Source organism: Lynx rufus, unplaced genomic scaffold (genome assembly GCF_022079265.1).
Source record: "Lynx rufus isolate CCGP_SWC_20201006 ecotype Redwood Valley unplaced genomic scaffold, mLynRuf1.p SCAF_6, whole genome shotgun sequence".
Classification (NCBI taxonomy): domain Eukaryota; kingdom Metazoa; phylum Chordata; class Mammalia; order Carnivora; family Felidae; genus Lynx; species Lynx rufus.
In genome coordinates, this window is record NW_025814878.1 from 100,773,965 (window position 1) to 100,905,969 (window position 132,005).

The following is a 132,005-nucleotide window of genomic DNA, read 5'->3' on the forward strand; positions in this document are numbered from 1 at the left end:
AAAATTCCATGCACTATCCTGGGTTATCAGTTTAAGTCCCAACAGGGAGGTGGGGTAGGGCTGTTCCATCCAACAATCCAAAGACGAGCTTCTAAAAGCACTCACAGAAGATGAAGCAAGGGTGGCCGGCACCCCAGCCACCAGTCTTGATTCTGTACAGCTTCCTGCCCAAGTGAAGCAGCCAGGAACATGGAGTCCGAACGGGCTGACATGTTACTGGGCACACTCATGACTTCCAGTGCAAGTTCCCAGCACATGTGTGAATATGCCGAGTGTGGTGAATAGACGAAACATGAAGCCTGTCAGATAAAACAATTTTTTTTTAACTTGAAAAAGAGCTGTGTGGGTGTGTGTTTTGAAGGGAATTTGTAGAAGTTCTCGTGGAATTGGCTCTCTAGAGATTTGTAAGGAGCAAAGTGTAGAAATACTTCCCTTCACAGAAACTTTCAAAGAGGAAAATAAGGGAGTGAAGTAAATTTTTTTTTAAGACATAGTTATTTCAGTAGCAACCGAAGTTTCCATTCAGGCATCATTGGAGAATCCCTCAGGTGATACTTCTACTCAATGAAAAAATGCTATCACAGGGGTGCCTGGGTGGCTCAGTCGGTTAAGCACCGACCCTTGACTTTCTGGCTCAGGTCATGACCTCACAGCTTGTGAGACTGAACCCCGCATTGGGTTACGCACTGACAGCACAGAGACTGCTTGGGATTCTCTCTCTCCCCCTCTCTCTGCCCCTCCCCTGCTCTCTCTCTCTTCTCTCTCTCTCTCAATAAGTAAATAAATATTTTTTTAATGTTATCACATAATGACAGAATTTTTTAAATCTATCAACCCCTAAAATTTATTTTTTTCTTCTTTTTTTTTAAATAATTTTTTAAGGTTTATTCATTTTTGAGAGGCAGCGAGAGAGCATGAACAGGGAAGGGGCAGAGAGAGGGAGACACAGAATCTGAAACAGGCTTCAGGCTCTGAGCTGTCAGCACAGAGCCCGACGCGGGGCTCGAACTCACAAACTACGAGATCCTGACCTGAGCCGAAGTCGGACGCTCAACCGGCTGAGCCACCCAGGCACCCCGAAATTTGTTTAAACCTCAAACTTCCCAACTTCTCTCTTGTCAATCAGGGACATAGCTGTGACAGCCAGTCAGCTAATAACAGTGGGTGTCATGAACCTCGACATAATGACTTCTAAACAATAGATTTTATTTACAAATTTTATATAAACTATTACTGCTGTTCATCATATATGTTCCACACCAAGTGAAATGCAAACATTTTTTGCTTATTCCTGTTTTCTAGTTATATTCTCTACATTGACTATAATTTTGTAACAATGTATAACATGAAGAATAAAATATAAAATAAGAATAATCAAGAAAAGTCTCTACATTCATACCTATTGATGTGGGTGTGTGCATCACAAAACCTCTTCGATCAGATCTGTGTATCTTTTTACTCTTACTTTAGACAATTCTAACAAGCTTAGTTGTCTGGCTTCCTTGATTGCAAGACATTAAAAGTACAGAGATAGCATAACGTCCTCAAAGTCCATCCATGTTACAGCATATGACAGAATTTCCTTCTTTTTTGAGGCTGAATAATACCCCATTGTATGCAGATACCACATTCTCTTTATTCACTCATCTGTTGATGGACATTTACATTGTTCCCAACTCTTGACTATTGTGAATAGTGCTGCAATACACAATGGAGTGCAAACATCTTTTTGAGATCCTATTTTCAATTGTTTTGGATAAATACTCAGACTTGGGATTTCTGGGTCGTACGGTAGATAAGGACAACCACTGCCCAATCACTTATATGAGGCTCTGAAGTAGTCAACTCATAAAAGCAGAAAGTACAATCAGGGTGGCCAGGGGGGCTGCTGGGAGGTGAAAACGAGGAGTTGCTGTTCAATGGAGATAGTCTTTAAGTCATGCAAGATGAAAAAGTTCTAGAGATTTGCTGTACAATAATGCGCATTTAGTGTATAATACTATCCTGTACGCTTAAAATGTTAAGAGGGTAATCTTATGTTATGTGTTTTTACCACAATAAAAAAGAGTACAGAGGAAAACTAGAGACCCCAGAAACAGAAGTGGTTGCAACAGCTACTTTGGAAGACAAGTTCGTAGTTTCCTACAAAACTGAACAAGCTCTTATTAGATGAACCAGCAATCACACTCCTTATTTACTCAAGTGAGTTAACAACTATTGTCCACATAAAAACCTGCACACAGGGTGTTTATAGCAGCTTATTCATAACTGCCAAAACCTGGAAGCATCCCAGTTATCCCTCATTAGGTAAATGGGTAAAAAACAACAACAACAACTGTGGTACCTCCAGACAACAGACTATTATACAGCGTTAGAGGAAATGAGCTATCAAGCCATGAAAAGACATGAAGAAAATGTAAATGCATATTACAAAGTGAAATAAGTCAATAAAAAATCACACACAGTATGATTCCAACTATACGGTATTCTGGAAAAGGCAGGGCTATAGAGACAGTAAAAAGGAGATATGGGGAGGAAAGGAAGAATAGAGCACTATGGATCGTCAGAGCAATATAACTAGTCTGCACGATCCTAAAATGGTGGATACATGTTGCTGTACGTTTGTCAAAACCCATGGAATGTACAACAGCAAGAGTGAAACAATGGATTATAGATGATAATGAAGTGTCGATGTAAGTTCAATTGTAACAAATGTACTTCTCTCATTGGGGATGTCGATAGTAAGGGAGGTTGTGTCTATGTGTAGTCTGAGGATATATGAGTACTCTGTACTCTCTGCTCAATTTTGCTGTGAACCTAAAACAGCTCTGAAAAAAAATTGAATTTGTCAATTAAAAGAAGATATGATTGCAGGCCACCAGCCAGCAAGGGAAAGACAAACATATATATTATATATTATATATATAACATATATAAATATATATAATATATATAGTATATATTATATATATAACATATATAAATATATATAATATATAGTATATATTATATATATAACATATATAAATATATATAATATATAGTATATATTATATATATAACATATATAAATATATATAATATATAGTATATATGTTATATTTATATAATATTATATATAATACATTATTATATAATTATTATATATTATTTATATATTATGTATTAATATATAAATAATATATAATATATATTATATATAATGCATATATAATATATATTATATATATAACAAATAAAGAATTTTTTAGAAGATTAAGATGCAGGGATTCTTAGGGTCAAGATAAGCATTTCTGCATATGGTGACAGCACCTGGGATCATCGGTGTTTTCTAGCACAATGCAATAAGGAAATGTTAATATGCATGATTATGATCTTAGTAACTACACAAATATTTATTAAGCATTTTCCAGGTGACAAATATTGAAGGGAGGGAAGATGTGGCTTATGATGATGTCAGTCACAGATGCTTACCTCGATGGGCTTTTAGTCTGGGGAAGGTAAAAAATCACGATACGCAGTACAATAACTAACTACTCAACGTAGAAAAGTTCCATCACCATAGTTCCAGTGACATAAGTTAGACACTTGGGATCTCAGCCTCACACGGTCTGAGACAGTTTAATAGGCAAGATGAACTCACATGTGGGAATCTGAAGGGTAACTAAGATTTAAATAGGAATATACTGCAGTGGTTGTAGGCAGAGCTTCTAGAGTCCTAGTTGCTGGCTTCGAACTCCAGCTGCACAACTTCCTCATATGTGCCTAGGGGCAAGTTTCTTAAGATTAAATGAATTAATGTAGGCAAAAGGTTTAGAACAGCACAAGGAAATGTTTGCTGTCAAAATTTAAATAGGAAAAGAATGAGGATTAGTGATTCCAGAGGATATATACAAAATGAATAATAAATACAATCCATGTGGTCAGGCAATAATAAACAACAACCGTGTATGTGCATCTGCCCGCCCAGGTTTGTACACTGAAAATAAGTCTAACACTATAGAGAAAACCTCTCAAACAGAATGGTCACAAAACAAATAGCAGTTGAGAGAATGCTCTCAGAGACAAGTGCATGATGGGTTCAAATAACAGGTCTGGCTGAGTGACCTTAAAAAAGATACTAGAACTCTCTAAACCTCATTGCCCCAGAGGCAAAATGGAAATAACAATACCATGCCTACGTCACAGAGTAATTGCGAAGAATAAACGATATTTGGCCTGTAACACACACTTTTCAACAAAATTATGTAAAAATTTCTGGCCACCTAAAGGAAGAAAATGTCTTTGATTACAACCACTTTATTTAAAAGACCTCTGAAATATATTTATCTCCTTTTGAGACTGAATAGACCCAGAAACCTCTTATCTTGTTGTCTAGCTAGAATATGACTTTTGTCAAAGACATGATCGCTCTCTGCCTTCTCATATGCTGCAACTGCTTTCTGGAATATTCATCCTCTGTCCCCCAAAACCAGATCAGTGTCACCTACACGTATCACTCCATTCTTATCCTCATACTCCAATAGAGAGTCACTAATTCCTCATTCATTTCAGTTCTCATGGTTCCTGTACCAACCACGATTAAAGCACACATCCCATTGTATCTCAGCTAATCCCCTGTGCCCTTGCTGACCCCATGTTACTGTGTAATTCTTAAACAGAGAATGTTATGTTCATCATGTTTGTATGCGTCACACTTTCACCTTGCCTGCCTCCTAGGAAGCATTCCCCAAAAAAAAGCATATTGAGTTAACAATAATAATAATTTAACATTTCATACTATGTAATACACCAGGGTCCTCATTTCCATTCAACCAGATCTCTAAACCTTCATTGCTGACATCTACATATTGTACGTACATTATAAACTCATGGTCGGAACTCAAGGACCTGAGTGGTTAGGTTTTATGTGAAGAATTTTACTCTAATTGCCTTCTGCTGATTCATCTAATGTGCAAAATGGAAGTTAGCATTTGGTGTGCGACAACTTCCTTAATTTACAACCGTAGACCCCGAGACAATTATTAGCATGATGTCATGGGGGAAGCATTCCTGGAAAGTGATGTTACTCATTCTCATCACCAATTTACCTTTAAAGGTTGAAATCTCAAGCTCATCATTATAGATACACTTCCCCAGGCAATCACCTTGGGATGTATTGACTTTGCCCTGTTCTCATTCATTCTCAAGTAATTCTTTTCTCCTAAATAAACTAATCAGAGTCCAGAGGGACATTTACTTACTTTTATTGTGGCACTATTTTTTACATTAAAAACCTAAGATCCCATTAGCTGTTTGGTCTCTGTTGGTTCTGAGACAAATTCCAATATGTGGGTAGGAGGATGACTTCCCCCACCACGTCACCAAGCAATCCACCAGATACCGACAAGGTGCCTTACAATTCAAACCAATTCTGTTAGTATCTATCCAGAAACAGTATCAGATTCCACAGGTAACGGGTCGCTCCTACAAGACTGCTGCTCCCCCATTGCCCCCCTCAACCTCAGAGGCCAGTTGAAAGCCAGGTTGTTATCTGCATGTGGGACCAACCCACAGCAAACTGGAAATCCCAACAAGGGGTAGTCCTCCTCAGGTTGGGTTAATTTGCTAGAGCCGCTCATAAAACTATGAGAGACATTTTACTTACTAGGTCACCGTTTTATCATAAAAGGAAATAACAGCCAGATGGAAGAGATGCGCCTGTGCAAGGTATGGGGCGAGGGCACGGAGTTTCCATGCTCTCCCACAGCTCGCCACGCTCCCCAAATGTGCACGTGTTCACCAACCAGGAAACTCTCCAAATCCTGTCCTTTTGGAGTTTTGTGGAAGCTTCATGACATGGGCATAGTTGATTAAACACTGGTCATTCGCGGGGCGCCTGGGTGGTTCAGTCGGGTGAGCGTATGACTTCGGCTCAGGTCATGGTCTGAGTTCGAGTTGGTGAGTACGAGCCCCACGTCGGGCTCTGTGCTGACACCTCGGAGCCTGCTTCTGATTCTGTCTCCTTTCTCTGCCCCTCCCCACTTGTGCTCCCTCTCTCTGTCTCTCAAAAACAAATAAATGTAAAAAAAAAAAAAAATTTAAACACTGGTCATTCGGGGCCACTCTCCTCTCCTGAGGGGGGGAAGGGGTTAAGACTGGTCACCCCACTGGCAACCAGCCCCAAACCCTAAGTCAAGTCCAAAAGCCACTTAATTAACATTACAAAAGATATCTTTACTTGATCTCATTACTTAGGAAATTCCAAGGTTTTTAGGAACTCCGAGCCACAAATAGGAATGAAGACCAAGTATATATTTCTTATTTTAAATCACAATCAGAGGTCACAATTACCATTTCAATGAGAATCCAGTTAAATGAAGCTCTGGGTCCTTTTCATACCGGTTTATCTGGTATTCTTTTGGAACTAAAATATAAATTAATTTATTAAAGGAACTATACCTTCCTATTAAATTTCTTTTTTTCTAGTTATTACTCTGAACTGTAGCGATCATTTTTATCACTCTTTTGCAAGCTCACCACCCTTCCAAAAAAAGGGTAACCCATAAATCCAACAGGAGATAAATGATTAAACTATGGTACACCAATATCATGGAATACTGGGGGCTATTAATTGGTATTTATGTTTCTTTTTTTTTTTAATTTTTTTTTCAACGTTTTTTATTTACTTTTTTTGGGACAGAGAGAGACAGAGCATGAACGGGGGAGGGGCAGAGAGAGAGAGAGGCACAGAATCGGAAACAGGCTCCAGGCTCTGAGCCATCAGCCCAGAGCCTGACGCGGGGCTCGAACTCACAGACCGTGAGATCGTGACCTGGCTGAAGTCGGACGCTTAACCGACTGCGCCACCCAGGCGCCCCTATTAATTGGTATTTATGAAAACAGGATACTTGCATGAAGAAATGCTTCGGATGTAATATTATACATACAAATTAAGCTTTTCAAGCGTAATAAATGCTCATATGTCACAAATACGTAAATGAAAGTTTGTGGAAGCAAATGTAAAAGGTTGATTCTAGGTGGTAAAATTATGGGTGTTTTTTTTTTTTTCCTATTCGTGTTCTATTTTCCCAAATATCTTATACTCTCCTATTGGTTTTTATTTTTAAATTTTTTTTTCCAACGTTTTTATTTATTTTTGGGACAGAGAGAAACAGAGCATGACGGGGGAGGGGCAGAGAGAGAGGGAGACACAGAATCGGAAACAGGCTCCAGGCTCCGAGCCATCAGCCCAGAGCCTGACGCGGGGCTCGAACTTACGGACCGTGAGATCGTGACCTGGCTGAAGTCGGACGCTTAACCGACTGCGCCACCCAGGCGCCCCTCTCCTATTGGTTTTTAAATCAAAGAAAATACTTGGTGCCGGGTGGCTCAGTCAGTTAAGCTTCCGACTCTTGGTTTCAGCTCAGGTCATGACCTCACAGCTCGTGAGACTGAGCCCCGCACTGGGGAGCGGAGCCTGCTTGGGATTCTTTCTCTCCCTCTCTCTCTCTCTGCCTCTCCCATGCTCGCTGTCTCTCTCCCCCCCTCTCTCTCTCTCTCAGAAAATAAATAAATAAACTGAAAAAAGATGTTTTAAAGAAAATGTTTTTTAAAATGAGGATGGAGATTTCAGATTATTATTCTCAGAAATTAGAAGAAAGTAATTTCTCCCAAAATGATTCCGATAATTCCCCAGTTCTTGCTGCATTGCTGTCTTCTGCTATATGGCCTCAAATGCGTTTTCCGGTTGATTCTCACCTCCTATTGAAAACCTATAGTGCAGTCACCATGTATCTCACTGCTTGGTAATTACTGACCTGCTTTTGTGCCTCTAAGCTTTTGCACATGTAGTTTGGTCTAGAATTCTTTCGAACCATTACCCTTATAATCCTACATGACATTCAAGAGCTACCTCCTTCATGAAACCCCTTCAGCTTCCCCAGCTGGAGATGTCTTTCCCCAGTCTTTATAACTTCCTGTGCATTGCCGCCTCTATGCCTCACTTTTTGCTTGCGCATTTTTCCTATGCCCTTCCCCCATTTTCTCCCATGTCGACCTTCGCACATCTAATGCACTGATCATGGGCAGTGAGTTCGTTCTGGGAGAAAGGCTGCTAGAAGAGTGACCCAGCAAGCGGACTTCTTTCTTAATGTGTAAATGGTCCTACTTTGTTGAGGAGTGATGTGCTTATTCCAGGTGGAGGAAAACAGGCTGAAGTTACTCGGAATGAAATCAGTAACAGCAAAACCCATATGATTGTCTCAGGCTCCGTTGTTCATGGGGGAAAATCCAGAGCCCAGGCTGTGAAGCAGGAGGAAGCTCGCCGGCGCCCTCCTTCTTACCCTACCTCCCTCAGATTCTCAGGCTGCAAATTTCAGGAGCGTATCGCCCTGATCTGCTACTCTTGCTTCTTCTCACCAACGCTGCTCTTTACCTCCAATTCTCTGAGGACTCTTTCCAGTGTCTGTTCCATCACGATCTGCTCTGTTTCTGTTGACCATTTCCAACTCCTCCCCTTCGTTCTGTCTGTCTCCAACATTGATGACTTCCTCATTTCTTAGACCCTGACAGTCTAAATGCAGCAAAAAGTTTCCTCAGGTGATGCAACTCTTTCAGCCAGTTTTAAGTCATCAGGCTCTCAGTGGTTTTGTGCCCTCAAAAGGTAACCCCTAGCTTTGAACTTTGCATCTGTTCCCTTGAGGGGCAGTTCTCAGGTCCCATAAAACCTGAATCTGGAAACATTCAAAATGACATTTCCTAACTGACTTCTAAGAACCTGGACCAGTCTCCCAAATAAAATATATATCCCTTCACTCACACTTCCAGGAATCAGACTCAGTCCTTCCACAAGAACCCTTCCCCTCTCCTGCATGTATGCATCTTAATTCTTCTAGTTTCCAGGAACATGACCTGAGCCCAACGTGCCCTTTCTTTTTTTTTTTTTAATTTTTTTTTTAACATTTATTTATTTTTGAGACAGAGAGAGACAGAGCATGAATGGGGGAGGGTCAGAGAGAGAGGGAGACACAGAATCCGAAACAGGCTCCAGGCTCTGAACTGTCAGCACAGAGCCCGATGCGGGGCTCAAACTCATGGACCGTGAGATCGTGACCTGAGCTGAAGTCGGCCACTCAACCGACTGAGCCACCCAGGTGTCCCCCAACGTGCCCTTTCTATGTTTCTCTCTTCTTCTCCCAAGCCCTCTGGGGTCCCCAAGGAGAAACAAAATACCTGAGGTCCTGCTGTTACATTCTAGGGTTCTTGAAGCAGCAATGTAAATTTAGCCCCACAAATGTTCAAGGCCATCTGGAATATAGACAGCAATTGGGCTTCTAGAAGTTTGAGGCCGCTGTACATTGACAATATAAGAAATTAAAAAGGCAAATATTTGGAGTGGAAAAACAAAATCCTAACCCTTCCTGAAGTTTCCTAACATGTAGAAATCAATTATTTATTTGCTATTGAAATTAAGGACTAAATCATAATTTTAAAAGCTTACAGAAATGATGACACTGTATTCCAGGTACTTAGAGGTTCATTGTACTATTGTCTCTACTTTTTTCATATATTTAAAATTTTCTAGAATAAAAAGTTTATATATGTGTATATTCACATACACATATACACACATAACTACTTATTTAAGAAAATTGGACGTCAAAGAATCTATCACAATGAAATATGAGAAATAGAAAAAAATTTATGCATATGTTTGTTCATCATAGCATTACTTCAAATAATAAAAAAGCAGAAAAAATCTAATTGGGCACATTCATACTCTGCAATTAGTAAGATATGTAGTAGCATATTATTTAATGAAACAAAAAATATTTGATATATTGCTAAATTTAAATGAGTCAGATTATAAAAAGTATATATGGGATTCCATTTAGTCAAAAACCAAGATATGTATATAGCAGAGATAGTGACTACATAGATAGATAGATAGATAGATAGTCAGCTCAGACTGTCATAACAAAATATTATAGACTGAGTGGGTAGCTTAAACAACAGAAATTGATTTTCCACAGTTTTGTGAGGCTGGAAAGCTGAGATCAGGTTGTGCCAGCATGGTCAGGTTCTGGTGAGAATTCTCTTCCTGGCTTATAGGCAGCTGCCTTCTCACTGTGTCATCACATGAAAGGAAGAGAGACAGAAAGCTCTCTGGCATCTCCCTTAGAAGGGCACTAATCCCCTCAGACCAAGGTCCTGCCCTTAACACTTAATTACCTCCCAAAGGCCTCTGTCCAAATGCCATCATGTTGGGGATTAAGGCATCACATATATATTTTGGGTGGACACAAACATTTAGTCCTTGGAATACATGAATGTTAAAAGTAATTATCTGGAAGATGAATGACTTATTTTAATATTTTCTGAGTCTTCTACAGTGGCTATAACAAATAATGTATCCTTTATATAATCAAGAGGGAAAAATTCTATAGCAAGTGCTATTTTCTGTGGCTTAGAAAGGCTTTTGCTTCCAGCTATAAAGGTTTAACATAGAGAAAACCAAATCTACTGAGAATAACTAGGGAAGTTTATCAAATACTAAAAAAAAAAAAAAAAAAAAAAAAAAAAAAAAAAAAGAAGAAGAAGAAAGAAAGAAAGAAAGAAAGAAGAAAACTCTGAATGCAAGTATCAAAATGCTACCCAGACAGCCAGGATTTTATAGGCAGAGATCAAACCTTCTTCAATGTTTTTCCCTTCAAGGTATTTGCTGGTTCATAAGTAATACAGGCAAAGAGACAGAAGCTGAGCAAAACTTGGATAATAGAAGAAAATCTGAGTAGACTTTCCAGTGGTTGGAAAGACATATTTCGAGCTCAGGGCTACCAATTCAATCAGAACTTGAGCAACCAAAATCCTATAGAGAGGAAAATCTCAGAAAAGTGAACTTGACATCCATGGTCAACTAAGAGTACTTGCTAAGACGCTGATAATCTCAGCACAACCATTGGCAATCTCATTGTGCTGAGCAGATAAAAACTGGAGTTTACATCTGTGCTTCCTTGAAGAGATAAACAATCCGAGGCTTCAGAAGGACTGCATCCTAGAAATTAAGGTCTTTTAAAAAACTGAAATAAAACTTAGAATCAATTTAAGCCCTGGGTAAATTAAGATGACCTGCTTTTTGGAAGTAGAAAATAAGCATCCAGAACCTCTACAATATTTCATACACAATAAAAAATCACCAGGCGTACATATGCAGAGAAAAGAAAAGCCATAGGATAGATGATAAAAATACAGGGATACAGGATATTGGAATTAATGAACAGAGTCATTTTAAAAAACAACAACTGTGATTACATGTTCAAAATTTAATAACAAGGTAAAGAACAAGAGAACTGGAATCAATAAGAAGAGGTATAAAATGGGAAGTTCGAGAACTGAAAACATAATAACTGAAATTACAAATGCAATAGATAGGGGCGCCTGGGTGGCTCAGTAGGTTAAGCGGCTGCCTTTGGCTCAGGTCATGATCTCACACTTTGTGGGTTCGAACCCCACATCAGGCTCTCTGCGGTCTGCTCGGAGCCCACTTGGGATCCTCTGTCCCCCTTTCTGTCTGCCCCTCCCTCACTTGTTCTCTCTCTCTTTCTCTCTCAAAAATAAGTAAATAAAAGTTTATAAAAAAGAAATGCAATAAAGAGCAAATTAGATACTAACATTGCCTCAAATATTTAAAACTGACAGAATTAAAGGGAAAAAATAAAGTTTCCCAATCATAGTGAAAGATCTTAGCATACTCTCTATTTTTTTTATTTTTTTAAAGGTTTTTTTTAAATTTTTTTTTAATGTTTATTTATTTTTGAGACAGAGAGAGACAGAGCATGAATGGGGGAGGGTCAGAGAGGGAGGGAGACACAGAATCTGAAGCAGGCTCCAGGCTCTGAGCTGTCAGCACAGAGCCCGACGTGGGGCTTGAACTCACGGACAGTGAGATCATGACCTGAGCCGAAGTCGGACACTTAACCGGCTGAGCCACCCAGGCACCCCAGCATACTCTCTATTTTTGATAGAACATGCAAAAAAATATATAGAACAACTTAGAATTGTGCTGTCCAATTTATTAACCATGAGCCACCTGTGTGTCTATTGAACACTTGAAATGTGGCTAGTATAGGTATTTATCCAAGGGATACGGGTGTGCTGTTTCAAAGGGGCATATGCACCCCAGTGTTTGTAGCAGCACTATCAACAATAGCCAAAGTATGGCAAGAGCCCAAATGTCCATCGATGGATGAATGGATAAAGATGTGGTATATATATACAATGGAGTATTACTTGGCAATCAAAAAGAACGAAATCTTGCCATTTGCAAATATGTGGATGGAACTAGAAGGTATTATGCTAAGCAAAATTAGTCAGAGAAAGACAAATATCATATGACTTCACTCATATGAGGACTTTAAGACACAGAACAGATGAACACAAGGGAAGGGAAGCAAAAATAATATAAAAACAAGGAGGGGGACAAAACCTAAGAGAAATATGGAGAGCAAACAGAGGATTACTGGAGGGTTTGTGAGAGGGGGGGATGGGCTTAAATGGGTAAGAGGCATTAAGGAATCTACTCCTGAAATCATTGTTGCACTATATGCTAACTGACTTGGATGTAAATTAAAAAAAAAAAAAAAAGAAAAGAAAAAGAAAGAAATGTGGCTAGTATAACTGAAGAATTGAATTTTTCATTTTATATATCATTTGAAATAATTTAATACAAGTTTTATAACCAAACGATGATAATTTTTGTTGTTCTCAAACACAATTGTGTTTTGGTAAAGCTGTATTTCACCTTTAACTGTTGCATTAAGCAAGATATTATTGCTGTATATAGTAAATGTGTCAGGTGTTTGGTTCACTTCTAGTATAATACATGAAGATATTGATAGAGTTGGGGTCAATGAATTGGTTAAGTTCGAATGATGGTTTTCTGTAGGCCAATGTAACATTTTAATGTGTTTATTTGAATATTTGATGGAGACAGTAATAATTATTATAGATTGCATCAGTAATTAGTTATAATGTAATTAAATTATTTTTTACTTTAAAAAAGTCAGCAAGAACAATTTTTTTAATTTAAAATTAAGGCATCTTACAGGAGCATCTGGGTGGCTCAGTCAGTTAAGCATCTGACTTTGGCTCAGGTCATGATCTCGTGGTTCATGGGTTCGAGCCCCGCGTGGGGCTCTGTGCTGACAGCTCAGAGCCTGGAGCCTGCTTCCAATTCTGTGTCTCCCTCTCTCTCTGCTCCTCTCCCACTCATGCTCTCTCTGTCTCTCAAAAATGAACAAACGTTAAAAATTTTTTTTAAATAAATAAAATTAAGGCATCTCACAGATGCAGAAATGACTGTAGATGCAGAAACCAATGTTATAACTAATACAGTAATTTTTAAAAAATGGGAAAACAGATGCTGCAAATTTCACAATAAATGGCAATTTTAAGTTTTTGTGACAGAACAAAAGAAAAAAGCTGTTCGTTGGATTTTAAAAAATGTTTAAAGATAAAGTGAAGATATTAAGAGACATGTTCAGCATTATATAAGAAGTTCACTTTCAACAGTCAAAAAAGAATTGGCAAAATTAGCCACTTGAAATCAGAATTGCATGTCCAATAAAAAGTGTTAAACGATTTTTAATAGGAGCTAGACTTGTAACTTTGTCCAGCTATCAAGCAGCTGAGATTTTGCACAAAATGGAAAATCATTTATAGAGAAATGAGAAAATTAAAATTTTAAATATGGAAATTTAGCTAGAAAGCTATTTACACAAAGTAAAAGATCTTTGATTAGCCACCAAACCATTGCCCATAAAATACAAGACCATAAAATGCAAACACTTTTCTTTAGCTTTAGATGAGTGATACGACTCATATATAACAGATTCTGCCCAATTAATGTTTTGGGCATGTATTATCTCAAAGGACTTTCCAATTAAAAAAAAATAAAGTTGGAAATTCGCAGCCTAAAATTCTGTACTGATGGCATAGATATCCTTTTTTCTTAAAATGTTTTTAAATGTTTTATTTATTTTTGAGAGAGAGAGAGAGAGAGAGACAGAAAGTAAGCCAGGGAGGAGCAGAGAGAGAGGGAGACAGTAGATCTGAAGCAGCTCTGCTCTGACAGAAGAAAATCCAATGTGGGGCTCGAACTCACGAACTGTGAGATCATGACCTGAGCCGAAGTTGAATGGTTCACTGACAGAGCTACCTGGTCACCCCAATATTCTGAAATCTTTTACATCTGTCAAAGAAAATTTTCAATTCAGTATTTAAAAATTAGGGGGCGCCTGGGTGGCGCAGTCGGTTAAGCGTCCATGGTCACGATCTCGCGGTCCGTGAGTTCGAGCCCCGTGTCGGGCTCTGGGCTGATGGCTCAGAGCCTGGAGCCTGTTTCCGATTCTGTGTCTCCCTCTCTCTCTGCCCCTCCCCCGTTCATGCTCTGTCTCTCTCTGTCCCAAAAATAAATAAAAAACGTTGAAAAAAAAAATTTTTTTAATAAATAAATAAATAAAAATTAGTTTCTGCCACAGCAGATAGTGCTCCAGTAACTTCAGATCAAAAATCCATATTTATTGGAATTTTAAAGAAGAGATTCACGCTTTCTTCATTTTTTCATTTTAATAGCATACATATTGAAAATATTTGTGCTCACCTTTCTGAAAGAGTCTCTATGATGCATACAAGTTGTTAAAATTGTTCAGGGTGTGTATATATATATATATATATGCAAATGGTAGGATTCATTTATGACCTACTGAAAGAAATAAAAGACAGTGAATTTAATTATCTTGTGTTCTTTGCCAATGTTCATTGTGGAACACAAATGTTGATTGTATGATTAACTCTAATTCAAGATTTCCTTGAAACAAAAGGAATGCCTTTCAAATACCCCATAATCAAAGACAAAAATTTAGGAGTGTGATTTATGTTTTCTCGCTGATATCACACTGCATATGAATGAGCTAAATTTTCAGGTTTCAACGGAAGAAACAGCTTATTGTAATCTAGGTAAAAAAGGTATGATCATCTCTGTTAGTATCACAACTTTACATGATACAAGTCAGTAATAGTTTTACACATTTTTCTAACATGAATTAACATACAGAAGTTTTAATTGTAATCAACACTGTTATATAAATTGGCTGCCAACACTAAAGAAAATTTGAATGATGCTTTCCTGGTGTTGATAAATTTTAAATTGCTTTTCAACTTTAGCAATATGTCTTTGAACTAATATTAATATCATTGAGCTGTCACAAAAGTTAGTAAATTACTTATGAAACTTGAAAAGATATGGTTTTGAAAATTATATACTTTTACCTCAAAAGTTAAATCAAATATTCTAAAACAGAGAAGCCAGTTTTGTTGAAATTAATATAAATATGAAAGAAAAATTATTTTTGGCACTTAATTAAGATATTGAAAACTTTTAAGTTTGGCTGGAACAACATAGATATGTGAGTCTGTATCCATTTATTAAACAGTAAATTTGTGAAATCTAAATAAGGATCAAAATCTAGCACTTGCATTGAAATGTGCTATAAATATCAATATACATCAAATTGGAGGATAAATATGAAAAAAATCTCATTAATTTTATACTAATTACACATTTAAATTATGATGTTTTGATTATATTACATTAAATAAAATATATAATTGAAATTAATTTCACCTATTATTTTGTTTTGCAATGTGCTTACGAGAAAATTTAAAATAAGAATTATAAAGAACTTATCAAACTCAACACCCAAAAAACAAACAACCCAGTTAAGAAATGGGCAGAAGACATGAATATACACTTTCCCAAAGAAGACATCCAGATGGCTAACAGACACTAAAAAAATGTCCAGCATCACTCATCATTAGGGAAATACAAATCAAAACCATGATGAGATACCACCTCGCATATCAGAATGACTAAAATTAACAACACAAGAAGCAACAGGTGTTGGTGAGAATGTGGAAAAAGGGGAACCCTCTTGCACAATAGGTGGGAATGCAAACTGGTGCAGACACTCTGGAGAACAGTATGGGGGTTCCTCAAAAAAACTAAAAATAGAACTACCTTATGATCCAGCAATTGCACTATTAGGTATTTACCCAAAGGGTGCAAAAATACAGATTTGAAGGGGTACATGCATCCCAATGTTTATAGCAGCATTATCAACAATAGCCAATTATGGAGAGAGCCCAAATGTCCACTGACTGATGGATAAAGAAGATGCGGTATATATACACATGTATATACACATGTATATATGTATATACATGTGTGTGTATGTGTATACACACACATACAATGGAGTATTACACAACCATAAAAAAGAATGAAATCTTGCCATTTGCAATGACATGGATAGAGCTCTAATGTACTATGCTAAGCAAAATAAGTCAATCAGAGAAAGACAAATATCATATGATTTCACTTATATGTGGAATTAAAGAAACAGAACAGATGAATATATGGCAGGGGCAGGAGAAGATAAGAAAAGGAAACAAACCACAACGGACTCTTAATGATAGGGAATAAACTGAGGATTGACAGAGGGAGGGGGGTGGGAGATAGGCTACATGGGTGATGGGTATTAAGGAAGGCACTTGCTGTAATGAGCACTGGGTGTTGTATGTAAGTGATAAATCTCTGAATTCTGCTTCTGAAACCAATATTGCACTATGTTAACTAAAATAAAAAATTAAGAATTATACACGTGGGCCACATCATATTTCTATAAGGACTGTGCTAACATAGATTTGAATAGCAAGAATGACCAACTTCACCTAATTAACATGTATAGAAGACCGCATTCACCTGCAGAACCCACAGATTTTCACGTGCATTACTAAAATTTATCATACACTGAGCCGTCACGCTAGTCTCAATAATTTTCCAGAACCGGAATTACCGAAAGTATGTTCTAAAGCTTATGAGTATACTTGCTGTACATTTATAATAGTGGAGGAAAAAAAGACAGAGAGAAAAATACCCAATGCCAATATAACGCTCAAGGAAACAAAAATATGCCAGGTGGACATAGATTATGCCATCATTAAAATGGAAAGTATGAAGAGCATAATACAAAGTTACATATGAGAAATAAATTTTCCATAAGAACAGAACTCAAAGTAATACATATACCTACACATATGTAAACAGTATGTATTTTTCAAATAAATATTATACAAAAGGAACTTAAAGGGTGTTTTTGATATTTTTTAGGGAAATTGTTAAAGACTATTTTAAACAATTTTTTAAAACATGTTTTTGATTAGGTTGGAAAAATGGGATCTTACCTAATGGTATTCCTGAGTCACACAAAAACTCAAAGACACTATAGCATCATAAGCAGCTATAATTTAAATGTTAAATGTTCCAATTAGACATTTTTTAAGTTCAACTTAATTTCTAATTGACACTGGTGAGACTTCTGAAATGATCATTCAGTATTAATCTACAAAAACCAGAACTTTCTACCCCTGGAATATAATAATGGGATTTGCTCTGTAATAAATGCATTCACAAAGTATCACGATGCATAAATAGATAAAATATATTTTCTTTAATTTCTGGGTCAATTGGTGGATAGTTGAAAGGGATTTTCTTTTTTTTTTTTCCTTTTTTATTTCTTTTTTAAGAAAATAAAATAGACGCTACTTTTAGAAAAAAAAAAAATGAACCATTCAGGTTCATTTGGGTTCAATACATGCAGAGATAGGATAGGAAACAAGCCATTATAGAAACTGACACTTTCCTTTATATTTGCACGTTCAGTACTTGTTTCACAAAGACCAAGAATGTGTGAATACTGTCCACCAGTTGGCTGATTTAGAAGAGCTGTGCTCTCCAAAGTCACTAGTAGCCTAAACTTTTAATTGGACGCTAAAAAAATATCACTTGCAGTAATCAGAAAGTTCAATATTATAAGTAAAAAGGATAATAAGCAAGAAGCCATCAAAAAGCTATATTTATTTAAAGGGAAAAGATTAAATTGGCTTACTAGGGAGAGTAAAGTGAATGTCAGTAAACTTGCCCGGAGAACAGGCTCCCATTAACGCATTGGAAGAGTCTTTGTAGCAAGAACCAAAGAACACTTTTCTTCTTTCCCTGTGACTTCAGGATGGCAAAGAACATGCATTTCTCTGTTTTCTAAATTTCCCTCCAGCTGTCCTTGCTCTATTATCAATATTTTTCTAGCCTTATTTTTTTTATGTATATGTTTCTTTTATTATCTTCTTTAGACTACCTCAAATCCTTTGTGGAATAGTATGGTCAATTAGTGAAGAAAAATTTCACAATAAGTGAGTTGAATATATATTAAATTTGCCTCTTTTCCTTACTGTCAAGAGCCTGTAAAATAAACTATTAGTTCTGCTTCTCAGGAAACATTGTTCATTTTTTCTCTTCTTATCTTGACTTATAACTTATGTTACAAGTTTAGAAATATGGTGATCATCACCATTATGGCTGATGCCTCCTCTTGGATTCATTCATTCAGTTCGTATTCACAAAGATAAGATGCTTAATTGCAAGGTGGGATACCATGGAGAGTGCTGTCCTGGCCACTGTCTTCTGTGCCGGGAGGGTGTCAGCACTATGGCCGACTGGCCCTATGCATATCCCTTACTCTTCACTCCTTTTGGGGGCTAAGCATTAGGTAAAGAGGCGAGGGTAGGAGTGGGGATCATTGAATAGGCAGTCCTCACAGGTAGACTTACGGAATTGGAAAATGTATGCAGAAGAGTTGGCAAAGAATGGAATGAAGATATGCTCACCAGCACATCACAACTGTGGATGTTGTGGACGTGGATGTGGAAAACTGAACCAGATTTCCAGTGAAAGAAAAAAAAAAAATCACAGGGGAGACAAGAATCATTGCTGTTGACTTTCAATCAGAAGATAATAAGCGGAGGGGCACCTGGGTGGCTCCGTGGTTAAGCGTCCGACTTCGGCTCAGGTCATGATCTCACGGTTCGCGAGTTCGAGCCCCGCCTCGGGCTCTGTGCTGACAGCTCAGAGTCTGGAGCCTGCTTCGGATTCTGTGTCTCCCTCTCTGCCCCTCCCCCACTCATGTGCACGTGCGCTCTCTCTCTCTCCCTCTCTCTCTTTCTCTCTCTCTCTCTCTCTTACAAAAATAAATATTTTTTTTTTTAATTTTTAAAAGAAGATAATTAGTGGAGATTGGTGTTCCGGTCAAGAATGCAGGAATGTCATATGAGTGTTGTGAATATTTTTTGTATATTCCTAATTTGTATAGTCCTAATTTTGTATATTCCTAATTTGTAATTCCTAAATAGTAATAGTGTTTCTGTTTATAAAATGGCCTGATCAGTGCTGCCTGGCATAATAGAAAGATCTAAAGGGACAACTCTGAACATCTTTCTGCCAGGGATGTGTGGGTGGCTCAGTCAGCTGAGTGTCCGACTCCTGATTTTGGCTCAGGTCGTGGTCTAATGATTCCTGAGTTTGAGCCCTGCATCAGGCTCTGCATCGATGGTGTGGAGCCTGCTTGGGATTCTCAGTCTTTCTGTCTCTCTCTCTCTGCCTCTCTCTCTCTTTCTCTCTCTTTCTCCCAAAATAAATAAATAAACTTTAAAAAATAAGTATCATGTTTTTAAAAAATATCTCTGCTAATGGCATGTACCAGTTCCATTAATTACTATCTACTCCTCAACCAGGATATTGTAGACTTCTTTTCTCAGTGGTTCCAGGAAGAGCCAGAACATCTCTTTGCAGTGTGTCATGTCTTTCTTTATGCCCTCAAAATGGACTAAAAAAGCCACCTTGTAACCTCTCTTCGAAGGCATTTGTAAGTCTAGAATTAGCACAGTAGTCCTGCATTCCTGAATCAGCGGATACCTGGGCCAAGTTATCATAGGACCAGCACTCTCATCCTTACCTTCTTGGATTTCCATACAACTTGCTATGAATTTGAACAACTCAGCATGGACTGTTTACCTGAAGAAAGCCCAGCAGACAAAAGATTTGACAACTGCATCAGGCTAATTGACAAGATGCCCCCACCTATGCTCATTCATTGAAAGGCACAAATGCTTCTCTTAAATCTTTGATGATCATCTTGATAGCCAATAACCCGGCTACAAACCATCCATTGAGAGGAGATCAGAAGTTACTTTTTGGGCTTCACATACGTATGCTGAATACTAGCTAGATTTTTTCCAAAGTGTAAAATATATCCTCATATCATTTATAATAGCAAGAGCAGTATAAATAAATGAATTAATATTAGCAAGAACAGCTTAATGCAAAGAGACATAATTATACCAAATCACAGGACCAGAGTCAGATATGAGACTGACGCCCTGCCTACTGCGCTAAGGAGGCAACTCGGAGTCACATATAAAACTTAGTAACTTCATCAGATCTGAAATGTTAAAGATCATTTTTCATGTGTTTTCTCTGAAACATACTAAAGTCACGGCCAACTACTAACTTTTGTCTTTAATGTTTTAAAGTTATAGAAGTGGGTGGGCTGTCCTTTAAGATCCCTGTAAGGTTTTTTTTTTTAAATGATGCTCTATGAGGGACACCTGGGTGACTCAGTTGGTTGCGTGTGCAACTTCAGCTCAGGGCACGATCTCACATTTCATGAGTTCGAGCCCCACATTGGGCTCACTGCTATCAGCACAGAGCCTGCTTCGGACCCTCTGTCCCCCTCTCTCTTTCCCCTCCCCCACTAGCAAAAATAAATAATTTTTTTTTTTTGGAAATGATGCTCAATGAAAGGGAATAGCTATTTTCAGATATCTGTCCATTTTCATCCCATTATGGTTAAGCAGTGTGACTATTGGGTGTTGCTGGGTTCCCTATGTTCTGGGTTGTTGAAGATCATTTGAAAACTCTTACCACGTCAAAATACAGAATTTAAAAAAATTAAATACTCTATTCGACAGTCCAAAGAAGGTGAAAAGGCTACCATCTTAAAAATAAAATTGGAAAATATCCTAAAATAGGAAAGTTTGACTTGCGTTCTCGTTTGGTGGGCAGCGTGTACCAAAAATTGACTTTAAAAATATTTCCATTAACTTTTTATTAAAATAAGCATTTGAGGGAAGTTGATACGGCAGCTCTTTTCCTCAAAAGTAGTAACCTATTCCTTGGGGCGCCTGGGTGGCTCGGTCGGTTGAGCATCCGACTTCAGCTCAGGTCACGATCTCATGGTCTGTGAGTTCGAGCCCCGCGTCGGGCTCTGTGCTGACAGCTCAGAGCCTGGAGCCTGTTTCAGATTCTGTGTCTCTCTCTCTCTGCCCCTCCCCCGTTCATGCTCTGTCTCTCTCTGTCTCAAAAATAAATAAACGTTAAAAAAAAAAAAAAAGTAGTAACCTATTCCTTTTTGGAATAGCATCATGTTTGGTCCATGTTAGTGTCCAGGACTCTTACTCAGTAAATCTTGGTGGCAACTTTGCCTAAAAGATCTTTAAGATTAAGGTCTGTGTAGGTAATAAAATATTACCAAAGCCTACAGAAGTAATTTAAATTAATTTTACATGTTCTCTTTCATGACAGAGAACAGCACTGGTTCTGTTATTTTTTAAATGAATAAATGATTTTTGATAGCTTTAATATTTCTTCCCTCAGTGCTGATTCCTTTTTTTTTTTTTTTTTAATGTTTACTTATTTTTGAGAGGGAGAGAGCAAGCCAGGGAGGGGCAGAGAGTGAGAGAGACACAGAATCCGAAGCAGGCTCCAGGCTCTGAGCTGTCAGCACGGAGCCTGATGTGGGGCTCGAACCCACACACCGAGAGATCATGACCTGCGCTGAAGTCAGACGCTCAGCTCACTGAGCCACCCAGCTACCCCCTTCACCGCTGATCCCTAAAGAAAGAAACCATTCTTTATATTTGATGGACTGTTTTCAGAAAAACGTTAAATGTACAATAGTTGTCTAAAATTATATGTTTAGAAGGGAGTAGCTTAAATACTAGCTGTCAGAAGTCTGAAAAAGAGCAAAGAGGACCGACTGGGTCTGGAAAGCCAGGTCTGAAAATTGCTCGTCACATTCTGAAGCTGTGAAGAAGAAATATTTCCACCCTGGATTACAAAATCTCATTTACAATTTTAAAATACACTTGAAACAAAGTGATAATAAATAAATAAATAAATAAATAAGGCACTCTATAGTTTGCATACTTACATGGACTTAAACCTTCACAGAAGTAGCTAATGGCATGAGAAGAATTACAAAACACTCTCTTGTTCCTGACCCGTGAAACCCACTGAAATCTGCTTTCTAGTGACTAACACATATTCTTACCAGAAGTTTAAATGTATGAAATTCTTGAAAGATAGATGATTTGTAAAGATAAACAGGCCAAAATACGTATTGACCCTGGCAGCTATGGATGGTTCCACTGTGCCCCTGCTACAGAGAAGCAGTGTGCTTGAACACTCTCTTGTTTCTTGACTGTGTTAGTATCACTGACATGACATAGGCTACTTTCGTAGCAGTAACGATATTGTAGAATTAGCTACTAACTTCCTATACCTTTTGACATTGATATCAGTAGGGGTTTTTTCCCCTTTATTGAGATATACAAAACATTGTACAAGGTTAAGCTATGCAACATGCAACATACAACTTGATGTAGACATCATTCGTTTTTTGATTGAAGATAATGTAACCCAAATCAGATAAACAACCAAAACATGGTAATGAACTAGGAAATCAGACAGAGTTCCACCTTCCAACCATGTGACTTTGGAGATGCTTTATGATGTCACTAAATCTGTTTCCTCAGAAGGAATTCAATAAAGACATTCCCTTTTGCTTTACATCTTCAACCATGCAAAACTCCCGACGAAAACTTTTCTGAACTAGCAGGACATGAAGATTAGTGCATTTGCCAGCAGTTCTGCAAACATGTTAGAATAGAGAGTCAAATGATGTTTTATCTTCCGTGATAGACTGAATTCTAACTTCCCGAAGATGCCCATGTTCTAATCCCAAGAACCTGTGGATATGTTCTCCTACATGGCAGAAGAGACTTTGCAGATGCCATCACTAAGATAAAGGATTTTGAGGTGGGAAAAGTATCCTGGATTAACCAGGCAGAACCAATGTAAACACAAGTCTTCTTAGAAGAGGGGGACAAGAGGATCTGAGAAAGAGATGTAGTGACAGAAGCAGATCAAAGACAGAAAGATCTGAAGACGCTGCACTCCAGCCATGACGATGAAGGAAGGGGATGCCAACCAAGGCCTTCAGGCAGCTCTAAGTGCTAGAAAAAGCAAGGAAACAATTTTCCCCTAGAGCATCCAGAAGGAAGGCAGCCCTGCTGACACTCTCATTTTAGGACTTCTAACATCCAAACTATAAGATCAGACATTTGTTTGATTTTAAGCCACTAAGTCCCTGGTAATTTGTTACAACAGCAATACATCTTTCAACATTAATTCCATTCAAATAATTCCACACAGGATGATGCAACATTCTACACAGCTGATGAGGAAAACAAAGGGGAAAAAAAAAAAACGTAGTTTAGATTAAATCCCCTTGGGGCGCCTGGGTGGCTCAGTCTCCGATTTCAGCTCAGGTCATGATCTTGCAGTTCACAAGTTCAAACCCTGCGTCGGGATCTGTGCTGACATCTCAGAGCCTGGAACCTTCTTTGGATTCTGTGTCTCCCTCTCTCTCTGCCCCTCCCCTGGTCGTTCTCTCTCTCTCTCTCTCTCTCTCTCAAAATAAAATAAGAAACATTTTTTAAAAATTTAAATTAAATCCGCTTACAGCTTGCAGCCCACTGATAGATACCTGCAGCGGTAACATTCCTCAATGAGTTCACGGATGCCTTAATGCCTTAATGTTTACATTTCATTAAAAAATAGAAGCAACCTTATCTTGACAATAGCTACATTTTCAGGTTCCTGTAAGACCCTGCTTTCATCATACAGAAATTCCTTGGAAACTAACATGATCTCTATCCCCACCCTCCATCCCTCCACTAACTTAAAGGTATATCATCAGTCCCTCCTCACAAGCCCAGTGCAGCTCCGTCTGCCCACGGGTCCTCCCGTGCTCTCATCAAGTCACGTTTTTGCACCAAAAATGTCTCAAGAATTCTTTCTTAGCCATTTGCTTACAAACCCCACTTCATAATTTCATCACTCGTGGTTAAGTTGTTGAAAGCAATTGGCAATATGTGTCAACAGAGTGAAAATCTTTGCATTATTCGACTATTTGACCCAGGTGTACCACTTCTAGGACCCACCCCAAAGAAATAATCATAAATTTGGAAATTTTCATCATGGCATTATTTATAATTTTTTTAAAAATGGAAGTAACATAAATATCCAATGATGGGGTGTGGTTACATAAATGATGTAGCATGTAAATTGTATATGAAACATTATACAGCAATTTAAAATAAATTCAAAGAAATGCTAATGACATAGGAAAATAATTGTGGATTAATAAGAAACATAATAACAATACACAATTTTTATGAAGAGTACATCCTCACAGCATCTTTAAGGAAATATCTGAATAGGAATAAAATGACAATCAGTAGAAAATACAATAAAATGTAGAAAACGTTATCCTCTAGCTGAGTAATTTTTATTTTTTAAATAAATATCTTTGTATACTTTCCAAATTTGCCATAATGAGCATGGATTACCTTTACAATAAGTAAAAATAAATGTAACATTATGTTGTCAACCCACGCCAGAATTCAATATGGAAACAGATGACTAATGAGAAAAGGACCCCCTGACATATAACAAAAGGAGCCAATCTGAAAGGAATCAAGGGGGTTCACTCCAACAGTAAACACGGGTCACAAACATCTCTCTGGAAAGAGGTCATACACGTTCCTGACACCCCAGCTTCCACAGCTGTCATCTGCGGAATGGGCCTCTGGATTGCCGAGCTTTGGTAGCCAATAGGGCTTGCATTCGTGAGTCCCATTGGACTGTAATAAATAAAAAAGCGGTTCTAACTCCAGGCACGTGCAAGCACTTGCCGAAGCCATGCCTGTAGGGCTCAGTGTAGAAGCAGCAGGCAAAAACACCAATCTCCCAATCTTTCCCTGAATGAGGTTTGAATGAGGTTGATTTACAGGTTGCTGCCTGAGGGTCCACTTCTAATCTAGCACGCATCGTGGGGTTGGCCATGATTCTCTCCGGAGCCCAGAGGAGCCAGTGGACACGTCTACCACCTGCTCACTCCAACAATAAAACCAAGTTGCCAGTATCTCCCTTGAAGGAGCTTATTCACACACCTAGCACCCCAATTTTTACAACTGCTGCCCAAGGTACAGACCCCCAAATTACATAGCTCTGATAGCCAATGGGGCTTCCATTTGATTCTTCCGGGTCTGTAGCAAACAGAGAAGCAGTTTCTCAATAAAAGAAGGAGCACCTCCTGTGGCTATACACCGGGGCCCAGCCCAGAAGGAGCAGGCAAAAACACGCATCTCCCAGTTGCTTTCCGGAAGCAACTTAACTATCTACTTTTCCAGCTGCTGCCTGAGGGTGTGGCATCTAATCAGCCTGCACTGAGGGGCTGATTGAGATCCTTCCCTTCCGAACACTGGCAGATCTTAACTTACTCCCAAATATGGGGAGCCACGAAGAACAAAGGGTGTAGCTCGGACCATCACAAAAGTTTGAGAGACAACCAGGAACTCAGTCAGGTGTGACGGACAAGGTTCATCTCCTACGTGAGACCAGTCTGTCAAGATTGAGAGAGGTGGCTGTTTTTGTCTAATGCTCAGAAACCGATGCGGTGAGTCAAGGAAAACACAGAAACAGGAGAATATGTCCCAAACAAAAGACCAAGGTAAATCTCCAGAGACTAATCTCAATGAAATGAAGATAAATGATTCACCCAATAGAGAATTCAAAATAGTGATCATAGAGATGTTCACCAAGGTCAGGAAAACAACGCATAAAAAAGTGATGATTTCAACAAAGAGAAAATATGAAAATGTACCAAACAGAAATCATTGGGGCGCCTGGGTGGCGCAGTCGGTTAAGCGTCCGACTTCAGCCAGGTCACGATCTCGCGCTCCGTGAGTTCGAGCCCCGCGTCGGGCTCTGGGCTGATGGCTCAGAGCCTGGAGCCTGTTTCCGATTCTGTGTCTCCCTCTCTCTCTGCCCCTCCCCCGTTCATGCTCTGTCTTTCTCTGTCCCAAAAATAAATAAACGTTGAAAAAAAAAAATTTAAAAGAAATCATAGAGATGAAGAATAAGAAATGAACTCAAAAATCCAATAGAAGGGTTCAACAGCAGAGCAGATGAAGTGGAAGAAAGGTCCAGCAAATTTGAAAACAGGTCAGTAGAATCCATCCAATCAAAGGAGGAGAAAAAAAGAATGAAAAAGAATGAAGATAGCTTAAGGGACTTATGGTACACCATCAAGAGGACCAATACAGGCATATGTCACAGAAAGAGAAGAGAGATGGGGGGGCGGGGGGGGGGCAGAAAGCTGATTCAAACACATAATGGCTGAAACTTCCTTAACCTGAGGAAAGAAACAGACATCCAGATCCAGGAAGGACAGAGTTCCAAATAAGATGAATCTAAAGATGCTCATAATGTAACGCATTATAATTAAACTGCCAAACGTTAAAGACAAAGAGAGATATTTATTTATTTATTTATTTATTTATTTATTTATTTTTGAGAGAGAGAGGACAAACAGGGAGAGGCAGAGAGAGAGGGAGACACAGAATCCAAAGCAGGCTCTAGGCTCTGAGCTATCAGCACAGAGCCCAACACAAGGCTCAAACTCAAGAACTGTGAGATCATGACCTGAGCCAGAGAGGGGGTGTAAAAATGTAGAGCTTTTGTATGCTAAGTTGTTACCAGTTTAAAATAGACTGTTATAACCATAAGGTGTTTTATGTAGTCCTCATGGTAAGCACAAAGCAAAAACTTATCATACATACGCAAAAGATTAAAAAATTTAAAAATAAGTAATAAATAAATGAATAAATAAATAAATACTCTAAAGAGAAAGGAATCTAAGCATATGACTACAGAAGATAATCAAATCACCAAGGAAAATAGCAAGAAAGGAACAAAGGAACCAGAAAACACTTAACTAAATGACAATTGTGATTTCATACATATCAATAATTACTTTAAATGTCAGTAGATTAAAGGGGGAAAAAAGAGAGAAAGAAGCAAATCATGAGAGACTCCTAAAGATAGAGAACATACTGAAGATAGGGGGATGGGCTAGATGGATGACGGGCATTAAAGAAGGCACTTGTTGTGATGAACACTGGGTGTTGTATGTCAGTGATGAATCGCTAAATTCTACTCCTGAAACCAATATTGCACTCTATGTGAACTAACTAGAATTTAAATAACAATTTGAAAAAAAAATAATGTTTTAAGAACAGAAATTAAAATATACAAAAGTGTCAATGGATTAAATTCTCCAGTCAAAAGACTTAGAGTGACTGAAATGATTAAAAACAAAAACAAAACAAAAATACAAGACCCAAATATACACCAATAAGAAATTTGCTTCGGTTTTATAGACACACATAGGCTTGAAGGGAAGGGATGGGAAAAGGTATTCTATGCAAATGGAAACCAAAACAAAGTAGAGGTAGCTATACTTCTACCGGACAAAATAGACTTGAAGCCAAAAAAGAGATCATGATATAATGATAAGGGGTCAATTCATCAACAGGATATAGCAATTGTAAACATTTATGCATCCAACATTGGAGCACCTAAGTACATAAAGCAAATGTGAATAGATTTGAAGGGACAAAGGGACAGCAATACAATAATCGTAGGGGACTTTGGTGCCCTACAGGGGCAATGAATAGATCATCCAGATAGAAAATCCAGAGGGAAACATTAGACTTTGGTCAAAGAAGAAATCAAAAGGGAAATTCAAAAAAATACCTTGAGACAAATGAAAATGGAAACAGAGCATAACAAAACTTACAGGATGCAGCAAAAGTAGTTCTAAGAAGTCTATAGTTACAAACACCTACAGTAAGAAACAAGAATAATCTCAAATAAATAACATAACTTTAGAGGTAAAATAAAATGAAATGAAAGGAACCAAGAAATAATCTCCACGTTAACAATTACAAAATAATTTGAGGGCACCTGGAGCCTGCTTGGGATTCTCTCCCTCTCTCTCTCTCTTGCTTTCTCTCTCTGTCTCCCTCTGCCCCTCTCCCTTACTTGCGTGCTTGCTCTCTCTCTAAAATTAAAAAAAAAAAAAGACTTACAAAATATTTTTAAAACATAGTGGCACCTTATTAGTCAGGGGACTAGATAATTGAAGGCATTCAATTTATATTCTTACTACTTCAGAGATATTAATACGTTTAAGGTGGAAATATTTGGATAATGTATTATGCATTTCTACCCATCATTAGATTAGGAGTAAAACAAATGATTTGTAGGATTATTTGATATTGGACACATCATTTGAGATTTTTGTATTTCTGATTCCTTACCTGTAACCTACAAATAAAAATTTATACTCTGGCTACCATTCAAGGTTTTTGTGAGAGCCAAATATATATTAAAGCGTTTTCAAAACTGGAAATTACCATACAGAAATAAGGAATGTTAACTCTTAGCGGTGCCTGGGTGGCTCAGTCGGTTGGGCGTCTGATTTTGGCTCAGGTCATGATCTCCCAGTCTGTAGGTTCGAGCCCCACATCGAGCTCTGTGCTAACAGCTCAGAGACTGGAGCCTGTTTCGGATTCTGTGTCTCCCTCTCTCTCTGCCCCTCCCCTACTCATGCTCTGTCTCTCTCTGTCTCTCAAAAATAAATAAACGTTAAAAAAAATTTTTTAAGGGAATGTTAACCCTTATATCCTAGGTGATTCGGGGCTTTTGTAAATACCAACATTTTTTGGATACTGGCGCGAACGACGTCTCATGAATTGTCTAACTGCTCAGTGCTTACTTGTTCTTCACTTCATAGGCCAACACACCATGGTTTTGTGAGTTCTAGAAGTCTTCTTTTTAGCATCTAGGCTCTGGTTATTAAATACATTTTAAAAAGGATCAAAATTAATCTCAGCAAAGGACAGTAGGTTAGTTTTACTCATTTCACCAGGAATTACCTACAGCCATTGGACAGTGGGGAATGGTTCAGGCCTGGAGGATAGGTGATAGGCAGCAGGTAGGAGCTGAATACAGAGGATTGCAGTTTATATGTACGTGTGTGTATACACATACACCCTTCATTTTTGTTATCAACATTCTAACTATATTTCAAAGGGAGCGGTTGTCTCTTCTTTAAAAGAGTAAATGCTCTAGGGGCACCTCAGTGGCTCGGTCAGTTAAGTGTCCGACTCTTGATTTCAGCTCAGGTCATGATCTTTCAGTTCATGAATTTGAGCCCCACATCGGGCTCTGTGCTGACAGTGTGGAGTCTGCTTGGGATTCTCTGTCTCCCTCTCTCTCTCTGCCCCTCCCATGTGCGTGCGCTCTCTCTCTCTCTCAAAATAAACAAATAAGCATTTAAAAAAAGGAATAAGTGTTCTATTTTCTGTATAATTAAAATTTGATTGCAAATTTAAAAATAGCCTATCCTGTATTCTGATGTCAGAGAAAAACGTAGGCTCCGATTTAGTGTCCTGTGAGACTCCTCTTTTCCACCCAAGTTCAGGTCTCTCGTGCTTGTATTTCTTCTACACAGGTGGACTCAGTTCTGAGAAGGGCAGCTATGAGAAATATAAAACCGTCACTGACTCCTTGGGAATATTTTATTTGCACTTTTCTGAGTCATTTTGATTCACACAGGTAAGAGTCAGGGTTTAAATTAGGCAATTTCTGGCTGGGCAAGGTATACTGTTCCTAAAATGGAACCTGGAGAACAGAGGTGTGACCGTAGTGTAAAATGACTCATCAGCAGCCACAATTAGACTTTCTCAATCGCCTGCCAAGTGCCCGACAGGCCTGGGCACACAGCCCCTGTTAAAGGCTCCCTTGACTTCTGGTAATCTTCTTCAGTTACTGAAAACTATTGATCCGGTTTCCACAAATCTCGATGTTAATCGGCTTGTCCTCAAGCATCCCCATGGACGCCACAGACCAACTCGACCTGTTAAATAAGCCGAGTTGATTCCTATTAATATTTTCTCTCTTCTAAGTTAAGGGGTTAGACACCACCAACTGAGGCAACTTTTAATTTGTTCTAAAATAGGACAAACGTTGCCAGATGACCCATTCACAAGAGTCCCTACATTTGACAGTGATTCAGCAGTATAATTGGCATTAAGAGAGATTGGCGGTACAGGGCAAGACCCAGATTGGGGAAAAAAAAAAAAAAATCACAGGAGACACAAAATGGGCCATATGGGTTTTAAAATCAATGAATTTAAATCCCGATCGATCACTTTTTAGCTATTCGTGATGGTCTCTTACAATGCACGTATAAAATACAACTATTCAGTTCTCAATATATTCATCTTATGGATGCAGGAAGAAATTTCCGTTACGGTACATCGGCGTCTGGCTGTTGTGTATGTATTACCCGCATAATAATGATAAAATTAAAACTCAAAAATGCCTCCAGGAAAACGATACAAAGAATCAGAAATCAATCTCTGGGTTTTAGTTTTGTTTTCGGCTTTTGACGTGCTGATACGTTATGAAAGTCAGACTCTAGGAAAATAATAGAATATAGATTTCAACAATATCCATTGTAGCCTGCGCCCCTCAGGACAACACTGGCTTTATATATGATTCTTTCCATTGCTTTCTAACTGAGTCGGCTTCAAGGGCAGACAGTGTTACCCCTTTGTTGTGTGTCCTCCAGCATCCTGAACAGTGCTAGGCATGTAGAGAACCCTCAGCATCAATTGTCAAGAAGGAACTCAGAGTTCTCTCGTTCTCGGTACCTTTGAACACTTCCGATGACAGCAATGTAAATTTACTCCTTTCTGCAGATACCATCACTTGGGTGGGCCCTCTCTAAGGGAGCTTAACTCTGTCTCCTGACCTGTGGCTACTCAAACTTCATACCTTATTGTTGTGGAAACAAGATGATGCCTTCAACCCTTATTATTATGGGTAAAGAGAGTTGCAGTTGACATTACACCTGCTTCTCCAGGAATCTTCCAGGACATCAGTAAGGAGGCAGACCGAACAGACACCTTTGGGGTAATGGTGGAGTATGGGAGAACTGACATACTTGGTCTAAGAACATGCCTCCCTTCTACCTACCTACCCACCCCCATCATCAAGGAGAAAAAGGCAGTTCCAGACACCCACCTTCTCCAACCCTACATGGTGAAAGTCTCCCCCCAGTCCCTCCCTTGGGTCCACACTATTCACTTTATCTCTGTTTATGAGAATTGTCTCAAAATCCCCAAACCCCAAGGTCACCTCTCATCTCCCACACTAAAGTTCCATAAGGCTCTGTGTATCCCCAGTTCTGTCCATCTCTGTCACCTCTGCTCTGATCCCAACATCTTTCCACCGTGCTGCCTAGATTCATGACAAGTCATAGAGAATAAATCCTCTCTCTTGTCATTCTCTTCTCCAATGTTTCCTCGCCTTTTCATTCCAACACAAACCTGATCCTTGTGGGGGATATCCTGAGGTGCTGCTCCCTGCCGAAAACTCCAGTATTGGCTGCTTCCCCCAGACCTGGAAGGGAGTAAGTGTCCTCCTCGCCCATGCCCCAACCTCCATCGCTGCCTTCTGGCCACTTGCGTCTCTTCAATTCTGAATCTCGCGGTCACCGTCATCTATTGATGCCATGTCATCCGTCATTGTTTTCCAAGGATTGGCTCGCTGTCTTGGTCTTAATCCCTAGTAACTTTAATTCACGTGTAGTAGAGAGGTCTTTTCCCTGGGTCACTCCCATGGCAGAGCCTAAGACCTCAGCATCACCATTATTTACAGAGCTGTACAACCTCAGGTGGGTGTCTCTCATCTCTGTCCCCTGATGCTTTGTGTCAACCATCCTTCCACCCCATTGACAACTATCATTAATTGATTCTTTTTTTTTCTTTTTGAGAGAGGGAGTGCAAGTGGGAGAGAGGGGCAGAGGGAGAAAGAGAGAGAGAATCCCAAGCAGTCTCTGCACTGTCAGCACAGAGCCCGACGTGGGGCCCAAACCCATGACCTTGGGATCATGACCTGAGCCAAAATCAAGAGTCAGACGCTCAACCAACTGAGCCACCCAGGCACCCCCGATTCACTGATTCTTAAACCTCTTTAGTACTCCTCATCTTCTTGATGGTTTCACTCCCCTCCCTTCCAGGCTGACATGCCATAGTCCATCCTTGACCTGCACACTCTGCTCCCTTCTCCATCTCTCCCTTGCTCCCGCATGCTTGGCAAGCCACAAATTTGATTAGAGCCCACTCACTGCCTTCTCTGCCCTCAACCTCTTTCAGCGTAGGACCATAAAAAGCAAGTAGCCCTGTATGCTGCCTGGCAGCCAACAGACACCCCACTCACTCTCCAAAATGAAAGCGCCGTGCATTCTCTCCTCCCAAATTCCCACACCTTCTTCCCCATCTTCCCTCTCACCCAATGACCTTTCTTCCTCTTTCTCTGAAAAACTTGAGGCAACCAGGAAAGAACTTACATAAAATCCTACCATCCCTGCTGCCCACCCTTCCGCATCTATAGTCAATGATGCTGCCTTTGTACTTGCTATCAGATCTGCTGCTATCTGAAGTCAACCCCAATCTCTACATACTGGATCACACCTATGAGAAGTGTTATATTTGCCACCCGCATTGATATTTCCCAACTGCAAGAAGCTTCTGAGAGAACTCCCAGTGGACATTTCATAGCATTTTGGCAGACAGGAGATTTTACTATTATTCTTAATAGAGACAACAGATCGAGGAGAGCCAACACTTGTGTGAGCCTTGCAACTGACCATGGGCAGCTGTAGTGGAAAGAACATTTGTTTAGAGTTTAAATGTTAGTGCGGAATCACCTTGGGAAATGTTCCAGAGTCAGAACAACTTGAGCTTGAATCATAATTCTGCCACCAATTGGTTTTATGCTTTGGGAAAATTATGAAATAGCGAAGGTTTTTTTTTCAGTGTCACGTACATGATTGCGCTGCCTCGTGTATTTTATGGAATGATGCATTGAATCACATAAAATGTGCCTTGTATGTATTCCTTTCATGTTGGGTTTCTTTTTCCTGTTTTGATTTGTTCATTTTTTAAATATGGAAAACATTTACGTGGTTTAACTGCTACAAAAAATTATAATATCATTTCCGCACTGTGGGGGGCAAAAGAATGCTCACTCCCACACCTCTCACACACACCAGAAGATGTCCGTGTCTCAATCCTTGAAAACTGTGACTGTGGCACTTACACAGAGAAAAGGCATTACCCATGTGATTCAGCTTTTTATTTTTTATTTTTTTGAGACAGAGAGAGAGCGAGAGCATGTTTGGGGGGGGGGGAGGGGCAGAGAGAGAGAGGGAGAGAGTGAATCTTAACCAGGTTCCATGCCCAGCACAAAGCCATACACAGGGCTTGATCTCACAAATGTGAGATCATGACCTGAGCCAAAAATCAAGGTAAACTAAAGGTAAACTAAAGGTCTTAAAAGTAAAAACACAAACAAAGAAACAAACAAAAAAAAAAAACTGCAGTCAGAAGGAGATATGACTACAAGAGAGAAGGTCAAAGTGACTCCACGGGACAAAGACTTAACCCATCCTTGTTGTCTCTGAAGATGAAAGAATGTCTGGGATGTGGGAGCCTTGGGAAGTTGGAAAAGGCAAGGAAACGTATTCTCTCCTAGAGTCCCCAGGAAGGACACAGCCCTGCTGACATCTTGATGTTAGCCCCTGGAAACCCATTTAAGGACCCTGGCCCCCAGAATTGTAATATAATAAATTTATGTTGTTTTAGGCAATTAAATATGTGGCAAATTTTTATAACAGCTACAGAAAAGGAATACACACGCCTGTTAAATTCAACCCATTCCTCACTGCCACCCCACCTATCAACCGTATTTCCTACTTTCTTCTTTATCTTTCCCATGGATATATTTTTAAAAATATATATATATGTGTTTACTTTAAGTTTTCCTTCTTCCTTATACAAAGGACACTGAACTATATAGAAACTCTGCCCTTCGTTTTTTTTCACTTCTATATCTTCTTGGGGGCTGCTTTCCCCTGCACAGTTGTCCAGGGAGAGGGTGTGCCGTAGTTCATTCAACCAGCCCTTTATTGATTAACATTTGGGTTGACTCCAATCTTTTGCTAATGCAAATGGAGTTTCAATTAATAACTTGGTAGGTATGTTGTCTGATATTTGGGGAAGTGTTTCCGGGCACCTGAGTGGCTCAGTCAGTCGAGCTTCTGACACTTGACTTCAGCTCAGGTCATGATTCTCACAGTTTGTGGATTCAAGCCCCATGTCATGCTCCATACTGACAGTGAGGAGCCTGCTTGGGATTCTCTCTCCACCACCCCCCCCCCGCCCCTCCTCCACTTGTGTTCTTTCTCTCTCAAAATAAATAAACTTCGGGGGCGCCTGGGTGGCGCAGTCGGTTAAGCGTCCGACTTCAGCCAGGTCACGATCTCGCGGTCCGTGAGTTCGAGCCCCGCGTCAGGCTCTGGGCTGACGGCTCAGAGCCTGGAGCCTGTTTCCGATTCTGTGTCTCCCTCTCTCTCTGCCCCTCGCCCGTTCATGCTCTGTCTCTCTCTGTCCCAAAAATAAATAAACGTTGAAAAAAAAAATTTTTTTTTTAAATAAATAAACTCCAGAAAAAATATAGTTGAGGAGGTGCTTCATCACACTAAATTCCTCGAAATGGCTCTACAGGGAAAACAGTAAACACACAAGTACTTTTGTCAAATATTGCCTGATCTTCCCCTACATCCAAGTAGAGGTCATACTATTTTTTATTGCAGCCAGCAATGCGTGAGAGTGCCCATTTCTTTACAGCATCACCAAGAACACGTGTTGTCAAACATTTGTATGTTTGCCAGTCTGATCTTTGGGAAATGGTATCTTAGTGTAGTTTTAATTTGCATTCCCCTAATTATGAGTGAAGGTAGGGCTCTTTTTCTTATGTTTAAGGACCCCAAGTTTCTTTATCTGTAAATTCTTTTTTTACATGTTTGTTTACTTATTTTGAGAGAGAAAGAGTGAGAGCATGTACAAGCAGGGGAGGGGCAGACAGAGAGGGAGACAGAGAATCCCAAGCAGGCTCTGTGCTGGGCAAAGAGCCCAACGTGGGGCTTGAACTCAGGAACTGTGAGATCATGACCTAAGCCAAAATCAAGAGTCATATGCTCACTGAGCCATCCAGGTGCCCCTATAAATTGTCTTCTTAAATATTTATCTCATGTCTTTATTTTTTCTTCCCAATTAAAAAAAAAAAGTCTTTACATATAATGGAAGTTAGACTTGAACAGAACTATCTTCTATTCAGTGAAGTACAATTTCTTTAATAAATCATGTCCTTTTTATCTACCTTCTTCTGAATCTTTGATGCTCTTTTGTTTCATTAGAGACTTTTGTTCAATCGATTCCTTTTTTCCCTTCACCTCTAGGCATCAGGAGACTTGTCTCACCGCTATGTTTCTCTGTTTCCCCCAGACCAGGGCCTTCCTGAGATTACTGTTCCAAGTCACCTTCCAGACTCTTCCCTTTGGCTGACTCCAATTTCCCATTCTCTGCTCACTGGGCTTCAGGCTAGTTGACCCCTGCCCTTTGGGGTCAAATCTTAGTTGACACGATCTGTCCTCTTCCACCACTGACACCCACTGCCTGTTGGTCTTTTCTGTGCAAAGCCCTCTTAACCAACCTTTCTAATGCATGCTCTGGAAACGCCTTGCTGTTCTTGAATGAATATTTCCCTAGTGGTGCATAAACTGAAGATTTGCAGTACTGTCTCTAATTATGTGATAAATGCGGGGTAAGAGGTGATTTCATTTGGCCTCCTTGTGGATCTGTATGATTTGATGGTGGGAAGGGGATGTGAAAAGACATTGATATTTACACCAGCACAAACAAGACCTCTGTGTGTGTGTGTGTGTGTGTGTGTGTGTGTATTAAGATCTAAATAATTGTGAGCAGTTATCATTAATTGTATAAAATAGAAAGCACATGGAAATCTGAAGAGTAAGTATGGGGAAACCTGGATTGCTATGGGCAAAAACAAATAAAACTGGATTCCCACCTAACATCATATTGCTCAACAGTGAACTATAGATCAGAGTTTCTTAACCTTGACACTATTGACAGCTGGGGCCAGGTAATTCTTTGTTGTAGAGGCCATCCTGTACCTCTAGATGCTAGTAGCACCCCCAACTCACACAAATCATGGCCATCAAAATGTCTCCAAGACCTTGTCGAATGTCTCCCATGAGGCAAAATCACACCCAGTGAAGAACCACTCTGAGAGGTGGAATAAATGCCTGAAGGTAAAAGAACACCTTTGTGATCTAGAGAGACAAAATAATTTCTTTAAACAAAACTTCAAAAGCACAAATGTAAAGCGGAACATTCATCAATTTCATAACATCACTCAGGTTACTTTGTTGGCCACTAGAGTGTGCGGGGAAAAGAACCAAATCCGAAAGGACCATTTTAGGCAGTTCTTAAACTAACTGAGGTGTCCAAATTCACACAGCAGGCAAATGGTGGAAAGAGGATTCAGTGGTGGGAGCAGGTGTGTTGTCTGACTTCGGACAGATGCTCTGCACCTCCACTTGCTCCTGGTTTCTGGAAAGTTAATATAAGGAAGGTTATAGGCTGGTGAAAAGACGAAGAGAATTAAGTCTGCTCAAATCCTGAAAGGTTTCCTTAGAATAGGTTAACATGATTAAGTTCAGCCTCAAGACTCAGGGGTCTTTATAAAAGTTATAATAAAATTTTAATAAATTATAATAAAAGTTATAAAAGTTATAAATAATTTGAAAAATCATGATGGAAAGATCTGAGCATAATGTGACCGTGTATTTATACCAGCAGGAAGTGACCCACGGCCGATGGGAAATTTGACTTTTGCAATGACTAGCAGAAAATCAGGTTAGAAGATAAGAGGGTTAAAGCTATGCTTTTGCAGTTGAGTCATATAATCTTTTTTTTTTAATTGTTTATTTTTAAGGGAGAGAGCACAAGCAGGGGAGGAGCAGAGAGAGAGAGAGAGAGAGAGAAGGAGACAGAGAATCCGAAGCAGGCTCCAGGCTCCGAGCTGTCAGCCCAGAGCCCAACGCGGGGCTGGAACTCACACACCGTGAGATCATGACCTGAGCTGAAGTCGGATGCTTAACCGACTGAGCCACCCAGGGACCCCTGTAGTTGAATCGTATAAAAATGGCATGAGGGAAGCAGCTCTTGGGACCATCTGAAAAGGACCCACTATCCAAGATATAGGTCCTGCTCAAATGCCACAGCTACCAACATGCCTCTCCAGCCTCTAGGGACCTTCATGGAGCCTCAGCCAAAGACCTGCATGCCCTGTGGGAGGGTGGATTTGCCCTCCGTCATCCTCTGCTCTGCATGCCCCACTACCTTGCACTTTCCTTGTTGTAGTAAAAAACACACCTCACAAAATTTATTATCTTTTACCATTTTAATTTTTAACTAAGATTTTATTTATTTTTTTATTATTTAAATTATTTTAATGTTTATGTATTTACTTTTGAGAAAGAGAGAGCACAAGTGGGGAAGGGACAGAGAGGGAGAAGGAGACAGAGAATCCTAAGCAGACTCCAGGCTCTGAGGTGTCAGCATAGAGCCCGATGCGGATTTCGAACCCACAAACTGTGAGATCATGACCTGAGCTGAAGTCGCCTGCCTAAGTGACTGGGCCACCCAGGTGCCCCTAAGATTTTTTTTCATCATGTTTATTTATTTTGAGATAGAGACAGCATGAGTTGGGGAGGGGCAGAGAGAGAGGGAGAGAGAGAATCCCGAGCAGACTCCACACCGTCAGCACAGAGCTGGATACGGGGCTCGAACCCATGAAACCATGAGATCATGACCTGTCTGAAACCAAGAGTCAAAGGCTTAACTGACTGAGCCACCCAGGTGCCGCATCTTAACCATTTTTAAATGTACAGTTCAGCAGGGTGATGCATATTTACATTATTGGGAAACAAAGCTCCAGAACTTTCTCATCTTGTAAAACTGAAACGCCATGCCCGTTAAATAACAACTTCCTTTTCCCCCTCCCCCTAGCCCTGATGGGTGCTTTCAATTCTTTTCACATTCCCAGTAACACTAATGTTTCTGGGCGTTTTTAACAGGAGCCACCCTAACAGGGTGGTTTTTAACTCAGCCATGCATGCTAATATGGGTCCAGATTTTCCCTATAAGAAAGGTTAAGGAGTGCTTTCGGGTGGAAACAATGCTATATTTTCACCATATTTTATATGAGTTTGGAAAAGTGTTAGTTGTCTATAACTAATATCGGGAGAGTCAAGGTCTGATAGACTTCATGGAGTAAGGTTTGAGTGAGAGAAAATTACCCCCAGCCATCTGCTGGCACCATCGCTGGCTAATGCTTCCTAGGAAGGTCTCAATAGGCTGCCTATTTTCTGTCACATGTCCTTGCAATAAAATGCAAGTTGAGGTCCTTTTTTCACTGTATTATTTGGCAATCCAATGAATCACTTCAACCTTTTTAAAATCATTTGACCAGAAACCACAGCTTAGTGCCATGCTTGGAGCACAGCACTTGTATTCTCTTTAGGAAATAGCTATAAGCTGGGGCGCCTGGGTGGCGCAGTCGGTTAAGCGTCCGACTTCAGCCAGGTCACGATCTCACGGTCCGTGGGTTCGAGCCCCGCGTCGGGCTCTGGGCTGATGGCCCAGGGCCTGGAGCCTGTTTCCGATTCTGTGTCTCCCTCTCTCTCTGCCCCTCCCCCGTTCATGCTCTGTCTCGCTCTGTCCCAAAAATAAAAAAAAAAAAAAGTTGAAAAAAAAAAAGGAAATAGCTATAAGCTGAGGTCATTTCATATCATTTACTGCAAGATTTCAGCCACCAGGTGGCACCTAAGTGTTTTATTTATTTATTTATTTATTTTTTCAACATTTATTTATTTTCGGGACAGAGAGAGACAGAGCATGAACGGGGGAGGGGCAGAGAGAGAGGGAGACACAGAATCGGAAACAGGCTCCAGGCTCTGAGCCATCAGCCCAGAGCCCGACGCGGGGCTCGAACTCACGGACCGTGAGATCGTGACCTGGCTGAAGTCGGACGCTCAACCGACTGCGCCACCCAGGTGCCCCAAAGTGTTTTATTTTTTTAATTTATTAAAATCCATTTTCTGCATTGTACATTTTAAACTCATTTAAATTCATTCATGACTATACAGCCATTATATAGTCATTATTTATGATTATATGGTTACAGCTACCATATTAGTTTTTTATTGTTGCTATAACAAATTACTACACATTTACTGGTTTAAAACAATACAATGCATTATCTTACAGTTCTGCAGGTCGGAAGTCAAAAATGGGTCTCACTGCGTTAAAATCAAAGTATCAGCGGGCTGCATTCCTTCTGGAGGCTCTAAGAGAGAATTCATTTCCTTGCCTTTTCCAGCTTTTAGAGGCTGCCTATACTCTTTGGCTTGCAGCCCCTTTTTCCATGTTCAAAGCCAGCAGTCAAGAATCTTCAGATCTCTGATTGTGACCTCCCCCTTCCACCTATGGGAACCCTTGTGAGGATCTGGATATTCCACCTGGATAATGCAAGATGATCTTCTTAGCTCACCTGGATTAGCAAATTTCATTCCATCTGCAACTTTAATTCCCCCTTGCCAGGTAACCTAACATAATCTCAGGTTTCAGGGAACAGAACACAGATCTCTTCAGGGTCCTTATTCTGCCTACCACAGTTACCATATGTTCTGAAATTTCTTTTTTTTTTTTAATTTTTTTGTTAAATGTTTATTTTTGAGACAGAGAGAGAGCATGAATGGGGGAGGGTCAGAGAGAGAGGGAGACACAGAATCAAAAGCAGGCTCCAGGCTCCGAGCTGTCAGCACAGAGCCCGATGCGGGGCTCAAACTCACAGATCATGAGATCATGACCTGAGCTGAAGTTGGACGCTTAACCGACGGAGCCACCTGGGTGCCCCATATGTTCTGAAATTTCTAATATGCCTTCATTTTTCATATTTTGCCCTGTCATGCTCAAGTCAAACAGTATGGTCCACATCTTTTCTGGAGTATTCAGAGGATCAATGGATAAATGGATGGGTGGATGGATGGATGGATGGACAGATGGATAGATGGATGGATGCTTGAAAGGACATGCAGACAAGTGTAAGACAAGTGTAGTCAATGTTTTTTACACATACAAATGCCTTTTAACTTCATGACCTGTTCCCTATCTCATTTGGACTTACAGACATGAATCATTACCATGGAGTCAAACATCAAATTCTTAGCTTTCAGTTGTGAAAAACCAAGTCTGTGGATAAAACCAAAAGATTTAAAATAGTACATGAAGAATTTATTTTCCAATTTCAAAATGGGTTTATTCCGTCCACAGAGTAAATTAGGATTCTTCTGGGCCTGAGAGAGGGAAGAGATGGAGAAGAAGGAAAGTCATTCATTCTTATAAGATGTCTGAGTCCTAGGCCCTGAGGTTAAGTCCTAGATTGACAGTGTGGAAAAAATCAAATGATAAGTTTGGGGGGTTCAAGAAAAGAAATACTTTGTCTATAGTCCCACCTGAAATCTTGGAAATTGAAGACTCACAAACATTCCCTCTGCTATCCTGGCAGAGAGTGTGGAGAAGACATGGCTATGAAGTTGTCAGAAGGGAGGGATAAGGCAGCCTCTCTATGTTTCCCATGACTTCAGAGAGTCATGGGACAATAACTAAATCCTCTTCTCACAACTGAGGAAAGGGCATGGAAATTAGGAGAAGGGGAAGAGGAGAAAGAAAGTGGGACAAGCCATATGGCCAAGAACCAGATATATTCACAGAAGTCTCAGCAGATGCCAACATGGAGGATGACTTATGCCCAAGGACCAGATGGTACACAATAGAAGCCAATATATGATAGAGCATGCCTAAGAGTTCAAGGTTTTCTTTCCATTGATGTGTGAAGCTGATGGAAGTTTCTAGAACTTAAATGCAATCTCAGGAAGATAGGAATGGGGATGGGATAAGGAGAATATATCCTGAACTGATTGAAATTGGCCTAGAGGGAATAGTTTACCTTAAATGGATATACATATATAAATATGGTTTATATGAAATATAAACTATATACAAATCATGTATAATATATAATAACATATATTTTTACTCAAGATGAGGCAATGCCCCAAAGGAAGATTAAATTGTGATTTTTAAAAAAGCTATTTCTGGTGCAGTTGAGTACGTGGGTTGAAACTATATGTTTATTAGATGTGAATATGTATTAGATAGGTAGAAAAACATAACTATCAAGTCATATATCTCAATTTTTTTGTTCAAAATTATGCAATCACATTGGCATGCTAAGTGAAAAATGATATACTGGAAAAACTTTGTACTAGTTAAAAAAACCTGAATTTTGATCCTCAGTCACTATCCCCAGCCTTCTTTCTGTAGCCTTTACCCTCTTCTTCACTGAAAGAAATGATGATTTTTTTTCATATTTCTACTGGTCAATAAATATCAGCCATGAAGTCAAGAAGTTACTTTGAGGAGTACATATCTAATGTCCATAAACCTGAAGATTTGAAGTATTCAGCCTTATACTCTATGAGTCTTAATCTTATATATTTCCACAATTGCCCCCACTAATACTTACCCAGGTTTATTTTTTCTTTAATTTTTTTTGTTTATTTATTTCTGAGACAGAGACAGAGCATGAGTGGGGGAGGGGCAGAAAGAGAAGGAGACACAGAATCAGAAGCAGGCTCCAGGCTCCAAGCTGTCAGCACAGAGCCCAATGCGGGGCTCGAACTCACAAACTGTGAGATCATGACCTGAGCCGAAGCGGGTCGCTCAACCGACTGAGCCACCCAGGCGCCCCACTTACCCAGGTTTAAAAAGAAAACAACAGGAGCACCTGGGTGTCTCAGTTAGTTAAGCGTCCAACTCTTGATTTCTGCTCAGGTCGTGATCTCATGATTCGTGAGATCAAGCCCTGCATGGGGACACTGTCAGTGTGGAGCCTGCTTGGAATTCTCTCTCCCCCTCTCTTTCTGTCCCTCCCCCACTTGCTTGTGCTCTCTTTCTCTCTCTCTCTCAAAATAAATAAATAAACTTTTTTTAAAAAGGAAGAAAAAACTAAAAAGCGAATATCAGGATTGCCATATAGAGTAAGGCATCAGCATTAATGCTCAACTAAAGACAATCTCAAGGAGAGTATTTACTAAGATAAATGATAGTGTGCCTTTCTCTGAAATGGGGGCTGGGTGCTACTTTGTAAGACCCCAGTAATTCTGACCTCTCCAGCCTAGTAATAAAGTGAGCATTGGATTTACCCAAAGTTAACCGTTACTTGATTCTCTAGCCCCTATGGGAACTATATAGGCCTCATAGCAGCATAGAGGGGACACTAAGGAGGTTCTCAAGGTATTATGGCAGTGTTGACTGCAAAAAAGAGGCTTGAGAAAGCTTTTTAACAAATGCAGTCTCTCTCTCTCTCTCTCTCTCTCTCTCTCTTTCTCTCTGTCTTCCTCCCTCCCAGGTCCCTCCCTCCCTTCCTCTTTCTCAAGCTTCTGAGGTGTTGTCTGTGCATAAAGGAATAAAAAATAAACACAAACTGGTGCTAACAAGTCTTCTGTGACCTATGCAGAATAGAACGAAACCCTTACTAATAAATGAGTCATAGATAGAAGCTCTCCTATAGCTACACGGATCCAACTCTTAGCAACTCTGGATGCCACCCACTCCTAACGCTGGCTGACATCAGAGTGTAGGCCGCATAAGGGCCACTACTGAACAAGACTCAGTTCTAATATGGTAAAGACAACAGAAACTTGTGAAATCAGTCAAAGTGTACCTTATGACGCCCTAACTATGCTTCATTTATTCAGATAATGAAATAATATGAAAACAGTAGGGCAAGAAAAAGAAATAAAAGATATAAGTATTAGAAAAGAGGGAGGCTGTCTTTATTTGCATATAACTAGATTGCATACGCAGGAAAAAAAATCTAAAGATAAGCCATTCGAATATGTGAATACATTCAGCAAGGATTCTGGATATAAGAGTAATAAACAAAGATCAATTCTTTTCTTTCTACCCAACAGCAGTTATTTCTACTTAACAATTAGAAATTAATACCTCAAACTAATACCAACATTGTACAAAAAAGACCACACCAAATGCCTAAAAATAAATATAACAGAAAGATGCAAGACACCTACACAGAATATTATAAAACATGTAGAGAATTTAAAGAAGACCCATGGGAGCTCCTGGGTGGCTCAGTGGGTTGAGTATCCTACTCTTGATTTCTGCTCAGGTCACGATCTCATGGTTCGTGGGTGCAAGCCCCACATCGGGCTCTGCACTGACAGTGCAGAACCTGCTTGGGATTCTGTCTCCTTCTCTCTCTGTCCCTCCACTGCTCTCTAGATCTCTCTCAAAATAAATAAATAAATAAATAAATAAATAAATAAAATATTAAAAAAAAAAACTTATAAAGAAGATCCATGGACCAAAAGCCTAACATGGGAGGATGAACTCCGCTAATGAGTTAGAACGCACCATCTTGCAGAGCCGCTAAGTCTCTCCCAGGTCAATGGAAGTCCAACCAGAAGTCAGTCGGTTGTTTCCCTGTGAATCGACACACCGTACTTAGACCTGGGGTCGCACAAGATGAGGGTTACTAGTACGGCAAAGTCAGGCTGACCTAGGCTCTAAACCCAGCTCCACCCCTTCCTGCCTGTGTGATCCGGACCAAGTTACTTAACCTAGCTGAACCTTACCTTCCACGTCTATAAAGTGGAGACAACGTCTCCCTCGTAGGGTTTCGAGAATAAATGGGCCAATGTAGATAACATCTTTTGCAGAGTTATCCACTATTAATATTTTCTAGTGAATTATCTCTTTCCTTTAGTACGTGATAAGCTCCTTGCAGGTGGAGACTGGGTTTCTTTTTTTTCCCGCAATCATAAACACAGTGGAGATGTTCAGCAAGAGTTAAAGTAATAAATGTATTTGGAAATATTGAAATGGGAAATAGATGGCACTTCGAGCAAATACTGGGCAAGAAGGCGTTCCTGTGGAAGGTCAGGGAGGTTTCTGGGTAATGGGCAGAGTTAGTGGTAAAGAACATCTGGAAACAGACATTGGCTATGGTCAGGGAGGAGCTAGAGGAAAAGAGAAGGTTGGAGAAGGTTTGGAACTAGGTGGAGACCCAGCTTTATGTGGGCCTAAGGTTAGAGAAGTCTATCAACACAGGGCACAGGCTTGTTATTAGGCCTGCTACACCGTGGAAAGGAGGTCTCAGGAGAAATGTGGGCCCCAGGTGCCACGACTGGGGCACATGGTCAAAAACAAAACAAAACAAAAAGACCTGTTTAGTTACTATTGAATCAGCTTGTTCACACAAGGCTTCTTTCCTGTGGATTAAGAACAAAATCAGTCCTAAAGCCTAAAGCCCGTCTGATCCTAAATTTTAAGATCAGGGGACCACAGCTAGGAGAAAACACCAAAGTCCAAGTAGGTCCATCATGTACCGGAGAGCCTTGCTACCAACACTGATTAAGACATAAAATAATAGGGTCTTCTGTTTTTCAAAAAAATCTATTGGGGAGAACTTGTTATTTTTAAGAACTTCTCTACCGAGCTCCATTCTGGGACAGGGCTAGAAAGCAATAGCAGCTTGTGAGGTGGTAGGGATAAGGATTAGAAGGAAGAAAAAACTCTTTCTTGCAGTATTCTGAGACCTCAGTAGAGAAAGCTAATGGGGAAGGAGAGGAAGCAAAGCTGGGCTGGACCCACAGGGAGTGAGCAGTCATCAGATTCCCAGAGTTCACAGGGGCTGGGTAACAGGTGCTTGACCTGGACCGTGAGCCCTAAGGAGTCTAGGATACTACAGGGGGCAGCAGCCAAACATGCCTGGCAAGGACGATCGATCCCAAGTGGCTGACCAATGAAGCAGGGCTCCAGCCAGGACAGAGGAACTGTCCAGAGAGGAAGTCAGGGCTCTGGTCCTGCAACATAGACAAGAGAGTAGGGAACAGTCACGGCACGACAGATGTTCGGTAAACCTGACACCGCTGATCTAGGGGATAAAGGAAATAGAACAGGCTAAGACCCTCAGGACTCAGGACTCGTCCTTGGCATACCTAACCCAGACTGATAGCTGCAAGTCCCATGCCCTAAACCCCAGAGTGCATGATTCTCCGAGCGTGCTTTCCAAAATTGTTGGACTTTGCTCAGACGTGGGCACAACTGAACTGAGAAGTAAAAGGCTTCAGTATCATAGCGACAGAGGCTGGAAGGTTGGGGCTGGAGCGGAGATCCTCTACAGACGGCGCAGGTCAGAGGTGGCCCCACTGACCCCAGTGGTAGCAGAAGTAAGGAACCTGGAGCCTGCAGCTTGGGCCACCGTTCCAAGGTTGAAAGACAAATATTTGCTTATATTTGAGGCGCTTGTCTCCGAGTTCCTTTTAGGCATTGAGAGTCAAGATTAGAGGGGAAAGAAACCAAAGACCTGTGGCCTTGGGCCAGAAAAACAAAAGGTGTCTTGAGGCTCCCAGTAACATGGTCCAGCCCACTTCCCAGGTCTGGCTTCCCTGTGGGAATATTATTGCCCATTGAAGTGCTGTGAGGAAGGGCGCTTGGGTGGCTCAGTCAGTTAAGAGTCCGACTTCGGCTCAGGTCATGATCTCACGGTTCGTGAGTTCTAGCCCTGCGTCGGGCTCTGTGCTGACAGCTCGAAGCCTGGAGCCTGCTTTGGATTCTGTCTCTCCCTCTCTCTCTGGCCCTCCCCTGCTCACATTCTGTATCTCTCTCTCTCTCTCTCTCTCTCTCTCTCTCAAAATAAGTAAACATTAAAAAAATATATTTAAAAAAAGAAGTGCTCATGAGGAAGAGAAATAGTCAAAGCATTCCCCTTGCTTCTGAGCCTCTGACAACAGTCGGTCAAAGACATGGAGATTTGGGATCACAGCCAACCTTCTTTCCTCTTTGTCCGCAGTGACAGGTGAGGAAACAGACGAACAGGAAGGTTGACTTTTCTTAGGTCCCATGCTTCGTAGCACATGGGTGCTCTCAAGAGTTCATAGCAGGTTCGAGAGCCTGAGTTTTTCCTTGTTTGTCTTTAGCATATAGTCGCTCTAAAAATCAAGAAAAGCACTAGACTGCTTTCAAAGAGGCCTCACTCCTCGGGTAAGCAACCACATCCCAAAACACGTTGGGTGGCCACACTCAAGGTCAGGAGCCAGGCTTCCATGTTACAAGGTCCTAGAGCAGCCTGCAAGGTCATTGACTGGCAGCTCTCTAATTATGGCTGAGGAACTTGAAATGTGTGGATCCCAGGTGACTTTGGCTGCCGTGGGCTTATTAAGAAAAAAGTGACACTTCCTTTCAGAGGGCATGACCTATCATTAAATGTTAGAAAATTTTCCCCAATTCATTCCCTCAGTCTACCTTGCCGAAGGCTCAGACTGGCAAATACTTCAACTTCCTCTTCACCAAGAACAGCATTTGTGCATCAGTAACAACAGGAGACCGTGTGTGATGCCATTGGTCACATGTCCGGGAACACAGCCGCTGAGACGGAGGTTCGCTTGCATGAAATTTATTGGGGAACGTCCATGGAAACACCCATGAGGGACTAAGGGGAGCTGGAGAGGGCAGAGAGAGGATCAAACTGTTGTGCAGTCACAACAGAGGCCTCCGCTGATCCTACAGGAATTCTGGAGGTAGGTAGCCCTTCAAAACGTTCCCAATTTAGGCAAGGGGGCTGGGCCATGCAGCATCACTCAGTCTTTAGATGCAAGCGGATTCCTGCATGACCTCCGGGGAGGCAGGGCACCCTTTGCAGGGCACCGTGAGAGAGGAACCTTGCTTCGAGCCATCAGCCAGCAACACGCCTGGCGGCTGGAGGAGCAAGTGTCTCTCTCAGTCCTGAAGGGAGAGTCCCAGCGGTGCACCGCGGCATCCACGACAAATGCTCCCTTCAAGAAGGTACATGGGCGACCCCTTTTCACAGCCAAACTTTTGCAGAATGGCCTCACATAGCCTTGGTCTATACCCACTCCACTAGCTGCTCTGATACTCTTCCCCAAATATTAGGATTAGATTTGTCTTAAGTGAAATCTGCCCCATTGTTGGCACTTTGTTATATTAATACTTTATTCTCCGTATGACACTATAACGATGGATACATCTCGTTGACCATAGGTCCAAACCCATAGAATGTACAACACCAAGAGTGAACTTTAATGTAAGCTGTGAGCCTGGGGTGATCATGACGTGTCAATGTAAGTTCATCCGCTGTCACAAGTGTAGTGCTCAGGTTGGGGATTCAGTAATGGGAGAGGCTGGCCATGTGTGGAGACTAGCGTGTATGTGGGAAATCTCCATACCTTTCTCTCAATTGTGCTGTGAATTTAAAGTTGCTCTAAAAAATTATCTTTTTTTTTTTTTTTTAAATCTCTGGGCATGTGTATTAGTTTGCTAGGCGTGCCATGATACAATATCACAACATATATGAGGCTTAAACAACAGAAATTTATTTTTTTCACTATTCTGGGGACTAGAAGTTTGGGATTAGGGTGTGGCAGGGTCCATTTCTTCTGAGGCTTCTCTCTGTGACTGGCAGTGGCCACCTTCTCTCTACATGTTCCCTTGGTCTTGCCTCTGTACTTATCTGTGTCCTAATGGTTTTTTCTCATAGGGACACCAGTCGTGTTCGTTTGGACCCACCTTTATGACCTCATTTTAACATAACCATCTCTAAAAAGGCCCTATCTCCAAGCACGGTCACAAACTGAGCAACTGGGGGTTAGGACCTCAACGTAAGAATTTTTAGGGGTGGGGCGTCTGGGTGGCTCAGTTGGTGAAGCGTCCAACTTGAACCCAGGTCATGATCTCACGGTTCGTGAGTTCAAGCCCCACGTCAGGCTCTGTGCAGACAGCTCAGAGCCTGGAGCCTGCTTCGGATTCTGTGTCTCCCTCTCTCTCTGCACCTCCCCTGCTCATGCTCCATCACTCAAAAAATAAACGAACATTTTAAAAAACGTTTAAAAAAAAAGAATTTTGAGGGGACGCAACTGGCCCATAACAGCATGTGGGAAGGGCTCATACTTTTACTACCATCCTGTAGATAGAGAAACTGAGCCCAGGCTATCGATAGCTCTGCACACAGCTCATGTTACCCATGAACTTCTTAACTGTAATGAAGTGTAAAGCCGCCTCTCCCTGAAGAACCCTCAGTACATTCATTAGTTTTAGCACATGGAGTGCCCTTACCGCTAATCTTCCACAAAGCTCGCTTTGAATTGTGGAATTAAGTGACTAAAATCATTCAAGAATGGAATTTACCTGGGTGGCTCAGCTGGTTGAACTTCCGACTTTGGCTCAGGTCATGATCTCATGGTTCCTGAGTTAGAGCCCCACGTCGGGCTTCCTGCTGTCAGCACAGAGCCTGCTTCAGATCCTCTGTACCCACCCCCACACCTCCCCCACTCATGCTTGCTCTCTCTCAAAAATAAATACAACATTTTTAAAAATAAATAAATAAAAATTTTAAAACAAGTGGAATTTATCTTCTCCATTACTCTAAAATTATTGTTATCCCACACAGAATCCTTCACTCTCTTGCACCGGGCTCCGGATCTAGTTTTGATTTTTGTTCCTGAAGCAGATCACTTGCTCTGAAACCCTGCCCCATTCTTATCCTATGACTGGGCCAACCCACTAGAAAGACGTTTGAAGCTCTCTTCCAGCTCTTGCTCTCGAGTCCAGTGAAAATCCTAGTATACAAGCCCTTGATTCCACTTCTCCAGTCCACACCCCCACCCCACCTGCTACACAAAGCCAAAAGCACCTTTGGAGAAAAGGCAATGTACTCACACTTCGATCCCCAGATGAATAGAAGGATGGGGAAGGGGAACTAACTTTTCTGAAGTTCAAGTCTCCCATCTGTTAAGACACCGAGGAAGGTACTTTCACAGACATCACCTTCTTCGCCGGCCACGATACCATAAGGTATAGTTTAGATTACCACGACTTTAAGGATAAGCATTTTATGGAGACCCCTGAAGGCTAAATTACCTGCCCAAGTCACCCCTTAGATGTAGAAAGGACAGAATTGAAACATACATCTGGTTGTCTTCAACACCTGTCTTCTTTCCACTGGTCTACTCTGCATATGTGTAAAGGGCATCCCAGAGCCCCAGTCCACACCTATTCTATCCAAAACTCCCCAGGCCAAAGGCTGAGATATTTACAGTCCTAACTCCCTGAAGGTCACAGCCCATGCCTGTGTCTGAACGAAGGTTCTATCCACTGTCTTAAAACGTCTTCTGTACCTTGATTGTTTCCTGTTTAATGAGTTTCAACATCCGTCATGTGTTTTATCAGCTAAAATCTTTCCTGTGCTGGCTTCTCAGGTCCTGCCCTCAGAGCTCTTTAATCTTAGCAAGCCCCCTCCCATGGGAAGTTAAGGGAAAGGGACAGGATATGAGTTCCATTCTCTGGCTGCTTCTTTTAGTGCCACTCCTTGACCGACTATGTCCCAGAGATTCTGTATCTCCCTGGAAACCAAAGCCCCAGTCCCTAAACAGATTGTTACCTTTTGAGGAGCTGGGATGGCAAAGCAAACACCAAATAAAAGCCACCCCTTCTGTTTGTCATGCAAACTTTCAGGCACACTTTGAAATGAAATGAATGGGATATGGGAAGGTGGAAGGGGTGATAAAATATCACCTGGCCACATAATGAAGTTGAAAAATGGATTTCTCAATGGAAGTACAACCATTTAGTCACTGAGTTGTGTTCAAAGATGAGCATTACCAGCAGGAGAAAATTCCTAGGAGAAAATCTGTCTTTGAGCTGAGTTGCTCAGGGCTAAGATACTTCTGCCTAAGATTCTGCCTGGATGTTGGCATATTATATCCCGAATCTCACGTTTCCCATAAGTTCTGTGGGTCTTATTGCCAATTTTGCTTAGTGTGGTGATTTTTCGAAATGAATGTGTTCTGTTATTGCACAATTGGCTACTCGTACCACAGTTCCATTAACAAGATGAAGAGCTTGGGAAAATAGGAAAAAGAAAAGAGATTAAATGCTACTATCATGAGGAAATTATTAATTTGACCTTGACACAATACCAAATAAATCTACCAAACTAAAGGCAATCATTGGGCTTGGAATTACATGAAGCTCTGGAATTTCTAAATCTCGGGGGGTTGAGAGAAGTAAGAAGTTGTTTCCATAATGGCTAGAGTCGAAAAGGAAATATGGTCAAAAAAACAATATTCAGGAAATTTGATAAATCTGGAAGTTAGGTTCATGCCCCTCATTATGAATAATTTATTTTAATTTCAGGAGAGGGGCACAATTTCCAAATGACTGAGATTTTTCATCACTAAAATAATTGCTGTTCGATTTGAAACCAGTCCCTGTCCCGGTTCCAAACTACCAACACTAAAGGCTCTGAAAGCAGGCCTGCAAAGAGGTACTTGTTTGTGTGTGTGTGTTGTGGAAAAACAATGACTTAACAGGCCTTTATGACTTCTGCTTTGGTCAAATTGCACTACTCATGTCCACGTGGCCAGCTTCAGACCTATTGACTAGTTGACTGTTTAAAACCAAAATTGGCGATAAAAATATCACTGAGCATGTCTGAAAAACAGTAATGCTGTTTGCCAAGTTTTCCCGGGTTATCACCTTGTAAGCATATGGTAGGATTACATTCCCGGGCGGGTCTCCTGTGTGTCTGATCAAAGGGCTGAGGTCGACTGATAAAAGGGCTGATACCCAAGAATGTTGTGGTACACTGGGGCCATCTACCTTGAGTGAACTCACACATAAGCCAGCTGTGAAAAGTAAATGTTTTTATTTTTATTTGTAAAGTAACAACCAGAATCTGTTTTGTGTATAGGGCTTTAAATACACACACACACACACACACACACACACACATACACGCAAATAACAATACCTACGAGAATATTTTTTAAGTTTCACAAATGAGGAAACTAAAACCCTAGCAGTTAAACTATTTTATTCAAGGCCTAAAATAGACTAAAATAATAAGCACGTTTAAAAGACCTTTTATTTTGCCTCTATTGCCCATCTTTAGGAAACCTGCCATAACTTAACTGTTTCCAAAGTACTTCAGTATTTCTGCTGCCACCCCACCCCCAACACCCATGCCCACCCCCTACCCCTGAAACTGGATCTAACTCCAATCCCCCAAAGTGCCCAGGATCCCTCCAGAGTGACAATGACAGGGCCTATGGAGCCACAGAGCAGGCCTTGGGAGTGAAAGCACACAATGTCCAGTAGAGCCCCAGGCGTGTCCAGCAGGTCAGAAAATGGCTCTTTGACTTAATCTTGCCAAGGCTGATCAAGAAGCCGGGCTCTTGCAAGTCATGGGCAGAGTCAGTGGTTCTACCTCCTTGAAGCCCCATCACCAAACGGTATTCTTTTTCCTCAGCAAACATTTTCGCCCTGACAGCTTAACTGTCACGCCTGGCAAGAAGAGAAAGTCTTCCGGGGAAGCACGGGTTGTCCCTGCATTCCAGTCCCCCTCTCCCAGACCTCAACTCTCAGTCCAAGACAGGGAACGTCCATGAGGAATGGAGCGGCCTAGGCAAAATGGTCAAAACTCGTGTTAACAGGAAGAACAACAGGCAATTACTGCTCATTCGAATCAGGAGTTATTCTGAGTCCTTAATATGTTAGCTCATTGAGTCCTGAAACCATCCTGAGAGGTATGTGTTATTATTAGCCTCATTTTACAGAGGAGGATATGCACCGAGGCACGGACAATCTCCTCAAAGTCACACAGTAGGGAGGCTGTTCCTCCCCCCCACCCCCCACCCCCACCAAGCTTCATTTTTTCTGCACCCTCTGTTTCATGCTGCTCCCTTAGCCCTAAACTTGGGACTCGTGTCCTTTCTTCCTCTCCAGCTATCTAAGCTTGGTCTCTGGAATGGCTGCTACTCTGAATGGACAACTTAACACAGAAAACGCTGTTGCTTTCCTCCGGGTATTTGTTCAGTCAGTCTCATTTCCCACTGCGGAATGAAGAGTTCTGCATCCTTTGAGGTGAATTCAGGCATAAACAAATATGTGGAAGAGATTTTACAGGAACCGAAGAGACTTCCTGGTGACCCTGGAATAACACTGGGTAAAAACAGGCTCCATTTGGGTTGTAGCAAAGGCCCGCCCTTCCTATGAACAGCAGAGGGCGCTGTGCAGCTGGCTTCACGGTAAGACCGTCTTCTCCCTCCTCAGCCTCCAGGATGGGATTTCCCCAATTAGAATCTATACCTGAAGCAAACTGCCAGGTCTCCACACCTCTGCAGTCCTTCCCTGACCTCAAGACCTCCTGACAAAACTTTCTGGACCTTATTTCCAAGAGCAATCAAACCTGAGGTCACTGGGATATGAGGAGCTGCGCCCCCAGGCTCAGGGTCTCCAATCTTTGCAAGTCCCATTATGACTTCCGGCCCCCTTTCTCAACAATGAAATCCTGCCCATCTCCTCAGACTGCATCACTCTTTGATTTTGTGTTCTGATCAAGGCCGGAAATACTACTCTTCTCCTTGTGATTGGGCTCTGCCTTGGGCTGCAACCTGACTTGCACTTACTAAACACCCTGCATTGCTGAGCTGTAACTCTGCCCTTAACCCGTGGCTGCAGGCCCTCTGTCTGCTGACAGAACTCCCTGGTTCTGCTGGGTTTCCATTCGCTTGCTGTAAATTTCCTGTCCCTGACCTCTAACTTGTTAGGCCCCTAAGACGGCCTGCCCCAGTGACAGCTGCTGTTCCTGATCTTTCTGGTTTCACATCCATCCAGATCTAAAAGGCACAGCTCCAATTCCTGACAAAATTCAATAGGCACAGAGCCACCTGTGGAGGACACACTGAAAGAACGCCATCCTCGGTTCATCCCCCACCTCACAGATTCAAAAACAGAAGTTGAAGGGGGAGCCTGCATGGCTCGGTTAAGCACCCGACTTCGACTCAGCTCATGATGTCACAGCTCATGAGTTCGAGCCCCCTGGCAGGCTCTGTGCGGACAGCTCAGAGCCTGGAACCTGCTTCAGATTCTGTGTCTTCGTCTCTCTCTCTCTGCCCCTTCCCCGCTTTCTCTCTCTCAAAACTAAAGAAGCATTAAAAAAAATATTTTTAAATAACAGAAGTTGAAGAATCATGTGTTGAAGAATCAAATGAGGATTTCTTTGGGGAGCTGTTAGTGCATTCCCATCTCCTTCCTACACTTCCCCCAAGTACCAGTGGAAGCTTTATGCACCTCCCCGATTCCAGGAAGTCATGCAGCCCAGATCCTGGATTCTACTGGTTTTCTCCAGTTTTTACTACAGCCAACCAGGTATGCCCAACTGGCTAGAAATTAGACTTCAACCATGCCTGTCTTCTCTAGGATGGTTAGACTTAGTACCCGTGAGGAGGCAGAGCCTCCTCCCCTTGAGATATCTAATGAACTTCAGAAAACAGGTCAAACTGGGACCTTGATGGAAAGGTCAGCTTTTACAGGTCATCTGAATCACCTCTTGATTAGTGACTAATCAAGAATGTTATAGTCATGTTCCACTATGGAGGAGCTCTTTAGACTAGGAAATGGGCAGAGGTGGGAGAGTTAACTTTTTTAAAACTCTACAATATCACTCCTTCCCCCCTTTAAAGTTCTAATACAAAAACCCAAATGTGAGGAAGATTAATTAAGAATAGTATGGTGGTGTTCTCCTGGCCCCCCACACATGCCTGTCAACGTATATGACAAAGCCCTCTTTCTCCCCCTCCCTCTCCCGGGACCGTGCACCAATGTTGCACAGCAGCGCAACGTGGGTTTGTGGGACCTGTAACACGGCAGGTCCCTTCATGATCCTACCAACTTAGAATGTCTTTGATTCCATGCGGTTGTTTCAGCTCTTTGCTTTGCCCCGTTGTTCAATAGTCGGCTGTGACTCAGAAAGAGAATGAAATGTAGAAGGAGATGTGCCTGCCGCCAGATGGTGTTTAAAAAAAAAATCTGAGACTCATCTATATCCATGTACAAGGGCCATGAAGACCTTACCAAGATTGATCACCCCTGCCCACACCCCGCCACTACCTCTCAGGCTTCTGGCTGCCATGCTGCGACTAATTGCCCTTCATGGATGCCTAATATTTGTTTTCCTTCCATTTCACCTGTGGAGAAATATGTCTTATAGGTTGGCTGTTAGACAGCTAACTTGCTACAGTTCTACCCACACCCCCTTAGGGATGATTTTGGGCTCCAACTTCATTAGGGAGAGACAGGCTTGTTGCTTTGTGATTTCAATCAATTAAGTCTTCCTTCTAAACAATGAGGTTATTCTAAGTGTCACCACTCACTGACAAGATGAAATGAGGGTGTGTTGAGTGCCGTAGACAGTAAGGGTGTATGCTACATCAGTACAGATGCGATGATATCATCCTCTCACTGAGGAAAGAAAAAGATTCCTAAGATTTGGTCATATAAGAATACAAAAATAGTAACTCAAAGTGATACATGCACCCCAATGTTTACAGCAGCATTATCTACAACAGCCAAATTACAGAAATAGCTCAAGTGTCCGTTGTCTGATGAATGGATAAAAAAGAAGTCAGATAGACAGATAGATAATGGATTACTCAGTCATAAAAGAGGAATGAAATTTTGCCATTTGCAATGACGTGGATGGAGCTAGAGAACATTATGCTAAGCAAAGTAAGTCAGAGAGAGACAAACACCATATGATTTCACTCATATGTGGAATTTAAGAAACAAAACAAATGAGCAAATGGGAGAAAGAGAGACGGAAGCAAACCAAGAAACAGACTCTTTATTAGGAAGAACAAAATGAGGGTTACCAGAGGGACGGTGGGTGGAGGGATTGGCTAAATAGGCAATGGGGATTAAGGAGTGCACTTGTGACGACACTGGGTGTTGTAAGGAAGTGTTGAATCATTGTATTGTACACCTGAAACTAATATTACACTCTATGTTATCTAACTGGAATTTATTGTAATTTTTTTAATGTTTATTTATTTTTGAGAAAGAGAGAGAGAGAGCATGAGTGGGAGAGGGGCAGAAAGAGAGACACAGAATTTGAAGCAGGCTCCAGGCTCTGAGGTGTCAGCACAGAGCCCGATGGCCTGATGTGAAGCTTGAGCTCGTGAACCGCAAGATCATAACGTGAGCCAAAGTCAGATACTTAACTGAGCCACCCGGGTGCCCCATGTTAACTAACTGGAATTTAAATTAAAACTTAAAAAAAAAAAAAAGATATGGTCATGTAAACTGAGATGACATAGGTTTTAAATATGTGCATATTTTCATTTATGCACTGAGCAATGAAGAAGTTTTTAATCTCTGAAAGATATATCCTCCTGTTCCCTCCCACCTCACTCCTGCATCACATCGTAGGCAATAGTGTGCTCACAAGGAGCATTAAGGGGTTTGTCACAACTTGCAAGCAAAGCTTCTCCTTGAATTTTTAATACTCACCTGTCATTTTCACCGATTCATTAATTTAGATCCATTGGTTGGGCTTAACGATGCATTCTAAATGGGGGGGAGGGGGGAAGCAACACTGATGTCAGTGAATAAGGGCATTGACAAAATGTATTCAATTTATGTATATGCTTGTCTAGAGATATAAATATGTAAAAATGGAAACATGAAAAGAAGTACCCAAACTGACACAGCTACACAGAATTAAATTATCATATTTCACTGAACCTAACATTGTAAGCCACATCATTATTTTTTTATTCCACTAAGAAAAAGAAAGGAAAAAAATCTTACCAATTAAATCATGACATGCCACTGATTGTAAGACACATTCCAATTTTAGAATTGTTAAAAGGTGAAGAAAATGCCTATCTTAGAATTGATGGACTATGGTACCAAAAGTCACACTCAGTAGTAGCTAACTGTAAATGCTGACTCTCAGTGTGTGCAGAAAATTTTTTGTTTGTTTATTAAGAAAGTAGCTCTTATTAAGAAACTGTTGGTGGAGTAAATGGCTTCTTTCTAACTAATATAACAATGATGGTGATTTTAGTTGGTACCTTACAAGACAGACAGCTTGGTCAAAAGTCATCTTCAAGATCAATATACATGTACTTCAGCCCAAGAATGTGGCTTACTGAAGAGTCTTGAGAAAGGAGCACACTAACTCCCATTATTCTCTGGGAGACTTCGGGCAAATCTCATAAGTACACTGGGTCCTGGTTTCCTTACCTATGAAATGACTAGGTTGGACTAGAGTCTCATTTCTAACTCATCTCTCATTTCCCAGCTCTAGTGTTTTATGAGTCTACGATCCTGGTTTCATGTTGTCCCATCTCAACGGTCCAGATGTCAAGTTGAAATACATCCAAGGTGGAAAATTCTCTTGAGAGGGATTTTCTGCTGACCTGAAGCTTTAGCAGGATACTCCAAATTTGTCAAGTGAAGAAATGAATGATTGAATGCATGTCCTAATAATTCTCTTTGCTAACAAATCCTGAATACTAAGCTATAATATTTGTCTCTTCATGACTCTACTGAGGACACTGGCCCTTAAGTATTGAGACTGAGAGGAAGGGCTTACCTCTACCGCCCTTGATCTCCCCTTCAGTGAAGACATCCTCATCCGCAAAGCATCTCTTATCTGAAGAAGCAAGGACAGTGAAGAAACGACAACATCCCCAAAACCCAGAACTTCGAGACCAATAACCCTGGCAGAAGCAACGTCAGAAGCACTATGCTTAGCCAATAAAAGCTGAGGTGTCATTATAATTGGATTTACGATTAAAGTTAAAATTCTGGTTATGGTTTTTATTCTTCTAGATACACTCATACACAACCTCCTGTTGACTTGATTAAATGCAGGAAAGGAAGGAGTATAGTTCTCTGCTTTCCTCCTCTAAGCTGATGCCTGAAGCACCCCCGTAAAATTCACACCCAGGGACCAGGCTTTCTTCTCAAAGCTGCTTCATCCCCCTGCTACCTGAGCCGTGTGAAAATGTTCACAGTGAGTGAAACAGATTCAAATTACCTTGTGGTCCATGATGGTTCCAAACAGCAAGATGAAGAATCCCTGTGGCAAAATTCAACCGAAGTATGAGGGACTGTGAGGCAGACAATATCCCAACTGTTATTTTAATATCACTCTTCTAGATATCTTCAAGGACAGTTATTGGGTACTAGAAACTTCAGCTTCTATTGATGCAGATAAAAATGCACTGGCAAGTGTTCTCTGTGACTGTACCTCAAAGAAAAAGGATCACCTTCATGTCTGTGCATGAGAGTTATTGATATTTATTGAGTGGCTACAGATGGAAGAGAGTATTTTCTACATTATTGTATCTGTTTACTTTCCAAACCTTAAGTAGCTGATCTTACTCATAATAACAGCAACAGGACGCAACATGACATGGAATCTTGTAGTTCACAGTGACAATCATGGAAGGTGTCTGAGAAATGAAACCTGTATTATAGTTTACTTTCAGTTGGAATTAAAAGCCAAGAAATAGCAGGGCCTCTGAGCTGGTGGAATAAGTTTATATATAAAAGAGAGAAAATTACAGAAATATAAAATGCCAGGGTCTGTTCAAGTTTAAATTCTTTGGTTTCCTATGAAGTCATAATAATCGATAGTCAGTCTTTCTAAATGGTGGAAGTTGAACTTTCAGAAAATTCTGCATCCTTCCATGAGAGTGGAAGGAGCCTGGGTTTCTGAGGATAGTTTCATGGCAAAGAAACACTACTCAGAAGACTGAAATTTTTAAATGTGAGTCACAGGAAAAGCTTGCTAAGAAAAGTTGGAGTGTATTTACCTAAAAGTTTTTCAGTGTTTTTCTTTTGAGAAAGAAACAGAATAAAACTTTCAGGGTTTAATTAAGTTGCAAAGTAAAAAATAAAATAAAATAAAATAAAACGAGATCATCAGTCACCAAAGTAACTTCAAGAGTTGGGGAGATTTACATGAGTCCAAGAGCTTTTGATTAAAAAAAAGAAGATGAAGAAACAAAAAACAAACAAACAAAAAAAAAAAAACAGAAGTCAAAGGTTTCTCCTTAAAAGCCATGCAAGGGAAAGAGTGGAATGTTCTCCACAGTTATTGAAGAACGTATGAGGAAGATATATAACTGATCTGAGCTGGCATTTCTTAAAAGCCTGCTTTCCGTTTTATATAACGTTTTAAAATAGGGTAATAGGGACATGCTATAGGAATACATTGTTGCTTTACTAAGCAGTTATATTTATATATTTAAAGCAGCGGTTGGAAATTCTTTTTCTGTGAAAAACCAGGTAATGCATATTTTGAGCTCTACAGTTTCTGTTACAGCTAGCCAACTCTGCCATCGTAGCTCAAAAGCAGCCATAGGCAAAATGCAAACAAATGAGTATGGCTCTATTCCAGTAATACTACTTACAAAACCAGGCAGCAGGCCGTAGTTGGCCAAGCCCTGATTAAAAGCCTAACTAAGGATATGAACTTGCCCAATTTGCTATTATTCGTAGGTATAAAAAGTGGTCTGGCTAGCGACGGCTTCCCAAAAGCACATGCACAGTAGTCACATAGAGTACAACAATTTTTAAAGGGATCATTTTGCCAAACCAAGTGTGGTTAAGGCAAGATAAAGACAACATAGAGGATTTTAGATTCATATCTTTATCTTACTAAGGAGAAGGCCGAGGCCCCGAGAAAAGTGACATCTCTAAGGTCAGGCAACATGTGCAAGATCCATTTCAGGGAATCACAGCCTACATTTATTTCACAGCGAAAGCAGGGAAGAGGTGTAAGAGCTCCTCACTGGTTAACATTCAAAGAGAATGGCAAGGGTTCTCTCTCCACAGTATGGAAAACGACTGTTTCACTGAATCCCTAAATTCCTTGAGAAAGGATAAAAAAACCGTGCTTGTTTTGAGGCATTATATGTGAGTGTAGACTCACACATCTTTGGCCAAAGACAAGTCTTTGATAAATGAAGGTAACCTTCTTCTGACATTGAAACGTTAGGAGGGATCAGGGAGGACAGAAGGAAGGAGATGCCCACCTAACCAGCCTGATCAGCTAAATCCAAATCGACAACCAATAGGGTAAGGGAGGCCACAGCCAAATGTCACTAAGACATGGAAAGAGTTAAAAAGAACATTTTGTATTCTATATTTTTAAATCATGGTCATAGTTTGTTGTATAGCCAGAATAAGAAACTATGAAATAAAAATATCTTATGAGTAAGACAATTAATAATAATAATTAGTAAAAATAAGTCTCCCTCTTGGAACTTACCTGGAAAGCATTGAGCAGGGCAAAGATTATATGGAATATCAAGGAAGTGCCTTCTATAAGGGTGGCTATTCCAAAACCCCAGGTCAGTCCCAGCAATGGGGTAAGGATGGCAACATTTTTGCTGATCCTCATAATTATGGCCAGATCCTGAGCCTTGGAACTGCCAATAGAGGGCCTCTGAGTGTTGACAGCAACAACCAAAACCACCACAAGGTTCACGGCCACAATGACCAAGGCTGGGATGGCAAATGCCAAAAGGGCTTTGGTGTTGTCCCAGTTAAGCCAGCAGGCGTCGGGTCTCATGTAGCCTTTCTCCGGGACCGTGATAGCAACTGTGGTGCCAGCAATGACCAACGGGCACCCGTAGCCAATGGCAAAGCCGATGGCCATCATGCGGGTCTTCATCATCCTGCGGAAAACAACCAATATCCCATAGACGATAAGCAGTGCTTTGAAGAACATCCAGAAAAACAGAGAGAGGTAGAAAAGGTGGCTGAAAAATGTCAGTGCAACACACCAGTTGGAGTCCTGGGCCTTTTTGTGAAAGTTAGAGTTTATGATGAACCACACGTTAGCAATCAGGAGCGACACGGCGATGTTGACGATGCACACGTGACGCATGTAGGATATCTCTGTCACAACCACCCGGGACCACACAGCGGCTTCAATGATCAGGCAAAGAATCAAGCTTAAGATGGAGATGCTGAGCCCAATGCAGGTGATGTAGTCCAAGACTTTGCTGTCAACAGATTTGGGGGACATCAGAATGGAAAAGGACATCACCATGCCGGTGTAGTTACACTGGCATTTTACTTTGTTCATGATCTCCAGCGTGGTTTCACACACATTTTCGTCCCACCTCCTTTTCCTGGAGTGCCAGCCAACACACTGGGCCCGGGCATTCTGGGATTTATTGATCTTCTCGAAGGTGAGTAAGACTTGCTTCAATCTTTCTGGTAAAATCACTGAAAGGACGAGACCATTTACAGGTCTTGGAAAACTCACATTCGGCAGGTGGACTTCTCTCAGTATGGCCCCCAAAGTGGGAAAAGCTATGCTAATGGCTTGGGATGCATTTGGTGGCAACTTCCACAGCTCTTGCCTGGGAATTTCTATCATTCCTATGAGACCCTCTGTCATATTGTTCATGCTCGTGGAGAAGTTGAACTTTTTCTCTGAGGTATCATTGTTGATGTGAAACCCCTTTGTCTGAATGAAGAGTTCATCTGCAATGTTCTCAGAATCCTCGTGGATGTGGAGTTGCCTTGCAAACAGATTCATTGACTGCAAAAAATCCGAGCTGGTATTTTTGTCTGGAATGAAAGCCCAATTTGAAATGGCTGCTGTATCGAGGATGTGGTTGGCCACTTCACTATAACTCTGCCATGGACAAAAGTGGAAATTTACACTAAGGATTTACACATTATTGTAGAAAGTCAATTTCTAAAATCTGAAACTTGTAAAGATCAAACGATCTGATCTTATTTAACAAAATTTTCTTCAGGGGCGCCTGGGTGGCGCAGTCAGTTAAGCGTCCGACTTCAGCCAGGTCACGATCTCGCGGTCCGTGAGTTCGAGCCCCGCGTCAGGCTCTGGGCTGATGGCTCAGAGCCTGGAGCCTGCTTCCGATTCTGTGTCTCCCTCTCTCTCTGCCCCTCCCCCGTTCATGCTCTGTCTCTCTCTGTCCCAAAAATAAATAAACGTTGAAAAAAAATTTTTTTCTTCAAATTCCCTGTTTATTAGAATTTCATGCTAATAAGCCTTCAGAGAAGGCAAAAAAGTGAAACAATAATTAAACTCAAATAAAAGTCACAGGTATAGTTTACTTGCTTTATTATGTGCCCTGGGGCAGCATTTGTAAACTGCAGTCTCTATAACCCAAGATTCCCGTGAGATAGCAATGATTGCTTAATGGAGGGAATTGGGAATAGATTCTATAAAAACCTAAATTTCAGAAATACTGTGTGCCACATCCCGATATCCCCTACTCTTATAAAGAGGGCCAATCTTCGTTAACATATAAAAGGTTCTAAAAAGTCCCGCCATAAGGAAACCTGCTTAACTTTGTTTAACCCAGAATTCCTACATGTGCTATGTACAGAAATCTCCGTTAACATTTCTCGAAATAATTATGTTCTACAGAATGAAATTTGGGCAACACTAGAGTGGACACAGTCTTGTTCACAGCCATCCTTTTGTGACATTCCCTTGAAAATAGTCTGTACAAAAACATGTATTAAAAATGTGCAAACTTCTCGAACACTTCCATAAACTAGAGTGAATTGATACACCAGGCTGAAATAAAATGCCCATCATTGTTATGGTTGCCGTGGTTGTCATACCTTGTACCCTGAAGAGTACACTTGAAACTGTTTAAATGCAAGATTTGTTTTAAAAAAAGAAGAAGAAGAAGAAGACTGTCAGTTTTTTCAATGAAACGAACAAAGAATACCTTCATCTTCTCTGGGGTAACATTGTCAGACAAATCCATAGAAATATTTCTTAATAACTCCACTATAAATGCAATGTTTCCAGACGTGGCTTCTGATGATTTCACAACATCAATTATGCAGGCGTAATCAACTGGACAGTTCCTGCGGATTCCTTGGGCTACACTCTCCAGGGGCTCTGGAGCTCGGAAGTCAAGAACGTACAGAGGGACGGATGCTGCGGCTACGGAAAGGCGTAATGCACTATTGAAGTCCTGTTTTTTTTAAAAAAATAAAAAAACAAAGTTGCTTTGTTCAAATGTGATTAAGAACCTAACATATATCAGAGTAAAGGAGCTAAAGGCACAATAAGCCACATGGGGAAAACAGAGAAGCAAGTGGTCCTGAAAAGTCGTTGGGATGGCGGAAAAGACCGAGAGGAAGGTGGAGTCACGCACAGACTAGAGGTTCCACCAAAATTGCCCCAGAGATCAGGATACTGACCTGTTGCTTCCAGGACAGTGATTTTAACTCCAGTATGATAACAAGACAGTTTTCTCCAGATATGTGGAGAGATTCTAAAAACAAAATTTGCCTTTTTGATTTTTTTAAAGGGGGGGTCCCATGGAATTTAGGGGTGGGGTGGGGAATGGGTTTTTGGAGGTTGGCAGGTCAAACAAAGAATTGCTAAAGTGTCATTTCAAGAAGTTTCGAGTTCACTAATTAGGAGAAAGTAAGCACAAATCCATATTTAGAGCTCACTCTTTAACCTGTAAGCATTCACCATTGTGTGAATGAGTTTCAGATCTTATTTTTAGAAACGATTCTGAGAGGGAGAAGAAGGGGGGGGCGGGGAGAGTACCGGAGAGTTTGGGTAAGGAAGGAGAAGAGACAAATTTCACCCACTGCACCATTTTCCCGAGTCCAGATGTGAGATTTATTGTCGTGCTGAACAGAACACGTGAAGAATGCCTTTACCACATCCTGGGCTATGAGCCCCAGAAGCCAATAATATGCAAATGCATCACCTTAAAGAATGTTTCCGCAGATAAGCTTGTACACGTTTCAGTTGACTTTTGCCACTTGTTTTGATGACATGTAAATCCTATTTCTCCGCGAAAGTGCTGAGCACAAGGCTGGCTGCAGTTGGAAGCTGTGAGGCAAGGTCCACGGCATTTCTCTGAAAAGGAAAGGGGAGGGGGCTACTCAGCATTTCTGCACTCTGACAGAGGCAGCTAACATTCCAGGGATTGGGGGATTGCTTTTCAGAGGAGGTGACATGGAACAGTGTCCTCAGCACCAAGTAAGGCTTGCCAGGCGGACTGCAAAGCTGATGTCTAGGCAGAGAGAACAGCACATAGAAAGTAGAGATCACAGGTCATACAGAAAGGCTAGGTCAGAGCATCTGAGCGGTGTGTAGCAAGAGATAAGGATGGGAGAAGTAAGCAGAGGTCAAGGCATGAAGGACCTTAAATTCTGTGCTAATATGGGGGTTACCAGAAAACATGACTGGAGTCGCTTTTGAAAGATAATTAAAGATAGTGTAGGCAGCCAAATTTTCTGTAAAGGGCCAGATAAAGTTGCCAGATAAAATACAGGAAGCCCAGTTAAATATTGATTTTATTTTTCAGATACACTCGATTCTCATTATTTGCAGTAATTATGTTCTACTGCCACAAGCATCGAATGAGGGGAAATCAAGGCAGGTTCTTACGAGCTTCTCCTCACAGCCTTTTCATCAACCAGTCAGTATATGGGCTTGTTTTGTGTGTTTCTATTTAAAGACACCTTATTTATGTTGTTGATTCATTAGCATTGAACTCATGGCCAATAGCACCATCGCTCATAACAGCACAGGAACAAAGTTTAACTAACACATGCATTTACTCCTTAAGACACACGACAGGCTTCTTAGGAACACCAGAACTACCCTCAGGAGCCATTTTAAACTGCACCAATCACCAAAAACATCACCAACAAAAAGCACAAAAGGCAAAACATAGGGCACTACATACATCACAAAAAGAACACTTGTTTAGAGTAGGAGACCTGGAACAAGAAGGCAGAGAGCCACCTCGTTTGACTCGGAACTTGCACCTTAGCTAACTCAAATTATTTTTTTTCTGTCTGTGAATGATCCAGAAAGCATGGTGAGTAGAGATTGGGGGGTTACAAATGAATTTCAATGAGCAAGAGAATTTGCAAATACAGAATCCACAAACAACAGGGATCCACTGAAAGCATTCAGTTACACAATGAATAAGTTTTTAATATACACATGACCCATGCAATATCCTTCATTGTTTGTCCGACACGAAAGCTTAACGAGGCAGTCCATATTTTTAATTGCTAAATGACAACTGTGGCCAGAGAGTAAATATTTCCAGCCTTGAAGGCCATGTGGTCTCCGTCAAAACTACTTAACTCTGCCTTTGTGGCATGAAGGCAATCAAAGACAATACGTAAAATAAATGGGCATGGCTGTGTTCCAATATAACTTTATTTCTAAAACTTGGTGGCAGGCCTAATTTGGCCCTGGGGTAAAGTGGATTGACTTGAGGCAGGGAGCCCAAGAATGAAGTTGTTGAAGTAGTCCCAGGAAGAATTGCCTTAGGAGAGTGGTAGTGGAATGAAAAGAGGTAGATCATAATGAGAGGTGGTAAGGTGTTGAAATCAATAAGATGTAGTGAGTAATTGGCGGTGAGTCAAGGGATGCATCTATATTTGCGGCTGGGACAGCTCCGTGGTTGACTCCATGCATGGAGAAAGGAAATAAGTAAGTTTGCATTTTTCTTTACCATCTACCCAACTGCCTCTGGTTTGGCAAGTTATTTAAGCTGAGTGCTTCTCAATTTCTTTATCCAGACAATTGGAGGCAATGCCACAGTCTTGTTACAAACATTGAAGGAAATAGCATCCTGTCCAGCACTTAGAACGCTGTTGTCATAAATACTTAATGAAGGTTACCTATCTTTCTCTCTCTTTTCTCAATTCTGCATCTATGTAGAGATGTGTTTGGGCTAAAAATATAGTTGGCCATGTCTGTGGAGAATCCAGGTATCTCTACTATTTGGGGGAGAACCACATGTTTGTACTATCATAGCATGATTATCTCCATAGTTTATCTCTGACTTCTTGAGAGCAACCAGTCTCACCAACATGATACCTATCTTACATCACTTCAATAGACCTCTCAGAACCAGTGTTACATACATTTACGCATTCTGAAAATATCTTTGTAGAAAGGAATGAATTCTGTCCTGTTCCCTCTTCTGCCTTGTGAGCTCATTAGTTCAAACATATTTCCCTTCAGGGTTTTAAAGTGAACACTTGCCTTCTACTCTAGAACACACGTGAATATTTGCTGAATTGCATCAGTGACTATGTCATAGATAATGTACAATTGTCAGTGAGTCTATCAATACTGGTAAACAATGAGAACTTGTTAGAGACTGTCATTCTAATTTTTTTTTAATGTTTTATTTATTTTTGAGACAGAGAGAGACAGAGCATGAGCAGGGGAGGGTCAGAGAGAGAGGGAGACACAGAATCTGAAACAGGCTCCAGGCTCTGAGCTGTCAGCCCAGAGCTTGATGCGGGGCTCGAACTCACGGACTGCGAGATCATGACCTGAGCCGAAGTCGGACGCCCAACCGACTGAGCCACCCAGGCGCCCCCTTTTTTTTTTAATTTTTTTAACGTTTTATTTATTTTTGAGACAGAGAGAGACAGAGCATGAGCAGGGGAGGGTCAGAGAGAGAGAGACTGTTATTCTAATTGAAAGCTTGTGGTCTGGGACATGCTTGGCCACAGCCAAGTCTTCCTTTACTCTGTCCAGTCTCCATATGGAAGAAGACTGTTCTGTAGACACATACCTTGTATCGTTCCAGTCTTGAGTTTCCCTTCAGGATGTTGATGTTTATCTCCATCCTGTAAAACATAAATTCCCAAAGGTCCGCTTTACTAGACTCTCCTCTCTCATCTCAACATAGAGGCTCCATGTGGATATAAAGTAAAAACGTGTTCAGGACTAGGCCAGAAAACTGGCGTCCATGTATGACATCATGGGAACTTGCAGAGGGAAGCATTAGAGGTGAGCACAGACAAAGAACAAACTATTTTCTGATGAGACCTAGAAGCTTGCCAGTGGTCACTTGGGCTCTGAAGGTCAGGTTAATGGACTGAATCCATATTTTGGAAAGCTTTAAAAAAAAAAAAACAATGAACATTACTCTTTTTTTTTTTTTTTTTTTTTTTAGTTTATTTCTTTTGAGAGAGAGAGAAAGTGCAAATGGGGGAACAGCAGAGAGAGAGAGGGAGAGAAAAAGAATCCCAAGCAGGCTTAGCACTGTCAGCACAGGCCCAGTGCAGGGCTTGATCTCACAAACCATGAGATCATGACCTGAGCTGAAATCAAGAGTCCAATGCTCAACCGACTGAGCCACCCAGGGGCCCCTGGAAAGTTGAAGTACCCAGGGAGAACACAGATGTAGCAATTGTAACACTAAGCTCGTCTCCATCTGTATTAACTGTAACTATGAAATGGAGCTTATATGACCCTCCAGATACCATTATATCCCCCAGAAAGGTAGAGATGAGCAGATGCTAGGAATAATCAGTAGGTGACAATAATAAAATCACAAACTCTTTTGTAGCTATAAAGGGCTATAAACATTATCTAAAAGAAAAAAAAAATACCCTGTAGGTTACAGATAAGGAAATTAAGACTCAGAGAAGGAAAGCATCTTGTGCAGCTAATGAGAAGGAAAGTTAAAGTCTGGAGCTGAATCAGTAGCTGCCAGGCTGGTACTTCCTCCTCCCAATGGCTGCCTGTCTACATTCTCTGGGGCTTGAAAAGTCATTTTCCTACTCTCCTATAGTTCCATGTCACACCCTGCAAATATACTGTTGCAAGGCCCAGCCACCTCTCAACGTTTCTTTGTTCCCTTTAAAACAAAAAACAAAAACAAAAAACTATTAGCAAGACTAAAACTGTAGTCATTTGAACATTTATTTAAAATCACGTCCTGTATCATAAATTTAGCTATCTGGGAGAACTGACAGATTTCTCTATGGGACCACGTAAGAATGGATCAAACTTACTTTGACGCTCACCTTGGATCTATAGTGAGAACATTCCGTGGCCAGGAATAACATTAAACAGCAAAGCATCGTTTCCTGGGACTTCATTTTTCACACATTAGGATCTTCACCTGCAGGAGAATGAAGGTGGATCCAGCTGAAGGTGATAAGGCCGAACAATGCAAAACTTAGCCGACTAACGAAACACTTGGTGACCCTACAGGGTACTCTGAGATATGCACACCAAAACGTCCTGCTCTAAGAAAGAACACCAATATCTACTTTCAAGTTAGCTAACATGTAAAAATGAAAGAAAGAAAGAAAGAAAGAAAGAAAGAAAGAAAGAAAGAAAGAAAGAAAGAAAAGAAAAGAAAGATAGAAAGAAAGAAAGAAAGAAAGAAAGGAAGGAAGAAAAGAAAAAAAGAAAGACTTTTTCTCAAATGTTAACTTTTCTACAAATAATACATGGGAATGATGGAAGCACCAGGAAAGATACACGTTCACCAAGACATCGTTTCTGGTCATTTAATTGATAATTTTCTGCGATAGTAACATTTCTTAAGAACTTTTATTTCTTAGTCACTGTTCTGAGCACCTCCTTTACTGTCTTCATTGTACCTGTGGAGAAGCTAAGGTACAAAGTGTTGAGCAGCTATGAGCCAAGTTCACTCCGATAAAAAATGATGGAGCCCAGAGTTCAACCCAGAGGGCACAGCTGGAGAGCAGAGTCTCTCGGCAATGGTACCATTGACATTGTAGGCTGGATAGTTCTTTGTTTTGGGGGGGCTGTGCTGTGAATTGTAGGATATATAGTAGCATCTCTGGCCTCTACCCACCAGATGCCAGGAGCAGCCTCCTTTTTAGTAGTAACAGCCAAAAATGTCTCCGGATGTCTCCAAATGTGCCCTGGGAGAGAAAATCACCCTCCGTGGAGAACAACTGTTCTACAGTGTACTGTCTCTCTAGGCATATGGAGTCAAGTAACTTAAAATGAAATGAATATACACTATTGTCTGCTACTGGAGCAAGCACGGAAACTCTCTCATAGATAGATCAACTACTACTCAGAGAAACTAGAAGCACTAGAAGATAACTCTCTGTTCTCTGGCTATGTCTGCTTCTTGCCTGTTTGTTCTTTTTTTTAACATATCATTGACATGTAACACTACATTAATGGAAACATATCATGATTTGATATTTGTATTTTTGCGACATGATAGGTAAGTCTAGTTAACATCTGTCACCACACATGGTTACAAATGTCTTCCTCGTGGTGAAGCCTTTTTCTTGATAGTTCCACCTTGCAAAGACAGAGCTCCAAGAATGCATCTTTACAACAGTTGGAATTCATGGACACCATCATGATCATCACCATCATACTTATAGGCTAGTGGAAACTAAGACCATTTATTGGAAACAAAGTTCCCTAGAATGATTTTCCTGGTAGTACAAATGCAGCAAAGTGAAAATACCATGGGTCTTAGAGTCAGCATGAGTTAAGTTGTTATCATATTTATGCTATTGATGAACTATTTGACCTTCACGGATCCCATTTTCTTTCTCACTCATTTCATAAAATGTAGGGTGATTATTTATTCTACCAATGACCCTTTTTCAAGTGCCTCCTATTTGCCAGGCACTGTACCAGCCGCTGGGGTATGGAAATAAAGGTTGCTGTCATTTCCATTAAGGATGTCCAGTGGGGAATACAGACATGTCAAAGCAATAGTGAGAAGAGAGATCATCTACATGCTGCACATGAGGCAGAAACTGAGCCTCAGCAAACGTAAATCCCTTTATGCTCCAATGGAGATGAACGAATTCTGATCCATCTAGGCCCACCAGGCAATCTGTAGCCAGGGAGCAAACAAAACTCAGTGATCAGGGATCAAACCCTTCCTAGGTGGAGTCAAGACTACGATGGACTTTCACGACTCCAGTGAGCCTTTGCATGAGACGATGAGCCACAGGCATTTACAGGAAGGCTTCCAAATTATCTTGGAGTTTAAAATTCTTTGAGTTCCTAACCAATGAACATATAGGGAAAGTATTTTGACTTATACTGTCATCTTGCAGAGCAAGTCTGAGCAAGGGAAAGGAAACATGGCAGAATGACAGGCAAAGTGCGGTAATGGATTTGCATAGTTGTTGGGATATGTGTGTGGAATTCATGATCTTACAGGAGTGGTTGAAAGAATTTCTCATGTATGCAGCAAATTGGTGGATTAATACACTAAACAATTTGCAATATCAATATTGTCTAGGGTAGATTTTTAACTGTCATCACAAAAGGAAATACCAGAAGAACCAGAATAAGTTGTCTTAGAAGTATCCATATGTTTCACATATATACTTGTGGATTTCAAAATTTTTTTTATCCTGACACAATAAAAAAAAAAAGATCTTACATCATGACTCATTGTGTACAGACACATGTATGTAAAGATGTCTACATAAAACTGAAAAATACATAATCTTTATATTTCAAAAACTTTTATGTAAAATTACTTATCCTTCCCATCTATGAGCAAGATACTCTGCTATGTCTGTGATTTTTATCTTGCATTCCACTCTACCTGACATTCTTTCAGGAATTGGTTGCCACCCACTAAATTGACTCCACAACCCTCTAATGGATTGTGACCTACAATCTTAGAGGCAGAAGTACAGACTAAAAGATTCATTTTCATTATCAAATCGAAAATCGTTCACTTCTCCCACTGAAGTGGTCCCTTTGGTCTATTCTCTTTCCTATTTTTCACAATTCTGTCGAAATCTCCTTCCCAAGATGCATTCATCAGGGAAAAAAGATACCTACATTCAGGGTCAAATAATAGGACTGGTGCTGAGAGTAAATGCAATTCTCTTCCACCTGGAGAGCATGGTTTGGAATGCACAGCCAAATGGGTGAAGGCAAGCCCACAGGAGGCCACTTATAAATAAGAACGCCTGCTATCTAAGGCTTCAGGAGGAAGATTTTACTGTGTACGGTTTTCAATATAAGAAGTTTGCTTTAAAGTTAATCTTGCTGGGAGAAAATCAGACATCTGGCACAATGATGTGATGTGATGTGATTTAGGAACTCCAAAACTGTTTTCCCAACCAGTGCTAGGACTTCTAAGTCCACAGCTCCCAAAAGTGTTCAGAGAGGAAAGGATCCAATAGTCACGGCCTTTTCTATAGATCACTATGCTCTATGTGGAACATTATGAAATAATGATACATTCATTTTTTAAAGAAAAAAATTACTAGCAGACAATCCATATGCAGTGTGAAATCACAAGCATGACCATAAGAAACATAAACTTTGAACTGAGCACAACTAGCTGTTTGGAGAGTTTGGGTTGATAAACTTGCTATTCCATCAACCACGTTCTTATAGTCTGATGTACGCAACCCATCTACCATTCTGTCTGATAATTGTATGGTAAATTTCCTTCAATTATGACAAATGGGAAGGGGGGGATGTTTAATAACGTTACCCAAGAGGAGTCACCGCATTCTTATGTCCATTTTGAATGTCCATGACGCATTCTTGTGTCCATTTTGATTGGCAGGGATGGGTCGGATGGATAAATGTTTTCAAGTTAGCCCCAACTGGATTGTTTCTCTTCTCACCAGAAAGAGTAGAATGGGATCCATCCTATCACAATTTGGATAGCCGAAGCCAAAATCCAGAGCATTCTGCACGGAACACTATGAGCCAGAGCTTTAGGGCTCTGAAAATGGAGACTTAAAAAATAAAAAGAAGCATTTCCAGAATAATTCATAATCCGAGGCTGATATTTCATAGGACAAAATGGAGAAAACATACTTTCTGAGATTCACCATTGCTAAAGACTTAATTAAAGTGAACTTTGAGTTTTGCGTAATGCCAAGCTAAAAATTTTCTGCAAATGAAAAGTACTTCTCCAATACCCAGCACAGAGTCTGCATGTGATAAGTGACCTCTTGAAAGAATGAGGAAAAGAACAAGGACACAAAATCTAAATATTAAATGTGACACGAGTGGACTGTCCAAAAGAACATCAGCAAAAACGCGGACAGTACCGAAAGAGGCAGCTTTCCAGTGTGACTCTATTCAAGGACAACTTGCCTGGCCCAAGGGTCTGGTAGTTCCTAGCAAAGAGAGCCTGGAGTCAATGCCAGGTCCTATCCTACCTGGAGAATCCAGAGTTATTCTATCTCCAGTATGCTTAAATTACCTCCGTACCATTTATTGACTTCTGGTTTTACAGTGTGTTCGGTTTAACGGCAAAATCGTGTGTTTTCATAAAATCCCTGCCTCTTTAAACCCCTTGGGTATGGCGGCAGGAAAACACTTTGTTGGGAAGATCTGTCACTGGCTATTTACATCAAGATCCTAGTCCCTGGTGGGGGAACATAAAAATAGTGAGCAGTAACTCTGACAGGATAGCGCTATAACAACGCATATTTATGCCTAGGGTTGACACACATCATCCCCCGCTTGCCTGCCAAGTTCGTAGCAGGCACCAAAGTTGAATTTTAAAAAATGGAAGAAAAAGCTGACGCTGAAGGCATTTTTATACACTGACTTAAGTGTTCTGTGATTTCAGGAAATCTGCCTGTTTTCTTGCTAGTAGGCAAACACTACAGAGTTTCGTGTCAATTGCGTTTGGCCGGGATACTGCGTCCTGAAGTGGGTTTCTGTGGAACGCGAGTCTCATAAAACACCAAGGGGTTCCATGGTCAAATGGTTTGGAGAACGTGCCAGCACCAGCGCCCCCAACCCCTCACACATACATATATGCATGACACGGTTTCTGGGCATCCTTGTGGCAAAAAGACCTGTTTCATCCCGATTGGACCAAATTTACGCTATCATCTAAAGTGCTCTGGGGGAATTTAAGGCTGCTGTTCGAGGACCATATGTCATCTTGGAACACGTTAATTCACCCAGACTCAGGCTCCACGAGCATTTGTTGGGCGTCTACCACAGGCCAGTCCCTATGCTAATACCTTCATAGAAGGTCATTCACCGTGACCCAAAGCAGCGCAGCCGAGAGGAACAGACCTAGCCTTCAGTGAATCCTGAAAGAAGGAGGCGGTGGAGAGGTCATCTTCAACAGTGAAAAGAGTCAGAATTATCCTGAAACATAATGCTCTGGCTGGAGAGCTGAGGAAAGGCAGGCACAGACGGGGTGGGTGGCAGTCAGATGTTGGGGATGATCACAGGAAGGGGAAGGCAGACTCAGAAACGGATAATTAAAAAGAGGAGGAGAAAACGAGATGCAGAACTTGTACCTGAGGCCTCCATGGTAATTAGGTAAATAAAGGGTCATCTGATGCTTAGGAAGAAACAAGGCCTGCATCTTGTTCCCAAAGTGCCTGAAAGATGACCTATTTCAGAGGTGGAAGCAACAAGCAGCCTGCATTGGCAGCTTCTCAGGTTCTAGAAAAGTAGCATCCCAAATTCCTCCCCCCTGCTTCCCCAACCTGCCTCTCTTTCCCTGTGCATCCTTATAAAAGCGTGAATTACCGGCTACCATCCACTTTTGTCTTTCACTTGAGAATAAACAGCAATTCTAGGCCACTGAATGGAAGCCAGACTCTCTGCTCTAACAGAGTGATCACTTCAAAGAGAGAGAGCGAGAATAGCCTTTGCTGGCCCCAGAGGCTGATGACAATGTAGCTAGCTAGACCCAGTAGTCCCAGTGGCTCAGTCACATCAATAGATGCCTCCCACACCACTGTGTGAGCTCGAGGCCCTGATGACAAGGGGTTAGCAGAGCACAGCACTCGGTCCTCCCAGCCCCAGAGCCTGAGAGAAGTTAGCCTGCATTTGGCAGATTAGGACCAAAAAATCAGGTCGTCATTAGTCAGGAGGCGAACACAGAAGGATAACTTCTCTGTCCCCAGCACCCCGCGGACTGTGAGATGCATAATTGATACCCAATAAACATGTGTTGGATAAATGGATGGATCAGTGAATGACCCATGCAGAGAATGATGCCAATTTCTGAAGCTTTTGTTTAAAACTCACAAGGCAACTTCTCTATCTTAGAGGGGAAGATGAGCATATTTGCAACTCTAGATGCTTTTGAAACCTGGTGATTTAAGTAGAAATGCTGCCAGGGGTGCCTGGGTGGCTGAGTCGGTTAAGCATCTAACTTCGGTTCAGGTCATGATCTTGCGGTTCATGGGTTCGAGCCCCGCCTCAGGCTCTATGCAGACAGCACAGAGCCTGGAGCCTGCATCAGATTCTGTGTCTCCCTCTCTCTCTGCCCCTCCTTGCTCATGCTCACTCTCTCTCTCTCTCTCAAAAACGAATACGCACTAAAAAAACTTTTTTTAATTAAAAAAAAAAAAAGAAAGAAATGCTCCCAGCCTACCTCTTTGTTATACTACCTGGAACCTTATGTGACACAGGATGGTGAGGTCCCATCCAGGTGCAGCAAAGAACAACGTCCTGCCAGATTAGTGATGTCTGCCACAGGCATGGCAGGCAGCCATCCTTTCTGCCCAGTCTCCACAGTCAGAACTCACAAAACACTTTCTTGAACAGACCTAGGGGACCCCAGCTGTTCCGAAACACCGTCTCCTATCTGTCCCACCTCCCTTGTCCTAAGAGCTGAGTTTCTGAATGACTTGGAATTAAATAATACAATTAGTCTGCCTGGGTCCTAGGGCTTGTTTCTGATATGCGCTAGCATGGGGTGGGTTGTGGGGAGTGACTCATGAAACGGAGGCACCCCACACCTGCCTGGACACGCCGTGCGAGGGCTAGCATCAGGACTCTCAAAGCAAATTAAGAAGGCACAGCCTGGGAATGGTAACCACAGTCAGCCAGGAAGGAACGCGCTGAAAGCCGTGATCTCTCAAACCCCTCCACACAGAACACCCTAAGGTGAGCTGGGTGGGAATGTTTGCAAACGAAGTGGACCCTTTCCCAACGGGTTCCCCTCCGCGAACTTCACCCCAAGGTGAGAGGGAGGGCCTACCCACTTGTTGGCTAACCTTCCAGGCAGCAACTCACCTCACACTCCTTGGCCAATCCCTTTGATGGGAAGAACCAGTTCAGAAAGGTTAACTGAGGGTTAGGACCTTAGAGTCTGCTGACCCACATGTTGGGGTGTGTGTGTTTTGTTCCCCTCAGCTGAATTTCATAACCGTGCATCCCATCTACTGCGCTGGTGTAATTAGAACTCTGGTTATATAGTCAGATGGCTAAACAAGTTGTTTGCGCGTTCTTGATCTCAGCAATCAGATGGATTCAGTCACTCTTACCAGCTGTCCCTTGCCATGGAGGAGCTGTTTCATAAGGAGCCTTGGAGGAAAGAAAGATACAAAAGATCTTTTAGAATCAGAAGCATCTTATCCCCGCCTATTTTAGATGGCTTCCAGCCCATCTCTTTGTAGCCCAGTATCTTTTCTGAGAGTTGCAGTCTGGATTCAAATGCTGTTAAGTTTCAAGAATCACTTGATTTCAGAGTCCGGAAGGGATCTAGCATCTGGCCAACTATCTTGAGATTTATATGATTTTAAAGTAATTGACAGACGGGGCAATTGCTCTGTTCCAGGAAGAAAGTCCGCTGGAGTACTGCAACACACACAAAATAGCACCTTAGGATGCACACTTGAAAGGCCACACTTGTCCTCAGAATATAAGGAAGATAGGTCATCAAAGGTACTATAGACCACTCAAAACAAGGGTAGGTGCCTTTGCAAAGAGGTTTCAGCAGTAACTGAAGGAAATGTCTTAAGTTGGTATAAAGACAGCTTTATCAGCCCCATTAAAAGAAGAAACTACTAAAGAATGCTTAATTATATATTTATTTATACACACACACACACACACACACACACACACACACAACTTTACAATGAGCCTAAAGGAAGGCAATCGAAAGCTGGTTTGCTCATCCACTTTATCCAGCAAGGGACAATCAGAGAACAGAGAGTCTAATCACCTGGTGCTTTGCATTTTCACTCCTAGGAGTGAGCAACTGGACCCTGACAAATGCCTTTTGAAAGAAAAACAAACACAGAAGAGATCTAGGAAATACTTTAACCTTGAGCTAGCCAACTTGTAAATAATGTTAGGGAAGTTTCCTGCAGCAATCAAGCATTCCAGACAATACCACCATAAATCACACATTTTCCCCATCCCGGAATACATGCCAAAACAATCCGGTCTTCGGTAGGAGAAAGATTTTGTTGTGACATGTGTACTCACCACATCCAGGAAATCTAGCAGCCCAGCAGGGAAGTCGGCACTGAGTTCCCCACCGCTGTGCCCCACCATCATGCGTGCCTGCCTTTGCACCTCTCATGGTCCCCCCTTCAGTGGCTGTGATCTCTCTTCTCCATTTTAGAAAGGGAAATCCAAGAGGCCCCGGTGCAAACCAGCCACCTGTTGTGAGAAGCCTATCTGAGAAGTAAAACCGCCCGGGGTTTCTAGGCTTGTGTAAGTGTGTGATTCACTCCACAATGGGTGCATCAAGCACGCCTAAGAGAAATTACAGGTTTCTCTCGTCTGAAGCAAATCCATTAAAATGAGTCACTTGTTTGTGCTTTAATGCCTCATCTTTATCTCGGATGATCACATGAGGCTGTGTTGCATCTACTGCACTGGTATAATTAGAACACAGGGGACAGAAGGCGAAGTTGTGCCACTCTTGTAGATGATTCTAGAAGGCTATCACATTTTTGCCTGTATTGATGGTGAACGTGGGGGAAAACTGGCTAGGAAATGGATGGGTAAATCATGATCTAATCCCTACCTTACGCCAAAGAGATTTTTGTTTGACTTATTTATTTTTTAAATGTTTATTTACTTTTGAGAGAGAGAAAGACACAGAGTGCAAGTGGGGGAGGGTCAGAGAGAGAGGGAGACACAGAATCCAAAGAATCCAAAGGCACAGAGCCTGATGTGGGGCTCGAACTCACAAACGGTGAGATCAGACCTGAGCCAAAGTCGGACGCTTAAGCAACTGAGCCACCCAGGCGCCCCTGTTTTACTTTTTTATTTTTTTTTAATGTTTATTTATTTTTGAGACAGAGAGAGACAGAGCATGAACAGGGGAGGGGCAGAGAGAGAGGGAGACACAGAATCTGAAACAGGCTCCAGGCTCTGAGCGGTCAGCACAGAGTCCGACGCAGGGCCCGAACTTACGGACCGTGAGATCATGACCTGAGCCGAAGTCAGACGCTTAACCGACCAAGCCACCCAGGCCCCGCTGTTTTACTTTTTTAATAACCAGCCAACAGTTGTTACTGAGCCTCGGGCCACGGCCACGGGAAATTCAGACACAGAAGGTACAGTCTCCACTTGAAGGAAACGTCACATGGTTTGACTTCCGACAGGATAGACAATTTGGCTTTTCTTCACCACCAAAACCCACACATCCCAATTCTAGTGCCTTCTATTTACATACCCTCTCAGCCAGAAAATCTAATGCGAACCTGCTTTTAAATATTATGGGAGAAATGTTGACAGTAAGGAGAAATAAGGGAAAGACAGTTTGGTTACATCTTTTTGCCATAGTGAAGATTAAGGAGGCCATGAAATAGGTGAAAATAGGTCATTTCTACCGAGGTTGCTAATTAAGCACCGGGTCATTGGGAATCAGAAAAGCCAGTATCATCAAACCTTTGGTTGTGCAATCAAAGGCCTTTATTGAACACGTTCTGTGTGTAAGACGCTTTGCTCTGCACTTTGGGCGTGCAGAAGGGAGTAACATAGTGAGTAAATAAAGTGAGTAATGCCGTCCCCCCAGGTTTACAGAATGATCTGAGAGAGAAAATATATGTACACTGAAAGGCTAAAAGTAAACAAACAATAAAACAATAAATACTAAATCTAAAGTGCACGGCACAGATTATAAATATTATAGGAAATCAGGTGAGGACAACCAGCACTTCTGGCTGGACTCTTCAGGGAAGAGTTCACAGAGAAGGCAAAAAGTAAAGCAGAGCTCAGACATGGTGCACCCTCAATAGAACCCCATGATGTATACTCTTTCTCAGTCAGGGGACTCTGTGTTACAACCACCACGGTAACACTGAATGAAAGAACAGTCTAATGGTAAGCTCGGCAGATTTTGCTGGCTGATACCCTCGATGTTGAACAGACCGAATCAAATGCTTCATTCTTTTATTGAGAAGTCAGTGAGCTAACTCCCATGAGACTGTCAATTTCCAGACTCATGCAAAGGGCCACAGTTGTGTGTTTGCTTGGGTTTGTGTGTGTTGTGTGTGTCCGTGAATTCACAGGTACTCTAATAAAATTAAACAGCTGACACTGTAATGGCCAAGTACTATTCTAAGTATTTTATCTACACTTATTCATTTAGTGTGTACAACACCCCTATGAGGTAGACTCTACTGTGTTCAATTTATGAATGAGAGAATCAAAATCTAAGGAATCTAAATAACTTTCCCAAGGATCACCATGTATCGAGTGTCTAACAATGAATCTGCCTTAGACACTCTTAGCACCAATCTGTCCTTGAGCCACCTGACCAAGCCCCTTCCTCCGTGAGGTGTGAGTAGGACATTGAAAATGTCTCCACTCAGGGTCTTCCAAAGTCAACCTAAACATGCGGTTCACTGACACCTTTCAGGAGGGGGCAGACCAGGTTGTGTGCTATAGGAGCAAAGGCACACATTTTTTCAAGGGAGTTCCAAAAACTCCTGGAGTTTCTCTGTTAGCATCCATGGGCGCTTTCCTGGTTAAAAAGAATCCCAAGACAGAATATCTTCATTACAGCCGTCCCATCCTAGGAAGTGAGCACCTTGGAGCAGAATGTGCTCTCATACTAGATGTGACCGTCAAGTGCTTAACACATAATACTGACGAAAGACCAATCTCTCTCTTGCTAGTGTTCAGAGTTCCCGTCTGCAAGATGAGGCCATTGGACTCCACCTTTTCTAAAGTTTATCCAGATTTCTAATTCTATAACTATCTAGTTTCATGAGCTTCTGTCCTCGCTTCAATACCTTGGCTCTGGGTAAGTCACGTTTTCTTGGTACTGAGATCTTTGCGTTAGGAAAACCAGGACTATGCCTGCCCCACTCCCTTCCCTTGGAGAGACTCTACAGAAATACCAGGAACTGTCAAATTAAAATTCCCTTCTGTCTTCATTTGAGAAAAATGTGATTATTGTCACAAGATAAGCCATGCCACTGGAAAGATGACTTATTCTCCAGGTTGGTGTATTTTTCTCCCTTTGGATTGACTTCTTTATTGTATTTTTTGTTTTTTTCAAGCTTCCTTACTTAGAGAGTTTTTTACAGTAAAAAAAGAAAGATGGAGAGAGACCCCTACTCATTCACAAGTGAGTCTCATTTTCCCATTTGTAATATAACATCATTAACACTGGCTTTGTGGTAGGATAATTAGGGGCTACTCGCTGCTTCCTTTTCCTTTATTCACTCATGTTGGTCTCATGCATCAGCCTGGGTGCTTGCTTTATAAAGGAGCTTTCTTTTTCCCTCTGAAGGGGCTTCTATCTATTGTACTTCTCTCTTTGTCTGAATGTCAAATTTGATTACATACAACATTAAGAAGATGAGCAGCTCTCTACTTGAAATATGATGGTTCCTCTTCCTCATCACTGGTTTCAAAAAACCATATTGTTGGTGAGGGTTAATCTTACATCATCAGAGTTGACAGCGTCCCTCGGTGGCTCCATGTCTTCAGGTGACATGAGTCCAGAGCTGGGAGCCTGCAGACTTGGGTTTCTAGCTCTGGCTTGAGCCTTGATTAGCTGTGGTCCATCACTCCAGGCTCCAGGCTCCTTAACTTATAATGAGCATCTTTCTGGTTCAAAAGCTCTATGTTTTTCACTTGTCTCACGGCCAAGTTGCCTCTAAGCCCAAGCCAGGCTAACCGTGTAATCAATTTAAATTTGGACAGGTGGACTGTGCTGGCAGTTGGATTCCTTTCGTACAAAGAACCAGCCATGACCTACTTAGAGTCAGCCCAACTGTTGGTGGCTATTCATGAGGGCCCCTCCCTTGGCAACGCACAGAATCCAGCCAGGTGACATCCTAGGCCACCTTTGCCAAGATGAACCAGACTCTCTTCCTGAGGATAAACATGACCCAACAGCATGGAGCTGGAGGCTCCACAAGACCAAGGCTCTGCTGCGGCCCACTGTGTCTTTCTGTCCCGTTGTGGACGCCCGGCATGGCGTATATATACATTGATAGTTGGTGGGGAGAAATGTTCAGCATCACAGAGCAGCTTGGACAGAGGGGTCTTCCACCCTCCCCATACTTCACATCTTCCTCCATCAGCACCACAGCATGGGAGGCTTCCTTCATACTCCCCAGAGGCAAGAAGACAGGAGTAAGCACATTTTTCCTGGGGCTCTGCCATTCCTGGGATGTACGACCTTGTCAAGAACAGAAAACCACAACTTTAATGAACAGGTAGCAAGACCCAAAAGCCTCACAGCAACTACACTACAGACTCACTCTTTCTGGAACAATAAGCCCCTTTGGGTAGAGCCTCCTTGGCAAATGGAGAGTCTTTTTCTCTTAAGTCACTCTGGAATCCAGGGAAGAGGCTGGTTTTCCACAGCCTACAAATGCTGAGTTACAAACCTTGTCTTTCTGTAAGCAGGACCGATTCCTTTCCTCTTGGAAAAGACCCCTTTCTTTGTACAAGGCCCTGGGCTGCCACCGAAGGTCTCAGCCACAGAGGCTCATGGGAGCTAGGAGGTATTGGGATGGGGGGAGGGGAGGGTCTCTGTCTATGTATCTGAATGCCTCTGCATCTGTCCTCATTTCTGTCACTGTCACTCTATGTGTGTCTCTGAGTGAGCCTCAGTCTCTGTGTATGTTTCTGTTTCTTTCTGTGTTTTCTGGGTCTCTCTCCGTAACCGTTGGCTTCTCTCTGCATCTCTCTGACTCACCGCAAATGTGGGCATCCTGTTGTGGGTGTCTCCATCTCTCTGTCTGATCTTCTCTCTCTAGATCTATAGAGACCTGGACACAGAGGATTGGAAGACTTGCCTGCACATGTCCACATGTCTGGGTGGCTCTCTTACGACCCAGAGTCACCACGCCCCTCGGTGTCTCTGTACTTGTTTCCCCTGTGACTCCCGTCTCTCTGTTTCTACATCTCTGTCTCTCAGACATTACCTCAAAAGTGAATTAACTTCTGCATTATCCCTGAAGCCTCTCACAGGTGGTGTTTACGATAATTCCTTGATCTTTCAACACTAGGGAACGAGAGGGGCCACAGTAGGATGTGTGGGGATATTATTGATATCATGTCCTGGGGATGGGGAATTAGAGAGAGAAGAGAGGCAGCAGTCATGTAGAGCTGTGTAAATGCCCTCCTTTAAATACACTCAGGCTAACTTACAACCATTCTCAGACACGCCTCACTGTTTTATAGCGACAACAAAAATTTCAGGAATGCAAGAATTAGAAGTGTGAATGTAACTCCAACCATAGCTAGAGGAGAATAGATTGTATAAGAAGAATCCTTTCAATCAAGAAAAAAAACATTCATGGGCACCTGGGTGGCTCAGTCAGTTAAGTGTCTGACTTCAGCTCAGGTCATGATCCAGAGGTTCATGAGTTCGAGCCCCACATCGGGCTCTGTGCTGACAGCTCAGAGCCTGGAGCCTGCTTCAGATTCTGTGTCTCCCTCTCTCTCTGCCCCTTCCCCCTGCTCGCATTCTCTCTCTCTCCTTCTCTCTCTCTCTCTCTCTCAAAAATAAATAAACTTTAAAAAAAACAAAATTTAAAAAAAAGAAACATTAGAAAAAGAAAAAGAAAAAACATTCTTAATTACAATGTCACGAATTTGGGAACCCCTTCCTTTGCACTCACCTCCCAAGTTACGAGTATAGCTGGCTGTGTTAGCTTGGCCCTTTGGTGGGGTGACCAGAGAAATCAGTAGAAAGATTCTGTTGATGACAGAGGCATAATTGCATTTATCATTATTAGTCTGTTTTCAATTATCACAACTAGTCAAAGCACATAGAGAACTGTGACCCACAGCAATTTATTTCATCCCTTCACTCTAACCCCCTCCTTCTTTGTATTAGCACCGCGTACAACACAATAACAGGCCCGTGTGAGAGATCCCCCGGCTCCCACCTGGCCTGGCTCCCGGTCCTGAGGGGTCTCTAGTTTGGGAGGGAGATGGGGAGAAGGCAGCTGAGTGGCGTGGAGAGACAGAGCAACACTAGAACGCCTCCTAGCCCTCAAATAGCTTTTCTCAGCAGGCCTGCCGGAATCTTCCACGATACAGTCATCCTTTTATAATGTACCTGAGTCTAAAAGATCCTCATGTTTTAGGTAAATGTTGCTTAAGATGCATCAGCTCTCTGGTGAAATGATTACCGCATGAGCGTGGACTAACTCACCACACCGGATATCAAAAGAACACATTTCTTATCCTGAGTTTGGGGAGCTGGGACTGATGCCCCGCAGGCAGGTGTGACAGGGGAAAGAGTTCAGCCTGGCCTGTAGGAGATTGCTACACGGGGAGCAGAGGTCTGCAAAGCAGGAGAGAAGACAGACAATAAGCCCTACTTCCTCTGAGGAGGGCTGATAAAACCGACTTGGAACAGCCTACAGCTAGCGGGCAGGGGAAGGATTGTAAGACGTTAGGATAAATTTACCAGGTTCCTAGACCAGTGGTTCATAGCCTTGGCAGCTCTTCGGAATCACTGGGAAACTTTAAAACAAACCAAAAACAGTGACAGGCCCTACTCCCTGCTTTAAATTTTCTTGGACGTACGTGGTATTTTTTAAAAGTTCTCTAGATGTTTCTAAGGTGCAGCCAGCATTGAAAACCACTGACTCAAACAACCAACAAACTGGTAATAAAGTTCTGGGTATAATCCTGACTTGTATTTAAGTACAGACACAAAGAGAAGTGGGCCAGATGATCAGAGAGCAATTCACCCCTATGGTGGCTGAATGGATCAGTACTAGAAATGCATAAGGAAAGGAACAGTGACAGACTGGAAGTGACTGGAAGAGCCAAGCCTCTCCTGAGAGCAGGGGACAGACCCAGTGAGGTGGTAGGGGGATACTTATGCCAGGCAGACTGATCGGGGAGGCAAATATGTACAATGCTAGGTAGGGTCTCAGCATCGGCTACGTTAGAAACACCCGGGGAGCTTGTAAAACTCCCAGACACATCGCAGACCGATCCAATTAGAATCTTCAGGCGTGAGACTCAAGCAACATTTTTTGAAGCTTCCTAATTGATTCTGATCTTCGGGTCATGTTGAGAACCACTGCTTTGGGTAACTATTGACGTTTATTCTCAATAAAACTTAGCTTTTGAAAATTTCAGCTGGAAAAGATATAGAGAGGTCAACAATCTGCCAGGTTTGGAGACCAAGGACCAAGTTTAGGTAAGAGTAACAGGAAAGGAGACAGGAAAATGGAGGGAACAGAAAGGAGGGAAGATAAAAGGGGGCCTAAAGAGGAGAGAATAGAAAGGCAAAGGACATATGGGGGGCCAATGCTGCTACTCAGGGCCATGGGTACCAGGTCTACAGTGATGGGGCACCCCTCTCCATGCACATCTCCTGCAACCCAGTCCACGCAGGGCAGTATAGATCCCATCCGATGTTGGCATGGGAAACTCTAGATTGCCTCTTCTCTTGTGACTCGGTATGTTCCCTGGGCCAACACGGATCCCCTCGTGCTGCCATTTAAACATTTTTTAGTTCTTCCCTCACTCAGAAGAGCTGAGGGAGCGAACCTTTGCATAACAATACATGATGTCTACACTGTAGGAAGTGAACATCAAGGAGAGGGCTTGTGGGCTACTAAACTGTAGAGCCTTCTCCACAACACCGCTCAGCAGCCCCAAACCTTCTCTTACAATTCCGGTAACCATGGCAGTCACCCTTCTTGAAAATCAAGCTATGAGGAAGTTCTTTGTGGAGGGTCAGAATTTGTTTCCCTGGACTTTCACACTGTGGATGTGGTTCAACCGATTGGAGTCATGGAGAACGAACAGTCTATCACGGGCAGCTGAGATTTTCCCTTCTCTCATTTCCCTGCCTCATCACAGGCTTGCTCTCCCGTTGCATGGGTCGCGGTTTGTCCCTCCAGGCCCCCTCCCGACCCCCTGCCTGGCCACTCTCCTCTAAATGCATTTAAGTCTGCTTTCCTTTCTTTGGATGTGGTCCCACCACTCCGGAAAGAATCTGAACAGCTCAAAGAGGTGCTCCCTTGGCACTTCTGAAAAACCCATACCACAGAGCGTTAAGGTGCTTGGTTTATTAACAGTCCATACGCCAGAAATGCCAACACTGTTGTCATCTTGTCAAACGTCTAAATGCAATAATGCACATGAAGGCTTTACCTCTGAGATTCTGGAGATCCATTTTGCAGAAGTTACTCGACCCTTTAAAGCTTCTCTTATCTGGATAGAGAACAAAAGGGGTTAATAATTTAAAAATTACGAGAGGCCATCACACGTGCCGGGGCCTGGCGAACACTCTGGCAAGGGAGGGCGTTACCAGCTGGGTCCTGTCGATGGGTCATGGAGGGATCAGGAACTTGGAGGAGTGGTTCGGGAAAAGGTGGAGAGAGGGGGAAGCACAAGGAAGATGAGGCTGGCACAGGACACTCGTACTCAGGGGCCTTCAACATGAACCCAGTGACTAAGAAACACATTTTGCCACGGGTTAGAACAATCTTTGACTTAGCACTGGGAGTAGTTTTTTTTGCAGCCCTTGAATAGTTGAACATTTCCCATAGCTGCCAGTTATGTAAACCCTGCTTTCTAGAGGTCGATCCAAAGCTAAAAAAAAAAAAAAAAAGAATCCTATGCAACATGGCAACAGCCCACGGAATGGAGAATAATAAGAATAATAAATAACAATTCTGTTTTGTTTTTTAAATATATATTAAATAGATTTAACATACATATAAATATGAAAGGTAAATCTATTTAATATATATTCAATACTATATAATATATGATGATATATTCTTTATTAATACTAATGTCATATATAATATAAATTAATAGAATATTAATATAGCATATTAGTGTAAAATATATTTTGTTTCTTTAATTGTATTTTATTGTATATTTATATTTTGTCTTGAAAAAGCACTTTAAAGTCCTTTTCACACCTGCCATCTCATTTTATCCAAAAAACAGTCCTGTCAACTAGGTACTATTATTTCCATTTTATAACCGAGGATATTAAGTTCAGGAGATGAAGGGACACCCAAAGTCAGTTGACTGCTGAGAAGAGCCAAGACTTGAGTTCATGTCTCCTGACTCCAGACCAACCTGTCATTTTCCCTCAATCTCTCTGGCTGAATGCAGGCAGTGTCTTCTTGTTTTTACTCTATCTTCCCTTCTGCTTTACAAAATGCTACTCATCTTCCAAGGCCTTATAGTTCTGTCTTGACAGTTAATGGATGCCAAAGTCCTCCAGCTCAGAGTGACTTCACCCTTTGCAGAAAATGTGATATTCTTTGCCACACACAGGCTCTGGAGAGGAAGGAGCACCCCCCGGGGTTTGGGGGTGTGCCCTCAAGGGTCCATGGGGATATGAGAAGACATACTGGAGGTTCTCTTTACAATTCTTTCTTTTTATGTTTCACAGTGTGCAAAATACATACTTTGTAAATTAATAATGAACGCAGCTGGGGACACATGCTCACTGTTTTTTACTGATGTAAAAATTTGACTACTGGCATATACAGCTTTGTATCAATTAATCATGTATGGTCCTGTGACATCTTTGAGTCTTTACCTATTATAATTTTAAATATAAGAGGTTTTGATCTTGATAGAAAGTTGTAGGTCTTAGAGTTCTTTGCACATCTCATAACACCTGGTAAATCAGTAAGTAAAAATGTTGCTGCTGATGCTTTGACAACAATACTAGTTGTGGTATTATGGTTAATAAAAAAAAAAAAAAACACAATCATACAGTATGCAACTGTGTACCACCTTAAATGCTTTGTGTGTTTTTTCACTTGCAAAATCACATTGGTTCTCTACCTCATCTAGCAGAAGAGGCAGGAAAATCATCATTATCTCTGCATTCTGTTTAGGGGATCTGGGTTCCTGAGAGCAAAGGACTCCCCAGTGTCTCAGAGATAGTACAAAGAAAGACTGAAACACTAATACTCTGCCACCTCTAAATAATTTTTGTTAGGTTGATATGGTATCCCCATAACAAAATGAAAGGACCGGTGTGAATTGCCCCTTTCACAAACCCCAGACATTAACTTAATAATAGAATAGCATAGATAAAAAATTAATTCATTAACCGCCCCTGCAGGGAAAGTGTTTGCATCTACATTTGAGAGGGTGGCTTGCTTTTCTCACTCCAGGAGGCAGGGGGTGAAAGAGGGTGATCTTAGAAGGCTGGGTAACCATTTGATATTTTATTCATGTTTAGTCTTTATGTGTTTTCACCACTCACCACCTATACACACTCATCCGTATTTGGGAAATTCCCTTCTCTGGGTCCACCGCTCTATAAAGTAGAACTCACTGTCCCAACTTCCCTTGCAGCTAAGATGCAGCCATGTGACCTGGACTCAGCCAATCAGACATGTCAGTGCAAAGAAGCAGGTGCCAGGGGGCCCCAACAGGCAGGGTGAAGGTGACCTCCAAGACAACAGTAGCAGCAATTCTAGCTTACCATCTGCTACCTGACCTTGGCCTGGCAAGCTGTGCTATCTGGGCCCAGGAAAATGAGGAGGAACATTGGTTCCATGCTATGGATGGGGAACTGTGCCTGGGATGTAGCCTCCAAGGCTCTAAGCCAGAGGGACATCCCCAAAGATGATACTGTAAGATTTCATGAGTCCTCTTTCTGCTTCAACTTGTTAGAGTGGGTTTCTGTAGAGATCATGGGCAAGTTTAACCACTCTGAGTCTCAGTTTCCTCATCCATAAAATGGAATATAAGAATACCCAAGATTGTTTTAAGGATTAGAGGTAATGCACATAAAATGCTCAGCTCTGTAAGAGTTTGTAAGATAGATATTACTTCCATCATAAAAAAGAGTGATGCCCTGTTTGAGTGTGTGCACAAATGACTGAAGTCAAAGATGCTCAGTAAGGGGTCTTTCCAAGTGAGGATTCCAGGGCCAAATACAGTTAATGCAAGAGGAGGAGGAGAAGGAGGAAGAAAATGGGGTGGGGGGGGGGGAAGAAGAAGAAGAAGAAGAAGAAGAAGAAGAAGAAGAAAAAGGAGGAGGAGGAGGAGGGGGAGGAGGAGGGGGGGGGAGGAGGATTTACAATACCTTTGGATCCAGGATTGTTCCAAACACCAAGATGAAGAAGCCCTGAGAAAGACAGAAGAGGAAAGAAAAGCCATTTACAATAATAATAATAATAATAATAATAAATATTGGTATTTATCAGTCCTTTTCTAGTTTAAAAAACAAACGAAATAAAAACAATTTATTAAATCTTTGACTCTGTTAAGGCCACACGACCTGGGTTCATACACTCAATGAATATTCATTGAGCCTCTTCCACGTGCCAGCCACTGTTCTTGATACTTGGGATACGTCACTAAACCCAACACACCAAGGTCTGTGATTCATACAAGAAGATTATGGGGATTTCTTTTTAGGTAGGGCAAACTAAAAGCATTTAGCATTGACCAGGAGCTCGCCAGAACGTATATCTCACTAGAACACAGTCTGAGCAAGACTCAGAGGAGATGTTAGGCCATGGACAGCAGTTTTGCAGTCCTTGGACAAACTATAATGAAAGAAACTTCCACACAAAAAAAGCAAAGCAGCTATGCTCAGCTTCTCTTAACACTCTCAACTTCCTTCCCCCATCCACAACCAAAGAAAATTATAAAACTTGAAAAGAAAAATCAAGTACAGGGGTGCCTGGGTGGCTCAGTCAGTTAAGCGTCCCATTCTTGATTTCAGCTCAGGTCATGATCTCACGGTTCGTGAGTTCAAACCCTGCATCAGGCTCTGTGCTGACAGTGCAGAGCCTGCTTGGGATTCTTTCTCTCCCTCTTTCTCTGCCCCTCCCCTGCTTTCTCTCTCTCTCTCTCTCTCTCTCTCTCTCTCTCTCAAAATAAATAAGTAAACCAAAAAAAAAAAAAAAAATTAAGGAAAAGTCAAGTACATGGGCCCTAAGACATAAAACAGATTGAGCTTCTAAGCACATAACAGGTGCTCAGAAACAGGTGCTCCAAATATGACATAGAGGGAATTATAGCTCTCATATCCCTTACCATCCATTCAAAAAGAGACCCCATTAAAGTCAAAAGGAGGCTGTTCCTCTATCATTACAGTCCATTTGAATTGGCACAGAACCCCCCTGGAAGAAGGAAGAAAAAGTATTCATCCCATTTTTCAGACAAGTAGAAAGAAACTCAGAGATTCAACTTTCAAAATGTAACAGATAGCAACATTCATTAGATAGTTTCTCCTGAAGGCGTGGTTACTTGAGTCCTGGCCCACCTGAGAGGAGAAGTGAGATAATGACTTTGATTAGCAAGGCATCCCTCTGTTAAGCTGCTTTGATCTCATAATTGAATGTGAACCCTTAGCTAAGCAGATGCCTATGAGGACACATGGGTTTAATATAAGTGGTGCCATAAAGATGTTGCAACTCAGTAACAGCAATATCAAACCCACTGCTACCTCTATTTGTAAAAGCTTAGCTGACAGGTGGAGGATTTCACAGGGACCAGTGCTGACCACGAAGCTCATCCAATCCCCAAACATACTAAATCCACCTCTCCATTCAGCCAGTCCAGCAAGCACTCCAAAGCTTGGAGACCTTCTATCAGATTGCTTTTCTGTGTGACACTCGTAGCCTATAAGGTAACTATTGAAATCTGTCGTGTCTACCAAGAAAATTTCATCACTAGCACGGTCATATAGGTGACAAAGCATCATTCGTATAAAGATGCCTGGAACAAATACAACCAGGTCTGGTTTGGGTACCGGGAATACATTTTAAATCAGAATCTCCATGAATTTTGCCCAGGAGTTAAAATTTTAAAATATCTAGGAACTGTACATTTAGCCTGTTTCTTCCAAAACATGCATTCCTTTGGCTAAAGGACTAAGAGGAATTTCTCTCCTTGTTAGATTTTCAATTTCTTGAGGCTAAACCAATTATATTCACATCTGCAACATTTAGCATAATGCTTGACACACAATAAGTACTCAGTAAATGTGTGTTTCTATTTGTGTGTGTGCATCTATATCTGTGTTTGTGTGTGTTTAACTGCTTTATTGTGCAATCTGAATTTGTACACTCATAAATATGTAACAGGAACATATTCCAGTAGGATCACTTTTTATTGGTCCCACCTTGGGAAAAGTTACATGAAATGTCATTCAGAAAATTTGGATAGATTATTAGTCAAAGGTTTAGTATCTGATTGATAAAATACACTGGTAGTAGCTTCTTTGCATTTCTTTTAGTAGATAAAGCTTAATTTGAGCAGATAAATGTGAAGGTGTTCTCCCATGTTTTAAAATACATGCTTTACTGCTATGGAAGGAATGTTCATATCCTCTCTGCCAAAATGTATATGCTAAATCCTAATGCCCAAAGTGGAGACATGCATTTGGAAGGTAATTAGGTCACAAGGGTGGGGCCCTCATGAAAGGGATTAGTGCACTTACAAAAGAGACCCCAGAAAGTTCCCTTGCCCCTTCTGCTATGTGATGTTCTAGCAAGAAGATGGTATCGATCTATGAGGCAGGAAGCAAGCTCTCTCCAAACACCACATTTGTATGTGCCTTGATCTTGGACTTCCCAGCCTCCAGAACTGTGAGAAATAAATTTCTGTTGTTTGTAAGCCACCCAATCTACGGTATTTTTGTTACAGCAGCTCAAATGAACTGAGACATTTATTTTCTCTAGCCACAACAGCTATGAGGGGGTCCCCACGGCTTACCCAACCTACTGTTACTGCTATGGAAGGCATACGAAAGGAACTGTATTTACAGTTGTATTCAGTAAATACAAGAGAGGATACCAACCAGAAGTTGTGGATTACAAGTGAGCAGTCATATCAGCAATTGACTACATAATAATTATGATTATGGGGATGATTGAGCTTTAAAACCAATGGAGGTGCTCACATGGGGCTAGGACCAGGAAAGCTTCAGAAGAGTCTTTCTCCTACATCTTCTGGACCTCTCAGCGTGTTTAGGAGTCTCTGTCCCCTCTCTGCTCTATCAGCCCAGCTGCCCCTCATCTTGGCTCTTCCTAGGACTCTGCTTGTCCTGCTTCCTTCTGCTCCCTTCATTGTGTCTCCCACCTCAACAGATCTGTGGCTCTCTTTTCTCTCCTCCAACACTGGGCATCCTCAGGATGCCCTGGTCCACGGGTCTGGTAAATAGCAATAACCAGCTCTCCTAATTTGAAGCACTTACCAGTCTCCATTTAAATACTCCCACCTTGGCTGATTTAAGTCTAGCAACATGACATCACTGAAGATGGAGTTAGAAAGGGATGGACACATCATGATACAGGGTTTTCACCGTACAGATACAGTAGATGCAAATACCCTCACAAACATAGTAAAATGTAAACAAATAATTAGGAAGTAATGCATTTGGAGGATGTAGGACCTTAAACAGAGCCGTTGTTTTATTTAATTAAAAGTTTATACATTTAATTTCTAATGATGTCCCTTTGCAAAATTCCTAAAAATAGAAGTCATTTCTCTTGAGCCAGGACAAACCAGCTCCAGCACACTGGTGCCTAATGCCTACCAGTCCTCGTGCCCAGGGTCTACCCTTCACCCACACCCTGCCCTCAGCTTCTCACCTCCATCAGTACTGGCATTTGGATGAGCTCCATCCCCCTTGCCAGGAGTCAAGACAGAAACTGAGTTGAAATTACAAGTTGATCCTGTCATGACAGGTAAAGGAACTCATGGCACCGAAATACAAGTGCTCTGAGCCTAGTCCCAACAAAAATCACAGTAAAGATCTGCGCCCCCAACACTGGGTGACAAGGAAAGGGAAATGTTGAGGAGTAGATACATCAACTCCTTAAGAGTTCCTGACAAATAGCCATGGGATATACTGAACAGAAATTTAAGAACACTAAGTTGTTCTCCCAGCCCTATCCATGACTAGCCACAGAAACATGGATAAGAGCTATACAAAAATTATAGGATACTATTCATACTTTCTATAGAAATGCATAAAAACAGAGATCCCAAAGACAAGGAACCATTATTATCATTATTATTAGCTTTGTTCTCCAAGGCATCAAAATGCTTATTATAAAATGAAATCACTGGGGCCCCTGGGTGGCTCAGTCGGTTTAAGTGTCTGACTTAGGCTCAGATCATGATCTCATGGTTCGTGGGTTCAAGCCCTGCGTTGGGCTCTGTGCTGACAGCTCAGAGCCTGGACCTTGCTTCAGATTCTGTGTCTCCCTCTCTCTCTCTACCCCTCCCCCACTTGCACTCTGTGTCTCCCTCTCTCTCTGTTTCTCTTAAAAATAAACATTAAAAAAATTTTTCAGGGGCACCTGGGTGGCTCAGTTGGTTAAGCGTCTCACTTCAGCTCAGGTCATAATCTCACAGCTCATGATTTCAAGCCCCGCATCAGGCCCTGTGCTGACAGCTCAGAGCCTGGACCCTGCTTCAGATTCTGTGTCTCCTTCTCTCTCTGCCCCTAACCCACTCGCATTCTGTCTCTGTCTCTCTCAAAAATAAATAAACATAAAAAAAATTTTTTTAAATAAAAATAAAAAAATTTTTAATGAAATTGTTTATACACAAATCTTAAAAGAGAAAAAGGAGAAAATATTTGACCCAAAATCTCTATTATCTATTAGGTAAAACATTTATTTCCAAATAAGCATACACTCAGAAGAAAGGATTATTTTAAAGGTCTTTAGAAAGATAAAAGCTTTCTTATCAACTAGTTCCTCTCTACATATTTAACATTCAGTGTAATAAATTTTGGCTCCTTGGTACCCTGTGACAGAAAAAAAAAATGAAAAAAATTCAGTCAAGTAGAGGATTATTGAATACGGCATACTATCCTGTCATATTTCTACATGGTAACCTGGTAAGATGCTACAATGTATCTTTAAGTGAAAAAGTAAGGTGCATAATAATGTATATTTTAACCCCTATATTATGTGAAAATATATTTGTATATAAGCATAAAAAATTTGGCAAAGATACCCGTGAAGCTGTGAACATTGCTTAATTCATAGAGGTGAGAGAGGAGAAGAGAAGCCATCTTTAATATCACTCTGTATGACTTGCCTCATTACAATAAGATGGTTTCCAATGGGAACCAGAAATTCTAAATGGAAAGAAATGCCATGAATGTGCACATTTTAATACCTCCAGTTAGGTACCTAGATTTGGGGGAAGTAGTGGTATTTAGTTTCTGAACAGTAGCAGCTCAGCCTACTGTAGTGCTATTCATGATCTTTAGGTCATTTTTGAACTTGATGCTTTCCACCCACTGTTTTATTTCAGTATTTCAGGCAGGCAGTGGTTAATACCCATTTTATAAGAGAGAAAAATATGGCTCAGAAAAGTTAATCAAATACCTCAAAAGAACGTTATATATCAGTAAATGAGAGAGTCAAGATTTGCATCCAGGCCTTTCTGGGGAAAAAGAGTTTATTTCCTCACTTAATATTCTATTCCAAATCTATTGTCTTTTATAAAGAAATATGATTCTATGGGGCTCCTGGGTGGCTCAGTCGGTTGACTTTCCAACTCTTGGTTTTGCTCAGGCCATGATCTTCCGGTTCATGAGTTTGAGTCCCACATCAAGCTCTGCACTGACAATGCGGAGCCTGCTTGGGATTCTCTCTCTCTCTCTCTCTCTCTCTCTCTCTCTCTCTCCCTCTCTCTGCCTCTCCCCTGCTCATGCTCACTCTCTCTCAAAATAAATAAATAAATTTTTAAAAAAGACAGAAATAAAGAAATATGATTCCAAAAGCTCCCAATCACAAAACTTCTTCCTGAATTCTCTCACTTAGTACTTGGTCAGTAGCATCTAGACTTACCTGGAATGCATTGAGCACAGAGAAGATAATGTGGAAGGCAAGGTTGCTGTCATCAATGACCATGGCTATTCCAAATCCCCAGGTCAGTCCCAGCAGCGGTGTGAGGATGGCGATGTTCTTACTGATTCTCACAATGGCTCTCACCTCCTGGAACATGGAACTGCCAATGGCGGGTCGCTGGGTCTTGACAATCACGAGTGTGACTGTGACCAGGTTCACTACCACAATGGCCAGAGCTGGGACCACAAAGGCCAAGAGAGCCTTGGTCATGTCCCAGTTGAGCCAGCAGGCCTCAGGCCGTAGGTAGCCTTTGCCGGGCTCGGTGGCAGCAACTGTGATAGCAGCAATGACCAAGGGGCACCCGTAGCCGATTGAAAAGAGAGCTGCCACCAGGACCGACTTGGGCAGTGTATGGAAGACAATCAGGATTCCATAGAGGATAAGGAGTGCTTTGGCAAGCATCCAGAAAAACACAGAAAGGTAAAAGAAATGAACAAAAAATGTTGCTGCCACACACCCACTGTGATGTGTCACTGGACTGCTGAGAAAGGAAGCCACAACGAACCACACATCAGCCATCAGCAAGGTGGCCGCAACATTAGCGATGCATATATGGCGTAAGTACGAGATCTCTGTCTTTGTCACTTGGCCCCAGACCAAGGCCTCAATGGACAAGCAAAGGATCAAGCTGCAAATAGAAATGCCCAGGCCTATGTACGTGATATAAGTCAGGATCGGGCTCTCCAAGATGTGGGGTGACATAAGAATGGAAAAAGAGGTAAACAACTTGCTTGGCCTACATTTGCAAACAGCTTGCTGGGAGTTTTCTTGAATTATTTGACAGGCCTGCTGATCCCATCTGCTCTCCAAGGAGTGCCAGCCAACACACTGTGTCCTCTTCTCCTCTGACTTGTTGATCTTTTCAAAAATCAGTGAGATTCTTTTAAGTTCCTTGGGCAAAATGACAGATAAGACAAGCCCATTCACTGTGACGTTTTCCAAAAAACTGGCTTTTAAGATGGCCCCAAGAGTTGGAAATGCAATGCTGATGGCCTGAGAAGGAGCAGGCACCTTCCGAAGTTCATCTCTACTGATCAACACCTGCCCAGTGATCTCACTGCTGGTGTCATTAACTCTCATTGAAAAACTGAAATTCTTCCCAGTGTTGTCTGGGGATATGGCAGTGCCCATAGTATGAATGAAGACATCTGATATGTCAATCGGATATTTATTTATAAATAGCTTTCTGGCAAAGGAGTTGACTGAGTGTAGCAGGACACAGCTGCTATTTCTGTCCGGGATGAAGGTCCAGTTTGAGATGCTTTTGCTGTTAAGAATGTGGTTGGCCATGATGCTGTAACTCTGCCAAGGAAGAACCAGCATTAGTACTGAGCTGCTCTGGGCATCTGCCAGAACAGTCAAGAGTCACTCGCATAAAGTGTGGTCCTCCATCCAACAGCATAGACGTCCCCTGGGAACTTCTTAGAAATAGGCACTCTCAGGGCCCACCCTAGACCCGATGAGTCATAATCAGCATCGTAATGAGATCCCCAGGGTACCCACACACCACCAAAATGTGAGCTGAGGGATAGAGCAAGGAGTGAGTTGCCCTCGTGTCACATAGGCAACGTCTCCCTGTGAGGCAGCCAGGTGGGCAGCTCACGGACATCATCGGTCCCACTTCACATCTTGGTGAAGCCAGCAACTCGCTTACCCTGCTCAGCGTACCCATCATGTAATTAACATCTATTAAATCCCAACTGTGTGCAAGACCCTGTGCAGGAACATAGCGAATTGACAAGTAGCCGCAGAGGCTGAACCTGCTTTTTGTCCTCTGCCTCAAAGATCAAAAATAAGGGGTGTCTGGGTGGTACAGTCAGTTAAGCAGCCGACTCTGGATTTTGGCTCAGGTCATGATCTCACAGTTTGTGAGATTGAGCTCCACGTCAAGCTTTATGCTGACAGCACAGAGCCTGCTTGGGATTCTCTCTCTTCCTCTCTCTGCCCTTTCCCCACTTGCACTCTCTCTCTCAATAGATGATAGATAGATAGATAGATAGATAGATAGATAAAACTTTTAAAAAACACATTATTGAAAAGAAAGGAAAGGAAAGGAAAGGAGGAAGGAAAGGAAAGGAAAGGAAAGGAAAGGAAAGGAAAGGAAAGGAAAAGAAAGGAGGAAGGAAAGGAAAGGAAAGGAAAGGAAAGGAAAGGAAAGGAAAGGAAAGGAAAGGAGGAAGGAAAGGAAAGGAAAGGAGGAAGGAAAGGAAAGGAGGAAGGAAAGGAAAGGAAAGGAAAAAGGAAAGGAAAGGAAGAAGGAAAGGAAAGGAAGAAGGAAAGGAAAGGAAAGGAAAGGAAAGGAAAGGAAAGGAAAGGAAAAAAGGAAAGGAAAGGAAAGGAAGAAGGAAAGGAAAGGAAAGGAAAGGAAGAAGGAAAGGAAAGGAAAGGAAGGGAAGGGAAGGGAAGGGAAGGGAAGGGAAGAAAAAAGAAAGGAAAGGAAAGGAAAGGAAAGGAAAGGAAAGGAAACAAGTCCAATTCCATTTCACACTTCTGCAGCACATGTGTATGGCTGTTTTCTTTGCATTCAGTCATTTTCTATTTTAGCAATCTGTTCTTCTGACTCAAAAATAAAAGTAAGAAAAGTCTCTGCAAGAACCAGAATGGTTCTTAGAGGTCTCCAGTAGCTAAAATACACATTGGAAAGCTTATTCCATATCTGATCCAGTACCCAATAAGTGCTGTCTCTAAATGCTTACTGATGGAGCATGTTCACTTTTCTATGTCTTTTGTTCCTTGTTCAGTGAACATTTATTGTGCATTTATTGAACCCTTATTGTTATGCTACGCATTACAGATACTGATGTGAAAGAGGTGGTCCTCGGACCCCAAAAGCCCACCGAATATTCCAATCAACCTGCATTCCTTTCCACTGAGGTATCATTCTGCCAAATCAAGGCTACTCACCTTCATCTTCGCCACGTCAACATCTGTCAATAACACCGTGGATATGTTGTGTAAGAGCTGCACAATGACAGCGATGTTTCCCGGGATCCGGGGAGACTGCCGAATGTTCCTGATTACACAGGACAAATCCTTCGGACACGTTTGCATCAGCCTGTCTGTGATGGTCTCAGGCTTTCTGGCATACTCATCTACTTTTGTATTTCCTCCTAGTGGTTGGATCGAGTATAAATTTGTCTAAGAAATGGCAAAAAGAAAGTTTTGATTATGTTACTTTTGTTTTGAAAATAAAAGCACCTTTACTAAAACTGAGGACAGCCTTATCACACAATTGTGTATCGCAGCGTGTTTTTCAATTTCACATCTTCAAAGTCACATCTGCTGTGGAATAACTTGCCCAATACCAAGGCACACGGACAGAAAATGAAAGTCCCTTGCCAGCTGCCTGCTCCTTAATCCCCTCCCTCCAGAGAGTAAATGTTATCTTTAGCATACCACTTCAGACCCCTTCTGTGTCTCTATATCGTATAGATGTCCTGTGCACGTAGATACATTTCTAGTGTCATTTAAGCTTATTTTTACTACTCCTGAGGGGCAGAGCATGAGGCACGAGCGTATTTTAAAAAACGGAAATTCTGAACTAGATTTAGATGAATCAACTGACACCAAGACAAAAGAATGACTGAAAATAATGATCAACAGTATCTCCTACAGATTCAGGCTCTGGGGCCCACACTTCTGTGTAGGAGTGGCAAACACAGCCCCCGACTGGCTGCCTGTTTTTTGTAAATAAAGTTTTATTGGGACCCAGTCTGCTCATTTGTTTAAGTATTGTCTATGGCGGCTTTCATGCCACAACGGCAGGGTCAAATACTCGCAATAGAGACCCCATGACCCACAAGGACTAAAATATTAACTGTCTGGCCCTTGACATAAAAAAAAAAGAAAAACAAAAAACTGCCAGCCCTTACTTCAAAGGACCCCTTTCCGGCCTCCTCTAGCCTGGCCCTTCACAAGACAAAAAGTCTGCATGGGCCTAGAGGATACGCCTACTCAGAACTCATGTCCCTGCATCTAGACACTCAAAGTCCCTGCTTAGCAACCCCAAGTCCACTTCCAGGGCCTGCATGGCCCTCCATCCAACAGCATAGACATCCCCTGGGAACTTCTTAGAAATGCTACCAAGGATGGACCAAGCCACCGGGGTGCTAGCCACTAGGCCCAACAGGTGGCACAGGGACCTCTGTTTCCAGGGTTATGAACAGGTGGCCTTGGCTTTCCACCACCCTACAGGTGCAGGACGGAATCTTGGATGAAAGGTCAGCAGAATATATTCTACTTAGTGGTCTGTAAGCTTGATTGAAAGCATTTAGATATTAAAGTGTGTGGTACGTGGCTTTCTGTGAGTATCTTTGCAAAGGTCCCTCAAATTAGGGGTGGGCCGGTGACAGACACCCTGGAGAGGGCAGCCTTTGAAGTCTGCTCAGGGACTTCAGGTGCAGAATCCATTGGCACTCCCCGTGGCCACATGCAAACCACTGAAGGGGGATGTTCCTAGATGCTAAAGCATTGGCTCCTCTGAAGGAATCAGGAGCTGAACTTCAGAAAAGGTAAAGCCTCTAGGAGAAAAAGAGTACAAAAGGGACACCTGGGTGGCTCAGTCTATTAAGGGTCCGACTTCAGCTCAGGTCTGATCTCACCATTTGTGAGTTTGAGCCCCGGGTCGGGCTCTGTGCTGACGGCTCAGAGCCTGGAGCCTGCTTTGGATTCTGTGTCTCCCTCTGTCTCTCTCTCTCCCTCTCTCAAAAATAAATAAACATTAAAAAAATTTTAAAAAACAAGAAAGAAGAGGAGTAAATGAAACACAAAGAGAACAAAAAGTATTTGTCCTGATTTTATCAAACATGTGATTTTTTTAAATGTGTAATTACTTAAGTATATATGGAAATGTGCTCATTTGTTTGATGACGAAGTCCTTCCCTTTAGGTCAGCTTGCTTCTCATGCTTTACTCAGCACAGAAATCACCTGAGGTGATTGATACCATGAAAATTCAGATTCAACAGATCTGGGATGGGGTCTGAATTCTGCATATCTAAAAGTTCTCAGGGTTGCCCGTGCTTCTGGTCAGCGAAAGCTATGTTAAATATCACAGCTCCGTATTAAAAAGCTAAAAGCTGGGGTGCCTGGTGGCTCAGTCGGTTAAGCATCCGACTTCGGCTCAGGTCATGATCTCACGGTTCGTGAATTCGAGCCCCACATCGGGCTCTGCACTCACAGTGCAGAGCCTGCTTGGGATTCTCTCTCCCTCTCTATCTTTCCCCTTCCCACTTGCGTTTTCTCTATCTCAACATAAATAAATAAAAATATTTTAAAAAGCTATGAGCAAAGATGGAGAAGTAGGCCATGATCCTTCCAGAAAGCCCTTCTAGCTCTGACCTCAGGATCAGGTTTCTTTGTGTCATGAAGCGTGTGGGAGACCAGAGCACAAACTTTTAGATGCCCACAGTTAGGATCTCCCTCCTTGTGCAGGGAGAGAAGATGAGCGTGTGTTTATGTATTCACGTACAAACACACTCGCCTACCAGCCCTGCCTTGTGCTCTCCCTCTCTCTTATTGACCATGCAATGCATTGCTAATGTGGGGACTCCACTCTGTGTGCGAGAGAAAGGATATTACCTCAAAGATGTTGAAGGCATTAAGAGTCTGACAGGTTTCAGTGATCTTGTGCCATTTCTTCTGCCTGCATAAGAACCCCATATTTCCCTGCGAGTCTGGAGGGCAAGGTTGACTGCAGTGGGAATTGTCCACACAGACACCATCGCATACGCCTGGGGAAATAAAAGGTATCAGCATCAGATGGAGAGGCTGGGGCTCTGGGCTGCACGGGCCAATCACCAAGACGTCAGCACAGTGAGGGCACGTAAACCCTGCGGACATCGGGTGTGTTTTCTTTGCAAAGTGGGGGGAGATGGAAATAGATCAGTGATTGTCATATTATTTCGGTGGCAAACAGCCATTGCTTCCAACAAAACATTATCCAGAACTCACACATATAAAGCAGATAAAAGTGGAACTATCCCAGTTGAAGTGAGAAGCAAGAGCCCGTGTTCAGTTCACTAGGTCTGTCACACTCCACAGGAACCCGCTGGACACGTCCTGTAACCCCTCCAGCTTCCCAGAACACAGTATGGAAGCCACTGCGCTCGATGTTCTTGGAGAAAGCTCCCAGCTCCGGAATGAGCATGTTATCAACGAATTCTCACAGACCTGTTCCTAGCCACTGCTCCCATCTGAGTTGGCTCAATTGAAAGAGTTTATGGCAAAGAACTCTCAGGCCAGGATGCAGCAGAAGGTGCTGAGAGGAGAGGGGAGCAGGGGTCAAAAGTACAATTTAATAGGAGAAAGATAAACAATCCACATGCCAGCCATCCAGGCATCCCGTCTGCCATGCCAATAAACAGAGGGCTGAGCCTGGCTATTACAATAATAAACATAAAAACTTCCATTTGATTACTAACCGCTGCCGACATACCTTGTGGCCTGGGAGACATCTCCTTGCTTTTGTTAGCAACCTAGAAAGGGAAAATCAAAATTCACATGAAAATTAATTATTGATATGCCAGCCCAATGATTCATTCTAGTCACAGACTAACAGCCACATCGGACTCAGCTCTGATGCCAAGATGCCTCCAAAAGCTGAGACCATGAAGTAAGTCCCCAATGGCCCCATTCCTCATCAGCCTGGATGGCTTTCTCTCCCACTGCTACTCAGCAGGAGCAGTCTGGCAAGAAGGATCAACATTCTATCCAAGAAATGCACCAGGAGCAGAGGTGAGCTTACGTGGAGATTAATGAAGGTTAGGCTGTAGAATTCCTTGTGTGTATGGGCCCCTTCCAAGCACTGAGAGAGGGTTTAGCAATGTGTTCACATGATCGTGTATTTTATTAAAATTTCAAAAGCAAAATAGCTTAACCACCATCTGTTCAGACCATTATTTTTTGCCACTTCACCTTTCCTTACTTCACACTCTCCCTCATTCTGGATAGCACTAGAGAATCTAGAGAAGTAGAAGTTGAGTTGGGGATACATCTAGTTTGAATTTAATAGCATATATTTATGTAATTTGCAGTCATCAGCACATTACAAGGAGGACATCAACATATAAGTGGTATTTACTTTAAGAGTAGTTACAATCAGTCACAGAACAAGAAAATTCTAAGTGTTCTGGACACTTTGCAGGTCATATATGAAGGAAACCCGTTAGATGTTTTCCCAAAGCTGGCAGAAGTCTTACATATTTACATGGCGTTACTAATAATGAAACGAGAAGCTGAAAGATATTCTTCTAAACTAGCAATAATAAAAAACAAATTGAATCAGCAATGCTAGAGTGAAAACTGAATAATTTTTCTATTTTCTCTCTAGAAAAAAATATTACAAAATTATTGGCATGCAAGTATGCAGCTAAAAATGTAGAGACAAAAATGTGGGCAGTTCATTAATTAAAATATTGCTATTTTACTGGATTTATTACTGAATAATGCTGAGTAATTACCGAATCTAATTCTCTTCGGCATTTCTAAATTTGAAATTTGTTGCAATTACTTTCCTAAGTAGATTCTCACTTTACCCTCAATCTTGTATTTGTTATTTTGTATTCTTTTTCTTAAAAAAAATGTTTTTAATTTTATTTTGAGAGAGAGGGCGGGAGGGGCAGAGACAGACAGACAGACAGAGAGAAAAATCCCAAGCCGACTCCACACTGTCAGCACACAGCCAGACTCAGGGCTCAATCTCACAAACTGTGAGATCATGACGTGAGACGAAATCAAGAGTCAAACACTTAACCAACTGAGCCATCCAGGAACCCCTGTATTCTTCTCCTTTTACAGAAGTCTCTTCACATCTGGCTTCCCCCTATCCTGAGCGTTTCCCACCCCTCCTTATTAAAAACCTTTCTCTAGCCCACCCATTCATCAGACTAGACCCCTCACTGAGCAGCAGTATCATATTGTGGTCGAAGGGTATACTCTTGGATCAGACCGCCTGGGTCCAAATCCCAACACCTCTACTTGAGACCTTGAAAAAGTTCCTCTCTCTGGGCCTCAGGGTCCTCATCGATAAAGTAGGGCGAGAATGATACTATTAGAATTGTGTGATACCTCAGAGCACTTTAATGAAGAATAAATGAGATCAGCTATGGAAAACACTTAGAATGGGGCCTGGAATATCGTAAGTGGTATTTAAGATTTAGCTCCTGTTACTATTCTCTGAATATGAACTTACTATCTATTACATACAAAGCTCAAGTTCATCCCTTCCAAGAAGTCTTTCCAGTTTTAAATGGTACATCCTTCCCTCTCTGTCTCCTGTAGGATTTGTTGTCTACACCACTATACCTCTCATTCAATGCTTCACATATACTCACCTTCCTGCTTTTTACTCTCTAATCATTTTTATATATGCATATTATCTCCTCATTTAAATTGTATGTTCCTTAAGAACATGGATTTTGTATTGTGTTTTTTATACCCCCCTAAAATGCTAGTTCTGTGTCTTGTACATATATGTGTATATACATATTAGCTTGTATGTATATACTGACATACATGTGCGTGTGTGTGTACGCGGGGAGAGAGAGAGAGAGAGACTGAAACTTCCTGTGTTTGTACCAGAAGTTTGCTCTCTAGTGGCTGGGGAGACCCATGGTCCAATTCTCCAACTTGCATTCCAAGATCTAAACCACTAGGGAAGGAATTAGAAATTTAGTGACTCAACGGTGTGACTAACATGTAGAGGTCATGTCCCTCTCTCCTTCACTATATTGTTTCTCTCTGTGTTATCAAGAAGCAAGCCTGACACTTCCATTTTCTCTACCAAATAAGAATTTAAGAGAACCTGAATTGAGCATTTAGGGTCTGTCTAAAGTGAAGGGTATCACTGCGGACTCGTGAGTTACAATATCCTTCAAAGCACTGAGGCAAGCTGACTTCCCATTTTATGGTCTACAGATTCTAGCCTTATTTCACACCTGGGAGACTCAAAGCCTTTGACCCCAACAAAAATAATAAAATGGCATTTTTTTTTTTAGTTTTGAAAGACCTTCTTATTTTATAAATAAAGAAAGCGCATCTTTGATAGATGAGGTGATTTACACAAAACCATGCAGGGGGCTCCTCTTAGAGTTGGAACTAGAACCCAGCTCTTCTCAATCCTACAACACTGTTCTTTCCACCAAGCCATCCCATATGCATGTGGAGAGAGCAGAGGAGGATGTAGGGTGTAGGGAGGTGATGCTCTAAACTCATCCTGAGAGGGTCATGGTCTCTAATACACCACAATAAAGCACTTAAAAGTGAAATTCCAGGAGCGCTTGGCTGGCTTGGTCAGTGGAGTGTGCAACTGTTGATTCCAAGGTTGTAAGTCCGAGCCCCACATTGGGTGTAGAAATTACTTAATAAAGCCTTTTAAAAAAAAAAAAAAAGTGAACGACTCCAGATAATACTTGGCCCATTATACAGACTCCAGTGAAGTCACATTATATTGATCACATATGTGGGCAGAAGACCGTGGCATGCTATTTACAAAGAATTCTAGAAATTCTACCTTCTTAAGTGAAAGATCTGATTTACTTCTTCCCAGTGAATTTGCCAAAGCACATCCATATGTGACTCCTGGTCATTTCATTTCTAGGGTGGCATCCTATATGAGCCACTTGAGCTTCAGATGTCCTCAATCTTCAGGAGCGCCTGGGTGGCTCAGGCGGTTGAGCGTCCAGCTCTTGATTTCAGCTCAGGTCATGAACCCAGAGTCATGGGATTGAGCCCCGTGTTGGGCTTCTCTCTCCCTCTCTCTCTCTTTCAATACCTCTGCCCCTCTTCTCCACTAGTGCTCTCTCTATCTACAAAAAGAAAAAAAAAAAAGGTCTACAATCTTCAACATAACAGTAGGAAAAAGACCCTTTGAAAACCTGTAATCTGCTCAACTGAAAACCTGCCTGAGTGCGTAGACAGGTCAGGAGAGGGGTAGCACTCAGAAACTCAGCATCCAGCAACTTCTAAATTGAGAGGAAAAGGATGGAATGCTCATAACTTGATCCCCAAGAACCAAGAAGACAAAGTCAAACTCCCAGGCTCTGCCTACTCTTTAAGTTCTGCCTTGTGGGAAAATATGGATGAGGAAATGAAGAAGGGGAAGAGAACCAAACTGTGGGGTCGGGATGTCTTCTGAAAGAGGTCTTTCAGAAAGAGTCTTTAGCCTCTCCCAGAAGCCAGACACCAGTTCAGTGCTGGGGAAAAGGGAAGTCATGGAGAAAATTCCCATCCAGTGGCACACCACTCAGAAGATAAAGTAAATATCATTTGGAAATTCCCAGAAAGAATTTCCAAAGTCATTCTTTCCTAAGGAGGCTTTCGCTAAGAAGGCACTTATTAAAATGGAAAGAACAGGAAACAGAATCTGAAGAAACCGGGGCCCTGGCCTTGGTCCTGTGGCTGGGTAGATATGGAACCTCAAGAAAATCACATTCCACACCATGGGCCTCAGTTTCCCTATCTGAATGTAAGAGATGGAACTCCTGTCCAGAACTTGTAGTCCAATAATAATACACTGTTCCTAAGAAGGTCTAAGTAGTCTTAGTCCTTCTCTCCCTCTCTCAATCGCTCAATGATTCTCCACACCTAATTTGAAGTAAGTAACTGTTAAGGACATTAAAATGACTTATGGTATGAGTGAAAATATTCTAGAGAGAGTCATAAGGCTCACTGCCCCACAAAACTTACAAATAGTACATTGCTACAAACCTTACCCCAGTTAAACCTTGATTAACCATTGGCTGTCAGAGTTCCTCATTTCTCCTTCCGGCCCATCCACTGTGTTCACTCTCACGATTCTCATTCTGGGTGGTACAATGCCTCATTGAGCCAGACCATTCCTAGGGCCTGCCCACTAAATGCCATTAAGTATCTCCCAGTCATTGTGACATCCCTCACCGCCCCCACACTTTCAAGTGCCTCTACGGAAGTAGCACTGTCCAGTGGTGAGCAATGAAAAGTCATCACCGTCAAAGGATATGAAAAAAAAAAAAAAAAAGAGCTTATCACCCTTAAATCATTTGAGCCTCATTGCATCTCGGAAACTTGTAGAAAAAAATCAAAAGAAAAATAGTCTGAGGCTATTAGCTAAAACAGGTTTTGGTTACCCATAGCTGTAAGTTCTTCTGGCTGGACCACTATCTTCTCCCTACACTTGAGCACAGATAACTACGAGCTGCCTGACAGATGGGTTTTCGTTTCCATTTGCTCTCTCCCTACCGGTTCCTTCTCCCACCTCCCTTTGCTTACCTGGCGTAATGTCCTGCAGGATTCTGTGGGCAAAAGGAACACTAAGCAGTAGAGCAAAAGCATGTGAGTCATCGTCTTCCACACTGCTGCCTTTCTTGCTTCTATAAAAATAAATGAAAAAGCAAAGTGTCTCCAATCTGAAGCTTTCAAAGTCTCTCACTGCAGTCAGCCCGTAAGTCTGGGTTCTGTCTTGAGTGCTGTCAACTCAGACTTCTCTGCCCCAGAGGTGGCGTCCCTGTGTCCTCCCATGGACCTCACCAGGAGGCTGCAGGTGTGAGCGGCTGGTGCCAGGAAGCACAGGCAACCTGACACCTGAGGTAGGAATCCTTCCAAAGGAAGCTGCCTGCTGGGGTGTAATGAATAATAGCCCGCGTTCAGGGATCCAGAAGGATGGTTCACTCCCTGGGTTAGGCAGGCCTGAGAAACGTGTGGGTGGCTGTGGTGGAAGCTGAGTTGGGGTGCCCATGTGCAAACTCAGCCCAGAGACGTCTTTCGAAGGAGAGTAAGCACCAGGCTTGGCCTATTATCTCATTCCCACCCAACTGGATTTTCGTAGGTAGGTAGCAAACTTCCCAAACTGATCTTAGACAAGTCCTGCTACTGTTATTTCTGCCAAAATTGATCTCAAAACTAAAATGATTCGTTGGCACCTAGAATAGCGCTAGAAACATGGTGGTGCCCACAATATACTCATTGAGGAAAGAGGAAAGAAGAGAGGAAGGCAAGGCAGGCAAGAAACACTGATGATTTATATCTGATCTGTGCTCTATCAGATCTGATCTATATCAGATCTCTATTTTTTAATAGTAAATTTTAATAATTTTAATATTTTTCATTTTGGGTGAAATCCTCTTTGAAATGTATTTGATATTCCTTTGCTTTTAGACGGCAGGGTTCAGAAGACTTGGACGTCATCAAGAAAGGCCGGGAGCTTTTGCAATGGCTGATATTTGCTCTTTGACCATTTTTAGCCAGAAAGGAATGGCTTTTATCCTATTTGTGCATAATTCTACAGCAAATAAGGCCATTATTTTAAAGACTAGGCAAAATGTCTTTTTAGCCATATTTCCTATGTTGAAATACTAACCTAACTGAAATTCCACTGAAATCCAAAGGTTATTTACAATATTCTACATTGCCTACTGCAGCCTCTTTCAGTGGTTTTCTAATTGTGAGGCTAACGACCAACCTATTTCTACCTATGTGCAGTCTCTTTGTTTTACTAGAAATGGAATCCTGGCCTCTTGAAAAGAAAAAAAAAGTCACCATTCTGCATTTAGCTGTATTCGGATATTGCATTTCCATATATATTTTTTTTGTTTGTATTGTAAAAAATTCACATAATGGAGCAACTAGGTGGCTCAGTCAGCTAAGCGTCCAACTCTTGATTTCAGCTCAGGTCATGATCTCATGGTTCGTGAGATTGAGCCCCACGTCGGGCTCTGAGCTGACAATGTGGATGCTGCTTGAGGTTCTCTGTCTCCCTCTCTCTCTGCCCCTCCCCTGCTCACTCCCTATCTCTCTCTCTCTCAAAAATAAATAAATAGTTTTAAAAAATTCACATAATAAACAATGTTGTGATATAAAAAGAAAAAAAAAAGGCTTTCTGCTGAAGGTCCCTAGTTCTTTAAGCACAAGGATTATGTTGTTGCTCATCAGTTTTAAGTATATTTAGTTGCAACCCACATGGGCATACAATTTCAAATAAATTTCAGCCACATTGGGGGCGCCTGGGTGGCTCAGTCGGTTGAGCTTCCGACTTCGGCCCAGGTCACGATCTCACCGTCTGTGAGTTCGAGCCCCGCGTCGGGCTCTGTGCTGACAGCTCGGAGCCTGGAGCCTGCTTCGGATTCTGTGTCTCCCTCTCTCTCTCTCTGCCCCTCACCCACTCATGCTCTGTCTCTCTCTGTCTCAAAAATAAAATAAAACATTAAAAAAAAAATTTTAAAAAAAATTTCAGCCACGTTGGCATCCTTTTTTTCCAAGTCTTCCAAATGGATAACAATTCAGTATGAAAATCATCAGTCTTACCACAATGATCACCAATGCAGTTACTGCTTTGGGTAAAACCGTCAAAATTTAAAAAAAAATTAAAAGCCACTGATGAATTTGTTAACATAATTTTCATAAAATCAGAACATGAGTCCATGTTTTTCTGATTTACACAAATTTAATTTCATTTTTTTAATGTTCATTTTATTTTTGAGAGAGAGAGAGAGTGAGACAGAGCATGAACATGCGAGAGGCAGAGAGAGAGGGAAACACAGAAACGGAAGCAGGCTCCAGTCTCCAAGCTGTCAGCACAGAGCCCAACGTGGGGCTCAAAATCACAAACCTTGAGATCATGTTGGACGCTTAACTGACTGAGCCATCCAGTTGCCCCTATTTTACTTCATTTTAAATACGCTCCGTGCCTAATGTGTGGCTTGAACTCACAACCCTGAGATCAAGAATCACATGCTTGGGGTACCTGGGTGGCTCAGATGGTTAAGCGTCCAACTTCAGCTCAGGTCATGATCTCACAGTTCGTGAGTTCGAGCCCCACATCAGGCTCTATGCTGACAGCTCAGAGCCTGGTGCCTAGAGCCTGCTTCAGATTCTGTGTCTCATTCTCTCTCTGCCCCTCACCCACTCATGCTCTGTCTCTCTCTGTCTCAAAAATAAAATAAAACATTAAAAAAAAAATTTTAAAAAAAATTTCAGCCACGTTGGCATCCTTTTTTTCCAAGTCTTCCAAATGGATAACAATTCAGTATGAAAATCATCAGTCTTACCACAATGATCACCAATGCAGTTACTGCTTTGGGTAAAACCGTCAAAATTTAAAAAAAAATTAAAAGCCACTGATGAATTTGTTAACATAATTTTCATAAAATCAGAACATGAGTCCATGTTTTTCTGATTTACACAAATTTAATTTCATTTTTTTAATGTTCATTTTATTTTTGAGAGAGAGAGAGAGTGAGACAGAGCATGAACATGCGAGAGGCAGAGAGAGAGGGAAACACAGAAACGGAAGCAGGCTCCAGTCTCCAAGCTGTCAGCACAGAGCCCAACGTGGGGCTCAAAATCACAAACCTTGAGATCATGTTGGACGCTTAACTGACTGAGCCATCCAGTTGCCCCTATTTTACTTCATTTTAAATACGCTCCGTGCCTAATGTGTGGCTTGAACTCACAACCCTGAGATCAAGAATCACATGCTTGGGGTACCTGGGTGGCTCAGATGGTTAAGCGTCCAACTTCAGCTCAGGTCATGATCTCACAGTTCGTGAGTTCGAGCCCCACATCAGGCTCTATGCTGACAGCTCAGAGCCTGGTGCCTAGAGCCTGCTTCAGATTCTGTGTCTCATTCTCTCTCTGCCCCTCCCCCACTTGTGCTCTGTCTCCCTCTGTCTTTCAAAAATAAATAAATGTAAAAAACAAGAAAAGAAAAGAATCGCATGCTTTACTAACTGAGCCATCAGGTGCCCCTTCATTGGTTTTATATTAAAATTCTCATTATACAGAACGTTTTCTCTTTAACTAAAACTACTTTTTTTTTTTATATGAAGTTTATTGACAAATTGGTTTCCATACAACACCCAGTGCTCATCCCAAAAGGTGCCCTCCTCAATACCCATCACCCACCCGCCCCTCCCTCCCACCCCCCATCAACCCTCAGTTTGTTCTCAGTTTTTAACAGTCTCTTATGCTTTGGCTCTCTCCCACTCTAACGTCCTTTTTTTTTTTTTTTTTTTTTTTTCTCCTTCCCCTCCCCCATGGGTTCCTGTTAAGTTTAAAACTACTTTTTAAAAAGATTTAAAGAATGATAGAAGACAACAAACTTTCACTGTTCTGCCCAAACACTCAAATAGATTCTTTTTTAAGGGCTGGGAAGAAGTTGAATAACTAGACAAGTTCAACAAAACAATATGAAAACTACTGTTTGCTTAAAATGTTAAGGTGTTATATTGAAAAAAGATCCTTATTTTAGGGTCCCATTGTTTTAAATTTTAAACATAGCTGTTTTAGTTTTATCAATATGCATTTTGATTATTAATAAAATTATTTTTATGCATGGCAAAATGAGCACTTTGTGCTATATGTGGTAATGCCCTTCACAGACCTTACAGTATGGACTTTTTTGATAGTTATTCTGCTATTAAAATTTTGGAGCCCAGAATTTTCTAACAACTTCTTTGCTATCCGGGACTAGCTTGTCATGGAAGGACTGGAGACCACAACTCTGGAATGCTATCTTTGCCCAAGTTTCAACAACAGTGGAACTCTAAGTACATTCTGAACTTTTTCTTAATTCTTTTACGTAGAAGAAACAGTTTCTAAAGTTGGCTTTTTTGGCATTTTGCTTAAACACGGCTCTTTAAGTAAAGTGGACTTCAATACAATCAATTTTCTTCCAGACTTGTTGATATTAAGCCATAGTCATTAGCTCTTTTTCCAATCCTGTGAAAGCAAAAAGGTTGAAAGAAGACAAAAGTATAGGGGCAAAACAGCAGCAAGAATCCCATCTTTGGACCCCCACCGCCTCCCACCTTCTTCCGATTTCCTTCTGAAAAGCTTTTGGTTTCTAATGGTTCAGACCTCCTTCCACCAGCTCAGCCTCACACCTTTCTGAAATGCAAGGGGGGGGGGGGGAATGTAACTCTTCCCTCTAAAACAAATGTTTGTAAATGTTAGCTTCGTGTAGCCCAAGCCAAACAATTTGCTACAGACATTGACTTCAGAGGAGGCTTATCTCTCAAGAACATACAACCTGAAAAAACAGTCATCTCATGCGATTCACACCAAAAAAAAAAAAAAAGGCAATTACATCAGCACTGACATTTCACAAGGTAAAACGTGCCAAATACAAAATGTTACTTTTTTTTTTTTATTGTTTAGTTAAGAAACCACTTCCCTTCTCCTTTATAAAAGAGGAGGAGGAGAACAGTAAAGGTACTGGTAACTTGGCTAGATCTGCAAAGAGATAGTATTTCCAAAACATCCAAACTAGAAGATGTTTTCCCATTCTCTGCTGTCTGCTTTCGAAATCTGAAAAAGGTGCCTAAGATGTTTAATGTATGTGTTTATTCAGCAGACAGAAAATGAGCTCCTCGTTTGCAAGCAATGTCCTAACAGCTCGAAATTAAACAACCACAAAGATAACTTCTTTCCCTGTCTCCTCACTACCTTGGGGAAGCCACAGGCTAATGAGGCTTCTGAAACATCTCCAACGGTTTGGGAACTTGGATGGGCTTTGTTCCCAGAAGTCCTGCAGACTCTAGGAGTCAAAGCTAGTCAAACAGGCATGACAGCAAGGATTCCAAAGTTCCAAATTTCACAAAAAGATCCTCATCTTTGCTAACAATTTAATTTCGAAATATCTCTTCCTATCTCTATGTCAAATTCCTCCAGCCCAAAGCCACACGTTGCCTGGCAACAGGCACAGGTCAGTAATGAAAGACAAAGCAGGCTGGAAGAGCAGGTGAGCTGCACGCTGGGACATGTTCTCTGTGTGGCTCCATCAGAAACAAACATTTGCTTAATTTAAACGCACACACATCAGCGAGGGAGACCAGAGCTATTTTATAATAGCTTGATTAGGGAGTAACAAATCTTGATTAGGAAAAAACAAAGGCATACTGGAATACGAATCGTGGCAATCACGAACAAAAGGAAACAGAAGTCCAGGCAGGACTTTATCAGCCACTCAGGAGTATTTCAATCACCAGCTGTCAGCCGACAGTCTGCAGCTATTACTTGCATAATTAGGTTTTGCAGTGAGTTGCTGAGGCTTCCAGTGATATCTGCAAAATGCTGTCAAAGCTCCCAAACAGCCTGGGAATACACTTCAGATGATCTCAGGGGTGGATGATCCCATTGCGTCTGTCATTTAGCCATCCCACTGTCTTACCTCCTAGTCACTCACCAATCCCACCCGTCCTGCCTGAATCAGACATCACAGAAGGGAAGAGGAGAATAAAACAAATAGTCACTGTCTGTTTACTCTGTGTCTGGCACTATGTCTGCCTTGACTCTTTTATTATTACTATTATTATTTTATTTATTTTTGAGAGAGAGCGCGCACGCACAGCAGAGAGAAAGGGAGACAGAGAATCTCAAACAGGCTCCAAGCTGTCAGCACAGAGCCCTACACGGGGTTCAAACCCAGCGACTGGGAGATCATGACCTGAGCCGAAATCAAGAGCCTAACACCCAACCGACTGAGCTACCAAGGTACCACTGCATTAACTCTTTTAATGTCATCAAGTAGTTCTGTGACATTGAAGTGACTTCATGTTTTTACAAAAGTAAGGGGCTAAAAGTTGATCTTGCCTAACCTCACAGGTACTAAGTGGCACACTTGGGATTTGAACCCAGGTCTGTGATTTTTTTTTTTTTTTTTTTTTGGTATGTCATATGGCTTTTCTAATAGAAGAAAGAGTTGATCTTTGTATGGGGTTAATTCTCTCAGAACATTTTCACAGGTAACTTTCATCTTGCCATCATAAAATGTTATGAGCTAGGCAGAGAAGTTATCATTTTCCTTTTTATCAAAGAAGAAATTGTCCAGATACCAAGTAGCTTCCCCACAGTGGCACCCCAAGTTATTGGAAGACCCTGACTCTTTCCACCCCGATCCAGGCTCTTCCTTCTTGTCATGAAGATATAAAAAGGCTGACCATCATCTCTAGCAAAAATAATAATAATAAATTGATTGATTGATTGATTGATTGATTAGATAGAAAGATAGATAAATGAGAGAGATCTAGGTTTAAATGACCTTAAATAAACTTAAAAATTAAATAGAATTGCCTTCAGAATTCCTTCTGTCCTTTTCCTGAGTCATGTCCCATGCTGTGCCCAAATGCTCAGGCTCTTGCTTTCAGCTGCAGTCTAGAAGCTCCCTCCTTGGACAAAACTCCTCACTCTGAAGCAACCTTTCTCACATCAAGGCCCTCTTTCCTAGGTCTTAAGAAATTCATTTGACTGACAAGAAGCAACAGTTAACTAATCAGATAAGCTGACTCCCAGTGAAGTGAAAATGAATACCAGTGGTGATGTGATTTAGTCATCCCAGGTAAGTATACATTTTAACAGGGTTTTTCTAGAGGTAACCTCTCCCACAGGAGGAAATAAAGGCAGGGACCCAGGTCAGTAGGCCAGATTCTTGGGAGTAAGGATGGCTCTCCATGCCCCAAACCACACCCACAGAGCTACATACTCACATGTTTAGATGAGCCCTCAGGTTTCTCCTGAAACCCAATTTTTTTTTAAACTTTAAATCATTTTCATTGATTTCCCCAAACCTTGGCCAGCTTCTCTAAACCTTTTTTGAACTGGCTGCTTTCCTCCTTAGGCATGTAGGTTTCAAGCAGTGCTAAGTAATGGATAATTACTCATACCTGAAAGATAAATAGTAAACAGGGATGAAGGTGTGCAGAGGGCATCGATGTCAGGCACTTGGTATAGGTGTGCCCTGAGAATCAGCTCCCTCATGAGTCACCACAAAACCAAGGAGAGGATTTATCTAATAGTCAGAGGCTGCCAGGATAAGTTAAAGAGATCATACAAGTATACAAAATTTGGAAAGGAATGCTGAAAAACCTGGTAAACCCAAATTATTGTAGGACTACAACACTTCTGGGACCCTAGCATATAGAAAGAGCTGGTACGGCAAAAAGCATGGTATGCAAATTTGCTGATGGCACTTGTACATACAGTAGCAGAAAAAGAATATGGGAACAGTATCAATGTCAAACAATAATGAAGGGAATAGGAAATTATGATAAATCTGTATAAAGGCAAGTATAATATTTTGTCAAAACACTGGAAGGACACCAAAGTATTAACAACTACCAAAAAAAAAAAATGATCGAATAATTTTCCACATACTCCATTCTTTATTTTCCACAACTAATTAGATTTATAATTGGGGAAAAATAAACTCTTTAGCATTGTGGCAGAAAGAGCATGAAGTAGGTGGAAAGTCAGAAGATCTGTGTTCTTCCTCCAATTCTGTCATGATTCATGTTCTGAAATTTGGCAAGATCTTGAACTTCTCTGAGCCTCATTTCTTCATTCATTCAGAAAACATTTATCTTGGGTCTGTTTCATGCAAATAAACTTGAGGATCCAGAGACAGTTATGAAGGAAGACAAACAAGACAAGGTCTTTGGGAATCGGAAGTCTAACTACAGAAGATGGAAAATATAAAGGGTATACATTAATGCTATAAGTATTCCCTCTGAGGTCTACAAAATATACTTTATAAACCTATGGCAAAAAGTCATAAGCTCTCCCTCCAGGGACTTTGGGGAGCATCACAAACAAGGTGGCATTTGGTGTGGATCTTGCCAGGAGGTGAGGAAGAACAGTATTCCAGACAGAGAAATAGTAGGTCCAAAGCAGGAAGCATGAAACAGCCAGGCATGTTCAGAGATGACTGGGAAGGTCACAAAGTTGAAACAACAGGTGTGTGATGGAAAAGCGATATATGTAGCTCATCAGCTCTGATGCTCTGATGCCAAAATGAGGTGGGTTATGTGCCACAGGAAAGCAATGGGATTCTTCCATGGACAATGAGGAACCATCAAATCCTTTAGTGACAGCATCAGAAGTCATTTAAGAAAATTATTCTGCCAACAGTGTAGAGGGTAGGAAAGAAGGCAGAGATGAGGGCCAGGAAGCCAGTGGGGAGGCCGTTCCTTAATCCAGGAGACCAATCATAAAGCCAGGACCATGGCAACGGCATTCGGATGGATTCAAAAAGAACCCAATGACCAAAAGAGCAAGAAGAAGGGATGAAGAAGTGACTACTATTGAAACTTAGGTTTAGAAGAGTAAGCAAAAGTTTAGGAAAGAAAGCATTCGTGACAAAGGTAGTAGAGAAAAACGTGAGGTGGATGTTTCTAGACTAAGCATCCGGGTGGGTTGGGGTGACCTTAATCAAGAGAGGAAGTACAGAAGGAGAAACAAGTCTGGAAGACAAGAGAAACAAAAGAGATAGCTGAGCTAATATTCAGGTAGTACATACCTGGAAAAATATGTCTCAAGAGTTATGTATTTCCATTAATGTGAATTTGCTCCCAAAGCACTTCTATCAGCTTTCAGCTTTCAGGAGTCGTCAGCATTTTTTTCTATAAAAGCCACACCACAAATGCTTTATCCTTCTGCAAAAGCCTCCCAGAACTGTATCATCACAAGAGTGAAGGCTCAGAAGTGAACAAGCCCAGCATAAAAGTGCATAATAACTAATCGTTATAAAACAACTCTTAGATGATTAAAAAGCATAAGTCTCATCACCTAAGAATGATTTCTGAACTATGGATGTCAATAAAAGCATTAAATTTGAATTTTGTACAATATAAACCCCCATAATTATGCTCCTTGATGAGTAATAATTCCATTTTCTTTTCACAAAATGAGAATATTAAAGTGAGAAATTTTTAAAAAATTTTTTTAACGTTTATTTATTTTTGAGACAGAGAGAGAGACAGAGCATGAACGGCTCCAGGCTCTGAGCCATCAGCCCAGAGCCCAACGCGGGGCTCGAACTCACAGACCGCGAGATGGTGACCTGAGCTGAAGTCGGAGGCTTAACCGACTGAGCCACCCAGGCACCCCTAACGTGAGAAATTTTATTTTTTTTTCCTTTTTTTTTTTTTATTTTTTTTTATTTTTTTTGTTTTTTTTTTAATTTTTTTTTTAACGTTTATTTATTTTTGGGACAGAGAGAGACAGAGCATGAACGGGGGAGGGGCAGAGGGAGAGGGAGACACAGAATCGGAAACAGGCTCCAGGCTCTGAGCCATCAGCCCAGAGCCCGACGCGGGGCTCGAACTCCCGGACCGCGAGATCGTGACCTGGCTGAAGTCGGACGCTTAACCGACTGCGCCACCCAGGCGCCCCTAAAGTGAGAAATTTTAAAGAGCATTCTTACTCTGATCAACATGGTAGTGGAGGGATTAAAAATGTGGATTTCTTGACTCAGTGCCTTAATAATTACATTAAAATATGCACACTCATTCAACCAGAGATATTTTTCATTAGATCACAGGTTGGAGTTTTAGATTATTTTTTTTTATTTACTTATTTTTGAATGGTTTTATTTCTTTTTGAGAGAGAGGGAGGGAGGGAGAGAGAGGGAGAAGGAGACAGGATGTGAGTGGGGAGGGGCAGAGAGAGAGGGAGACACAGCATTTGAAGCAGGCTCCAGGCTCCGAGCTGTCAGCACAGACCTTGAACTCCTGAACTGCAAGAACCTGAGCTGAAGTTGGCACTTAACCGACTGAGCCACCCGGGAGCCCCTCTGATTACTATTTCAAACTGAAAATAGTTATTTCAGATGAAAAACTTCCGTGCTTTTTTTTGGTGCTCTTTACGTGTCTCACGTTTGACATTTGGTACCCTCTCATTTATATTACATATATTTGAAAGTAATTATCTAGGGGCGCCTGGGTGGCTCAGTCGGTTAAGTGTCCGACTTCAGCCCAGGTCGTGATCTCGCGGTCCGTGAGTCCAAGCCCTGCGTGGGGCTCTGTGCTGACAGCTCAGAGCCTGGAGCCTGCTTTGGATTCTGTGTCTCCCTCTCTCTCTGACCCTCTCCCACTCACACTCTGTCTCTCCGTCAAGAATAAATAAACATTGGGGCACCTGGGTGGCTCGGTCGGTTAAGCGTCCGACTTCGGCTCAGGTCACGATCTTGCGGTCCGTGAGTTCTAGCCCCGCGTCGGACTCTGTGCTGACAGCTCAGAGCCTGGAGCCTGCTTCGGATTCTGTGTCTCCCTCTCTCTGACCCTCCCCAGTTCATGCTCTGTCTCTCCCTGTCTCAAAAATAAATAAACGTTAAAATAAATAAATAAATAAATAAATAAATAAATAGAAAGCAATTATCTATAACTCATATGTATGGAAGAGTCATGAATTATTCTTTTCTAACATAAATAGAAAAAGAAAAATGTCCTTGAGTAGATCTTCAAACACTATAAAACAGTAAAAAAAAAAAAAAACAAAACAAAACAAAAACAAAACAAAACAAAACAAAACACTAAGAAACCTGAAAGGGTATTTCCATCCTGTTTAGTTCTACGTATTGGACAAAAAAATCTTTCTGGGGCACCTGGGTGGCTCAGTTGGTTAAGCATCCAACTTCAGCTCAGGTCATGATCTCACAGTTCATGATTTCCAGCCCCGCATCAGGCTCTATACTGACAGCCTAGAGCCTGCTTCAGGTTCTACGTCTCCTTTTCTCCCTGTCCCTACCCCACTCACACTCTGTCTCTCTCTCTCTCTTAAAAATAAACATTAAAATTTTTTTTAAAAAATCCTTCCACTTTTGGTTCCTTACATTTTACTTTCTTTCTTGTGTTACATGCCTTTTCTCTATATTCACTTCATTTCTTGTTGGAATGTATCTTTTTAAACTTCCTTTTTTTTTTTTTTAAGTTTATTTATTTATGTTGAGAGAGAGAGAGAGAGAGCCAGCAGGGGAGGGGCAGAGAGATGGAGAGAGAGAACCCAAGCAGGCTCTGGGCTGTCAGCACAGAGCCCACCGTGGGGCTCAAACCCACAAAGTGTGAGATCACAACCTGAGCCAAAATCAAGAGTCTGACGTTCAACCGACCGAGTCACTGCGGCACCCCTTTTGAATCTTCCTTTGATGAAGATGTCTGCATTGCAAACTCTCTTAAACTTTGAATGTCTAAAAATATTCTTACTTTATTCTCATTTTGGATGATTCAATGAATAATGATCAAAGCATCAGTGTTTCCTTTTTTTAAATGTTTATTTACTTTTGACAGGGGGGAGAGGGAGGGGCAGAGAGAGAGGAAGACAGAGGATCTGAAATGGGCTCTGTGCTGACAGAGAGCCCGACGTGGAGCTTAGGCTCACAAACTGCTAGATCATAACCTTAGCCGAAGTCAGATGCTTAACCAACTGAGCCATCCAGGCGCCCTAAGGCAGCAGTGTTTCTATTCAAAGGGTGATTTGTTTCTAATTTGGTTCTTGGACAGAAAGAGACTTGCACCAAGTAAGTTTTGAAATGGCTTTCATGGAGGAGATCCCACAAGAAGGACAGCAGGCAAAAAGAACCAAGGCACAGGGAGCTCATGTGAATGAGGCAGAGCGTCTCAGGCACAGCCAGCATTTTGGAGGAAAGCAAGATCTTCTGGATAAATCCATCGGGGAGGAGTCAGCACTTTCTATATTTAGGACAAGCACACCATGACCATGATGACCATGTGTAGCAGGCACACAGTTAGCAGTCATGAAACCAGGTTGGCACAGGGGTAACTGTTTTGCACTACAATTGAATGTAATCAGCACCGGAGCCCTATTTGAACCAATGATGGAAAATTTGCCCATACAAGATCAACTCATCGATTTTCAGTTTAAACTAGGTCTCTTTTGAGCAATTCAACATTTGCTCCTTCTTTTCCTCTTCCTTTCTCCCCAGGGATGATATCCTAGCATCAGAAGAGAGGCATGCAAGGCTAAGCCTCCAGCCATGCTACTTTCTGCTGCTCTGGACAATCACAGCTGGTCTTTGGGCCTCGGTGTTCAGCCTGCACATCTGTGCCCCACTCTTCTCTGGCAGCCAGGTCCACAGAGATCACACTGATTATTTTCTCAATGTTCAAAAACTACCCAGATCAGGTCCGGTCTTTGCAACTTCCCAGGGACACGGGGAACTGCTCCTCTCTCTCCCTGCTCTAATTCAGAACACAGTCTTTCTCTCCCCTAAGGTCCAGTTCTTGCTCGAAGAAGCCCAGTCTTCTTTTTGGAATCAGCTGGAAGCAGGACACCATTCAGCCATTTTGCATTGGCTTTGTGCATCTCCTGCTTTCCTTCATCAGTTATTCTCCCTCCCCAACCCCCACGCCCCAGAGCACAGAGACTCCCTGGACATTGGCAACCCGGTTCCCCTGGAGGTGACAGGACCTTCCATGGGTACTCAGGGGCAAGGAGCACTAAATGCTGAGATACCCAGCATTAGGGACCGTCACAAAACATCTGCACGACAAAGCTTGCACAGAAGTGATGGTGCCACTCTCTTTCCAGCTATGAGACAATCCAAGACTGCTTAAGACTTTCAAAATTCTTGCCAGACTCTTCAAGAGGGAACCCCTTCAAAGACAAGGCTGAGATAGAAATTGCTGCAAGACAATTGCAGGGGGAAGGGTGACTCAGAGACTGCTAACCGATTTAGAGAATTTCTATATGGAAACATGAAATCTTAAAGACCAGATGTGTTCTGGGGGAAAATGTATGCTTGCCACAACTGGAACATTGTGCCCAAGAAGGGGCCTTTAATGGTATTTACTCATACACGTTGTCTAATGCATAGTAACTTATAAGGCCTGCTTTGATATGGACAGAGTTTTCATTTTGTTGTTAAATAGATTTAATTTGTACTTTCCTATACAAAACTCTCAAAAGAACAGAATCATTCTCCATCATCCCATTCTTTTAAAACAATGACATATAATTTGAAAAATACCAACAATAGGAAATAATGGCTTTGACTTCTCGACAGGTGTTCTTGAATGTAGCCTTTCAGAACTCAATGTGCATTTCTTTTGGAGGAATACACTGGACACCTATTATGATTATTATTAATAATTTGCCTAGCCGTCCCCACAGCACTCACATATGTCTGGAAACTGCTTATGTCATTCATGTTTACTGTTCATGCAGCCATTTTGAAGATGGGCCAGGCCAGAGCTGAGCCTGTCTGGGCCAACCAGTCCTCACCCCAGGGACTTTCAGGCTTCGATAGGAGGAAGGGAATGGGAGTCACTCATTTCTAGAGAAGCTGAAAAAGAAAGCCATCCATAGCAGTAATTTCTGACTTTGGTTGCACATTCCCAAAAGCACTTTTTAAAAAATTGCCAATTTCTAGACTCCAGTCTAGACCCATTGAATCAGAACTTCTGTCAGTAAGGCTCAGCACTAATATTTCTCCAAAACTATATATTTTATTTTGAATAATTTCGTTACTACTGGAAAGTTGAAAGAATTATACAGTGAACACTAATATACCCCTTCACTTAGATTACATTAATTATTAATATTCAGAATGAATGAATTTTTAAAAATTCCCCAGCTGATACTAATATACAGAAATGAGATCACACCCCCTCCCCGCCCAGCGATCTGTAATTGAGAAGAATCCAACTACAAAAAAGGCACAGTACAAAATGAAGCAGATATGCCAAGAAGGAAAAAGATTTTAAAACAAGAGAGTCCTGGTAATGCTCAGAATTTTGTATTTCATGCCCTGGGTTCCACGAGATACCCTAGTATCTTTATAATAAAATCACCTTTGGGACTTAAAGTAGTATGATTTAGGAGCTTGTTCAGTGCAATCAAAAAATTCAAGAATAATATGCAAAGGCAGTATGATTCTACAGACTCGCCCCTAACTAAAAATGAAACCAGAGTTTATTGACTTGAGAGATCAAATACATTAAAACACATACACACATGCACGCACGCACGCACACACGCACGCACACATGCACTTAAGTCATGAATTCCTGAGATAATGGGATCACAGATAATGCCACATGCTAACCTAGGGCTCTGTGGAAGAAGCCACTGGTGTTCTAAAGCAGACTGTTTTTCCACTGGTGAATTAAGTCCTGTCTTGTACAATGCAGACACAGTACCAAAGGGGGGGAGGGGGGTGGTGGCTGTGGGAGTACCCTGCCCCAATGGTGGGAACTAAGTATTCTATCAGTGAGGTGGTTCAGAACCACCAGAACATGCTGATAATAAAAGGGAGACTGAATTTTAGTTGGTTCTATTATTTTTTTAAGACACAGTTAGAAATATTATTCTCCATAGATATTGCAACCCATTATCTCCTGGACCCAGAACCACTTCCACCCCAGACCCTGTGCCTCTGGTCCTTGGTCCAATTTTAAATATTTATTTACTTTTGAGAGAGAGAGTGCAAGCAGGGGAGGGGCAGAGAGAGAGGGAGACAGAGGATCCAAAGTGGGCTCTGCACTGACAGCAGAGAGCCTGATGTGGGACTCGAACCCACGAATCGCGAGATTCACGAGCTGAGCCAAAGCCAGAGGTTCAACTGACTGAGCTACCCAGGTGCCCCATTCGTGATCACGTTTTAGAAAGACCAAGCTGTCACCAGGCTTGGAGCTGTTCCTCCGCCCCCCACCCCCACCCCCAATCTTAATACATTTGAATAAGAGTTGTGGTTTGTATTACAGATGTTCATTCATTTTGCAAAAAAAAACAAAAAAACAAGGATGCTGTAACTGTATATCATGCAAATACAGGGTTTGGACTAGTGCCATTTTAGGATACTAGCCCTACAGGCATAACGTACAAGTTTTGCAGTCTTTTAAGGCTAATTATTTGCCCTGCAATGTACTTGAAATCATTTCTCTGAGCTACAAATAAGTTGATGTTTCCAAACTAGAAGAATAAAAACAAACTCTGAAAGAGATTTAATGCAGTTAACCAGAGATAGTGTGAGATGAATTCAAGCCTCACTCTTTCATCTGTGCGTTTACTGTAGAAACACACACTTTGTCAAAATTCAACAGATAGGAGTTTTTAAGCAAAACTAAACTCTCAAAATTCACATTCAAGAAATAACGATAAAGAATCCTTCTGAAAAAGGCAGGAAGAGCTAAGCAGCCACCACAGTAATTTACAGCAGGATGTGAAAGTCAATGGAAACAGAGGGGTTTGGGCATCCCCTGCCCACTGTGGAGATTGACGCAATGCAGAAGAGCTTATGAGCTGAGAGAAATGTCCCCAAAGTTTACAGCCCTCCTGAGAAAGTCTGATCTGAGGAAAGTAAGATTCAGGATCAAATTCTCAATGCCATAGGTTAGTCGTTGGAAGTGCAGGATCTTTTTTGTAAAAAGTGTAAAAATACTCCTGTTTTCAGAGAGACTTTGAAAGCTGGTGATATCCAGTAATAAGTAAAATTATAGAGAAGACATCACAAAGGTTGATGAGGGGAAATAATGATTTAATAAATAGTGAATTGGCTTCTCTTATTTGCACTTAATCATTTTGAGGCCATTAGAAAACAAAATGATGTCTTCAAAGAATCCAATTTCCTGGACTCTGATACTTGGATGGAATCAGAGGAGCAGAGGGTAATAAAAACAAAATATTTTCTTACCGGACTGGAGCTCTAAATGAATTATGTCAAGTGCCTTCAAATGATCAAATTCCTTTCTAATACTTATTCACCGTGTATGTTACTAATTAAATCCCAAATTACAAAGCCTCTAAAGTGTAGAATCATAATGCATGGCTCATCTCTGAAATCCTCTCCGAAGGAAGTCACTGGAGGGAGAAGGAGGATGTGGGAGTACTCACTGTGGCTAGCCAACAGCAAAGTCACCGGCACGTTTGCCCCACTCCGTGGCAGCTGAAGACACAGGTGTCAATGGCTCTCCCCCGTTGTATCTGGCAACAAATCAGCATGCTCCTGTACCTCTGACCAGTCAATTTAGCCCCGAATGGCGGATACTCAAGCTGAGGCATTCAGGCTGGGCCCTGCCCTAGTGCCAGCCCCAAATACAGGGGCCCCACAGCCCGACAGACGAGTCCTGCATAGGAGTAGCTCCTGCAGTGGGAGGGGCACAGTACCGGAGAATGGATGAGTCACACACTAGATGATACACTCACAGACTCTCACAATAAGCAAAGGCTTCCCTTTTTGGCAATGGATCCAGGACTACAGTGGTGGCTCAGGATCCTTCGTTCTTGACTATAGCTATTGACATCCTTACGGATCTGCCTCAGCCTGAAAATGGGGAATGGAAAACACAAGTATCTATGCCTGGAGCTCTGTCTTTGGCTGACTTTCTGGTCACTAGGGTTATGGGACTATGGGTCTCTGCTTGTTTCTGGTTGTCCCTAGATCCAGGCACAAGGTAGCACTGCAGTTCCTAACCTCTCTGTGGGTCGATGGGGTCATGCATGTTTGTGGCCATGGTGACCAGCAATTCAAAATGGTAGCCTGGGTCACTGAATGACTGTGAAAAGCAGAGGGCCTTGCTCACCTCTGATGGGCATGAGCAAAAGTTACTCCTCATTGTTCTTAGTCACTGAAATTTGGGAGCCATTTGTTACCTCAGCATAACCCAGCTTCTACTCACTGACACAAGGACCAAGGTATTTGGAAGGCAACATGGGCAGTGATGTATCTTTCTAACTTCAAAACACTCTAATTTTTTTCTCTTTTTCATGGGCTTTCTAGCTCTCCCAAGCTTGTGTTTCAAAAACCACGCTTATGTTTATTTACGGAGTGGCATTTTTCAAAACCCTAAGAAGTTCTTATAGTGTTGTGGAGACATCCCTTATTTTTAATCCCAGCAGCAAAGTCACCGGCACATTTGCCCCACGTTTGCTTCCTGGCTAGTTCTTGATCTTCTAGGGCTTGGCAAGAGATTTGAGAATGCCCTTTGAGGCTGAAATCCACTCGAGTCCATCCATCGAATGGGAAAATCCAGCATTTTTGTTGTGTATATACAATGTGCCCAATGTGCCATATTGTGGTGGATATATTGCCTTACATGAATATGACCCCTGATGTCTCAGGGCTCACGGTCTAGTTTGGAAGAGAAGAGACCTACACGTGAAAGTGGACAAGGCCTTCTCTGCTGAGAGCTGAAGCAGTTAGTCCAGTGCAGGGGAAAGTTGATGGAGGCTGGGGGTCAGGGCCGCTTCCTGGAGCATGCAGGGCTGGGTCAGGGCACATCCATTCATATGGATGAGCAAAGTTTGGGCAACAGGAAAGAATGAGGCTGCTCAGCAAACTTTTATTGAGCCCCTACTAGAGACCAGGAATGTAAAGGCTGGAAGTGTTCCCAGAGATCATCCAAGCCCAACCTCACACTGCACACTGAGAAACCAACTCGGCTCTTCCTACCTGGAGCTCTTACCTTTTTAAAAGGTAAGTCCTGGCCTTAACTAAATAAAGCAGCGCTCACAAGCATGCCTCCAGCCTCATCACCAGTCATGCCCTGCTTCACGTGTTGCACGCTGGTAATGCCTTACTGTTTTCATCATGTTTCAAGGGTCCAGGCCTCTGGGCATACTGTGTCCTATGCCTAGGACAACTTACCCACTTCTGTTCGCTGGCTAACTCCTTGTCCCGAGTGAGGATTCAAACTCACTGTCTCTTTCTTGAGCAAGTCTCCTCCAGAGCCTGAGGTGAAATGAGTACGTTTCCTTCTGCGTACATCTTTATGGCTAATTTTGCGATGGCGGAATCTGAACCTTCCCCTCTGAAGTCATCTTCATCAGAGTTGCAACCTAGCCTGTCTTGTTCATCTTGCTCTAGCTGCCAAATTGGTTCACATCCCTTTTCCGTTCTATTAGCCTCTTCTGCAGCCTGAAAGGCATCGGGCTATCCCCACCCACAGCTTCACCTCGATGACTCACTCCTCACTCTCATCCCCAGTCTCCTCCACTGCTGGACCTTCCAGGACCAACTAGCCCGGCCCGGTTCCCTGCTTCACACCGCCGTGATCCGTGGCACACAAGACCGGCACCACCTCATCATTTAGGTTTCAGTTCAAATATCATCTCCTCGGAGAAGCACTCCCCGATTTGGCGGTCATTATTTACCCGTACAAGGCCGTTCTGTCCTTTTCCTTGCCCAAAACCCGCATCTGATGACTCATGATTATTTTGAATCAACTGTGCCAATACGGGTCCCCTTTGCTAGTCACCGAATCAAATGTGGGCAGGTGACTGTGTTCAGTGAGTTTCAGGGGAAAGTCCACTGGGAGATGACAGAGTTCTAGGAAGAAGTTTCTCCTGATAAAATGAGGGAGCTACTGTAGGAGGGAAAAAAGCTATCTTTTCTCCTTTCCCCCACCTCCTTCTCTCTCTGATTTTGGGAGCCATAAGAAGATGTGATGTCTGCAGCTATGGCAGTCATCTTGAAAACATGAGGCTGAAGAAAATGAGGAAAATACCAACATGCTAAGGAGTGGAAATGAATGGAAAAAAGCCTTGACCCTTAATGACTCCACTAAATTACTGAAATCAATAGCATCTGCCTTTTTTAAATAGTTAAGGCTCCTAAGTCTTATGCCACTGTTAGGTTTTCTATCACTCATAGCCAAAGTAGTTTAACTGATACTCCTAACTCCCTATCTTAAGTAGCACCCCAATCATTCTCTATTATATTCCATTTATTTTCCTAGTATATATCACTAGTCAAAATTATCGTGCTTATTGGGATGCTATCGGTTAATTGTCTTCCCCCACTAGAAGGTAAGGACCCTGGGGGCAGGAACCTTGTCAATTTTATCACTGCTATATTTCCGGCACGTAGAATGGTGCCTGGCACTTTGTAGGAGCTCAAAAAATATGTGTTACCCAAGTGATTAGATGAATGAATACCTCCGGGGACAACTCTGTTTCTTCTCTGTCTCTTATAGCAGACTGTGAGCTCCTTTAGATCAGAAATCCAGATTGATTGATTGATAATACATTTTTTCTATTTTTATGTTTTGAGAGAGAGAGAGCATGAGTGGGGGAGAGGGGCAGAAGGAGGGGGAGGGAGGGAGGGGGAGAGAGAGAGAGAGAGAGAGAGAGAGAGAGAGAGAATCTTAAGCAGGTTCCATGTTCAGGATGGAACCCAGCGTCGGGCTTGATCCCACAGCCCTGGGATCATGATCTGAGCTGAAATCAAGAGGCAGATACTGGGGCGCCTGGGTGGCGCAGTCGGTTAAGCGTCCGACTTCAGCCAGGTCACGATCTCGCGGTCCGGGAGTTCGAGCCCCGCGTCAGGCTCTGGGCTGATGGCTCAGAGCCTGGAGCCTGTTTCCGATTCTGTGTCTCCCTCTCTCTCTGCCCCTCCCCCGTTCATGCTCTGTCTCTCTCTGTCCCAAAAATAAATAAACGTTGAAAAAAAAAAAAAAAAGAGGCAGATACTGAACCAACTGAGCTACTCAGGCACCCCAGATTCTATTTTTTCCCCCAAAACAGACTGCTTGAAATACAGCAGGTAATTAGTAAACATTTAACGAATAGTGACATGTACTCTCTAGACCCTTCTTAGTAACCACACTCCAGTTAGGATACAACTGGTGAGTTTCCAATATGGGACACCTTGGTAAAGGAAATCTGGACTATTGTTTCATGATAGTTAATCTTACAAGAAAATTTTATGATAACGTCTTAACCCGGCAAAATATCTTAGGGATTGGCCTCGTAGACCAAACTTCCAGATGAAATACTTCCAATAATGAAGAGCAGATCACCTGAGGAACCAGTGCTCACTGTGACATTTCAATTACATTATTCCCCGAGACAGCTCAAATAGGCTTCTTTGCAACTGACAGCTATTGACAACTGTCACGCTGTTATCTATTTATGTTGTCTGTGAAACCCAACCCCAAAAGAAATGCCTTTTCCATGTCTGCACACAAGCAGATGAACCTGGCAGGGATAAAACTATCATATGTCACTGACTCTAAGATGCCACCGATTCTAAGATTCCCATTATTTTATGACCCACTAAGAAAAAGCAAAGCTGATGATGAAACTCTAAACAATGATATAAGTCTATGGAAGTGTCAGCCGAGAGAAGGAGGCAAAACTGAAAAAGAGCAAAGACCTTTATTTGTGGCCTCAGAATTGCACTTGGGGGGAGCACAGATTCCAGAGTAACCGGAAAAGTGCCCCACTCTTGTGGAAAAAGGAAGGGGGGGTTATGAGAGAGAAGGATAGGGTAATTATACGGGTTAAATACAGAAAGGGGAAAAAATTAATTTGGTTCCAGCCAGTTGACCCACTTTTGATTACTGTGTTATTATTTTATTGGTGCCATCAAACAAAACTGTCCCTGGCATGTATTAATTAAATGTACTGTCCTCATATGATCACAGCACCAGTTGCTTTGTTGAAACTTTATGAGCAACTGCTTGTGGAACAGGTGCTGCTTCCAGCCCAGTTCGAGAGTCCATTGGTCGGAAAGGAAGATGGGGTTTCAAAATGGAGTCTCTCACGTCCTGAAACTCTATACAATCCCATAATACCCCCTTTCAATGAAGATTTTTTCTTAGAAAACGATCAGAGATCAAAATTGTTCCCTCCTGGCCAGGGTCTGTTCTGTTCTGGACCTTAGGTAAGAAGCCTGTTTCATATCTCATTACCCACTCAGTCTTGGTCTTGAAAACAGCTCAGTTTTGTGAAACAGTTTGTCTCATTTTAGGAGGTGGTCCCGCAGGTAGGCTCCCAAAGTTAGGCCTTTCCTGTACAAGTAATCAGGTAACTAACAAGAGACATTTCTCTGGAAACAAAAGAAAAACAAAGTTTAATGCTTGGAGCAAATGATAAAACCCAGTGTCTGAGTCGTGAGCACCGCCAGTAGGAGATTTCTAGTGTTGGGCTTGGAGCATCTTCAGATGCAGTGAGGGCTGTCACTGTGGTCTGACAGGCATGCCTGGTCTTCAGTTTGAATGTCTCTGGTGATCTTTTGTATAAACATGGGCCGTTTGGGCAATTTGTCTGAAGTTTACCTCAAGTCACCTAGCTTCTGTTTGCAGAGCTTCTGGAAAGAGGGAAGTTTCCATTCTCAATGATTCCAATTCAAAAGAATGGGAGAAAATTGGAGACCTTAGCTTGGAGAGTCATAACCAGATATTTGAGGAAACCAAAGAATTCAGGATCCAGCCCAGTTTTAGAGGCAAACAACAAAACCCTCAAAGACGATCAAAACCAGAATCTAACATCCATAAAGGTGTGTTACTGAAACATGATTTTTCTCTCTAAAATCACCCTCATTACTACCAAAGATAGCCAAAATAAGACTGCTTTGTTTGTTAAGTCTGGTTTCAACAAACTTGGCCTGATTATTTACTTAAGCACAGCAAGAATAGTGATTGACCATATAGGTTCTTCTAAATTGGCTTTGCTAGAACTTTTCATAAAGAATTTCAGATTGAACTTTGAACAGCCTCTCAAGGATAATAAGTCAAGCCAAATATTTGCCATCAGACTCACCTGCAAAACCTATAGATTTGGGTGACTCTTCCCAAGGTCCCCCCAAATATCCTGAGGTTCTTGAGCCTGCCAGGAAGTGACCTTCTTTACTTATCTGGTGAGACTCCCAGAAACCCTATAGGCAAAGTATCAGGCAGATTTTTTGAAGGGGTTCTATGGGCTTCATGCTCCATAAAGTCAACCTTAGTTCCTTAAAGCTGTATGGTCATATCTGAGTCTATGCATGCCTCTCTCAAATATGACATTCCAGGAGTACCTGGGTGGCTCAGTCGGTTGAGTATCTGACTTCGGCTCAGATCATGATCTCATGGGTGGTGAGTTCAAGCCCGTGTTAGGCTCTGTTCTGACAGCTCAGAGCCTGGAGCCTGCTTTGGATTCTGTCTTCCTCTCTCTCTGCCCCTCCCCCACTCATGCTTTGTCTTTCTCTCTCTCTCTCAAAAATAAATATTAAACAAAAAAATATTTAATGACATTCCAAAGTCTTGGTAAGATGATCAATGTTGCTAATGGAGTCATGTTACAAGGAGAACAGATTCTTTATTTTTCTTCCAAGATTTTATTTAAATACAAGTTAGTTAACATACAATGTAGCATTTGTTTTAGGAGTAGAATTTAGTGATTCATCACTTACATCTAACATCCAGTGCTCATCCCAACAAATGCCTGCCTTAATGCCCATCACCCATTTAGCACCTCTGCTCCAGCAGCCCTCAGTTTGTTCTCTGTATTTAAGAGGCTCTCATGGTTTGCTTCCCTCTCTGTTCTTATCTTATTTGATTTTTTCCTTTCCTTCACCTGTGTTCATCTGTTTTGTTTCTTAAAATCCATGTATGAGTGAAATCATATATTTGTCTTTCTCCGAGTGACTTCTTTCACTTAGCATAATATACTCTAGTTCCATTCACGTCATTGCAAATGGCAAGATTTCATTCTTTTTGATTGCCAAGTAATACTCCATTGTGTGTGTATATATATATATATGTATATATATATATATACATATATATATATATATACCACATTTTCTTTATCCATTCATCAGTCAGTGGACATTTGGGCTCTTTCCATAGTTTGGCTATTGCTGATAATGCTGCCCCTTTGAATCAGTATTTTTTTATCCTTTGGGTAAATACCTAGTAGTGCAACTGCTGGGTTAACACAGTTAGATAAAGAAGAGAAGAGGGAAAAAAAACTAATTTGGGGCTGTCCAGTTGGCTCCCTTCTGATTACTATCTCATTGTTATATATGGTAGCTCTATCTTTCATTATTACGTACGGTAGCTCTATCTTTAACTTTCTGAGGAAACTCCAAACTGTTTTCCGGAGTGGCCGCACCAGTTTGCATTCCCACCATCAGTGAAGAGAACAGATTCTTACTGAACTTATGCAAATAATTATAACTGCCCTGAAAGTAAGAATACTCACTGAGTTTTCAAATCCTAGAGAGGGATCAGGTAAGGAGAAAAAGAGACATGTCTTATGTTTGTTTACAAAGGAATATTTTACCAAATTTCTGTAAGTCGTAGATAGCTTAAGAGAAAACATTTGCTAAAATCTAGAAGAGCAAACGTTAGGGAACCAGCAAGGTTTCAAGCAAAAGTCACAGAAATTATAACTACCCTCCTCAGTCCATTCAGCCCCTGTCATTAATTCTTGTTCTGTTGGAATCTAGTTGTACCACTAGTTTCAGAAATTCTCCATTTAGTTTTCTGATCTTAAAGGTATTAGAAGCCTGTATTTGTCCAAAGTTTGTTCCAAGAATCTCCTTGAAAATGGAACACCTTTGCAAGAGCATCAGGGTAAGACAGTAACTGCAAATGACAAAAGACTCAAAAATGGTCATGGTTACAGATCCAATGAGAGTTCACTGTAATGCAAATGAGAAGGAAATATGGTAATTTCTGTGACACACAACACTTAGAATTAACACAATAATTAGAATTAACAAGTGGTAACATTATACCAAACATATCAAAAATTTAGGAATTTCATGTAATTTCTAGAACAGTGATATTAATAGCATTCACCTATACAGTATAATCTAAAAAGGTTTATCTTCATTTATCTGACAATGCTTTCCATGTAATTTAACATACCAAATAAATAAGCCTAATTAGTTAAAAAGACTTCATTTAGAACTTGAATTTGGGGAATTTTGTTAAAAATATCAGAAGATTTTATTTTATTTTTTTTATTTTTATTTTAAAAATTTTTTTTTTAACGTTTATTTATTTTTGAGACAGAGAGAGACAGAGCATGAATGGGGGAGGGTCAGAGAGAGGGAGACACAGAATCCAAAACAGGCTCCAGGCTCTGAGCTGTCAGCACAGAGCCCGACGCGGGGCTCGAACTCACAGACCGTGAGATCATGACCTGAGCCGAAGTCAGCCGCCTAACCGACTGAGCCACCCAGGCGCCCCAAAAATATCAGAAGATTTTAAAGCACATGCCTAAATAGGATCACAGATCATTGCAAAACTTAATACTTAATTATCCATCTAGCCAAGGTGACAATAGAAAATTCTAAAGGCAAGGGGCTCCTGGGTGGCTCAGTTGGTTAAACGTCTGACTTTGGCTCAGGTCATGATCTCATGGTTCATGAGTTTGACCCCCACATCGGGCTCTACTCTGACAGCTCAGAGCCTGGAGCCTGCTTCAAATTCTGTGTCTCCCTCTCTCTCTGCCCCTCCCCGACTTGTGCTCTGTCTCTCTCTGTCTCTCAAAAATAAATCAACATTAAAAAAAAACAAAACTTTTTTTTACAAAAAGCAAATTCTAAAAGCAAATACTGAAGGTCACATAGTTGTTAGAAAAACTTCACTTTTTATTTTTATTTTTTTGAGAGATAAATAGAGAGCAAATTGGGGAGAAGCAGAGAGAGGGAGTCAGAAGCCCAAGCAGGCTCCGCACCATCAGCACAGAGTCTGATACGGGGCTCGAACTCATGAACACAAGATCATGACCTGATTAGAAGTCAATAGTCAGACACTTAACTGGCTGAGCCACATAGGTGCCCCAAAACTTCTTTTAGTATTAAGATTCAGTTTTCATTCCCAAAGACCTGATCAAGACAAAACACGGTAACTTTGTTTTTCTAGGCAGGTCACATTAAAAATGAAGAAAAATCTGTGTTAGCAATTTCTTACTAAGGGCAGACCAATAATCTAAGAAAACTTTGTCATTCTAACAGAGAAAAATGAAATTTTAATCTTGACCACTGTACTTTTGATATCAAGAAAACCAAAACAGCTCCTTCATTACAATCTTTGTCAGTGATAACCATGCATAAAATTCTTTCCCAAAGATGCCTTTTCAAAGAACTTTCTACAACTTTTTTTTTTTTTTCCATTCAGATTTTGTCTGGGTGTTTCCTCTTAAAACAACCAGCCTCACTTTAGGATAAAATTACTCTTTTTCCTCAGCAAAAAACGCATCTCCATTGCTCCTACTTTTCTTACCAAAAAGCACACATCTTATTCTCTCTCCATACAAAGATGGTTCTCTCATCATTTCTAGTAGTTTTATTATATTTTTTAGAATTTTTAACTCTTATAAACCTTAATTACTAACAAAAGCTAAGAAGTAAGCAATTGTGAACTGTTATACCAGCCTTCTTTATAGGCAAATTTATGAATACATTTCACAATTTTTAGAAACAAAGGCCTTCTTATAGTACATTTCTCAACATGGCAGAAAACATGCTTATTAATTGAGTTTCTCTGTAATAGGAAGTGAAAAGGAGATAAACCCATGGTTAGGATTGCAGTATTTCATCATCTTTGGAAATAACCTAAATATTTAAGGATTATCCATCACGCAATTTAACCTGGCAAAACTAAGCTTTTAAAGTTACCAAAAAATTATTTGGAGAAACTTTTAAGCAGCACAAAAGTTGCTGAAAAATTGTTATAAACTTTTATCTTACTTATATTTATCTAATTCATTTATTCTCTGTAATTATTCTCAAATTAGTTAGGAAAATTTCATGAGATATTAAACAGTTAACCATCACCTGTAAGTTATCTTTCTTGCTGACAAATTCTGTAACAGAGATAACATGAGCTTATTTGACTTTGGGTAAACCTAAGTAGAATAAAAAGTAATGTGGGAAACAAAGGCAAAAGAAAAAAAATTAAATTTCCTTGCAATTTAATCCCTGCAATGCAATGTAATCCCAATGACAAGTCCTTGAGACAGGCAGAGTGGACCTTCCTCTAGAAGTTCAGCTGCCTCCATGAGGAACTTTGCTAAGGGCAAAAGGCAATCTTAGCCTGATCCCCCAGGATTCTCTGAGTCTACTTTATTATTATTTTTTTAAGTTTATTTATTTTGAGAGAGAGAGAGGAGAAAGAGAGTGGGCAGGGGTGGGGCAGAGAGAAGGGCAGACAGAATCCCAGGTAGGCTCTGTGCTGTCAGCTCAGAGCCCATTGTGGAGCTTGATCTTAGGAATCTTGAGATCATGACCTGAGCCAAAATCAAGAGTCAGACACTTAACCGACTGAGCCACCAGGCACCCCATAGTCTACTTTAAACATATAGAAATTCCTTTGGAAACTGCCTTTACCTCAAACCCCCAATCTGTATGTTGGCAGACATACTCCAAGCATATGGCCCCCTGATAAACATCTGAAGGGCCTCATGACTGAGGTTTTGCTGAACAGTAACAAACACCCTTTCCTAACAATAGCTAGCCGCCTCAGGGCCCTGGAAACCTTGTTTCCAAAATATCTTGGAGGTGTATGCCATCCCTAACCCCCTCCCAACTTGAAGGTATATAATCAGTCGCCTGTCACAACCCCAGTGCAGCATTCTCTGCCCGAGGGTCCTGTCCATGTGCTTTAATAAAACCATCTTTTTGTACCGAAGACTTCTCAAGAATTCTTTCTTGGCCGGCAGCTCTGAACCCCAACATTTCCCCGTGAAAAAGTATTATAATGCTGACAACTCTAAAAACACGCCAGTGTCAATTCAACCAACAAACTTCAATTCGCTTTTATTTATTAAAGGTTAATCCAGATCACGTGAATTTGAAACTCACTTGAGTTGGTCTCTATTCTAATTTTGAGAATTTAATGTATACAAGTGCTTAACTTTCTTTAAGCTAATTAACAGAGCTCTTTTACAAGCTAATTTTGGCAATACCATCCAGAGGTAGAAAATAGCGCACATCCACATACAGACAGACACAAACAAAAAGCTTATAGCTATTTTGCCACCTTTTTAGCGACGAGACCGGGACAATGATGCAGAACTCACTAGTTTGTTTATAAAACAACAGTTGGATCCAAAGTATTTTTCTGGCAGACAGAATAAGTTAACGTTACCTGTTCAGATGGCTAAAGCTTTTTTTTTCTGCTAGTATCTGTGGAGAAGACACTTAGGTTTTGTATGATCCTTGACAAGTAACCTTATAGAAGCTGTGGGCTAATTTGGGCAGGGATGCTGTATTTTTAAAAGGTCTCTTTTCTCCCTTTTGTATTTTTTTTCTTCAGTGTTAGGACTAGGGGATGATCTAGGTAAGGGTTCCCAGAGGGGTTACAAGACTTTTGAGGCAAGTGGGGGAGGTTTGGGATTGGTGAAAAGTATAGGTTGAAGGCCTTTGAATTATTTCTGGGATTGTATTTCTACTTTTGCCAAGATTTGTAAGACAAGGACATTTTTATTTATTTTTTTTTATTTTATTTTATTTTTTAATAAACTCTTGCATATATATGGTCAAATGATTTTTTTTTTCAACGTTTTTTTATTTATTTTTGGGACAGACAGAGACAGAGCATGAACGGGGGAGGGGCAGAGAGAGAGGGAGACACAGAATCGGAAACAGGCTCCAGGCTCCGAGCCATCAGCCCAGAGCCTGACGCGGGGCTCGAACTCACAGACCGTGAGATCGTGACCTGGCTGAAGTCGGACGCTTAACCGACTGCGCCACCCAGGCGCCCCAAGACAAGGACATTTTTAATCCTTTGAGGAATTGAGTTGCAATTTAAATAATACCATAAGTTAATCTATTCATCTGACTACATTATAATCAATTTCTTTCTTTCCCTCTAGGTACATAGTTCTAATTTTAATTTAGGGGAGAAGGCTTTTAAAAATTTCTACTGGGGCTCCTGGGTGGCTCAGTCAGTTAAGCGTTGGACTTCAGTTCAGGTCATGATCTCATGGTTGGTGGGTTTGAGCCCCATATCAGGCTCTGTGTTGACAGCTCGGAGCCTGGAGCCTGCTTTGGGTTCTGTGTCTCCCTCTCTCTCCCTCTGTCCCTCCCCCGCTTGCCCTCTCTCTCAAAAATAAACATTAAAAAAAATTTCTATCAGGCTCTGAATATCAGCTTCCAATGACTACAGAGCTTTTTTTTTTTTTTTAATTCTTGTTGATTTTCAGTCAAGACAAACAGTAAATATTTCAGTATTTGAATATGACAGTATTCAATAAATAAGTACCCACTGTCTGGAAGACAGGTTGCCGAAGAGGGTGCAAAGGGTATTACCTTCCCAAGATGCAGAATCACCCCCAAAGATAGCCAGAAGAAAGAACTGACAACCTGCATGTTCAGGCAGGCAGACAAAATGAGACAAGTAGGAAGGCCACGGTTATTTCTCGAGCCTACAGGGTCTCGAGTGCCTTTGATGTGGTTTGAAGTTTGGGTCCATGAGCCAATGGCCAAGAAAGAATGCTTGAGACCTTTTCGGTGCAAAAAGGTGGTTTTATTAAAGCACAAGGACAGGACCCCTGGGCAGAAAGAGCTGCACTGGGATTGTGAGAAGCAATTGACTACATACTTGGGAGTTGGGACAGGTAAAGACAAAGAAAATTCCCTGTAGGATTTTCATGTGCTACAGAAGAATCCCTGGATCCTGGAGGCCTAGCCATT

The 132,005-nt window shown here is 41.6% G+C and overlaps 2 protein-coding genes across 2 annotated transcripts; both read right to left on the reverse strand.

The window, feature by feature from the left end:
* Positions 1 to 55,578: 55,578 nt before the first annotated feature.
* Positions 55,579 to 66,966, reverse strand: ADGRF4 (adhesion G protein-coupled receptor F4). Its single transcript, XM_047101376.1, has 8 exons — positions 66,880 to 66,966; positions 65,652 to 65,706; positions 62,805 to 62,956; positions 61,800 to 62,051; positions 59,348 to 60,727; positions 57,107 to 57,148; positions 56,660 to 56,719; positions 55,579 to 55,626 (listed from the first exon to the last, which is right to left on the reverse strand). Exons 1-8 carry the CDS (start codon positions 66,964 to 66,966, stop codon positions 55,579 to 55,581), a joined length of 2,076 nt encoding a protein of 691 aa, XP_046957332.1.
* A 13,733-nt stretch (positions 66,967 to 80,699) lies between these two features.
* On the reverse strand, positions 80,700 to 103,207 carry ADGRF2 (adhesion G protein-coupled receptor F2). Its single transcript, XM_047101275.1, has 8 exons — positions 103,136 to 103,207; positions 98,325 to 98,364; positions 97,469 to 97,620; positions 94,795 to 95,028; positions 91,831 to 93,192; positions 86,091 to 86,132; positions 83,174 to 83,233; positions 80,700 to 80,747 (listed from the first exon to the last, which is right to left on the reverse strand). Exons 1-8 carry the CDS (start codon positions 103,205 to 103,207, stop codon positions 80,700 to 80,702), a joined length of 2,010 nt encoding a protein of 669 aa, XP_046957231.1.
* Between the last annotated feature and the right edge of the window lie 28,798 nt (positions 103,208 to 132,005).

What these genes read in the sequence shown, in the direction of transcription:
- ADGRF4 (XM_047101376.1), bottom strand. Translation starts at nt 66,966, where the DNA reads ATGAAGTCCCAGGAAACGATGCTTTGCTGTTTAATGTTATTCCTGGCC. An exon ending in TTACCCCAGAGAAGATGAAG is followed by an intron (nt 60,728 to 61,799) that starts GTATTCTTTGTT and finishes TGTCCATGGCAG; the next exon opens with AGTTATAGTGAAGTGGCCAA. An exon ending in GGAGATCAAGGGCGGTAGAG is followed by an intron (nt 55,627 to 56,659) that starts GTAAGCCCTTCC and finishes CCCCCCATTTAG; the next exon opens with AATGCATCGTTAAGCCCAAC.
- ADGRF2 (XM_047101275.1), bottom strand. Translation starts at nt 103,207, where the DNA reads ATGACTCACATGCTTTTGCTCTACTGCTTAGTGTTCCTTTTGCCCACA. An exon ending in GATGTCTCCCAGGCCACAAG is followed by an intron (nt 97,621 to 98,324) that starts GTATGTCGGCAG and finishes TTATTTCCCCAG; the next exon opens with GCGTATGCGATGGTGTCTGT. An exon ending in TTGACGTGGCGAAGATGAAG is followed by an intron (nt 93,193 to 94,794) that starts GTGAGTAGCCTT and finishes CTTCCTTGGCAG; the next exon opens with AGTTACAGCATCATGGCCAA.